The sequence below is a fragment of the Apodemus sylvaticus genome, chromosome 8 (assembly GCF_947179515.1).
Source record: "Apodemus sylvaticus chromosome 8, mApoSyl1.1, whole genome shotgun sequence".
Classification (NCBI taxonomy): Eukaryota; Metazoa; Chordata; class Mammalia; order Rodentia; family Muridae; genus Apodemus; species Apodemus sylvaticus.
The window spans coordinates 83,870,536-84,014,714 of NC_067479.1; the positions used below are offsets into that span (position 1 = coordinate 83,870,536).

Consider the following 144,179-nt stretch of genomic DNA (forward strand, 5'->3'; position numbering starts at 1 on the left):
GAGCTTGTAAGAAAACATTTCTGTCTAGGAGCTGGAAAATTCCCACTGAGGAGACTCCGTGATTTTAATTATTGTAATTAATGGTAAATTCAAGCAGACTTCCACAGGACACAAACCAGACAGCCACAAGTTGACAGAGACGCCAAGTGCGGGAAGCGCAGTGGAGAGCCTTCCCAAAGTGCTATCCAAGCTCAGGGTTCCAGGCTCATTCCCATTACATGATCCAAAAATCTGTGGGACTTAGGACGTGCAGTGCTTAGGTTCTTTAGAGTGACCTAGGCTTTCTGAGAAATTATTCCCAAGTAGAAAGTCACTGCTGGCGGCAGCTGACGTTCTCTGGGCTTTAGCTTTCTTGCACCTTGAAGACAGGAGGCAAGAATGTTGCACCAATGGGTGGGGTTGTATTCCAAGGAAAACACAGAAACTGCAATTTGAATGCAAAGTAATTTCCATACTCAAAACTTCTCCTTTGACACATATTTTTGATTAAACCTATCTATCTACTATTGATTGATTGATTGATTGATTGATTGATGTACGCAGAGTTTCTCTGTGTAGCCCTGGCTGGCCTAGAACTCACTCTGTAGACCAGGCTGGCCTGGAACTCAGATCTGTGTACCTCTGCCCCTTTGGGTGCTGGGATTAAAGGCGTGTACCACCACTGCCCTGCTCTTTTGAGAATTTTTAAGCATTCTTAGCGTGCATACTACAAACACCAGGTGAACTTGGCTATGGCTTTGGTTTGTTAACCTCTGGTCTAAGCCAATACTTAGCCCAGCCTCTGAACTTCATCTGTAGTGTCTGTGTTTCTCTTCAGAAATACTTGTATAAATATTTCCTTCTGGGGACCATGTAGAGATAGTCACCCTCCAAAACAAATTGGGGCTGAAGAGATGGCTCAGTTAACCACTGACTGCTCTTCCAGAGATCCTGAGTTCAAATCCAGCAACCACATGGTGGCTCACAACTATCTGTAATGAGATCTGATGCTCTTTTCTGGTGTATCTGAAAATAGCTACAGTGTACTTATGTAAGGTAAATAAGCCATAAATCTTTAAAATCAAACAAAGAAAGAAACAAAACCTCAAACAACAGCAACAAAAACTAAAAACTAAAACTAACTAAAACTAAAAAAACTAAAAAAAGAAAACAAAAATTAATCAAACAAACAAACAAACAGAACTGTGGTTCTTTTCTTTGAGCACTCCGGAGAGGCAGGTGGATCTCTGTGGGTTGGAGGCCAGCCTCGTCTACATAGTGAGTTCCAGGACAGTTAGGACTGTGTAGAGAGACCATGTCTCAAAGAACAAAACAAATGATCAAAAAGAAAAAAAAAATCTCTTTAAGGTGCCACTGTGTATGGCTGAGCAGAGATAGCTTTTAAAGACTGGGACTGACAGTCTCTTGGCCAAAGTTTCCACAGCCTTCCAAAATGGTGTCACTAACTAGGGACCAACTGTTCAACCATGAGCCTGTTGGGGTATTTCATATTAAAATCTTCAAGTAAGCACTTAATCCATGCTAATTTTTAGTATCAAAAAATGGAGGGATACCCCAAGAAATGTCTATGTATGAGAACCAGGCCAGGATAGGGGCTATGGATTAGAATGAGACCAGAAGATCTTAAGATATAGTGTATACCAGTCTTTCTCTCTCTCTCTCTCTCTCTCTCTCTCTCTCTCTCTCTCTCTCTCTCTCTCTCTCTCTCTCTCTCTCTCTTTCTCACACACACACACACACACACACACACACACACACACACACACACACAACAGTCCAGGCAGAAGTGCTTAACCTTTTGATTGTGACATCCCATTGTCAATTATAAACATCACACAGAACTGTGCAGTCTGGTTACAGACAAACGGATAAATCATAAAACCCCTTATAATGCTTCAAGTGAGTTTGCCATTTTGTGTTGAGCCTTATCCATTGCTCTTCTTGGCTGCCTGTGGCCCATGGGGCCATGGGCTGCACACCACGGCTCCCAGATTGCCTAGTTCTTACTGTAGGAGCTCTGCAGCTTGGCTGGCCCTTGAGCTATGTGCTAGCCTCTGTTGTAGCCCCCTGATAACAAGGTGACAGGGCTCTGCTTTAGCTGTACAACTGAATTCTTCCTGAAGAAGCTTAGCTGATCGTTTCCCCTTTATGAACAAGGCCAGTTTTGCATTCCTTTGCAGATTCGTCAGTATTCCAAATCTATAAATGTCTCTACCTCTGACTTTCATTTTGAGCTCATTATGACATCTGCTTAATTTACTTATTAATAATGAGTTAAATGAAATCTTTGATATGTGTTCTTTCAACACTTATGTCAGCCGTGATTTTGTGTGTGTGTTTTTTTTTGCACAGAAAATTATCTCTTAATTTCCTGCTTAATTATGAACTTGAAATCAGAAATGTTTTCCTAGAAAGTCTTTAACAGCCTCCTAGAAGACAGCCCAACACAGTTCCCCCTTTCTCCCTTAATCATCTTCTCTTTTAGATGGGCATCATGGTACACGCCTTTAATCCCAGCACTCAGGAGGCAGAGGCATGGGAATTTCTGAGTTCAGGCCAGCCAGGTCTACATAATGAGTTCCAGGTCAGCCAGAGCTATATGGTGAGATCCTGTGTCTTAGTTGGGGTTTGATTGCTGTAAAGAGACATCGTGACCATGAAAACTCTTATCAAGGAGAACATTTCATTGGGACTGGCTTACAGTTTCAGGTAATGAGTCCATGTCACCTTGGCAGGAAGCATGGCAGCATCCAGGCAGACATAGTGCTAGTGGAGCCTAGAGTTCTACATGTTGACCCACAGGATACAGAAGGAGACTGTGTGCCACAGTGGGCTTAGTTTGAGTATAGGAGACCTCAAAGCCCTCCCTGAGAGTGACCTACTTTCTCCAACAAGGCCACACCTCCTAATAGTGCCACTCCTTATCACCAAGCATGAGTCTATGAGAGCCATACCTATTCAAACCACCACATTCCACTCTCTGGCCCCCATAGGCTTGTAGCCATAATGTACTGCAAAACGCATTTAGTCCAACTCCAAAAGTCACCACAGTCTATCACAGTCTCATCAACGTTTAAAAGCCCAAAGTTCAAAGTCTCTTCTGAGATTCATGCATCTCTTAACTGTAATCACCTATAAAATCAAAATCAAAAAACAGATCACGTACTTCCTACATATAATGGCACAGGTTATATGTTACCGTTCCAGATATAGGGAAGAGAGCAAAGTGAGGAAACATTGGACCAAAGCAAGACCGGAAACAAGCTGGGAAAACGCCACACTCTTTATCTCCATGGCTGATGTTAGTGCTCTTCAGACCTCCAGCTCCTTTCAGCTTTGTTGACTACAACACTTCTTTCTCTTTCCTGGGTCCTCTCCCTGTCTGCACCTTTCCTTGGCAGGCATCCCAAGGCTCTACCATCTCTAACCTCTTGGCATCTCCAAGGCGATCCAGGCTTCACCTTCACACCTTCACTCCATACAGATGGACTCCACACAGGGATAACCCTGCCGCATGCCTCCTTAGCTTCAGAAGGAGATTCCATAAGCCCTTTTATCCTCGACTCTCAAGCAAGAACCACATGGCTGAAGCTGCCAAATTCTCTCCTTCCTGGGGCTGGAACATAGCCCCCTCCCCCCCCCCCGCCTCATTCAATTACATCTTCAACCAAAATATCACAACATTCTAAAATTCTTCGCCTCTGAAACATCTTGCGCCAGGCCCCCGCAGTTCAAATCACCCTCAGCACCACTTTCTTCCATGTTTCTACTAGCATGGCCCACTAAGCAGTGCTTAAAATAATTCCACTGCTTTCCAAATCCAAAATCCCCAAATTCACATTCCTCCAAACGAAATCAGGGCCAGGTCTATCATGGCAATATCCTAGTTCCTGGTACCGACTTCTGTCTTAGGGTTTTATTGCCGTGAAGTGACACCATCTTATAAAGGAAAACATTTAACTGGGGCTGGCTTACAGGGTTGGAGGGTTAGTCCATTATCATCATGGCGGGAAGCATGGCAGCGTCCAGGAAGATGTGGTGCTGGAGAAGGAGCGGAGAGTTCTACATCTTGATCTGTAGGATGCAGATGGGCACTCTGTGTCAGACTGTGCATGGCTTGAGCGTAGGAGACTTCAAAGCCCACCTTCATAGGGACACACTTCCTCCTACAAAGCCACACCTACTCTAACAAAGCCACACCTACTCTAACAAGGCCACACCTACTCTAACAAGTAGCACCTCCTAAAAGTGCCACTCCTTGTAGGCCAAGCTTTCACAAACACATCAGTCTATGGAGGCCATACCTATTCAAACTACCTCATTCTGGTTTGTTTTTGTTTTTGTTTTTGTTTTAAATCTTCTCTTTCTACTCACATCTGCTTGTGACTTCCTCTCAACAGTTCAAGTACTTTGAATGATGCTTAAATTTTCATCCACAAAAGAGAGCTAGATGAGAAGACATTCCCTGAATAGCAAGCAGCTCTCCTAAGGCTTCTTTCATATTTTTAAATTACTGTCCACCAGTAATCTCCTCCAGCGAGTAGGACTTTGACTTATGTGAGTTGTACCTATCACCATTCACCAAATTAGAGACTAAACCAATGTATTCTGAAATATTTTTGTTTACCACACAAAATGACTCACATCTGTAATGCTAACCCTTAGGTGAAATGAGTGGATAGCCATGAATATGAAGTCAGTCTTAGCTACATAGTGGGCTACAAGGTGAGACTTAAAAACATGCAAACAACAACTGAACATAAACTATGTGTGTTACTTCATTGAAAATAACAACAGCAAGCCATTTCATGTTAGCATGTTTTTACGAAAAATTACATTTTCCAGGACAAAGCTACAGTAAGAGGATGGCCTTCGTTTCATAATTTTTGCAGGTCTTTTTGATGTGTGGTTTGTTAGAAAGAAGCGAGAGTCTCATCTTTGAGTCCTGCTTTCAGTCTTGTGGCATCAGTCAGTATCCTGTAGCTACTCAAACTTCTCGCTCTGCGAGGAGATGAAAGGAAAATCGATACTCCAGGACTACTACTAATTCCGTCTCCACCTTGGAGATCCCCAGAAGGGTCTTGGGGACCTGATAGAGTTCCCCGAGCACTCCGTGAGAACCACCATTATAAAATAAACACAAATCACCTACAGATGGGACCAGAGACATTTTGGTGGTGGGATGTGCTGGTACACTGTGCTAGTCCCCATCTGAGAATGCTGGGTTGCTTTCGCAAGCCTTCTGGGACGGCTTTCCCTTGCCTGTGAGCTTGTGGAGGGATGCGCGCATGTGCAGTGGCATCCGTGGCTCTGTGCTGTGATTCAGATCCAAGTTTGTGTGGGCTTTCATGCCTGTGTTCTTGGCATTTGAACCGAAACAGGATGTAGATTGGGGCTGAAATGAGCATCCTTGTCTTATCTTTCTCCAAGGCCCTGATAGGATTACAGCTACATGGGGGAGGATACTTGTTGGTCTTAACTTTTCTTTCTAAACTTTGCTCAAGTCATGGCTGGAGGCTGAAAAGCCCCAGAAGCCTCCATTGCCACTGGGATGTCTGTTTCTGACCCACTGACAGTTGCTGGGCTTAGTTGACACAGCATCTGTTAGATGCAGCAGTTGGAAAAGGAGGAATTCTCCCTCCTCTCCTGAAAGTCTATTTTGTTTGTTTGTCTGTTGTTTTTGTTTTGTTTTTTTCCGAGACAGGGTTTCTCTGTGTAGTCCTGGCTGTCCTGGAACTCACTCTGTAGACCAGGCTGGCCTCAAACTCAGAAATCCGCCTGCCTCTGCCTCCCAAGTGCTGGGATTAAAGGCGTGCACCACCACTGCCTGGCCTGAAAGTCTTAAAGAAATAATCACACCTTGGGCCATCCTTGATGTGATCAATATTGCTTCTCCTTGCACAGGCTCCGTGATGCCAAGATATATTCTTTGTGCAAGGTAAACCTGATGGCTTCAGCTGACACTGTCTAGGCGCCACATCGTCCCAGTGAAGAAGGGGTTAAATATTGGCTTACAACACTGAAGTCTTCAGTTCAGAGAGGTAATCAAGAGACTCGATGTTCACAAACTGTGTATCTTATAACAACACAGTCAGAACTCCCCTTAAAGCCCTCCCTCTTTTGTGCTTGCATCCCAATTTACACTCTAGGACAGTAATTAAGAACAGAGTCTTTGAAATCAAGATGAATCTACATCGGCACCGTTCATCTGCTCTTTGGGAGAATGCCAATCTTTTGAAACCTCACATTCTTCATCTACAAAAACAGGATGAATTTGTTTGGGATCTTGCTAGGTCAAGGCCTGGGTCAGTGGGTTGACCACAGGGAGCTTGGTGAGAGGAAGTGCTGAGAATGGCCACAGCAGGCAAAAATGTAGTAAGAGGGAAGGAGGCATGGGCCTGAAGGGATGCTCTCAGTCATGAGGAACACTATTCTCTTACAGAGGTCGCAGGTTCGAGTCTCAGCACCTATGTTAGACAGCTCTCAACTGTCTGTAACTCCAGCTCCAGTGTATTCAACACCCCAAAGGGGCCTCGAGGGACATCTCCATATATACATAGACATACATACATAGATACATAGATACATAGATATATACATACATACATAATTAAAAATAGAAATACATTTAAAAAGTTTTAATGAGAAAAGGAGGCAGATTGAAGGAGCAGAAGTCAGTGAAGTGAGCTGGTTACTACTGGAGATGACTGGGACAAGCCAGTTAGGAACTTTCAGGTCAGCAGTAGAATGATCCCTTTGGAGGGGGGAGCATCAGACAAAGTCCCAGACTCTTCCTCCCTCATTGGCTGAGAGCTGCCTGGGGGGCGGAGAAAGAGGAGGGGTAGAGGGCACAGGGAGGGCACCAGTTTCCTCTGGGAAGCCATAGCCTGCTGAGAACACTCTGCTGCAGCTGCTTCTGAAGTCAGAAGTGGGTCATGCATGTGTTAGGAGGCACGAAAGGTATCTGCTTCAGGAGACAGATGCTGCTCTTTGAATTATTGTGGGAACTGACTGGCATATTATGTACAAAATACTGGGCTTCATGCCTGACGTTCAGTTAAGTGCTTAAAGCGTGGTTGCTTTATTGTTACTGCCATTGCTGTTGTCATGGTTATGATCATTGTACTTTACTAAGTGACAGGCAGGTGATGATACATGGCTTAAAGGTTTCCAGGAATGACGTAATCTGCATGACTTGCCATGACCTCTGGCCAAGTAGGCCAATTATGGATTATTACAGTATAGTATTTCCTTGGGGGACACCTAGAACACCTAACCTCATGTTGATGCTAGGTAAAGAGTCACTATACTGTATTATTTAGGGACAAAGGACAAGGAAGAAAATCATGACATGTTCAATACAGATGAAGATTGTTTTCTAAATAGTTTCCACTCATGAATGAATATTGACTTTCTCTTCTTATTTTTTTTTAAATACGTTGCCAAATTTTGAGTACAAGGATAAAGTATGCTCAGTCAGTTATTTGGAGTTGGAAAGCAAGCTACGATTGCTACAGAATAGCATCTAGCAGGACTCTCTGCTATGACAGAAATATTCTGTCTCTGTGTCATTCACTATAGTGGCTACTGGCTGAGCATGACTATTGGACACTTAACACATGATTAGCTTATGTGAAGAGCTGAAAAATTAATTTTACTAAAATCTAGTCAATTTATAGCTAACTTTGAATAGTCACACATAGGCAGAATAGAGGGCAATCAGCTGGTGATCTCAGCCATAGAGAAGGATTCCCTTCCCTCAGGCCTAAGCTGTGTAGTGTCTCTGGTCATTGAACCTATAGAAGCCCACAGACCCTTAAGTGTTATCACCGAAGTCAAGGACTGATAGAATGCCCAGACCATGGCATGGAGGCATGTATGTTACTCATACAGGTCAGGAGAGGAGGCCTTGGACCATTGTTCTGTGTGGAGAACTTCATTCTTGGTGGCCTTAAGGATGAAAGAGTAAAGAGAAGTTTCCACAAGGGGTATCCTGACTCCTGAGATGGTTATAGTTTCACAGAGAGACAAGATTCTCATATGGTAGGCTATTAACATCAACATCACCCCCTCCGGTCCAGAACCCACCTCTGCTCTCCTTTTGGCTTCCAGGGATCTTAGTAACCAGCAATAGACTTTTCTCCATTAACCCACAAGCTCCACGCTGTCGACTTTGTCACAGAACCTCAAATACTGCAAAATACCATTTGTTTGGAGGTGAACTGGTAAAGTCGAAGGCAGCATGGACTTCGGACTGGCCTCCAAAGAGGAGCAAAATGGAGTTGCCCAAAAGAGTTGTTTTGTTGCAGTTATTTTTCTCATCACAGGTCATGATAATCCCGAGAGGGTTAGCCCATAAACAAAGGGATTGAGGCAGCAAAGAGTCACAGGGCAGTAAAAAGGAAGAGAACCCTGGTGAATCAGGGAGATCAGCAAGGCAGGGCCAGAGGCTCTAGAGCCTTGAAGGAGGATGTCTGTGGCTGGTGGAGTGCGTACCTTGAAGCAAAGCATCATGGGGTTCTAAGCCCGTCCATATCAGGCGATCAGACAAGGAGTCCCTTTTCCTTAGGCTGCCCGTTCGGCCCACGTGACCATAATGACTCCCAGCCTAGCTTGTGAGGTCGTGGTCCAGGGACATTGCCAGGCACCTTTCCTGGGACCATCATTGCCTGTCTTTTTTCCCTGTAATTGCCGAACTGGTCAGAGCTGACAGTATCGAGATGCTGCAGAGAGAAGCACAGAGGCGGACAGGGCATACAAAGGATTCGACTGCACACGGGAGCCAGCTGGCGTTCAGTAGACCTGCTTCCGGGTTCTTCTTAGGCAGTTTTGATATCCTGCCACCCGCAAGCGAAGGAACCTGATTACAGACCACTTGGCTGCCGTTGCTGAGAGTGCGAGGATGTGAGGGTGATATGCAGGGCGTGTGGTGGAAATTTGGACACAAGCCGCTAAGGGTTTGAGCCAGGGAGGGTGGCTAGAGAGGAAAGGGTGCCGGGACCTGACGCAGGGCTGCCTAATGTTTCTGTCTTTGAGGGTTGCTAGCAAGTAGTGGCCACAGTCCTTTGCCAACACTTCCTTCATGACACCTGTTTATCTCTTTTCTTTCATTTGATTTGGCCACTTTTTTTTTCTTTTCAAGACAAGGTTTCTCTGTGTAGCCCCGCTGTCCTGGAACTCACTCTGTACCTGTACACCAGATTGACCTCGAACTCCTAGCTCCACCTGCTTCTACCTCTGCTTTCTGTAATTTTCTCTCAGTTTTATAGCGAGGTGGCTTTAGGGGGTCTTGGCTGGGATCACATGGGAACCCCAGGGCTCATTCTAATTCTTCAGCTCATGCAGTGGGCTCACAGTGATACCGAAGGTGCTTGAGGTTGTCCAGACACCGTCAGCCTGTAACGTGGGGTGGGGATGCAGTTTTCCAGCTCTAGTGGGAGTTCTCCCTGAGGAAGGGCCGGGAACCCAAGGGGCCCCTTCATTGAAATCAATTCTGCCCAACTCTCCTGATTCTAAATAGAAGAGAATGTAGATTTGGGGCAGAACCAGAGGGAAAGGGATTTCCCTTGGCAAATTATTTGCAATTTGTGGATTGGAGCTGACCCAGCTCTAATTCCCTCTGTCACCGTGAGCGCTGTCTGAAATGTGACTGGCTTATTAAAGGAAAGCTGGAGAAGATCTTCCCAGGGGCCCCAGATGAAACAGGAACAGAGCGAAAGAAAGCCCACCGCATCCTCCTGACAGGGCCTCAGGCCAGGAGCTGGCTGGATCCTCACCTGCCTTTCTGCTTTTGCTCCTGTGATGTTTGCATTCGGTGCCTTTCTTTAGCATTAGGAAAGGCAAACAGTGCTAGAGAGAGAACACTAGTCAGCCAGCAGCCAGCTTGCAAGGGAGTGCGTGTTGTTAGGTCAACAGAGAATCAGAGTTCACGAGTGTGGTGGGGAGGGCGGAAGCTTTGTTTACAATGCATCTCAGGTGATTCTGAGGCAGGAGGTCACTGTCTGAGATACAGTGATGGACTTGGAACAGTAAGGCACAAACTGTACCCTGTGGCTCCTTCACCCGTGGGTTGGAGATGCAGATAACGCTGAAGCCGTCCTAAGGGAGCCGGCGACTCCGTCTTCACTCCTGGAGCGATCTGACAGTCACAGGCTTTCTTAGCAGGGTCTGGTGGAACAGAACTATAACCCCAGTTACTGGAGGAGGCCGTGTTGAGACAGGAGCATTACAAGTGTAGGCACTGCCTGGCCTATAGTGTGAGTTCAGGGCCAATCTAAGCAATGTGGCAAGATCCTGTTCAAGGTTTTTAAAAGCAGAGGAAAGAGCTGAACATCCAGCCCAATGAGTTCCCCCTGGAGTTGATGGCACCATAGGTTCAAGTCTCATGGTGGGGAGGAGCTGTTGACTGAGCTCTTCAAGGGGTTTCTGAACCCAGAATCCGAGGCTCTGTCTTCTCTGGTATATTTGTAAAACCACAGAAAGAGAATAAGACTCTGAGTTGGGAATGGGTGGCACTATTGTGTAGCTACAGCAGGTTAAACTCTATACATCTAATCTCTCTCTCTCCCTCTCCCTCCCTCCCTCTCCCCTCCGTCCCCCCTCTCTCCTTCTCTCTCTCTGGTCTAGCCTGCAGAACTTGAAGGCCCTCCCTCCAGTATTTCTTTATTCCCCAGGGCTGTGCATGAAGCACAGTACCCAAGGGAGAGGAGCTCTACGCAGCTCCAGATAAGATGTATTTTTTTTCTCTCCTTTAAACCTGCTATGAACTGACTCCGAAAGGAAATCATTTTTCTCTGTTTGCCTGTCATTCCTTATTTCCAGGTCCCACTTAAATCACTACTGATGTGGGAGGGGCTCCACAGGCCTTTGCAATGAAAGTGACCCTTTAGGAGATGAATCTGAAAATTCCATTTATTAAAACAAATACACAGTTCACGTGGGATAAAGGTGTGCACATCACATTCAGGTTTTCGGGCTTTAACATTTCGAAGCTGGGTGTGGTGGCTCATGCCTTTCTTCTCGAGAGTCAGAGGCAGGGGGATCTCTGAATTCGAGGCCAGCCTGGTCTACAAAACAAGTTCCAGGACAGCCATAGCCACAAAGTGAGACCCCGTCTTGAAAAAACAAAAACAAAACACAACAAAAAACCCCAACCAACCAACCAACCAAACAAACAAACAAAAAAGTCCAAAAAGCAAAGCCTCCCCACCAAGACACAAGATTTCTGCCCACCCCCATTTTTCTGTTTTCCCCTCTTTAAAGACACATTCCACAGATCTTATACAGGAAAAGTGCGAAACTCGGAACAATTACACAATTGGTGGGCTGTGAGACAGTAATATATACATAATAATTCATCATTTGCAGGAGCGGCTAGAAACAAACACCAAGGAAAAAGAAAAAAAAAAACATAAAAAGGTCACCAGCTTGATTTTCTCAAAACTCATCATGTGAATACAAGCATATGGGGAAAAGCGTGATACTTCTTAAATCCGATGATTTAAATTATATCTTAATTTCAAATGTAAAAACATTTTTAATCAGAGTTGATATTAACTATTGTTCAGGTATTTTAACAGATACTGCATTTTAAGTATGACATTTATTATTTGTTAATTCCATTGCAGATTGTAATTGCTATCCAGGTATATAGAAATGAGAGTCTTAAATAGTTAAACTGAAGTTTTCTATTAGTTACCCTAAGATAAAATTATACTGGTGACAATTATGGTTGACATTGAAAAGAATTAAGCTCTTTGGAGATCCAAGTAAACAAAAACTTTTTTCCCTTTAACAAATACAAACATCAATAAGTTAAAACTGATTCCAGCTATAGCTCCATGCTGAAGGATATGGAACTGTAAAAAAAAGATATTTTCCTGAAACTTCTGTGTGGAAGAGGATAGTGTTTCCTGCCCTTTTTATTCTGTAAGCATGCTCACAAGTCATCTGCAAATCCTTAATTTTTAATTGTTAGGCCTGTAAAAGGGGCACTCTAAAGACGGTGTTTCCATGTAATTGCTTCAGAGATCTACGTTTGCACACAAGTCCAGAATCCTCCTCGTGTACCCCCCACCCCCAGCACAGAGTGCCCGGTCACAGCTGTTGATATGTGAACACAAATTCATGTTTCAGCTCACTTTGAATGTGTGACACTTTTAGCTGATTCCACAGTATTCTTAATTGCATTAGAGTGCATATCTGTAAAGACTGACAGTGACTTTTTTTTGTCTGTCTGTCTTGTTTCATTTTTACCATTACATCTTCATGAGCATCCCACCAACTATAGCAAACCCCCAAGAGCCACTGGAACAGAAGTTTCTGGTTCTAGAATTACATTGATAATTGTACCGGTCTCCTCCTCTTCCACCCTAGGTCTAAACTTTAATTGGACACAGTTAGCTTCTTGGCTGAAAGCCCATAGAAGAGTTAAGAAAAATATCTTACCAAATCTGTTTGTAAAACGTGTCCTTGCCATAGGACGTCTGCTTACTTTCTCTTTCCTTTAAAAGTACCACCAACTTTTAAACCACGAGGAAGATAATGGCAAGAGGAAAAAAGACATTGTCTTTTAGGATTTGAAAACAAAAAGATGCTAAGAGGCTCTCTTTGACTGGGTAGATGACAGAAAGTCTGAAGGCAGTCGAGGCCTTCTGCTACTGATGGAGGGTACAACCAACTCTAATGAAAAAAACAAAAACAAAAACAAAAACTTGCTCTCAGTGTCTTACTGTGAGCTTTAGCCAAAGTAAATAGGATGGAGAAGTTCTAACAAACCGGGTGTAGAGCAAAGGAGCGAATGCTTTGAAATTTTGGGGGAGTGAGAAACAAGGGAAGAAGAGCCCACTGTGAGGCTGCCCGGAGCACTACGGGGGACTCCGTCTCTCAAACAAGGAGCATTCTGAGGCTGGCCACCTCCCTTGGAGCTGTGGGTTTATTTCTTCTGATGCTTGAGCTAAAGAGGGCCATGGTTATCTAGTTGTGAACATGGAAAATGTTCTTTTGCGTATGCTTTCTACGGTTCCTGGAAAGTGGGAACGGGCTGATATTCTTACAGTGCCTTCACTAGTCAACGTGGACCTCTGCCTGGACTCCAGTGTGGGGTAACCGTGCTGCCCCGGATCCTGGGTAAGCCCAAATGCTGTAGATTGGGGAAATCTGTCAAGAGGTACTTATATATACCACAATTCACTAGGAGGTATTTCAGGCATGGCTAAGGCGCTGAAGTGATCTCAGTTTTCAAAATACAGAGGATACCGCCCCCCCCACCCCCCCCCCACCCCCGGCCTCTTTTCTCTCACATCTCTTCTGAGCGTTCCAGCTGAACAACAAAACTTCTGAATGGATGCGATGTAGGAGGGACATGTTCATGCAGTATTACTCAAAGCCTATCACAGAGATAAGAAAGCACCGGTCACAATACATGGTTCACTTCAACTCGCAGAATCAAAACTATCACATACAAATATTAAGAATAGTGGTAAGGGAACACAGAGAGCCGGCATTGTAGCGTGTGTGTGTGTGTGTGTGTGTGTGTGTGTGTGTGTGTGTGTTTCTATTTTCTTCTTCTTATTCTCATGAAGAAATCCCATGGGGAACATCTTTCTAAACATCTCAGCTGTTCACTCCTCCTTGGAGTTGAGTCTAACACACAAACCCAGTCTTATCCCCTCAGCCCTCTAACAGAGAGGGGTAGAGAAAGAGAAAGGGAAGGAAAAGAAAAAGGCACAAAAGACTAAACATGGAAACCATTAAACTGGACTGTGGCTATACGGGGCGACAGCTTATCAGAGGGTATTTGAAAGACAATTCTCATTCCCAGAATGTTAGCCATATCTCATCTCAGGACACCGGCTTTAATGTTTATTTTGTTTATAAATATGAAGCAGAAATGTAAGGTCTTAGAGGGACAGCAAAAAGAAGTGACACCAATCTCATTTTTTTATACATTCCCCTCCTCCAGGCCGGTCTGCAGGGTCAGATCTCTAAAGTTGGGACATGGAATCAGCTTTCATTCTCATAAGGGGACAGTTCTTTAAACATGCACAGCCCAGACTGTCCAGGATGGTTCTCTTTCTTCTCTTTATATGCTGTGGACGAGAAAGGTGCCCACTTTGCTAGGAACTCTACATTTATGTCCCGGGAGCCCTGACGCTCTTCAGCCTCTTCTCAGAGACTTAAAGGATGGCACAGAAGAACTTCTTCTCCCGAAAGGGGTTTTCTGAGGCCGGCACTGGGGTCAGCAGGGGATCTTCCTTGGCATGTGCCTCGCAGTAGGCCATCAGGTCTGCAGCTGCCTTGGACACCTGCAAGGGAAGGCAGAAACATCCGAGAGGACAGTGAGATATGGGCCCAAACACCACCACCCTGACGCTCGGAACCCCAGCTTTGGGGCCCACCACCTTAGAGCTCATCCAGCTAAGCATTTGAAAGCCAAAGGGTATAAGGGAAGGGTTATTATGCCCCACCTGCACAAGCCCTGCTTACTGATCTGTAGATGGGGCTGTCAGTGAAACTGAGCTGACAGAGCTGTTGCTGGCAGGTGAGGATTTAGGAGGGAAGCACTCAGGGCCTCTAACAGAAGAGCTGCTCAACTTGAGAATCGAGTGAGAGCCAACCCTCTCCTTATACTTTTGTACCATCTTAGTGGCTGCACCTGAGTTCCAGCAATGGTGGCAGGATTATACAAGTGAGATAACCCAGGAAAGCCATCCAATACCACAGAAAGGATGCTCTTTACATAGAATAGCCACAGCTGTATTTCTATAGCCCTGTCCCTGGTTTTGGAATTCTCCTAAGGATGCCTACAGCCAGGCTAGTGACCCCTTCTAACCAGGAGGCATATCACCACACACACACACACACACACACACACACACTGCTGATACCATGCAGCATAGAACACATACATTACAGTAGCACCATGTGACTCCAACCAAGAAGGCTCCCATTAGAGGGGCTTCCCTGCTTTTGGAGATGAGACAATACACTGCACATTGCCTTGGGAGGAGGAGTCACCAGTGGTGCTTTCCTCTGCAGTTGTTGAGATAAGCTGACATCTGTCGATGAGGTAGGTGATCCCCCAGAAGAATGCCATTTAGAATCAGAAACATGAAGTCAGTCATGTCCTTTCTGACATGGTACGTTTGTGCTGAAGGTCACTCCCAAAGACCTAGCTTATGAAAATACCACCACGGTAGGGTGTGAAAGTCTCTCATGGTGACTACTGCAAGTATATACTTCTCTAAGACTCGGGCAGATTATACTATAACTAAAAATATACCAGGCTCCTCACTACAGGTAGGTTCCATCTATCCACAGTGATGTCAGACTAGCTTATATCAACGAGTGACTTGTTCTGGCCAATGAGATGTGAACAGAATTGATAGCAATTACTTTGGGGCAGAAGAATCAATGCATGCTTTGCCAGGCACTCTTCCCTCTTCCTCCTCGTCCATTTGAACTAATAATTGGGACCTCCTTGCCTAATTCACAAGTTCCCATGAATGGATCACTGGCCACACCCTTGCTTTGGTCCTTCTTGCCTGAGGACCAAGTGGATTAGAGTTCCATCACTTACCACTACACCAGTTTTATGATTAACAGATTGGACATAGAAATCAGTTTTATATTCTCAATCAATAAATGCTCAGCTTTTTTTGTTCTCTTTGCCACAGACCAGACAGAAGCAATATTATAGACAGAATCTGTCCCATAGGCCAGGATTCCTGATGACAGTGATGTGGTGTGGAGTGGCAACTGCCCTGATTAGGGAAAATCTCACAGTAGCTCTATAATCGCAAGCCTACTTTGTTCTTGATATCAATTTAAAATTTCTCTTGCTCTACAGTAGATGTGGAAAGTAGACCTGTGTGGGAGGTGCCAAAAATAGGGGGATGATACCAGGAAGCCCGGCTTACCTTGATTTGGATATAAGCATGGGTATAAGTATTTGTTTCCCATGGCTGCCTTGATGTAGCGTTACCAACCAGATGGCTTAGCACAGCCCTGGCATGTTATCTCACAGCATTAGAAATTTGATGTTTGAAATTAAGGTGTCAGCAGGGTTGGCCCCCAACCCTCTGAGTAAGAAGAGACTGTTCCGTGACACTCAGCACCTGGTAGCTGTGGTGACCTTTAGCATTCCAGGCCTCATACCAGAGCACTCCAATGTTGACCACTATCTTTACACTGTTCATCCGCTTTGCTGTTCAACTCCGTGGGTCATTGTGTAAGGGTGTGCCCTACTCAGTGTGACCTCCTACTAACTTGCTTCCCCCTACAAATATCCCATTACCAAACAAAGTCACATTCTAACCTGAATGTTAGACCTGTTTCTCGAGCCCTCTTTTTCTTCCTATCTCTGTGACAAGGCATCGGCCAAAATCATCATCTGCCTTCTGTAGCTGAAAGCTCAGGATCGGCAGATTCCAGGAGCTCGTTCACAGGCAGGCAGCCAAATATGTGGCAGAAGAACTCGGATGCTGATGATTTACCATTAAGCTGCCTGTGTGCAAATTATTCAATTGCCCGGCTGGTTCCAAAGGTGGAAACTACTTCTTCGTGCATCTTTCCTAAACCTGATGATGATGAAATGAAAGGAAATGGTCTGTTCTGGCTGCAGTTCCCCCAAATGAGGACAAAGGTTGGACTTTGAGGAGAAATTGCAAACATTTTTTTTTCTATGACTTTTACTTATTTGAGCAATGGGAATGAAAACAGGAGCAGAACTGCTAAACAGCAGAGACTTTAAACAGCAGTACTGAACCCAACATTTGTTAGGAAGAGATCTAGTACCAGCCACACCTACTCACCCATGATGCTCGCACACAAACACACGGCATGAAATTCCCAAAGCACTTTTTACTTGAGATTTTCAGTTTATGCGTGTGAATGTCTGAGTGCATGCATGTCTGTGTACCCTGTGTGTGCAGTGCTCCAGGAGGTGAGACGAGGGCACTGGATCCTCTGGGACTGGAGTTACAGACTGTTGGGAGCTGCCACATGGGTGCTGGGAACCAAACCCTGGTCTTCGGGAAGAGCAGCCAGTGCTCTTGACTGCCAAGTCCTCAAAGTACTTTTTAATGACACAGAAGGTAGAGTAAGAAAAATTAATAACACAGTATATAATAAGCTTATATTTGAACAAATGATTCTGAGTGATTTCCTTTTCAAAATGCATTGTGTCTCCTCATGAGACTGCAGTCTCTTGTAGATGATGACCCAACACAACATCAGAATCTTGCTAACAGCTGGGATAGTTGCTGGTATTTGTGGCCTTTGTTTTGTGTCCAAACTACGCCAAGCATCATGGTTAATCTGTAGACTAGTCTTGTGAGTCTGTAAGTTATTAAAACCCTCATGCTTTGTTCAGCTGCTTTTTAAGACAGGATCTTCCTATGCTGCCCCGACCCTTGCTGTGTAGCTCAGGCTGGTGTGAAACTCTGGATTCCTCTGTCTCGTAGGCACCGGGATGCCAGCTGTGTGCCATCACGTCCAGCACTGTCCTCAAAGTGGGTGTGTGGATTCTAGGTTTCACCGAGTAAATGCTTGGCTCAGGTATCAGCTCAGAAGCAGCCAAATGTGAATGTTCATGTTCCGAATTTAATCTCCACATTGACTGTCACATGTGTCCCCTACCTTGCAGTAAATTATGTGATGTTCTGCCTAGATCTCATGCTTTGGGGCTATCCTCTCTAACACTATGATCACAATTTCTTTTATATCCGTAGGCCTAGTTGCTCCATGAAGATTCTCTCTGAACCTTAGGACAGTACAGAAATAGCCCACACTTAGATCCCTCGCTGTCTTCTCCATTCAGCTCCACAGTCTGAAGCGCCATCCTTTCCAGGACAACTAAAGCAGCTGCTTAGATAAAAAGTGATTAATTGGGTTCACCAGTGGGCCCGAGGATAGAATTTAAAGAGCGGTCTATGAAGTTTGATGATAAAAATCATTCCTTCATTTTCACTGGCCTCAAATGGAAATTTATCATCTCCCTTCACTATAAATGTGAGCTGTACAAGAGACCGAGTCAGCCAATAGAATCAGATATTTTTAATCATATTATACTCATCTTCATATCTCAACACTGTATTAATATTTACCCACTTTATGGCTACAGGCATGGTATTAGACACTGCAAATAAAGGTACATATCTATACTATATAGGTTTTTGAAAATATTTTTTAGAGATGTGCCATTATCTAAAATATCTTATAAAATATTATGATACACTGTATTTTAACATAAGCAGTTTCCTCTGTAATGTAAAAGCATCATTCTGAGAAAGGGACCAAAAACTTCAGCAGACAGCCAGTTGGGCCAAGGACACCAAAATGTGAAAGGGAGCTGGATGACTCCTTTGCTTTTTGAAACTGTCACAAGTTCTGTAACCATACTGTGACTATAACGGTAGTTTAAAAGTTCACATTGGCTTATGTAATTCCCCATTTGAAACCATCAGTTCTTGCCCACTATACCTTGTAGAAACAAAAACATAATATACTAACCTATGGGTCCTGACTGTTTAGAGCCCGCTCCTCTCCAGTTTCATGTCCTGACACTTTTCTCCTTTAATTTTGAAATTCCTAGAGTCCTCTCTGCCTTATAGTTTTGTATCTATGACTCTGATGAACATCCTTCCACAATCCTCTGCAGCCAGCCCCCTGTACTCCTCACAGGGCACTCACTAATCTCTCCCTCCAAACAGGCTTTCTTTATCTTTTCCTGTCCAAGTGGGGCACTCTTCTCACACACAGAAGCCACACCCCTCCCCAGTGCGATTATCCTTCTGAGCCTGTTTATTGGTTGCTTAATATTTTCTAACCCTTCAAGCACTATGCTGTGCAAGGGCAGGAACCTTATCTTACCTATCTTACTCATCATTGTGATATCAGTGCTGACACGAGGAAGAGGGTCAGGCCAATGCTAAAGAAGTTCTCAAATGCAACCTTAATGAATAGATCCAACTAATAAATAGTGGTGTATTCTTACAAATTCCCATAGGGCAAGAAAAGGGCATTGCCTGCCTTGGAACTAGAGTTACAGGCAACTTCACAATATCTAGTGTTCATAAAATATTGCCAATAGCAAATAAGCAAGAAGAGGGTTTAACTATAGGAAAGAGATAAACTAATTGGAACAAAAAGACTTACTGCTAACTGGTATGGTCCATAGAGTTCATGGATAGGGATGTTGCCAAAAAAAGCTATTACAAACATTCTCTATATGATCAAGAACACAGAGGAAAAGAAAACGTGATCAAGAAAGACACGAAGGATGCACAAGACATCTTCTGTGGAGAAGGGGATGAGGGGAGACGATGTATCATTGCCAGTAAAGGGAGCTAAAATTGTGGAAATAGGACTTGGTGGTTTGGGTATAAATGCATGGTTATAAATTCACACACATATAGATATAGTTTAAAAAAACACAGTGAAGTGTGCCTGAATGTGTGTGTGTGTGTGTGTGTGTGTGTGTGTGTGTGTGTGTGTGAACATGTACGTGCATTTTCTAGCTTTGTCCAGGGAGAGGACCTGGGAGCAATGTGCATATTGCACACTCAGATCTTGGCTCTTAAATACCATTCTCTAAGGAACCAGGGCTCACTGGAGGAAAGGATGACTCCAGGGCTGAGAAAGAAATGAGAGGCGAACCCACTTTTGCTCCAAACTAGGCAACTGCTCAAAGGAATGAGGGTTTCACACCCAAAGGACACAGCATCCAGCTTTTAGCTTTGCTAATTTAAGACCAAAGTAATAGATTATGGGAGTTGGAGAGAGAAATGGTTGAGTAGTTAAAAGCATGGCTGTTCTTCCTGCAGACCTGGGTTCAATTTCCAGAATCTACATTGCTGCTTATAGGGGATCTGGCGTCCTCTCTGCCCTCCTTGAGTGCCAGACACACACATGGTGTATAGAAAGACATGTAGACAAGATACCTGTACATATACAACAAAGTAATAAATTAACAAAGAGTATAAACCATTGATCAAATGGGGACACCTTAGTCCATAGCAACACAATTAAATATATTTTTAAAACAAACAAACAAACAAACAAACAAACAAACAAACAAACCAGGAAGTTTTATGAGGAAGAAAGGAGTTATGCAATCTTGAGCTGCCTCAAGATTCCAAAATACCAAAGAACTGCAAAGGGAAAAACAATTATTTCTCAAGGAGAAACTGTGAGGATGGCACCTTAGTCAATAATCAAAGCTAATGTTACTAGTAAGTGACAACTCAAAATCAAGTCCCACAGGGATGGGCAACAAAGACACACTCTACATGGTCAAGGTTTTCTAACTAGAATTTCATCAGAGCAAAATATCAGATAAGGGGGACAGCAAAATAGTTCAGTGGGTAAATGTCCTTGTCATCAAGCCTCGCGACCTGAGTTTGATCCCCAGGGCCCACATAGTGAAAGGAAAGAAATGTCAGATAAGCCCAAACTGAGTCACCTTGCATAAAATAAATGGACCACAATCTTAAAAAAAAATGTGTCAAGGTTGCAAGAGGAGATGTGTCACACAGGACAGCTAAAAGTGCAAGACAGGATTTTCAATCAAGTCCTTTGCTAAAGAAATTATTATTGGGGTCAGTTTTAATATTTAGATGGGGTCTCATGATTAGAATAAAAATGTGTACCACTGTTGATTCTGACCATTACACCATGGTCATGGAGAAGAATGTCCTTAGCAGTAGGAAATAGACATTAAAGCATTTGAAGGTGGTAGGCCCTTTTCTTAACTTATTCCAAATGGTAGGAAAGTAAAAGCCCTTGACACTGTACTTGTGACTTGTCAACTGAGATGTCTCCAGGACAAAAATAACTTCACAGAAGAAAGAATGTCACCACTTTAAAAACATTTATTTTTATTTATGGATATGTGTATATATGCCACATGAGTGTGGATACCCTAAGGGGCCCAAAGAAGGTGTCAAGTCCCCAGAGCTGGAGTCATAGGTAGTTGTGGGTTGCTTGACACAGGTGCTGGGAACTGAACTCTGATCCCCTGTAAGAGCAGCAAGTGCTCTTTGCTGCTAAGGCTAAGGCTAAGGCATCTCTTTTGCCTCTGCTGTTTTTTAAAATGGGTTTCTTATTGGTCTGGAGTTCTCGCATTAGCCAGGGTGACTGGCCAGTAAGTTCTATGGATCTGCCTGTCTCCTCCATGCTAGAATGACAAGTGCACACTGTCACGCCTGGGTTGAGGCTCAAACTCAGGTCTTCAAGCTTATGTGACAAGAACTTCAGTAACTGAGCTTTCTCTCTCTAGTCCAGGGGTTTACGTCCAACATTAGCTTTGATCTTCCTAGACTGACAATTGCTGAAATCTAGGCTACAGGTAACCCCACCAGACTCAAACCAAGGAGTAAGGAGTGGGAGACTCTAGACAGCCCCAATAACAACCACTGGACTACAACTATCAGCTCTAAAATAAAAAGAACCAAACTATTGTAGGCAGACAGATGCCTCGAGGCCTCTGAGAAGTTGCAGAAGAGGCAGCTGTCTGTCTATGAAGATAGAAGCCAGACCTCCTGTCAAACTGAAATGGGATGAAAAGCTACAGTTCCATTTTTATTACATCCTGAAATTGAGCTCCATCTTCACATTGGTGCCTCAGAATGCATACAAGCCATCAGGCAAAGAAATCCTCCCTGACAAGGCTGTCATTGCCTCTGCCCATGGGAAGTTGCCTGTGCACTGAAGGTTATCAGTCATGATGCCACTTCCTCAGCTGGTTTGTCTGCACTAACGCAGTTACGCAGGGCTGCCTCAGTCTTTTGTGTAGTTGATTACAAGCTTACACCACCAGGCTTAGCCGAACAGTCTTTTATTTTTTTTTAAAGTAAGGGAGACTTCGCTTTCACTGAAAACTAGGCTATTTAAAAAATTTAATTTCTCAGGGATTTTAAACGTCTAAACTTTTGCAGTATAAATTGAGGATCTCAAATTCTTGGACTACTGTGTCTTAAAAATTTTTAATAAAAACGGAACACGCACACAAACATTTCTTGTGGCTAAGACACAAGTCAAAACACAAAATTCATTTATATTTCATATAACTCATGCATATAGCCTGAAGTTAATGCTTTATACTATTTTTAGTGAGCTTATGTTTTTACTATGACCCTTTAATTGAGGTTCCCCCTAGTGGCACTGTCTTGGTGCTTAGGAAGTTTTGGATTTGGTAAAGTTTTAGGTTTTCAAATTTAGATGTTTAGTGTATAATGCTTCCCCAGCGACTATGTAAAATGCACAGGGATAAATATATACTTGGTGCTGGACAAATAGCTACTGAGTTCTTAAATATTTTATCAGCCTTCATGAAACAAAAGTTTCTTACTCATATCAATGCAGACTAGAATTTAATTGAAAAGCTTTTGCTTCACTTCTTGCAACTACAATAAATTAAGGCTGGCCATACGTGAATGTCTATAAGGCTAGTGTATGTTTTACTGATTTTGTCATCTATGAAATGTTCTCAATTGACCCATAAAGAGGAGTATACCTTATTCTTCCTAATAAAATTGAACATATCACTTTGAGGAAGGGATATTAAAGCGTTTAATTCAAATGCTGGAAAAATTCTACAAAGCCCCAAACAGAGGCTGTGTCCATTCTCTAGCACTGTGCATATCATATCTAACTAGCTTACTTCATGGATGTCTCTCTGACTCTGTCTCTCTGTCTTTCTCTGTCTCTCTATCTCTCTGTATCTCTCTGTATCTCTCTCTCCCTCTCTCCCTCTTTCCCTTTTTCTTTCTTTCTTTCCCTTTTTCTTTCTTTCTTTCTCTTTCTTTCTTCCTTTCTCCCTCCCTTCCTCCCTCCCTCCCTCCTCCTTGCTTCTTCCTCCCTCTTTCCTTCCTTTCTTCCCTCCCTCCCTCCCTCCCTCCCTCTCTCCCTCCTTTCTTTCTTTCTTTCTTTCTTTCTTTCTTTCTTTCTTTCTTTCTTTCTTTCTTTCTTTCTTTCTTTCTTTCTTTCTTTCTTTCTTTCTTTCTTTCTTTCCTCCCATTCTCCTATGTAGCTCAGGCTGCCCTCAAACCTGTTTTAAACTAGTTTATTTCTCAGTACAGCACTCTCTAAAGTTCATTTCCTATGTGTTGCATGTCTATCATCAGAAAGATAATAGAAATGTTCAGACGTGGCTCCCTAATTTATGTATTTTTCAATTATTAAAATCAGCCTGTCTTTTATTTTTGAATTGTTTTAAAAGGTGTAATGTAAATGGTGTTTACTTATAGTCATACTATAATATACAACAATTTGACTTTAAAATCGCCTCTCCTACCCTTTTTCATTTGGCATTTGAATTCTCTCTGATCACTGCAGTTTTATTTAGCTAATTACATTCATACTTAGAATCTTCAAAGAACCACAAAGGACACAAACACCACCTTTGACTTTAAGGACCATGTAGTCTGTTTGGAAACGTTTATTTAATAAAAGTTAAGTTAGCAAATTTGGTAGGAATAGAAAGATTAATGAACAGATGTGGACTTAAGCTAACACTTAACGAAGGAATATAATTTACACAGGCAAGGATGGGTGTGGGATGTTCCCAGTGAGGAACCCAGAATGGCCAGGTAAGTGGGAATTTACACGACACATTGCTAGAGGAAGAAGGAGACTCCATTGAAAAGGTATATTAGAAATACTTGGGAAAAACGAGCAAGCTTGAATTTTTTTATGTGGGGTCAGTGAGTTATATGGAGTTTTATGAGTCTAGCCAGAGAACCATCAGTTCCTTCATGCTCTTGGCATTGGATTTTTCCCCACTTACCTCTAGATTCTTCTTTGTAACATTCAGAGTGGCATCTATCAAAGATCACCCTAGCTTACAACAGTTCCTGGCTCCTTTTTAAATTCTTAATTCCTAGAAATCAGGATTTTATACTGCAACTTGATTTTGATGGTTGGTAACTGAAGCTAGAGATGTGTTATTCTTGCAAAACAGAGATGTCAGACTGTGGTGGTGAAACTGGAAAAAAACGTGGTCAAGTCTTTCTGTTACCTTGGGAGCTGAGAGCGGTCATCTTGTGTTTGTCATTTGCACCACTCAGCTGAGAAATCCACTCTTCCCAGGAAACACAAATGGCAGGAAAAGCAATGGCACATCATGGAGGACCCACAGTTCCCAATGGCTCCCAGTAATCCCTTCAATTGCTGACCCTTCAACTGCGTTCCTGTCCCGTATTCTTAGACACCCATGTCTTCTATAATTAATCCCCTCTTTCTGCTTAAGTTAGTTTGCTTTGGGTTTCTGTTTGATACCTGTGCTCTAAGGATGAGCTTTCCCCCATTTCACTATTAGTGAAATAGGGTGTTTCCTGCTTTAGAAATCCGAGCATTACCATTCACAATCCCTATCTATGCCTTTACTTTGACTCCCTTGATTTTACTCCCTATCCTTGAAGGAAATGCTAACAAAGAAACAGAGAGCAGCTGGGAAGGTCATTTATATATGCCTGGACTTATGTAAAGATATGGATTTCATTATTTTGAACTTTCCAGGACATACAATACAAAGGCTAAAAAACAAGAACAGTTTCAAAACAAAAAAGAGTTGTTCAGGTCCAATAGAGCCGGCTGGATTACTCTGGGGCCACCTGAGGGATAAGGCACCTCTTGTTTATGAGACCTTTGAAACCTCCAATGGCAACTGTACCCTAGCTCCTCTTTCTAAGGGTCTTCCTCAGTTCATCTTAGCTATAGCTTGTTCTTCAAGATGCGCATAGAGCTATTATTTGATGATGTTACTGCTGTAACTGGAAGATCACAAGCCTAGCACTGTGCAAAAAGTTCCCTCTAAGCAGACAGTGGTAGCACATACCTTTAATCCTAGCACTCAGGAGGCAGAGGCAGGTGGGTCTCTGTGCTCAAGCCTAGTCTACAAGAGTGAGATCTAGGACAATCAGTGCTACACAGAGAAGCCCTGTCTAGAAAAACAAAAACAACCAAGCAAGCAAAAGTTCCCTTGTGCTGCTGAAAGGCTCAGGCCTAGAAAGTAAATGAAGCAGCTAGAAATCTCAGAGCCCTTGAAAGATCCCTGAATGCTGACAACCAGCTAGCTGAGAATGGTGTCAATAGTCACAGTGTTACCCAACAGCAAAACTAAAAATAAACTGTCATCTCACCACAGCATGCCTGCCTGGCTGTGTGGTACAGAACAAATGTCAGAGTACAGCCTGATGCTGTATTTCCACTAACAGAAGGCCTGATGACATCAAGGACTCAGAGACGCGACTGTGAAGATCACCTGGGTAGTGGCCACTCGGTACATGGTTCATTGAGTTCACCCTTGCATGTGCTCTCTCCCCACTCTCCAATCCAATCTCTCAGAAGCGATTTATTTACGTCTCTTCAAAGGGCAGTGAGGAGTTAACTTTGACATCTTTGATAACTGTCCTTCCTGGATATCTTTGCTTATTCTGATAGCAGGTCATGTTCATATTTTCCGTATCTACCCCTCACTATACCACACATAACTGATACCAACTAGTGCCAACAACATAGAAAATCTCAGTAAAATATGTATTAGACAAATGGATGAACAAATGGTGAAAAAAAAATCTAAATGTCACAGGGAAGGTCCTGGAAAGCTTCTTTAAGCTACTGATTGGTCTGAATCCTCAGGGAGTCCCTTCTCCCTCACGGAATGCCTCTCCCGGAGCACCATACTCCTTAGAAAAGCAAGAGGGGAAAGGGAGAGATGGCGGCTGTTCAAGGCACTAGAGGCTCCTTTCGGGGGAATCGGAGGCGGCTGATATGACCACTGTGGCAAGAGGGAGGGGATAAAGCTGAAGAGACGCGCAAGGAACTCCACGGGTTCCATCACAATTTGAGATTCGTTGTTTAGCGGATGGGGAGCTATGGGATAACAAAGTTCTCTCTGGGAGAGGAACACGATGAGATTCTCTCCTGGAATGTTTTCTTGGCAGCAGTGTGACAGGTGACCAAGCGCTGATGCAAGCAGGTTGAAGTGGAGTGCAGGGACCAGGCGGGAACCATTTCCGGCAAGGGAGCACGCAGGATGTCCGGGTAGAAGAGGGCATTTCGGCATGCTCCCCGAGGACCAGTGTCTAGTGACTGGGAAGAGTGGCGGATATGCCAACTACAGCAGAGCGTCAGAGGATAAAACCCCCATTTCTCCGGACGGTGATTGGTGGAGAGCCTCGGTCCTTCATAAAGGAAATGAGTGTCTCTCTGATACAGCAGTCCCCGGGCCACCTCCCTTCTCCTAGCGGTTAAAACACCCACCAGTCTCTGTATTTTTTTTTCCCCAGTAAGGGAATGAAAAAGAAGAAGCAACAAAGGAGAAGGAGGCAGAGAGGGACAGAGGAAGAAAACACACGGGAAGAAGTCCTTGTCTCATTCACAAGCAGGGAAAAACAAACACCGTGGGAAACAGAGAGGCGCGGTGGTGTGGCCCGCCACCGGGAGCTGGAGTTTACAAAGGAAAAGGTCCTGGATATTTGTCCAGCTTCTCTTTGAAGGTAGATGAGATCTCCCTTCACTATCCAGGACTGGGCAGACAGCAGGAAGGAGGTTCATACCCCTTACCCCAAGGGAGCAGGTCTTAACTGCAGCTATATATTGGAATTAATTGAAGATTAAAAAAAAAAAAAAAAAAAACCTGACGCCTAAACCCTAAACCCAAGAGACCCTAATTTAATTGGCTTTCCTTTTGGCGTGTTTTGGGAATTGTTCTGTTTATAGAGTCCTTTGGGTGATATGAACATGGAGTGAGCTGAGAACAACTGCTCTAAACCAGGAACCAACAGACTCGTTTTGTAAAGGGACGGAGGGTCATTATTTGGAGTTTTGTGGGCTGTGTGATCAGTGTTAACACCTCTATTCCATGGCTGGAGTGTGACTGGAGCCATCCACAAAATATAAGTGAATGAGTATACGTATGTTCCAATAATTCTTTATTTATAACAAACAGTGTGGGTTGGATTTGGGTTCTGAGCCACATTTCACTGCCTACTGTCCAGTCCAGGGCATCCACTGGCTGATCCGGACTGTAGAAGAAGAAAAAGTAGAAAAACGCCGTGGCCTTTAAAAAGGCACTTGGAATAATGTTCTATTTTTATTTTAGTACAATGAGATATGTTTCTGAGTTCCATTTCCTGAAGTGTTTCTGAGGAACTAAAATTGTGGTGACTGACAGAAATTTACCCTCGGGCAATCCAACCTATGATGGCTGTCTACTCACAGTGACAGTGGGGCTAGCTTCACATTCAAAATACGCCAAGGGTCTCAACAAAAGCCTCACCTTGATCTAAAGTAGCGTCAGTAACGCTGCAGTCTGGGACATGAAAGAAAAAGTAGATTACTAATCTTCCTTAAGCATCCATGACGTTTTAAGGGAGACAAGAATGACTTTGTATGTGCATGTGGAATCCTGAGGTGAATGGGCCATCTCTCCCAACCTCGGGTTTTGAAACAGGGTCTCTCACTGAACCTAGAGTTTGTTGTTTCTGTTAACTGGCAGGCTGTTGAGTCCCTGAGACCTGCCAGTTTCTGAGCACTACCACATTTAGATGTTTTCTTTTTGCATCATTTATTAACGGTGCCTCCTTACCATGTGTGAGTGATATGTGTGAGTGTGATATGTGTGATGTGTGTGTGTGTGATATATGTAGGTGGTGTGTGTATATGTGTGCATGAGTGTGTATGTGTCTAATATGTGTGTATATGAGTGTGTGTATGTGGTATGTATGTATGTGTGTATGATATGTATGTGAGTGTGTATATATGGTAAGTGTGTGTGTAGGTGTGTGTATGTGGGTATGTGTGTGTGTATGTGGTATGTGATGTGGTGTGTGTGTGTATGTGGTATGTGGTATGTGATGTGGTGTGGTGTGTGTGTGTGTGTGTGTGTGTGTATGTTTACCACAGTGCACATGTGGAACTCAGAGCGAGTCAGTTCTCTCATTTTACTCTGTGGGGTCCGGAGCTTGAACTTAGGCTGTTGGGCTTGGTATTGAGCAACTTTAGCATTGAGCCATCTTGCAGGCACCTATATTTGACTTTTTATGGGCGCACTAGAGATCCAAACCCAAGCCCCGATGTTTGAAGGAAGGTACTTCATTCACTGAGATGTCTACCTAGGCCACAAGCATGGAAAAAAAAAATCAGTAAGATACAAAGATGAAAAACTTGTCAGCGATGAATGAATAAAACAGACTAGACTCATAAATTTTACTGAGTCTAATTACTCATAAATTAGACTCATAAACAGCACTAAATTTTAGATACTGAATGGGATAGAAAAAGTTAGAACCTAAAGTGCAGAGATCTTCACTGGGTCTGGGAGCTGGCTGGTGGATTGATGTCTCAAGTGCCCACCCTTTGCTTTGGCTGGAACTCAGTCCAAGCCCATTTTTCTTTTTCCTGTGGTATTTGTTAGTTTATGTTTTTTTAAAGACAGGGTTTCTCTGTGTAGCCCTGCCTATCCTGGAACTCACTCTGTAGACCAGGCTGGCTTCAAACTCAAAGATCCACCTGCCTCTGCCTCTCAAGCATGGAGATCAAAGGCATGTGCCACCACCACTTGGATTGTTTCTGATCCAACATAGGGACCCCACTTCAATGTATATAATCATTTGATGCTGGAGAAGCCTCAAGAAAGCAAAGATATCTTAGAGAAATAAATATCAATAGAATTGTTAGATCTCTCTCCTATCCTTTCTGTCATTATCCATCTCTGTGGAAAACCAGTCAAATGGCAGCTGGTTGCAAGACGTTTGCTCCTTAGTCAAGTTAGATGAGCTACAGAGTACGCCATCCTCACCTTTATCCTGTCGATGTTGGCTTCCATCTTCAGCTGTTCTACCAGCTTCCTGGCTTGTGCTATGCTGGCGGTGTTGTTGCTGGCCATTGGAGAGTCAGATGGGGTCTTCAGACACTCTAGAAAACACAGAGGAAGACTGCATCAGAGAATTCACAAGCTGCCAGATGTGCATTTCTTCACAACTGGTGGACCTCAAAACACTGCTGGCAACCAGGCCGGATTCTCCAGCCACCTGTATCCCAGTCAGCATCATGGATAACTAGCAGGCATTGATTTCCCATTACTGCCCTGCCCTCAAAGAGTTCACTTAGTCAGGCACTGATATATACACATACACACATACGTATAGATGATATTAAATCACATTAATTTAATTTGTAGATGCCCTGGAAGGGGTAGGGTTCTGGTACACACCACCTCTGTGTGGCTGCTGAGGGTTGTGGGTTCTCTATTGTCCGGGGCTGGGTGAAGTCCTTAGAGGATGAGAAGGAAAGCTGGGCAGAGTGATAGAAGGCGAATTCGATTTTTCTTCGGGTCTCAACCCTATCTCCAATATTCTCACAGAATCAAGCTCTACTCTGCTCTTCAGCTGTGACCACCTCAAACTGCTTACCACAGGGATACTAAACTGGGACAGCAGGGGTGGTGGGGAGGGTGGGGGTTGGCTTTCCAATGCCACTTCACTGCACATTGTGAAGCGCTGTCCCTAAATACTCTGACCTGTGTTTGAGTTTACAGCTCTTTGCTCACAGCTGTTTTTCTTAGTCCTTCAGGGACACAGCCACAGTGTCCAGGGGAGACAGAACCATGTCTCAGATGCTAAAAGTGTGCCCGCCCTTGTGCTTTGAAAGGGAAGTTCTCGGCATAGATCAAGAGACAGAGTCTCTGCCAAGGCCCCCTCCTGTGCCACGCCTCCCACACCTTCCAAACCTATCTTAAATTTTATTTCTTTTCTAATTCTTTCTTGGGCTATCAGATCATCTTACTGTATTTTAATGTTCTTTTTAAAAATCATTCTGTCTCATGTTTGGTAGCGTCCTCCCCCAACTCTTGACTGGGTCTTGCTTCTCATCAAGGTTCCACACTATGATCATTTAAAGCTGTCCCTGGAGGTTACTGACATTTGATAGGGTAGCAGTATCCAAGCGCTTTAATTTAACTAGAGTGCCAGACCCAGGAAATGAAACACGCCACACGGCATAGGTCAACACTGGTCCATTCTTCTTCTGGATCCATTATATTAAAAGCTGAAATGCTGGCTCACTTTGGGAGGTGTTTTTATGTAAGGATGGAACAGGACCAGGCTCCTCTTCTCAAAAATCAACAAGAACACATAGAAAATCCAAGGGATGAAGAATAACATATAATAACTCATAGACAATTTTACCCACCACTTTTAAAAAGACTATAAGTGATAGCTTTAGTACTAAGAACAAAAATCTATAAATTATCTCTTTAGTATTTTCCATGCATAATTCTTCAAGATAAAAGAGGACATTTCATATAATTCTCTGATGAGTTCCTTCTGAGACAGTTAGTTTGTAATGAATGCTGAAAACAGGCCGCCCAACATTTGCAGTGTAAATGGGAAGGCAATTAACTGTTCCCTGAACTTTGTTTCAAGGGGTTTGGAGACAACACAGTGAGGGAGAAATTGAAGCTATATCTGAAGCAACAAGGAGCTCCTAACTACTGTCAGACACTTGTAAAGAGAAGGAGAAATTCACATCAAACAAACAAACAAACAAACAAATAAATAAATAAGGCTGGGACTTGAGGGATAATTCGACAGGTAAATGGACTTGATGCCAAGCCTGATGACCCAGGTTCAATTCCCCTGAAGGCCCACATGGTGGAAGAAGAGAAATGATTCCTGCCAGTTGTCCTCAGACCTCCACATGTATGTTCAGAACACACACACACACACTCACAATCACATGAAATAAAAGACCATGATTTTATCAGCACGGCTAAGAACCTAGTCATTGCATAAGGATATTATATGTCCAAAAACCCAATAAACCTTTGACAGCCTAGCAGTCTTTATAAAGCCAAGACAGTGTATTGACTTCCAGCCAGCCTGAGATGATAACAGCTATGACGTTTCTGCTGAACTAGAATTCATTCGTTACATTAGAGTGCACATAATCATAGGCTTACTGAACCTTCACTGAGCCTGGAGGAGGTTTGGAAGTCTGGCCAGCTACTTTGCTGCATTGAATTGAAAAATAAATCATACAGTAACCTGAAGCACAGACCATAATTTGCCTCCAAGTACCCTTTCCTAGTAATGGTATCTTTTCTTTTCTTATGCAGATGTGTGTTTTACCTGTTTGTGTATGCTCGTGTGCCGTGTGTGTGTGTGCCGTGTGTGTGTGTGTGTGTGTGTGTGTGTGTGTGTGTGTGTGTGTGTTGTAGACCAGGTATCAGTGTCAACTGCTCATTACCTAATTTTTTGAGACAGAGTCTTTTATTAAAAACAGCACTCACTGATTCTTCTAGGTTGACTGACCACTGAGCCTAGAAGAGCCTCCTGTTTCTGCCTTCCCAGTCATGAGATTACAGGCACATGCCTCTGTACCCAACCTTTTCACGTAGGTTCTGGACTTTGCGCCTGCACGGCAAGTACTTTACCAACTTAGCCATTTCTTAAGCTAACATTCTGTTTCAAAGATTACAAGAACCCTGCACCAAAGCTGGATATTGTCTGTGAATGATCCACTTTCTAGCCTCCTTTGCAACTCGATATGATTATCCAAGCCTTGGCTAATGAGACGCAGCAATGATGGCCTTGAGAAGGAGTTATCCCTCACTGTCATTTCTCTCCTGCTTCTGGCCAGCTTCAGTATTCCAGGATGAGCAGGAGGAATCTGCATTTTTCCTTATTTTTAAGTTTTAGGGCTGTACCTTTTCTTTAAAAAAAAAAGATCCATTTAAAAAAATTCATGTGTCTGTGTGTGTATTTGCATATGTATGTATGTATGTATGTATGTATGTATGTATGTATGTACCTATGTATGTATGTGTGGAGACTAAAAGAGAATGACAGATGTCCTAGAACTGAAGTTGTTTATCACCTGAGTTGGGTCTAGGAAATGAACTCAAGTCCCTTGGAAGTCCCTTGGACGTCTAAACTTCTGAGACATCTTTCTGGGCCAGGGTAAAGATACCATGCTAACTGTGGATTGGCCACCTTTTATGTGATAGAGAAGCTAGGGGTATCTTGATTATAGCACTATTATTAAGAGTTTCCCTGTTGCTGGCCACCAAATCAGCGACTGATTAAAGGCTCTAGTCTTGTTTTTTGGATTCTATGGAATCCTGGTGATTTTTCTTGTTCTGGAGGGGACAGATTTAGAGCGTGCAGTTTTGCTGCAGTAATAAGTATATCATGTACATTCATTCAGCTATCAAAACAGCAGAAAATTATCTTGCACTTCTGGATAGTAGAGATATAGAATGGGTTTCACTAGGCTAAAGTCTCGGTGTAAAGGGAGGAGGCAGGGCTCCATTTCTGGTTTTTCATGTCTTTCAGGGAATTCTTCATGGCTGGAGAAGGTGAGCTGAATCCTTCTCAGATCACTGCCTTGACTTTCTGAGAGGCCATATCTGCCCTTGACTCTAATTCCTATTCTACCTACCTCTGCTGGGATCCTTATAACTCCAATGTGACTTCCAATGTGATTCACCCCAGATATTCTTCCTCTCTTTAGGTCAGATGCTCAAGAGCCTTAACTTCATCTCCGATCTGAAGTTGCCTTTACTGTGTATCCACAGGTTATAGGAATTGGAACCTGACCAACTTCGGGGAAGTTAAGAATAGCCAACTACTTTTCAATTCAATTTCAGGCCGATTCCGTGAGATAGAACCATAGCTAACACTGTTAAAGTGGCCCAGAACTCGAGATTAGGTAGGGCATGAGCCTAGAGGAAAACTTAATGCTACTATTCTGCTAAAGGAACACAGCAGTAAAATGGCTCCTAATGTCACTCTGCTATACCCATAGATCAGTGTCTAGCTCCTAAACGGGCACGGTGTGGAAAGTAAGAGGCTTTGGAACACTTAGTGCCCTAAGCGGGGCATTCTCATCAAAGTCCTCTCTTCAAGGATCTATGTAGAAGAGGCCATGGAGAGACCGTTAGAGTCATAGGTGATGGCTGACTCCAAGGAGACAGTGTCTTCCAGACACACAGGACTGATGAACATACGGAACTATCAGAGACTGTGGCAGCTTGCACAAAGCCTGCACAGGTTCAATCCAAAGGAGTCCCAGCACTGTAGATGGAGAGGTCGATGTGGGCTGCAAACCCTTTCAAGAAACTATCTCCAGTAGATACCCACAGACAAAGGAAAAATCGGCTCTCTCCAGTGAAGTCTGACTGAGGATATTAATCACACTTCATGGCAGGCCCCTCTCCCATGCACATGAGTAGTTAGCTAACACAAAACAAACTATATGGACTTTTGTAAATTTTTTGTCTCATTTGTCTCATTTTACTTTGTTTGGGCTTTTCTTCTTCTTTTTCTTTTTTTTTTTTGGTCCTGTTGGTCTTTTGTGTTTATGTGTGTGTTTCTTGTTTTGTTTTGATTTGTTTAAGGAAGAGGAAAAGAACATAAAGTTGGGTAGGTAGGTGGGAAGGATCCAGGAGGAACTGAATGAAATTTATTTCAATTAAGAATGAATAAATAAATAAATAACATAACATGATGGCTTAAAGATTCATGAAGGATGCAATATTTTGTGTGTGTGTATGTGTGTGTGTGTGTGTGTGTATGTGTGTGTGTGTGTGTGAGAGAGAGAGAGAGAGAGAGAGAGTGAGTGTGTGAATATGTGTAGTATCACAGCTTAAAAATCCACTCACTTTTTGAGGAACACTTTGGTTACTTCAATATTTTAGCTATTTTGAACACTGCTATGAAGATAGGCATTTACATATCTCTTCCATACCATGCTTTCAACTCCTTAGGGTAGACTTCAAAGGAGAATTTCAGATTATGTATATATGTAAAGACATGAATATATAAATAGAAGTAAAACTATAAAATACATAAAATCAGAATAAAGGTTATACAAATATATAATAACACAGCAAGAATGCATAAATGTACAATGATATAATAATATATAAGCATATGTGATAAACAGTATATAGTCTGTGTTTCTAACTATCAAGCTGGTTTCCAGCATGACTGTGCCATTTTATATTTCATCAAAAGTGCTTAAGACTTTTAATTTTTGTATATGCTAGCTAAATTTGTTATTTTCTGATACTGCTTTTTCAATAGTAGTTAGTTATCTTAGTATTATTTTGTGTTTTCTTAGATTTGCATTTCTGTTATCAGTATGGCTGGGCATCTTTTCACTGGGGATATGGTGGTTCTCTTGCCTTCTTTTGGAATTTATTACCCATATTTTTTAAATTAAAATGTATTCTTCTTTCATTCATTACATCCTGCCCACAGTTTTCCTTCCTTCCTCTCCTCCCATTCCTTCCTCCTCACCTCCACCACTCCCCATCTACTCTCCTCCATATTTCTTTAGAAAAAGGCAGGCCTCCCATAAATATAAACCAAACACGGCATATCAAGTTTATTGTGCCTTTAAAAAGAACCTTTTATTGATTCTTTGTTCATTTCACACGATGCAGATTTCACGGGATGCAGCCCAGTCCCACGCATCTCCATGTCCCTTCTTTTCCACCCTCCACTCTTGCTATCTCTCTTCCAAAAAAGTAAACAAATAAAATAAACAAACAAAATGAAACAAAACCAGAACCATCCCGTTGTAGAAGCTGTAGTGTGTCCTGCAGCGTGCTCCTTTGTCCACACATCTTTACTTGCAAACGTTCACTACAGTGAGTCCTCCCAACCCTGAGCTATGCTATGGACCATGCTTCTTTGATTCATTCTGAGTTAATTTTTCTTAATCATGTCAGGTGTATGTCTCTATTTTGCCTTTGGCTATCTGATTTTTCCAACCCCATTGGTTGGGAAATATTTTTTGCCTCACTAATTATAAACTAAAAGTTTGTTTTGTTAAAGCTTACTGCCCGCCCCCAATTTAAAAGTGGGGCCTTTGGATGGAGTTACATCATGCAGAGGGAGTTCCCATAAATGTGGTTAGGAGGAGATGGAAGACAGGATCTTATCCCAAACCCCCGAGAAAAGTGAGGAAAAGCTTGACACCGACAAAGTAGGCAGAGGACCTTTGGCTGTATTTTTTGTTGTTGCAGACTCAGTTGATTTGTACATGATCCTGGAACCCTTGTCACAAATCGTCTGAATATGTAACACATTATTCTGAGTGCTCTCTCTTGTCCCGCTGGTCTAAGACAGGTGGCCCCTCCACAGTTCTGCCAATCTGTTGCTGTTTCAAAACCTGAATTAGGTTTTGAAAATAGCAAGTGTGAGGACTACTTTAATTTGTCCTTTTGGATGATTGTTTCATATATTTGGGACTTTATATAAATGTTAAGAGGTTTTTCTATGTTGGCTAAAACCATGGTTGGAATTTTGATAGGCGTTATTAACATAAATTTCTTTGGGGTAGTATTGGCATGTCGGTAGTCACTCTTCAATTCCTGGCTCTGGAATATCCTTTCATCTATTTGTGCAGTCTTTAATTTTTTTTCAGCAATGTTTGTCAGCTTTCATTGTAGTTGATTATCTCTGGCTAATTACTAAATATTATTTTTTGATGCAATTATAAGAGCACCCATTTTCTTAAATTTCCCCTTTGGATCATTTCTTGTTTACGTATAGAGATGTTGCTTCACTAATTCCCGGTCTGAGTTGGAAGCAATTGCATACCTGTATGGTGAAGCGTGGTTGAGGAATGTACTGCACTTTGATAGCACAGCAGATTTAAGAGGGAGGGACATTCAACTGGGTGCTTAGACACATCAACAGCAAATCGCCAACCATAGTCAACTCTACTAATGTTCTCTTTCATTTTATAGGCAATTCTAATTGGACAGCATCTATTCTAAGAGAAGAAGAAACAAATTCAAGCTTAATAATTGCTGAAACCATCACAAATAAATATCTCTAGAACAGTCACAGAGATTGTATGTGAAGGATTGTAGAAGTCTGCAGGAATGTCACATCCCACCTGAATTCCAAACCCACGAACACACAAGGCGTTCTATTCATTCATGAGTTCCCACCCAATCCAAGAACTAGGAGAATTCTTTGGGGGTGATAACAATCTCCTTTCTTTCCTTAGAAACACATTGAGCATTTTTATTTTCTTTGGGATGAACTTTTTGGTTAAAGAACCATACATTTTTCTTGTCACTCAGGCTTTGTAAAACACACACACACAACCCTTTATTTCTGTGACATGAAGATAAATAAGTGTTTTGAAAATGCCCTAGAGAGTGTCCATTAATTGTGGAGGATTTTGTTCTTTTCATCCTTTAATGGGTTTTGTTTGTTTGTTTTTTTAAAGCATTCTTTCCCTGGGAACGTTTAATTACTACTGTGCATTTCTCTGTACCATGTTTTGATATTTGCCGTAGGTGTGTGTCTGTGTGTGTCTATGTGTGTCTGTGTGTGTATGTGTGTGTTTTGATTAGTTTGCTTTGTATTAAACTGATAGTGAACAATTTATAGATCTGGAATACAAATTAGTAGTTATTTAGTTTTAAATTGGAAGACCAATTTTAAATTGTCCCAATTAAAAATTTTTCAGAGATTTTACAATGATTTTTCTGTATATATATCTGTGCTAAATGGTCACACCATAATCATCCAAGTTGAACTTGGGTAATTTGTCATTCACATTTTGATTCTTACTCAAATTTATTGCAAATATACCGACATTATATATTGCATATGTAATATATATCATAAATGACATTATGCATTATATGTCATCAGATTGATAGTATTATATATACTGATGAGATTTGCATATATGCACTTATAATTTCACCATCAGGATATTAGTGAACATCTGGACAAATGATGACTGCACTCTAAATCGAATAATGATAACAATGAATCTGCCCAGTCTCGAGGCAGCTTTTAGTCTTGCATCTCTTTCTGTTACCAGGTGGCCACTTGGACTTGGAAATAGCAAATTAGTGAATGGATCTCTGCCAATCAGCATGCACCGTACTGTGTGTTGATATACCAGGAGTTACTTCTTCTCCCTAAACACTGCCAAGCCCCGGGGCATCTGGATTAGAATTCACCATGCATCTTCACTCATTCATTCGGCCCCAGCCAAGCATTTCCACAACTGGGTAGTCACAAAGATCTTTTTGGAGTCATGGTGTCTTGGTTTCCTTGCCTATCCTCACTTCTGAGCAGCACTAAGAAAGTTTGAGGCACAGAATGAAAACAGAAGGGGCAGGGCACATGCGCAGTATGTGTATATGCAGTGTATGTGTGTCCACACCAACAGTATGTAGGAGCTTGGACACAGAAGGTGCTAAACAATCATGGGTTCCTCCAGTCACTGACTTGTGTGTAGAAGTCAGGGAAGACAAGGATGGGAAGCAGAACAGAGAGGGGCAAGAGGAATGGTGGGGAGACACAGCGAGACAAGCCATCCTAGGTAGCCTCAGGGAGTTCACAGGTAAACTAAAGAGTAGACTGGATCATAAGGGAAACAGAAATCTCCCAAGAGTAGTCCTCAGCCCTATCCTGTCCCCTGGCTCTACTCTTTCATGAGGGAACAAGGAGTATATTTCACTTGTACACCAAAAATTTGCTGTGTGTCACAGTTGGGCCAGGTTCATTCAAGTGTCACCTTACTTAATCCTCAGCACGAAGCAGGGCAAGTGCAAGCACCAGCTCTGTCCTCAGAGGAAAGGGAGGCTTAACTTAAGTGGGCACATGAGTGAGAAAAACGCTCCTGTCTTCCTGGGAAAGACTTGCTTTAGATGCTTCTCAATTCACACCTTCAAAGCACCAGTCTGGTTCTAATCTGGGGTCTGTGGTACATGTTTACTCATCTGCACACACATAAAAGTCATTTCTCACACTCTGCAGGTCTCTGTAGCTTCCGGAGGAGCTCATGTGAACGAAACCAATAACCAGACTTGCTATCGGACTAAATGGGAAGAAAACAGTCTCAGGAATGACGTCAGCCTCACCCTTGTATTTCCCTGGGAAGCAAGTGCCACAGGGAAGGAGAGAAAGCTACTCCAGGGCTTCCTTCCACTCTGCAGGGGGGCTGACTCCACAGTGTGGGTGGAGAGGAAGACTCTGCACAGCTTCCCTGCAGGTGGCCCGCACCGGAAATAACAGCTCTCCCATTCTCAGCAAGCTGCAGGTTTTGAAAGCATTATCTTGTACAAGATTCAGCCTTCCTCATGGACACAGGCTAGCTGATTTTCATGGCCTTCTAGAAAAACATAGGCGTCCATAAAAGCGTTACTTTCGAAATCACCAGTTTTGTAAAATGAAACAGAAGAGGTTGTATTGCCACGCTAAGATGGCATCTGAGCTTTGAATAAAGCCCTGCCTTGTCTCAGTAAATGAGAGTCTGGGTACTAGGTAAGCTTTGTTCCCACCAAGAAAGGATTAGTATTCTGTATTATATATGCTGTTCTTTTTAAATTATTATATGTATGGAAAGAAGCCTTGATCACGAGCCACAGGATTCTGAGGATAGAGAAATACAACCTTGTTTCTATGGCAATGGCTGTTAACCTACTGATGTCTAATCCTCTGTAGCAGCAGGCAGTGGGGATCTGACGGGCAGCAGCCTTCTGCTTCCTTGAAGAGATTATCTATTGGCTAATTAATTTCTTTATAAGAAACTGGTGCTTCATTCTCAAATCCTTAATAGATCCCAAACCTAGAAACGCTTCCTGGGGTTCGGTAGACTTCCCCGGCTGAGCTCCCTGGTGGAGGCTCCAATGTTCACGCTGGTGTACTAAATGAATCAAGTCAGCTGGTCAGCAGAGATGCTGAGCTCTTCAAAGGTGACCTGGGCCTCTTCCACTCAGGTTTGCTTTCATCTCTGAATTATCTGGGAGTTCCCTTGATTCAAGCGATAAACAACACAAGACTGAGGAGCATCAGGAGACAGGAGCTTCCGGCTATGACAGTGGAAATGCCAGCCTTCCTAGGGCCTCTCTTGCTTAGCTATAAAGTGAGCTTTTCACAGGCGTGCCTAACCTTGCAGCAGTCCATATAAAATTATGGAGTGCTGTACAAAGTACGGAAAACAGTGACTGCTACTGCTTACAGAACCACCCCTGAGCCTGGTGACCTAAAAAGACTACATAAACATCTACATTCCCTACAGCAAAGAGTATGGAAAAAGAAATCACAGAATAGGAAAGGCAAAGGAGAAAAATCTGTGAACTCTAGTAATAAAGAAATTAAATAATAAATGAGAATTTAAATGGTTTGGGAGAGGGATCTGCTCTGGAGGAGAGAGTAATCCTCTGAAATTTCTAATTTTCATGAGCAATCTGTCAAAGAGGTGATGGTAATTTGAAAGTCAATCATGATTTTAAATTATCAAGGATTTATTGAGTGCTTAACGGTGGCGTCCAGAAGCAACAATCATGCAGTCTATTCCGTTTCTGCGGGAACCAGCTGCTAGGGAAATTCTAGAACACGCCGTGAGCCTTCTCAATGATGCTAGAAAAACGGCTCCTCTCGCTGTTCCCTTCTGCAGGGCAGACCCATGCCCACTAGCGGCATGCGTAAAGGTTTCTTTGTACCACAGAATAAGCTGGCAGGCCTAGCAGGCAGGCTTGTGGAATTGGCTGCTGCGTCTCTCCTCGGGCCTGTTTCCTGTACGCAAAGGACCAGCAGAGCCCACAGCAAGTGTTTCTGGCAAGAGGCACGCTGCCTGCCTGCCCTGGGCCCACATCACCAGGTCTGGGCTTGAGCCAAGTTCTCTGTTCTCCCGACAATGTAGCTCGTGCCTGTAGCGGCTGTGGTGATTTTGCATCCACAACAGTCTAAAAACCTTTACCAGGATAATCCAAGCTTTTCTCTGACTTTTGTTGTTGTTGTTGTTGTTGTTGTTGCTTCCTGACTGGTATTATTAGAGATCATTATTTTGCTCAGACATTTATCCAATATTCATTAGACCTGCTACTGAACCACCGAAATAGTTGCGTATCTATCTTCACTAAACAGCCTGCTCCAGAGTTCCCCAAGGGCCTTTGCACATGCGCTGTGGCATTGTTGGGGGGGAAAAAGGTTGCATGCCCCGCCCACTTTTGCATCTTCCATTTTGCCTCTACTCACACTTTATGAATAAAAGGATTTTGGCATGGCCATTTATTTTATGTACTTAGGGGATTTAAAACAGTATCTATCAATTGCAGGAACAAAACAAAGCTCTGCTCTGCGCTGCGCAGGGCTGCTGATGGAAGGGCTCATTAGAAGGTATGATATAAATATTGACACATGAGTGACAGGGAAAGTTAAAATCACTTCATTTTCTAAAGGAGGTGTGTGTATAGCAGTAACTCTTGCACTGTAAACAATAACTCACCCCAGAGAGTCATCCGTTGCACGGGGACCAGCAAAGGACCACATATCAGTTAACACGTCACGCCCCGCATCTGCAATGCTGTCTGTCAAGTGGTACTGGCCAGGAACTTTTCTTACAAAAGCCCAGGTTCAAATATCGAGTTCCTGACCGTGTCTCTGGAAGGGCTTCCACCCAGCTCCTGTCGTACCCTGGCTTTCCACTCTAGTTCTTTCTTTCAGTGTACTATAATCCCTTAATGTAGAGTGATACTGATTAGTTACCAACAATGTCTTTCCTTCATTCATGCAAACTAAGATCAGCGACTTGAAAGTGCTCCTGCCAACTACTGTTTAATGAATCCAAGTCCTCCGTGCCCAGCCCTGAGGATGAGCAGAGCCTCAGCACAGACTCTTGCTCTACCCTACCACACATGCTCCTGAACAAGCCGCCTCAGTAGCTCTTTGGTGGTAGAAGGGCCATGTGACAATATCCCGAGAGCGAACCGCCCAGGTTCTGAGTCATGCATTCTTGGGGCAAACCGTAAGCCTGACACTAGTGTGCCAGCTTCTCTCTTACCATTTTCTGGAAACCACGCAGAAAGGGACTAATCTGCAGGTGACCAGATGTAACCTAGGTTGTTTTTTGTTTGTTTTTTGCCTTTTCTGGTAGCCAGTGACACACATACTCTGATAGAAAGTGCAGAATTTGGTCCAACTAGGAGCTCCTCTGTCAGCCTATGATCACTAGTCTCTGAGAGGATTATGGAGTCAAAGGCCCACGTCCCTGACCCCTGAGGATGCAGTGTTCATGGCTCAGGTTCCTTTTGTAAGTTCAGGGTGAGGAAGAATAGGTAGCTGCCACCCAGTTCTCATTGTCTCTCCCTCTTCCACATTCTCCTCCTCTTCCTCCCTCCCTCCCTCCCTCCCTCCCTCCCTCCCTCTCTCCCTCCCTCCCTCCTCTTCCTCCCTTCTCTCTTTTTCTTTCATTTGTGGTGTTAAAGATTGAACTCAGGACCCCCAGCTTCAGGCTAGCTACGCATGCATTCTACCACAAAGCTGCCCCTCTAATTCCACCATCTCCCTGTTTTTCCTTTTTTAAATAAGTGTGTGTGTGTGTGTGTGTGCACACGCGTGCGCGCATGCCCGCGCACATGCCAGTGTTTACATATGGGGTCAGAAGTTAATTTTCAGGAGTTGGTTCTCATCTTCCACCAGAGAACTGAACTCAGGTGGTCAGGTTTGGTGGCAAGTGCCTTGACCTGCTGAGCTACCTAGCCAAACGGCACACACACCCCACCTCCAATAAAAGAGCTACGTACCTTTTGGGGAGGGTGGGACCAAAAAAGCATAGTCAGAAAATAAGATTCTCCATAATCCTTTCAACTATAGACAAGTTAACTCTTGCAGTAATTTCTCAGTGTTTTTCCCACCTTGGAGTCTCTCTCTCTCTCTCTGTCTCTGTCTCTCTCTCTCTCTCTGTGTGTGTGTGTGTGTCTCTCTCTCTCTGTCTCTCTCTCTCTCTGTGTGTGTGTGTGTGTGTCCCTGCTGAGAAGATGAGAACATAATGCTAAGCAATATGTGGTCCTTTGCTGTTCCCCATGCAATGGATGACTCTCTGGGGTGAGTTATTGTTTACACTGCAAGGGTTACCGCTATACACACACCTCCTCTAGAAAATGAAGTGATTTTAACTTTCCCTGTCACTCACGTGTCAACATTTCTATCATCCCTTCTAAAGAGCCCTTCCATCAGCAGCGCTGCGCAGTGCAGAGCCTCGCTTTGTTCCTGCAATCGATAGATACTGTTTTAAATCCCCTCTCTAAGTATATAAAATAAATGGCCATGCCAAACTCCTTTTATTTATGAGAAGTGATTAGAGGCAAAATGGAAGATGCAAAAGTGGGCGGGGCATGCAACCCTTCCACTCACAATGTCCCTAAGCTAGAAAGTAGGCGGGGCATGCAACCCTTCCACTCACAATGTCCCTAAGCTAGAAAGTGGGCGGGGCATGCAACCCTTCCACTCACAATGTCCCTAAGCTAGAAAGTAGGCAGTTACTGCCTTTGCTGATTCAGAGAGGCCCGGGCTTGTGGCGCGCCAGGCAAAACACCCGATCTATCCAAACCAGGGATCTTTTTATAACACCAATTAAATACTTAATGCATATGTCATACAGGTTTATGGTACTCAGGGCGACACTGTTTTATTTAATAACCATGCTTTCTTTGTTCTTCTGTCCTTTTTTTTTTCTTTTCAGGAGGTTGTGGGTAGCTCATGAAATAAAGCCTTCTCCAGGAACTGGCTGAGGACTTTTCTAGGAATAAGCAGATTTTTAAAAAGGCTCTAATATCCATATCTTTCATTCACTTTAAACAGGTTTGATATATGAAGCTTTTGAAGCCTATAAAACCACAACCCTTATGTTCTGGGTAAATTAAAAACAAGAGACAGGATGTTTATCTGAATTGCTTTAGAAAATATGACTACCAAAAAAATGTCAGAACGCAGTACTTAAGAGCATCTTTGACCTACTTAGGTGCAGGTTTTTTTTTGTTGTTGTTGTTTTTTTTTTGTTTTTTGTTTTTTGTTTTTTGTTTTTTTTTTTACCATTTCATGAATTTTTAGAAAAGCATCTGACAACCCTTTTCCCTAATGCTGGAAGCATTATTGAGCTACAGACTTCTCGTTAAGTTGTCTTTTCCTCCCTTCAAATCAACAGCCACAGCTAGAGCAGCCCTGAGAGAAGGCCATAAAGGCGGGCGGGCGGGCGGGCGCAGTGAGTAGTTCTCCTGCTCTGTGGCCCCGTGCTCCCTGATGGTGCTCGCTCTGTTCTGATATAACGAGATCAAAGGCACCGGCCTTGGTTTGCTCACCTTATTATTATTTTTGTGCTGCTTTACGAAGACTTAAAACGAAAGAAGAAGAGAAGTGAAGTACAAAGGCTTCCTGATTAGACTGTGAAGAGTATTTGCCGAGTGCGTTTCTGCACTTCAGTGAGATAGGTTTAATGTTGTGCAGGGGGAGAGAGAAAATTGTGTGGCTCACCAGGGAATTTTTAGAGGACACTTTTCTTCTGTAAGTGTGGTGTCTTGTGATGGAAATTGGAAAGGAAAGACTGAGAATCTGGGAAATCAGCGAAGCCAGGAGGCTGGAACTGAGATACCCGCCCCACCCCCCCACCCCCACCCCCCGCCCCACGGAACTCAGGGCACAGGTGTGGAGAGGGACCCTGCCAAAAGGGACTTGGTGTGGAAAGCTGAGGCTGGAACTCTGGATCCAAATTCCAGCTTTGCTGAGTGACTATGCCTGAGCTAGCTCACAGCGGGATTTCCGGTACTGTCTTTCATGGTTGGATTTCCGGTACTGTCTTTCATGGTGGGATTTCCGGTACTGTCTTTCATGGTTGCTGCTTCTTTTCTGGTTCTTTCTGTTCTTCTAGAGACCTGGTATGGCATTTATTGCTCCTCTTCCTATATCAGTGAACCCCACAGATTTGGACTCTGTCAGGCCACACCCCAAAAGCAAATCCCTTAGAAAACATGGGGAAATAGATGGGAAATCTCTGAGGCCAACAGCAACCCGGGTGTACGGGGAGATTCAGACATTCCCACCGGAGGCATCCACTCCTGGGTTCCAAGACTACTCCTGGTGATTATTCTCAGACTCTTCTCTCTTTGATCCACCACCCCCAATCCCTCCCCACAGCCCCCACAGCCTGTACTGCAGTCTACTGAATTCTCTGCCTTCTAACTGTCCCTCAAAGCTGCTGAACACAGACCTAACCGCGTTCACATCCCATCATCTGTCAAGGCGCCTGCCCTTCTCCTGGCATCCTTGCCTGGTTCACTTTCCACCACATCCGCCGGTAAGGCCCCCCAGTCCTGGCTGGACAGGATGCTTAGGTGAGTCTGGAGCAGTTAGAGAGTGCTAAGTGGGCACAAATCACAGGACCGTCCTCCATGAGAACTCACTACAGTGAAGGATCCTGCTTCCCACCGCAGGTCCAGTTCCCTTTGAGCGATTTTTCCACCCTTCTCTTCCTTCCTCAAAGCTCTTGTACCTCCTTGCTCTCTGTGTTCATTCTCAGCTCATCACTTCACTTCTTGTCTTAGTAAAAAAAAAAAAAAAAAAAACAAGGCTGGACCACTATAAGGCAAGAGCTACAGGGCACGTATTCCGCACCCAGCATTCCCAGAACCACATGGATGGCTTGCTGGAGAAGGCCCACACTCTGGCCCCATTAGGTCAGGAACAGGCTGAACTCCCAGGGCTCTGACTTGCAAAGCTGGGATTAAAATTTAATGAAATAGTCCATTCCTCTGAGACCCATGTGGTAGAGAGCACAGACATCATCGGTAAGCACCTGCCAGGTGTCTCCAGAGTCGGCACAGACTTGCTACCGGAAGGTGCCCCCATTGAACTGGTTCTATCTGCCTCTCGCTGGAAGCCAGAGGCTGTGCAGTACTATGAAGATAGAGCCCGGATTGAGGCTGCCTTCAGGAAATACACCCACCCACCGAACTGATGCCCAGCAGGAGGAAGGCCATGCTAATGTCATCTGCTATATTGTTTGTAGAGCATTGCCGTTTCCCTAGAAGGCTGGCTCCGCTTGTCCCTCTACAATGGCAGGATCACCCAATGGTTGCACTCAGGACCCTTGTGACACAGGGTTCATGCCCCCAGACAAGATTACTCGGTCCTGAGGCTGCCTGTATGACTGCACCCTGTCCTCTGCTGGTGGCCTGGCTACAGCCTTCCCTTGTCTTCCACAGCTGTGCTGTGGCTTTATGCTGTCTCCAGAAGAGACTATCTCAAATGTTACATTTGGGTGCTTTTTTTTTTTTTTTTTTTTAAGGCTCAGGCCGAAGAAGGCAACTTAAGAGTTAGATGGCCCTCTTGAAAGCTTTCTACTTTACCACTAATCACCAGCACAGCCCTATGAGGTGTGACAGGAACCTTCCTGTCACAGTAGGCAGGCCTGTCACGGGTATTGTACTGGCCTGGCTGTACTGTATCTCGTGATTACAGAAGATCAACAGGACAATCCATAACCTCTGGCAGAGATCTGTCAGGTAAGATGGTGGTTGTTTACAGGTGATTATTTCATATACTGCAATCAAGGAACTTTGGTTGCTTATTTATTAAAGATTTTCCTCTTGTGGGTTCTTCCTTTGAAAACCAACTTCTCAGCTCAATTAAGAGATCCTGTGTCTATTGCATCTGACTGAAGGACAAAGGGGCTGGCTTCCTAGAAGGTGGATAAAAGCCATGAAGGAAGTGGCACTGCAAAAGACTGTGGCCTATATAAGGCAAGCAGGGGACAGTCCTGTAAGAGTTCCTTAGAGGCCAAGAACCAGAGGAGGTGGGGGGGGGGGGCGGATGCTTACAATTCTAGCATTTGGGAGGCAGAGGCAGGATCATGAATTTCTAGCCAGCATGAGTTATGTTGAAAGACCCAGAAAGATATTCCTGGCTGACAGTTCCATCTTAGTTTGCTACTGGCTACTGTTAACCTTGGACTTGTAAGTTATTTAGAAATGATGTGTTTGCCCCAAATATTCTGATAACTTAAGAAAAACTGGTTTATGTGTATGTAGTTTTGCTTTTTCTTTTTGAGACATAATCTTAACTGTTGCCCAGGCTGGCTTCAAACTTGAGACCCTTCTCAGTCTTGTAAATGTTGGGATTGCAGGGATATACTACCATAACTGTTCCCCCCCCCAAAAAAAACCCAGTAGTTTCTTTCTTTCTTTTTCTTTCTTTCTTTCTTTCTTTCTTTCTTTCTTTCTTTCTTTCTTTCTTTCTTTCTTTCTTTCTTTCTTTCTTTCTTTCTCTCTTTCTCTCTCTCTCTCTCTCTCTCTTTCTTTCTTTCTTTTAGTACAGTTTCTATGAAATAATTGTGAGCATCTTCTGTAATCAATGCAATGAATTGGAATACTTGATGGAAATATGTAATAAAATTCTACTTAAAAGAAAAAAAAAGAAAACAGCAGCAAGCCGATGAGAATGTGCATGTCCCCCAGGACCATCCCCCATTCCCTCACCCCCACCCCCTGAGCATCCTTCCTTAGCTTGGCTTCTAGGGTGAGTGAGTGCCTCCTGCCCCGTGTCAAGGTGGCTCCTTCTCAGAGGATCACTGGATACCATCTTCTCCCGCTCCTGAACATCCTGCCCCTGTGTTTCTGGTTTTCTCTGACACCAATAGTTGCTCTAGTCTCTTTATTGGAGCACTCTCATCAGCATGTAAACATACCAAACCAACTCCCATCTTAGAAATAAAAGGGCTGGAGAGAGTATGTAAGAGCGCTTGGTGAGTTGGCATGGACCTCAGTGTAGATCCCTGGTATTCATGTTCTTTAAAAAGGGAGTGGGGGCTGGGCTTGTAGCTCCAGTGCTGTGCAGTGAAGACAAGAGGATTGCTCGAGCTCTGGGTTCAATGAGAGACCGAGTCTCAAAGGAAAAAGATAGGGAGTGATGGGGCAAAACACCCAGTGACCTCTTATGCATACGCCACAAACTATTCAGCTAGCCAGCTAGCCAGTGAGTCCCTGTCACCACCTGCTATTCCAGACGCTACTGCAGGGAACACACGTCTATAAATGGCTTCTCAAGAGCTGCTTCATCTCGCAGCTCTTCAGATGTCCAAGTCGAAGTGGGATTGCTGGACTCCTAGACCTCCCTAGGGGCTCCACGGCAAGCTTTCTACCTCAGCCTCCTGAGCTGCTCAGACCATAAGCTTGTGTCATGGAATCCTGTTTACTTTTAATTTTTTGAGCAACCCACGTACTGTTTTCCATAACACTGGCACTGTGTTGCATTACTAGCAACATCGCTCAGAGCTGACTCAGTCCTCTGTGGCCTTCACATCTGGAAGCGCTGTCCTGATCCTTTGGTTCTTAGCCCACTGCCCAACTCTGCTTGCTTGGCACTTCTGACCACATTCTCATCAATGCTTGTTAGCGCTGGTGTTTCTGGATTCCTGTCTTACTGTCCTATTACCTCCTTCTTAGCTGTGCCTGCTTGGTCTCCACCGTCTCCTCGATCCCCGTGTCTTAGTCTGTTTTCTCTTTTCTACGCTCACGTTCATCACCCTATGTGATCCCTCTAATTGCCATGGCTATAAAAACCAACTTAGATCTCCCAGGCTTATGTGTCCAGTACCAGTCTTGCCTGTGACTTCTGGAGCCTCGTATCCAACCACCAGCCTGCCCTTGCTGTATGAATGGGCAGCCCTCACTTGCTGTCACTCAAACCGAACTGTTGATTTCCTCCAGCAGACTGCCTCCTGTGGCCTTTGCCACCAGTCCTACAGTTCTCTGTTTCTAAAAGTTCAGACTGAAAACTCTCAGAGAACTTCCCTGCCACAAGTATCTCTTCTCATATCTCATTTCCACTGGACCAAGTTCAGCTCCTACCACTCCATCACACACACACACACACACACACACACACACACACACACACCAGGATATCAGTTTGTTCACAACTTATCCTCACAGCCACAGTTCTAAGTCCTTCCAATGGACTCCAGACTCTGAATGACTAGGGACCTGGAATCCCACTTATTGGTTTCCTACTGGATCCAACTCTTTGTTCCAATATGATGGTAACATCGACTTGCTGTTTCTAGAACAGTCTTGGGACCTTTGCACTTTCTCATGCCTCAGTAAGGCATATTTTTTTCTGTTGACTTTAGTCATGCCTCCTTCAACAGTATCTTTTTCATACTACTGTATCACTAAGTCTAGAAAGGCGCCTGACTCCTGGTAGAATGAGTGAATAAATTACTGGTTCATCTTTAGTAACTAGTAATAGTATGAGTTAATGAATGAGGTGCACATATTGTTTTTGTCCAAGAGTAATTCGATAATGGGCCTTGAAAGGTCTACTGCTTTGGGACTTGATTAACCACAGGGGAAGCTTAGTGGAAGCCAGCTTCCAAGACTTCTTGTTGATGAGAAGAATAGCAAGGTATCCTGAAAAGTGCAGTAATAGCACTTATATCCAGGGGGTAGTCAACAGCCACCTAACTGGAATTGAAACATGTTCAATAGTAGAGAAATTATGTCTGTCAGCACCATCATAGCCCAGTACCAGTGCCTGGTGAAGTCATGGGTTCCAGAGGAGAATCTACTATTGCCACTTCCTTAAATCTGTATAATCTTTAACTGCATTCTAAACACTTACCCTTTAACTGGCAGGTAAGTGTATCCTCATCTCTCATCAAAAAAGCTTCTCTGCAGCACACAGAGACCATTCCAGAATGTCACAACTAGTCAAAAATGAAGAGAAGAACTGAGCGTGGAGGGCTAATCAATACGTCTACAACACAATTCCTACACCTAGGACTTAGGGAGCATCTTGGAAGGGGAGGTGCAAAGATGGTAAGAGGCAGAGAGCTAGGGTGTCTGCTGAGAGGAAAAGCCTTCCATACACGACAAAGAAGCTGAACCCGTGACCAGATCCAAACAACAATACCAACTGATGAACCAACAAGGATGGAGGGGAATCTCACAAGACCCTGTGCTGGTTAGTTTTTGTTGACACAAGCTGGAGCCATATGGGAAGAAGGAGCCTCAACTGAGAAAATGCCTCCCTCATATTCTCTGTGGGTGGGTCTGTGGTGGCATATTCCTATTAATGGTCGCTGTGAGAGGCCCCAGTTCATCGTAGGCAGTTCCACTCCTGGTTAAGTTCCTGGTTTTCGTAAGAGCAAGCTGAGCAAGCAGTGTCCTCTGGGGGCCTCTGCAGCAGTTCTTTCCTGCCATGACTTCCCTTAAGGATGGACTGTGATTGGGACATGCAAGCCAAAGAAAATCTTCCTTCCCCAAGTTGCTTTCAGTCACAGTCTTCATCATACCAATGAAGAGCCAACTAGGATAGACCCCATCCATAGATAAAGAACTATAGGCAATTAATAACTACTGAGCGAGAGGAACCCATCCTCTCCAGGGACAAGCCCCCATGATAGATTACCCAGTCTCAAGAAGTCAGCTCTAAATACAGATACATCTAAGAAAAACTGAACAGACTCAGCAGATTGTATTTATAAACTGCTGTATGTGTGTATGTGTGTGTGTGTATGTGTGCGTGTATATGTGTGTGTGTGTAAAACAATAATAATTAAAGAATAAGAGGCCATGCATTTAAGGAGTGTGGGGGTGGGGTTCACAGGAGCAGCTGGAGGGAGAAGAGAGAGGAAATGATATGAATATAGAACTTATGTATGAAATTGTAAAAAAAAAAAAAAGATATCCTATTGGCCTCTAAGCTTTGCATTACCAATATAGAGAAATCGATCTGAAGCCCCCTTTACGTGGCACTTCTGGGACTTGTTACTTTCATTTAATCTTTAGAAAGGTAAGCAGCAGAAAGAAAGGTCAAGTCCAAGGACTCATATTGTATTTTTCTGTTTAAGGGAAACACAACTAAAGTAAAACAGAAACAGATTTCGTGGCTGAAGAAACAATAGGGAAGTCATGTGACTAAGATCACAGACTGACTGGAAGTGACCCTCACACCCTGAGCACAAGTGCTGACACTAGAAGCCTCCAGAAAGCCAGAATTCTTTCCCAGGCAAGGCCCAGCCTACAAACATGACTTGTTTCTTCCACAAATTAAAGCCAAGGACAGAGCTCACATCCTGAGCCATGTAGCTTCCTGTGGATAGGGATTAGTAAGCCTCGTGGTTATGGTGGCCCTTTATCATCAAGACAGGATGGAGCTGGGTAAGCAGAGCTGACTTTGACCATATTTGTACAGCGCCAAATATACCACAGGAAGCTCATACAAAAGAATGGAAGCTAATTCCTGCCTCGCTAGGCTGCCATTCCCTTGACTGAGAGCGGAGCGCCAGGTTGTATACAGAGGTAAATGCTCACTGTTGGGAGCACAGCACAGCAGTCCTTGCACATGTAGATCCCCAGAACCAGGAATGCTAAGCATGTAGAATTGTCTTTCCAATGGGAAAGATGTGAAACCTATTCTCCCATCCAGAAAGCTGGGAACTGGAAGTGTCTAATTGCCTCGTGATCTGTGTTATCTGTTGGGCTAAACTATATCAACCAATACTAGAGGTGGCTAGTAATCTAAATGACACTTCAAGCCAGGGGCTTTCACAATGAAGACCAAAGACCTTTCTATTATCTGTATAACCAGAGGCTCTGCAAGTTCCCACAACCAGGACCAGAGGTGGCTAATAGCTCAAATAACCTCTATGTTATCTGTCTGGTGAAGAGCAGGGCAGACCCTTCCTAAGACCCTTAAGCTAGTACAAGCAGCATATCTCTAAAGCCCATCTTCTTGGAAGAAACGTCGTGTACCCTGAGTGGAGTTCTGATGTAATTAAGCTTCCTTAACGTAACATATTGGGATTGTATTTCACTTGGAAACCTTTCTTCCAAATTTTATTGTGTTTAAATTTGTTGGGAATAAACCTCCTGGCATTAGACTCCCTGAAGTTTGATCCAGGCTGACAAAGTCAGTCTAAGCAGAGTTTTCATTCTCACCTCTCCATGTTTCACTGCCTACCTCTGGCCACTTGCAGGGTTCCCCTCAGCTCACAGCATAGAAAGAGGATAGAAAGGGAGTTTACTGTGTTTCAAAAGACAAATGCCTCATTGCTGGGGAAATTAAAATGAGGGCGGAAACATGTTCTGATAAAATCAGATAACATTATCATAGCAAAGCTTTCTAGAGGTACACATTCCCCATCAAAACTGCTCTGTCTGTCTGTCTGTCTGTCATACTGGGATGAGGACTTTCTGGACAAATGGCCCTGCCAGCCTCTCCTCTCAGCCTCACACCAATGTCCCCTGTGTTCCTGTGGCAAGTGGCATCAGTGTTATCCTAGTGATAATTTCCACAAGAATCCAAGCAGACCTGAATAGAAAGTGATCTTCGCTTCTAGTGGGAACACGTGTATATAGCACCGACCCCACCCACCTACACTCACTTTGGGTTGCAAGTTCACAGCCCGTGTTCACGAGTAGAGTCTAGTATTCTTCATCCTGTGCCTTGCTTGAAGGAGCAAACTCTGCTGGGGCTTCTAGGGGATGATGTGATTTGTGGAGACTCGTTTTCTGAGGCCCTGAAGGCTTCTTAGTAAAGCTGGCCCTGAGCAATCTCCTTTCTTCTCACATACACAGCAAACAGAACACCAGAGGAGTCATGTTAGGATGATTTACCCCGGTCATCCACCACGGAGGTACAAAATCAAAACCTGGAGTGGACAGAGGCCCCATTACAGTAGCTCTTTAAAATAGCTGGAACAATAGCGACAGTCCCTTGTAGGGCTTTTTATCCAGCCACTCTGTGATTAAGCATATGGCCTAAGGAACACTGTAGCACAGTGGAGTCGGTTTTGAACTTCAAGCCCTGGAGAATGGTCTGAAAGTCAGCAATACTACTGTAGTTTCCCCCTTCAGTCCTGAGACACACACACACACAACACAGCACACAGTATATAGCAGTTCTTTGAGAATTCCTGAAGGTATGGATCGCTAAAACTGAAGTAGGGTCTACAATGGGCTCTGCTGCTGCTCCCAACAGTGGCCCTGAGGGTGCAGAGGTGGGAGAAAGGTGGCACCCAGCAGGGCTCTCCCAGAGCTCTGGTGTTGCCGTGGAGGGAACCCATCATGGCTGAGATTACTTACAGCTAACTTCTCAGTGTTTGCAAACGGCATCAGAAGATTGTGGTTTTGTTTTGTTTTGTTTGTTTGTTTTAAGCTTTCAGCCTTCCTTTCCATAGGGTTGTTCTTCCAGAATATCCAAGAGAATTGTTTACACTAACTGGGCAACTGAAACTTTGCCTGCTCTCTGAAGTAATGCTTTCTTTACATATAGAGACTTGGGTGGTACTTCTACTCGTAAGTTCAGTAGACTGAGAGCCACGGAGAATAGGACACATTCCTTGCTCATGAGCACAACACAAACCCAGAAACAAACCCACAAAGAAACCATTTCAAGTTAGAATGGCAGTACTAAGAGAGAGAAAGCCCAAAAGCTACTGGAAGAACAAGAAAGGACATATGTCGGCTGATTTTATACCAATTGACACAAACTAGAGTCATTCAGAAGCAGAACCACAATTGAGAAAATGCTCCACCAGGCTGACCTGTGGGCAACCCTGTGCTACTGTCTGTTTGATAATTGATGGAGAAGGCCCATTTCTCTCTGGGTGGTGCCACCTCCTGGGTAGGTGGTCCTAGGTTCTATAAGAAAGCAGACAGAGCAAGCCATGAGGAACAAGCAGTAAGCAGTACCCCTCACAGCTTCTGCTTCAGTTCCTGTCTTCAGGTTTCTGCCCTGTTTGAGTTCCTGTCCTGACTTCCTCAGTGATGGATGGATTGCACAGTGAAACTGTAAACTGAAATAAGGCCTTTTTCCTCCTCAAATTGTTTCTGGTCATGATGTTTTGTAATGGTGATAGAAACCCTAACTAAGACAGATATCCTGTTTCCTCCTGCCTCGCTCTCCTCAGAGCTGGGAGGGCACATGTGCACCTTTACACCTGACCGGGATACTTCATAATTTCACGGAAGCTCTCTATCTGTGTTATGCCACTGTGACATCCTAGCCATGCTAAGATATGTAGGCAGGTGCAATCACTCTTATTTTCTGATTAGAAACTGGAGTTCAAATAAGTTCACTAGTTTGTTTTAACAAACAAACAGACAAAACTGTCAAGTAGCCCCTAGATTAGGAAATAAAGGTTTCTGATGTGGTCCTTAAAGCCAATCAAAAAAAGAATAATGCTTGCTTAAAGTAATTCATACTAAAATGTGAAAAGCCAATATGTTACACTTATAAAGAGACACTTGCATTTTAAAAGGTTAATGGATTTAAAATTACACAATGAATGTGGAATGGGGGTAGGGACTGGATGTAGGTCTTTCTAAACAGAGAGAATCTTTATGATTTTTTTTGTTGTTACTAACTGCCCTAAACTGAGGTGACCCACACTGTGGGTCTGTGAGCCCATCCTGTCTCAGGGAACTGCTCTGTTCTGCCCTAAATTCAAGGGCATCTTGCTTATTAGCTCATGCTTTATTAATAAAAAAAAAAAGTTAAGTACAGTGAAATGAAACTTGTACCATTTCCCCCCCCCCATCTGAAGAGGGTGGTGATATGGAATAGAATCCATTTAAAGTTTGCCAAGCAAATGTCTTTCCACTGAAACTGAAATCAAATACCCAGAGAGACTAGGAAAATACAAATGTGTGTACCTAGAGATTTGATTATGTGTGGCATAGTCAAACAAACTAATCTGCTCCTCAGCTTCCAACAGTGCTGCGTGTCTCTCTACCATGGTCCCGCCATGGTGCAGATCCATACCTCACGTTTCCTGGAAGCTTGGTTGCCCATCATCATTCTGAGATTTGCATTGATGCTGGTGACAACCCCTGAGCACAGTCCCTATAGGTCTTCACAGCCCACTGGCTGCAGATGCCCGTGCTCTGCTAACCCACAGCAGAAGGAAGGCTTATATTCCTTCCTACATTACAACAGCATTCCCTACCTGTTGACTTATTTCCTCTGCTCAGGGTGGTATTTTAAAGTAAGAGATTATGAAAAATAGACTGACGCGCCCACTGACCCATCCGCTAACTGACCCCACCCCACCACTGATCCACTCCCTGTAAGCATTCCTCCTCCACATGTGGAAAACCTTAAAGAAAGGCGTTTGCCAGACTGCCCCAGCTCACAGATGCATAGCTTCCTGTTTAAACAGGAGCTCTAGCAGCTGCTCTGGGCAAATCCTGTGCCAAGTGTCTGCAGGGCAGCCCAGCCCTCGCTCTGCACCGCAGCCTGGCAAAGCGGCTGCACGCTCTCTCTGGACCACTAACCCACCCTCCCCACTGCTCAGGAATTGTCGGCTTGGGCAGAGTGAAAGGGGTCTTTGTGCACAGGAGGCTGTTATTTCTTCAGCAGACTCCCACATAAAGGCCTTTTTGTTTTTCACTCTTTAGAAAAGTTGAGCTCTTTCCCAAGTCTTTGGAGAGGGCGGGGATGCCAAACGCAGGAAGGACACTGGCGGAGAACGGATGGTGCCAAACTGGTGATGTGGAGTTCTTGTGGTGGCCCTCACAGGATGGTTCCTGGTTCCCATCTAGGAGTCGAACCCCAGTTTTCCAAGGTGAGGGTGATGGTGTCCAATGGTTGCTAGGGAGAGGGGACATGGCTCAGAGACCAAATTCAGGAAAAAACATAGTGACTCACAACTGTGATCCCAGCACGTGGGAAGCTGAGGCAGGAGGATAAAGACCTGAAAGATAACCTGGGCTACATAGTGAGACTGTCTCAACTAACCAATGATTTACAAGCAAATTATTTTATCTTGGTACCTCAAAAACAGTTCTTGGGTTTTGTGTCCACCTGTATGTGTAGTTGGGTACACACATGCCAGTTTGTATGTGTGTGCACAAGAGTGTGGAAGTCAGAGATAGCACAGAAGCAGAACTACCCCAAACTATACTAAGACAGACCAAAACCATCTCTGCAGAAGGCAAGAAAGGCTAACCTCAGACACAGAGAGTTATTTTTTATTTACTTTGCAACAGGATCTTCCATCATCTAGGCCAGTCTTGGCTTCGTATGTACATGAAGCTGGCTTTGAACTCCTGGTCCTTCAGCATGTACCTCTTAGGGTTGGGATTACGGACATGCACTACCACACCCAGTTGATGTGATGCTGGGGACGGAACCCAGGCCTTCATGTATGCTAAGCAAGCACTCCACTAACTGAACGACACACCCTCAGAGTTAGTTTATTCTTTATCAACTTAGCATTTAACAAGAACTTATCATTACATCCAAGTGTTATATAAAAGGTGAAATTATGATGTTTATCCTGAAACTGCTAAAGAAAATAGCATGGAGAAAACGACAGGGCCTTAGTGACAGGCATATCGGGAAACCGTGAGAACTCAAAGCTTGCTAGCTTGAAGCTGAAACGATCTCCTCGGGAGACAGGCATCACTGGAGTGAGTGCTGCTACGTTTTCCAGTGCCTTTAATGCCTAAACCAGAGGGCTGTGCTAGGGTCCCAGACTGACACACTCTTTACCCTCACACTGTCTGTGTGTCCGCGTATCTGCATGTCTGCAGTTTTGCCTCATAGGAGTCTGGTCTTTAGAGGAAGCGTTAGAGGAAGCGGCATCCTTTTGGGAGAGGTGATCATAGTCTTGCAGGCACTATTCTAAGCACTAAGTTAACTCAGTGGCTCTCTCTAGTACATGGTGAGCATTAATGTGGCCCAACCTCATTGTTCAGGAGATGGACTCACAGACTTAGTGAGAAGCCTACCTAGACACAACAGTGGGCAGGTGGCTGATCTGGATTGAAGCCCTTGCAGATGGATGCAGGATATGAGCTTTGATTTCACGATGACACCCAGCCTCTTAGGAGTTTGACTCCACATGGATCTTAGAGATAACCTTAATTATTTCACTCTAAGGGAGAAAAAAATGGGCCTCTAAGGTTTCAGCTGAACCAGGATCCCTCTAATCCTAGTGACATGTGAGCCCGCATCCTCCCCTCGCAGCCACACTCTCTGAGAATCCTGGCTCCCTTGTTGCCATGACTACAGAGGTTACCATTCATCAGCTGTGTGAAGCCATCTTGTGGGTGCACAGGTCCTCATGGCTAGAACATCCTTTCCATTTTCCTCCCTTCTGATGCCTGCAGGTTGGAAGGGAGCTTGCATCCACCCCAAACACGTACTCTACAAGCCCCAGGCCCCCAGTGCTCACTTGGACCTCTCATTATAAATTCTGCCCACAGAAAGTCCTTCCAACAATCTTTCACGGCCTTGTGTCTCCTGTTCCCGCTCTTCAGACCACGTCTGTGATGTGATCGGTAGTCACATCTAATCGTATGTGCATTTAGTTCCCATTTCACCAGCTGTTCTGAATGTTCCAGGGCTATAAGGATTTACCCAGAAATACCTAGAACCTAATATGATATTAGATAGGTCCTAATGGTAGGTCCTCAACTACTACATTTTAAACACAGTTATGCCAGCACTGTTTGGAAGATGATCTTGGCCACCCGTAGGTTGCCTAAGAAGCACTTAGTGTTCTGAGCCCATGAAGTCTGCCATGTCACCATGTCATGGGACCACATCTGTCCCCAGAGCAGAACATATTCAAATCAACAGCAGAAGCTCACTTGACTTCCAAATCTTTCTATCACTGAGTGTCCAGAAACCCTCTAGGTACCCTGGAGGTGGAACAGACAACACTGCAAGGTTTCAACATGACACATAGCAGAGACCAAACGGCCAGTCTGAAATGTCTAAATTATATGCTCCATCAAGGAGACACTTCTGTGAGAAGTGGAAGGCTAACTAAAATGATTGTTTGTTTTTGCTTTTTTTTGTTGTTCTGTTGTTGTTTACGTTTTTCTTGTTTGTTTGTTTTGCTTTGGTATGTTCAGTAATTATGTACAAGAAACTATTTCTTTTTATTCCATCCTTTCTTTTAAAGCCACACCCTCTCTCTATTCTCAGGCTGTCCATGAACTCACAACTCCTTGCCTATAATTCCCAAGTTTGAGAATTACAGGAATGCACCATCCTACATGGCTCTGGAGCTATTCCCACAGATGCTTAAAACAAAGCAAAAACTATTTCTTTATGTATTAACCACAGAGTGTTATTGCTAGTACATTGATATTGCCTGTATCTCTACAAAGGGTGGGTTTGTTGAATGAAATTAACTGCCAGTCACCATCTGAAATAAAGCGCACATCACAGAACTGAAAGGAACACAGTGTTTACTACAGCTGAATACAAAAATGTTTCCTAAATTCTATTTCTTTGGTGATGGAATAAGAGGATGTTGAAAACACTTCTTATGTGCCCTTTGGTTTTCTGACCACTCATGATGAAGGTACTCAGTCAGTAATTTCTGCAGGGATGTGACAATCTGCTGGGTTCTATTCCAAAGCTATTCTCTAAGCAAAAGCCTTTTACATTTTTCTTTTCTGTGTGAGGAATTTTATTTATTACTTATGTCAAGAAGCACAAGTCATTGGACAGACTATAAACATAAGAGATGCCCTACTGGGGACAGGCCAGAGATGAACAACTAGCCATCACTTTTAGAAAACGCCTTTGTGAAAGTTGGAATAGAAAGACAATTTTAAATTTGAGTTTGACCCTCTGCCTCATTTTACCAAGAAGTAACTAGAAAACATTGGTAAAACAACATATTTTTGTGACCAGTGCTCAATGTAGACTTTGTCTACATAAAGACAGCTAAAGTGAAAGATCTACGCACTCTGAGGTGCCGAAGCAGTGAGGTGTCACATACAAAGTGTGGGGTGCAGAAGGGGTGAGGTGTTACACAGGGTGCCTGTGTCTTAGTCACTGTTTTATTGCTGTGAAGAGACAAGATGGCCAAGGCAACTCTGTGAAAGGAAGCATTGAATTGGGAGCTTGTTTAAAATCTCAGAGATTTAGAGCATTGTCATCATGGTAGGAGGCATGGTGACATGCAGGTAGGCACAGGAGCAGTGGCTGAGAACTTGACATCCTGATCTGAAGGCAGAAAGAGACAGTCTCAGTATGGGCTTTGAAACCTCAAAGCTCACATCCATCCAGTGACACACTTCCTCCAGCAAGGCTTCCTCCTAATCCTTCTAATCCTTTCACTCCTCTAGTGACTATATGCATTCAAACATATGAGCCTGTGGAGGCCATTCTTGTTCAAACAACCAGACTGGGTGTCATGGTGACACAGTCACAGCATGTGGCCTTGTAAGCACCTAGAACTCTGATGAATAAAGATGCTTCCAGGATTGTTTCCACCCATTCTGCTGCCATGTCCAGCACATTTTTCCTACAGCTTTCGTCTTCTTCCTTTTGTGTGTGTGGGGGGGTGGGGGGTGGAAGGAGGGAGCCTGTTAAATCCTACTCTACTACTACCCCTTGTGTGTGTGTGTTTGTTAAGAGAGAGAGATGAGAGAACAAGAGTGTGTGTGTGTGTGTGTGTGAGAGAGAGAGAGAGGGAGAGAGAGAGGGAGAGGGAAAGGGAGAGAGAGAGAGAGAGAGAGAGGGAAAGAGAGAGAGAGAGAGAGAGAGAGAGAGAGAGAGAGAGAGAGAGAGAGAGAGAGAGAAATTAGGGGTGCATGGGTATTTGTGTGCAGTGGATGCGTGTGCATGTGGAGGCCACAGACAATTCCAGGTTCCCCAGGAGCCATTGCCTGTCTTTGGAGACAGGGCCTCTCACTGGCCCGGAGCTTACCAAGTAAGCAAGGCCAGTTGGCCAGTGAACCCTGGGATCCACCTGGGCCCACTTCTCCTGTGCTGTGATTACAAGCATACATCTCCACACCTAGTTTCTCACATGGGTTCTGGGGCTCAAACTCAGGTCCCCGTGTTTGTGGAGCAAGCACTTTACCCACTGAGACATTTGTTCATTTCTAATAAAATGTTTCTGATGATTAATAAGGAGATGATCAAAAGTTCAGATTTTCTTTTGTAATCAGAATAATAATTAACAAGCTCCACGGTATAAATTAAAAAAAAAAAAAAAGACCTGATTTTTCACTTTCAGGGAACAACAAATCTCCTTTGATTAATTCCACACACTTTTAATTTGAGGAAGTTTGGTGTCTGAGGGTTTAATTCTGCTTGCTGGATGGTAAGCGATAAAAAAGAGAATTCTAATCAACTCGGCCCAGGCAGAGGTTGGGACACTAATCCTCCAGAGGGTGATGATTTCTCAGGAAGATTACAGAGGCTACTGCAATGCGAACTCAACCCATCCTGTCACTGCCCTTAGAAAAATGGAATGCCATGTTTTTGTAGTTTCTTTCCTCTTCCTGGGGTTCAGCAGGTGTAACGTGTGGGGTTTCAGAGAAGTGGGGCACGCTATCTACTTACCGCCTGGGACAGCCCTGTGGGTCATCCTGCTTTCTGGAACACGAAGACACTTCCTAACCCCCCCCCCCTCTTTGCCCCTTCCCCACCGTCCTGCAGCTGGCTCCCCCTGGGGCAGCTCCCTCTCCATTAGAGCTTCAACCAACTCAAAGCCCGTTCTCCCAGGAGAATATGCTCAGTTGGATTTACTTTCCTTTGCCCCAGAATTATTTCCGAGGAGAAAGCTTCTCACTTGAGGATATTCTCACAGAGGTAGAGAGTGAAATATGAACGAACTCAGCGTCAAGCAGGTTCTCCTGGGAGGCTAGCATGCGGGCAGCATTTCCCAGCATGCGGGCAGCTTTTCCCAGCATGCTTTTGGAGAGTGCTGCTCTGGGAGGCCAGCATGCGGGCAGCTTTTCCCAGCATGCTTTTGGAGAGTGCTGCTCTGGGAGGCCAGCATGCGGGCAGCTTTTCCCAGCATGCTTTTGGAAAGTGCTGCTCTGGCAACGCTTCCATCTATGTTTGGAGGGCAAAGGATGGCTGGGTTCTAGCATCCACTCGGTTTCAGTGTTTTCTTCTGGCTAAAATGATGAGAGTACTAAAATACAGCTTTTCTCCCTAAAATTAGCCCTGTTTAGAGACTATCTGCTGTCACTGATACCAAGACATTTTATGCAGAAGAAAATGACGTGGAGAGACAGGGGCTGTATTTCATTCATTCACCCCGTTGGTGTGGATCATTCGCCGTACGCTGTATAGGAAAGGTGAAGAAACACATAGCAAGAGGCTCCTGTTCTCAAGGGCTAACCTTTAAGATTACCTATTGTAGTCCTATGGTATCTTTGTCCTTCAAACGCCTCCCCCTCTAAAAATGACCCGCCACAGGTTTATCTTTCAAGAAACCACGAGCTGTCTTATACCGCCACAGTCCCAAGGACTGCCGATGGTTGAGCTGTCCGATACTGCTGCAGTCCCTAAGAACTGCGGATGGTTGGGGCATGGGTGGTGTGCTTCTGCCTGGCTTGTTTCCCTGAATCCCTTAACTCCCCAGGCAGGTGAAAGTGTTGCTTCAGACCCGAGGACATGCTCTTTGAGAGCACTTGTTTAGAGTGACATTTTTTTTCATGAAGTACTTTAGGGAGGACGGTGAGGGAACACTTGGGAGTGAGCGTATTCAAAATTCATTATATACCACATATGAATTTGCCAAAGGATAAACTTAATTAATTTAAAAAAGCATTTGAGAGACACACCAATTTTCTATTAAGGACAAAAGGGATTGGGCCCAAAGGGGTGAACTTACATATAGTCCCAGTAACTGTGCAGTGTGTATGCCCAGCACCTTCAATCTTCCATTTGTCTCGAGCTTTCTCTCTGCTTCCTGCCTCTAATCTAAGTTCCCCCTGTACCCTGAGACAGTCCAGCTTGTGAGCTCACTTATGCTTCTGTTCTTTAACTCAGGGCAGAACAGTATACAAAGGATAAAAGACACTGTTGAGGTCTGCCCTGGTCACTACATGCAGACACTTCCTCTCCTGAATAAAGGAGCAGAGGTGCAAAATGTTGAGTGGAATTTCATGTCCAAATATTGATGTTCTTATTCAGAAGGATCTTAATCGACTGTACCAAGAGTCGGCTCTTCCTTGAAAATAATGTCCTTATATGCATTCCCCCTCCCTCTCTCTAGCTGTGCGTGTGTGTGTGTGTGTGTGTGTGTGTGTATTTGTGATTCTCTCTCTTTCTCTCTCTCCCTCCCTCTGTGTGTGTGTGTGTGTCTTATGTAGGGGTATACAACACACACACACACACAGACACACACCCCTATGTATGTGTGGAAGACAGTGATAGACTTTGGATGTAATTCCTCAGGCACCTTGCTATTTGAGGCAGGGTCTCCCATTGGCCTGGAACTCTCCAATCAGACTACACTGGCTGGCATTTCTCCGACTCATCAGCACTAGGAATCTAAGTGCACATCACCTGCCTGGCTTATACACGTGGGTTCTGGGCATCAATCTCAGGTCCTTGTGCTTGCAGGGCATTTTACCAACTGAGCCATCTCTGCACCTGGGGGAGGCCCTTATTGTAAGATAATAAACAAGGAGATGGAAAAACGTGCAGAAAACAGATACTTAAACTGATGAGCAAGTAGCCAGTGTTTCTTAATAGCTGTGGTGGTTTGAATGAAAATGGCCGGCATAGGCTTGTAAGTAGTGCTACTTGAAAGGATTAGGACACATGCCCTTGTTGAAGGAAGTGGTGGGGCTGTCTTTGGGGTTTTAGAACTCCAAGCCAAGGCTAGTCTGACTCTCTTTCTCTCCCTCTCCCCTCTCTCTCTCCTACCTTTGAATCTGGATGTACAACCCTTAGCTCCTTCTCCAGTACCATGTCTGCCTCCGTGTGTCCTGCTGTGTTGATAATGGACTAAACCCCAATTAAATGCTCTCCTTTGTAAGAGTTACCATAGTGTCTCTTCACAGCAATAGAACCCTGAGTAAGACAAGAGCCAGATCTCAATGGTGAGCCCTTTGGGTGCTCTAGCTCTCTGACACATGGCTGAAGTTAAAGCTCCTGAGTACAAAGAAAAGCCTGGAAGGTAAACAAGAGAGCCATCCTGACGCTGCAGGCTCTTGGTTCTTCCTGGCAGTGTGGGGGGGGGGGGGGCTGCTGTGGGTGACTGCAGGCCAAAGGGCAAGGACAAGAAGTGTCTTGTGCCTTCCCCTCTCCCTCATGCTGACCAGGAGAGACAATACACAGTCTGCTACCTGGTTTCTCTCAGAGCTACCCAACAGGTACACAGCAGGGCCAGTCCCACACGTGTCATGAGCCACAGTCTGTGACCAGATGAACCAGAGCATGGTTGCCTAGGAGATCCCCAGTCTGCTTTAATTAGGCATTTCACCTACAAATGAATGAATGAATTAGAGAGTCTCTCCTGAAGTAACTTACTCCTGTGGTCTCCTTGTAGCTTTATGTAGATTTAAAACAACTACAACAAAAAACACAGACATCTCTCTCTACCCAGATGTTGTTATTTGGGACATAACAGCAAACGTGGAAATGACAGATCTTTCATATGCCCTCAAAACAGAGGACCCTTGAGGAAGATTCAGAGGAGACCAGTGACTGCGCAGCAGGGGCCTACAGGCAGAATTTCTTCCTCTGCATTAGACTGTGGAGGTGGCCTGAGATGGCAGTTCTCCCACCCACATTTGGTCTGACTTGTCCAGCTTATGTTTCCAAATGACCCCATGCAGTCACCTCCAGCTGTGTTAAATTGGTGACAGGGGATAGAAGTGTGAGTCAGTGGGCATGACTCTTGCCTAGCATGTGTCAGGCCCAGGGTCCCATTCCCAACACCACAAGGAAACAAAAAATGGAGACTGTAACCTAAGTACCATCTGTACTGACAATTTTGGAGTTTTGGGTTCTTTTAAAGACACAGAAATATTATAAGAATATCTTTTTGTTTTAATCTCAGGTGAGGGATATGGGGCTGCTTCAGATTGTCCACAGCAGCTGACTAGGATTTGCCTCGTGCTTTAGCAGGGGCGTGTGATTTTGCTAGCTGCAAATAGTTTCTGTGATTGTGTGACATTTGGAATTCTGGGGGCTTTTCAGAGTGAATGTAAATGCTAGGGCCCTGAATGGTGTGGTGGATTGTTATTGGTCCTGGTACGTTACATAGCCATAAGAAGAAATCAGATATACTGCCAATGGCAATCAAACTTACCCCAAAGAACTCAATGTCCCTAATCAGCAGGAGGTAATCTGACAATAACATTGCTCTCTTTCTGATGCCTGACTTTATTCAAGTATCTTTTTCCTCTACCTTCTATCCTTTTTTTCCTCTCCTATCTAGTATTGACAGGTTTTGAAAGGGTGGGGGGGTGGGGGGGGTGGGGGGGGTAGAAAGGGGGTAGAGAAAGATGGAAGGAAAAAGAACCCACAAAGTAGTCAAGACCAGCTGCAACCATTTGTAAAAGTATATATATACTTTTACAATATATATACTTATATATATAATATATATACTTATATATATATATATATATATATATATATATATATATATATATATATATATATTAAAGGCAAACCCTCGCAGGTGGTGCACACTTGTAATCCCACCATTCAAGTGGTCCATGCCTGTAATCCCACCATTCAGGTGGTGCACGCCTGTAATCCCACCATTCAGGTGGTGCACGCCTGTAATCCCACCATTCAATTCAGGTGATGCACACCTGTAATCCCACCATTCAGGTGGTGCACTCCTGTAATCCCACCATTCAGGTGAGGCACGCCTGTAATCCCACCATTCAGGTGGTGCACGCCTGTAATCCCACCATTCAGGTGGTGCACGCCTGTAATCCCACCATTCAGGAGGTGGAGGCAGGCGAATGGGGAAGTGCAAAGCCTCAGCCACATAGCAAGTTTGAGGCTCACTCAGGCCATTTTGGATCCTGTGTTAAAGAACTGAAGCGCACAAGGGAAGCAAACAAGCAAACAAAACCCCTTGAACTTTACCAGAACCATAGGGAAACTCTAGGTCACCACACACTGCTGAAAACAACTGCCCATGGATTCTGCCCCCTTGGGCAGCACCTCTAGCCTCTTATGAGACTCACTGCAATCTCAGGAGAAAGAATCTAGGCTGGCAAGTCTTGAGGGTCAGCCTGGCTCTGGGATGTCAGGTTGGGTCAATCATGCAGTTCTGTTTGGAGAATTTCTCCTCCGGGGAACTTATGGTGTTTCTGGAGAAGCCCAACAGTAATGAAAGCCGACAAGACACAGCAGGGAGGAGGGCTTCTGCACCAGGCACCCTAGGAGACACCATGCAGCCTCCACAAGCCAGGGAAGGTGCAGTGAGAAAAGGACATGACGGTCTCTACCTCCCAAGTGTGAACAATGAGCGGAATGTTATCAGAGCGTTATCAGGCGGGGGTGTCTGGCTGGCTCACTGGAATGAAGGATTGTAGGGCAGGGCAGAAGGTGGTGAGGGCCTCAGGTCCTGCCTGTAGAACAAAGCGCGGCCCTGCTTTCTTCTCGGCTTCACTGGACACTCCTAACTTAGCTACCCAGCTTGCTTTAGTTCTGTATGTTGCTCCTTGGGATGGGAGAAGGCCGAAGAACAGTTAAAGTAAACACCGTACGCGGTCCAGACTCACGACCTCTGGGCAGCTGCTAATGCTCCTATTTCCACAAGATGAGTGCTAGGGTTTTCATGGATGGGCCTCTAGGCATCAAAGGGTGTGGAGAGCTGGAGGGACAGGGAGTAGACTCCACTGCTGACACTTGGGGCAGTAGGTCTATGGCTCCTGGACGGATTATTCTAACTCTCTGTGTGTTCACCCCTTCCATTTCACCAGTATTTCTTCTTCATCCATGGTGACAACAAAAGCTAAACCTTCTTCGCAGCTGGGAGAGGTGAGAGGCAAAGCAGCTAAGGGCTGGGACTCCCGACTACTCCTGCTCAGAACTCAAGCTCTGCCTACTGCAGATGTAGCTTATGGAACATGCATTGCCTCTGTGCCCCCTTTTCCTTATCCGGGATGTGGGGATGGGAGTGTGGGGGAGAAGAGGACCTTGTGCAGGTGAGATAACTCTGATGCTGTTGGCTTTCCTTTCCATTTCCTAAAGTAAGCCACTAAATATAAGGGACTTTGTTCATGCCTCCACTACTTTAATCCCAGCCCGAACCCTATGAAGAACCCATGCTGGTATGACCATTATTCAGAGTTGAAGAACGAAGCTCAGGTACATTCATTAAATACTGGAGACTTCCCAGTTAGCAATGACAGTGTCAGGATATGAAGCAACGGGTCTCCAAGATCACAGTCTTGGTTCATTATTTCTGTGGCATCCAAAGCTCTACATGGGAACACTATGCTCAGTTAAGGGACTATCTCTATCCCTCTGGCAGGGGTAAGAACACCCCGTTGTGCCCCATGAGAAGTTCCTTCTTCACCCCTTGTCCACTGCATATACATATACATTCAGACACAGATTTTATAAAGCAAGGCCTTCTAGGATGTCGTGCCATGTGACACTTTTATTTTGAGACAGGCTGGCATCAACTTTGCTATGAAGTAGAGAACAACTTAACTTCCAGGCTCCTGCTTTCACCTTCCAAATGCTGGGACTCCAGGCGTGCACCACCAGGCCCAGTCTATGTGGCCCTGGGAATCAAGCCTTGGTCTCATGGGCGCTCCGTGAACACTGCACCAACTACTCAGCTACATGCCCGGTGCCCGTCTACACTCTTTGATCATAATGCTGAGCTGCCAGGTGGTTGAACATCACCGAGAGACCTTGACCTGGCTCCCAAGGCCTCATCCACATTGCTTTCCACCCCCACACTAGTACCATGAGGTAAATTCAGAAGCTAGAAGCACAGACCTGTTTGATATCCGCTCTTTGTTAAATCATGGTTCAGAACTGACTGGAGTCACAGCAATACATCTCAGGAGTTAAAGGCAAAGAGAGGGGAAGTAGCTTGTTCTGGAAGCTATTGGAGTGAACACCATGCAAACAGTGACCCACGTGGTCTACACTACCATCAAGGGATGCTGCCGAGGCACCAGTATGGGCTTACTATAGCTGTGAACACTTGGAGACCACGTGGAGATAGAGGTAATCTTCATGAATGCCCCAGGGCCTCTGGTAATTCAGTTCATAGCATGGACTTTGGTGGAAGGCTCCTGGCTGGCAGAAAAGCAAGGTGGATAGGAAAGAAAAGTCCTGGCAAGGCCACGTGCAGAAAGGGTCAGATGACTGGAACTTTGCTCACAAAGCCTGGGTAGCTGAGGAAGACTGGCAGGATGGGACCAGTAGAGACTCTAATATCACTTCCATCCCCTCCTGAGCTCTCCTCTAGCATACCCATCTCTTGGGTCTATATTTCTGAAAACACTGCTCTCAGCAGCCTGAATGGGCCCTAGATAGTATGGCCCCTTTGCTACCTCCTGCCTCTAGCCCTCTGGTCACACTGGCTTCTCTCACGGTCCAATTACTACCGACCTTAGGACCTCTATGCATGTTCCTTGTGACTTGGCTCCATGCCTGGCACAATCCTCCCAGCTTCCTTCCTGATCTCAAACTCACCTTTAGACTTGAGCTCCCATATTTCTGAGACACCATTGTTTTCTAGATATAGTCATAGTGTGTAAATACCTATTTGTGACTATTTGATTGTTGTCTATGGTAAGCATGAGCTCCGTGGCCATGACGCTTGTCACTCATACCTAGGGCCTCTTCTAGCTTCGAGCACACAGTGGCACTCGTTATTACTAGTAGATGAATCTGCGAATGAGTGGATGAATGGAAGCTGTTGTCATCGTATCAGGTAATCTAGCTACTCACCCTCTGTCTTAGTTTGGGTTTCATTGCTGTGAAGAGACGCCATGACCATGGGAACTCTTATAAAGGCAAGCATTTCACTGGTGCTGGCTTATACTTTCAGAGGTTTAGTCCATTATCATCATGGAGGGCAGCGTGGTGGTGTGCAGGCAGGCATGGTGCTGGAAAAGGAAGGAGCTGAGAGTTCTACATCTTGATCTAAAGGCAGCATTTGGAGACTGTTTCACACTGGGCATAGCTTGAGCATAGATATAGATATGATAGATATAGATATAGATATAGATATAGATATAGATATAGATATAGATATAGATATAGATATAGATGATATAGATATATAGATATAACCTCAAAGCTCATCCCCTCAGTGACACACTTCTTCCAAAAGGGTCACATCTATTTCAGCAAGCCCACACCTCTTAAAGGTGCCACGCCCTATGGCCAAATATTCAAACACATGAATCTCTAGGTGCTATACCTATTCTAACCACCACACCCTCCTTATAACCCCGCTATTCTCCACTATTCCAGAACTTACTCTATTATCCCATATTCTCTCTCGCTATGCTCTATCCTTTGTCTCTTGCTATCTCAACTATTCTCTCCCTCTCCCACTTCTCTATCCCTGGCCATGGCCAATCTGTTGGCCATAATCAGTCTACTTCTTTCTCTCTCTAATCTAACCTTCTTCCAGATGCTTCTGTCTTCTCTCTCTCCCTCTCCCTCCCCCTTTCCCCCCACATCTACAATAAAAATCTTAACCATATCATGGAGTGGCCATATTGGCAGTTTTGTTACAGAAGCCCTTCACATGCGCTGAGGTGCAGAATTTCTAGACAGCAAGTATTTGATGTTTTTCAACAGGACACTTGGATTTAGCCAACTCAGTTTTCAAGCCTGTCCCCAAGTTATAGATCCTGTCTCTACATCATTCTAAACTAATCTCACACCACTTTGTGTGCCAACTCCACTCTGGTAAAGATCATGCACTCGAATTAGTGCAAGACATTTTGTCTTGGCCTCGGGGTGTTCTGCCTCCTCAGGATGAGAGGCGGAACGTGAGTCCAGTAAAGGTCATAGGTATCACAGGAGCCAGGGACTGATGTGTTACCAACCCTTCAGATTCAAGACCCGCACTTTTAAAAAAGACTTCTGCCTTTTCTATTTGACCCAACTAGCTGTTACATCATTGAGCCAGACAGTGGCTCAAATTAAATGTCACAGGAGCACACTCTAACAAAGAGAAGGGGCCAGCATGCTGGAAAGCTATCTATTATCCTCCTACTAAGTGGGATCTCTGATGAGTGAAGAAATGGACTCCTTTTGTATGGAGGCTTCATTTCCCCTAATGCTGAGAGTGCAGAGGGGAATGAGATTGCATGGTACAGAATTCCCCGCCACCATTTTAGCTAGTGTGTTCCTATTCACAATCCCCATTTGCCATGGTTTCAACCCAGCTAAGAATATCTGTCCAAATAAGACTAGGATTTTTCTTCCTTTCTGTTTAAAATAGTTTGTATATGTATCATTGTTTTTGCATATGTGAGAAAAATGTGAGTATAAATCAGCACCTCTAAAATCAATGAGAGATCAGGAAGGCATTGCAGTATAAGCACAGAGAACCAGTCTCTTCCATGGGTCCAAGACCTGGCAGCAGTCGCCAGCCTGAATCCAATCTAGGAGCTACCACACCTGTGTATGGATAGAGTATGAATGAAGGCTCAAAGTCTCTGTAAAGGATTCCCTAGCAGGCTGTTTGCAAAATCTATTCTACACATACAAGTTCTATTTCCATGGATGTGGGAAGATGGCAGTAATAGGTGAATTGTGAATTCGCTTGAAACACTTTTCAATAAATAGTTTTCCAAATAACAGATATTAAAAGTTCATCTTCTGGGGTTAGGGATGTTCATACACTCAAGTGCTTGTCACCCTGAGGACTTAGTTCTATTCCTAGTATTCATATTTAAAAAAAAAAAAAGCTATGAGGGGCCAGTGTAAGCCTATAATCCTGTTGCTGGGGGATGGGAGACAGGAGGGTCCCTGGGGCTTGCTGACCAGTCAGTCTACCTGAATTGGCCAGCTGCAGGCTCGGTGACAGAGATGTTACCTCATACGATTGACAGTGATAAGAGAGATTCCAGCTATCTACTCCTCGCCCCTGCACTTATGTGCAAATGAGCACATACAAGCTCATCTCCCACCAGTCACTACACTGAGATTTGAGAAGTTGTGTGGAGAAAGAACACTTGCAGTTTGAAACCAGTTTGAAACCTCCAGGAAAATCCAGGGCATTGGTTTAACCATGAATATAAATTCATGACTTTATATTTAGAGAGCACATTTCAATTGACAAGCAAACTCACACATGATTGAGCATGATGCAGAAAATAGTCTGTGAGGTCCTACCCTCTGATAGGTCAAATAATCACATGAAAGAGTAAAATCAAAACATGGAGGTCAAGGGAGAAGGGTCCTTGTTTTAGTTAGGGTTTCCATTGCTGAGAAGAGACACCATGACCAAAGTTACTCTTTTAAGGGACAATATTTTATTGGGGGCTCACTTAGAGTTTCAGAAGTACAGTCCATTATCATCATGGCAAGAAGCATGGCAGCATCCAGGTAGGCATGATGTTGGAAAAGGAGCTAATAGTTCTACATCCCGACCCAAAGGCAGTCAGAGAAGACTGGCTCCTCCACTGGACAGAGCTGAAGCAGAAGACCTCAAAGCCCACCTCCACATTGACACACTTCCTTCAACAAGGCCACACCTATTCTAATAAGGACATACCTCCTAATAGTTCACACTCCCTCTCTATGGGCCAAGCATTTGAACACATGAGTTTATAGGGGCCAAACTTATTCAAATTACTACAATCCTGAAAGTTGGGCAGTAGAAAAGGAGGAGAAACCTTTGTCCCATCTGAGAAATTTAAGTTCTAGTAATTTCCATGACACAAGTGACAGCACTGGTCATCTCTGAGTTTGCTGGCTTTAAGCCATGAAGGAAGATGCTGTTGGTCTCAGGTGTCTGTTCTTGGTATCCTGCAGAAGAAAACCTTTCCTGTCATATAGAAGACCTAACCCCATGGCATATATGATTCCATTCTTCGTGAACCTACCTAATATTCAAACTAAAGAAGCAAAGACATCCATCTTCTCCAAGTGCATGTTTGCTTTTAACTGACTCATGAGAAGGTAAGAGTTAATATGCATACAAGTAGCATTGTGGACTGAGCAGGTTTAATTTGTATTTTTAGAAATATATAGACATGTGGGGGAAAACAGCTAAAATGCCATGAATTTTAAAGGGAGCAGCATAAGACATATGGGAGGAGTTGGAAGGAAGAAAAGGAAAGAGGCAATGTTGTAATTATATTATAATTATATATGTGTATATGTGTATATATATATGTATATGTGTATATATGTATGTGTATGTGTGTATATGTATATATGTGTATATATATATGTATATACATATATACACACACATACACAGACATACATATATATAAACCAAAGGTATTCATGGGCCACCATGTGGTAATTTTCTTTTTATCCAGTGTTGTACTCAGGAGAAGCTTGGCTGAGTCAGGGAGGAGTACTTGGATGGAAACTGCACTGCAGTCTCAGCCACAGGAATACTAGCTATTGTTATTAAGTTGCTAACAACAGTTTTCACTGGTGTGGTAAACAAATAGAAAGAACAAACCTTCTCTAAACCAAAACTGCAGCCATCTCAAAGAAAATATAAATCTTCTACAAACAAAGCTATTTCAAATAAAGTATTACTGATTCCCTAGTGTCTGAGAAGTAAGCCTAAGGTTTCCTGAGGGCTGGAGTCATAGCAAAATATAAATGGTTATTTGGGACTGTGTTAGTTACTTTTCCATGGCTGTGATAAGACACCATAATCAAGGAAAGTGACACAAGAAAACATTGATCTGGTGCTTACAGTTCCATGGTTGCAATCCATGACCATCATGGCAGGAAGCAAGATAGCAGGTAGGCAGGCATGGCACTGGAAGAATGTTTGAGAGCTTACATCTTGAGATATAACCACAAGGAAGAGAGGAGGAGAGAGGGGGAGAAGGGGGAAGATGGAGAGGGAGAGAGGGAGAGAAGGAGGGGAGAGGGAGAGAGGGGGAGGGGAGGGGGAAAAGGAGAGAGGGGGAGGGGAGAGAGACAGACAGACAGACAGACAGACAGACAGAGAGACAGACTAGGAATGATGTGGGGTTTTGAAACTTAAAAGCCCACTCCCAGTGACACACCTCCTTCAACAAGGCCACACCTCCTAATCCTTCCCAAACTGTTCCAGCAACTGGGGACCAAGCATTCAAATCTATGAGCCTATGGGGACCATTCTCATTCAAACCACAGGGATCTGCTCCTCCCAGTTCCCGGGTAAGAGGGTGAGAGGCAGAGAAGCAGGGAGCCATCATCAATCCAGACACCACAGAGAGCTCAACCCAGTCAGCCTCCTACAGCCCCTCCCACTCAGAGACAAAGCATGGAAGGGACAAATATTAAGCCAACTCTAAAGACCCAGAGAGGCTAGAGCTAAGAGAGAGCAGTTCTCTCTTATTCTCAGCCTAAGCTGTCTGATTAGGATTTGAGTTGAAGCTATTGTGCCCCTACCCCAAAGCACAGACTTGGGAGTAGCCCTATCACTTGTCCAGTCTTGAGAGGACACAAGAAAGAGTGCTGCTAGGTTCACCAGAGAGGATGACATCTTCTCAGGATTTATTGTTCAGACCCATGATTCTCAAATAACAATCTGTTAGAGAAGAGATCTAAACAAGCAACCTTCCTAAAAGATGGAAACCTTCAACACTCCATAGAGTGTGATCATGCGGGACCCAGAGGTCAAATTCCGGTCATCGAGGTTGGCAAGCACTTTCACCCATTGAGTCACTCTGAGTATCCTCCACTCTCCTAGTTTGCTTTCTGTTGTCGTGACAAAGCACCAACCAAAAACAGCTTGAGGAGGAAAGGGTTTTCTTCACTGTACAGATTCAGGCCCTCAGAAAGGGAAGCCGGGGCAGAAGCCTGGAGGTAGAAACTGAAGCCAAGACCAGGGAAGAACACTGATCACTGGCTTGGTTCCCTTGGCTTGATCCCTTTGTTATACAACACAGGATCACCCGTGTGGGGTGGTACTGCCCACTGTAGGCTGGGCCTTCCCAGTCATTAATCCCAGGGTCAGTTACTGATGGTGACATTTGCTCAATTAAGATTCCCCCTTCCCAGAAGACCTCAGCTTGTACCAAGACCTAATCTTTAGACAAAGATCTAATCAGCACATTCACCTTATTTTTCTGAGACTGAGTTCCACACTGACCCTGGAGTTCATTAATAAGGGTAGACTGGCTGGCCAGCAAGCCCAGGGATCCTCTTGCTGCTTCTGCCTCTCCAGAACTGAGATGTCAGGCATGTGCCACCAGGCCTGGCTTTTTATATGGGTGCTGGAAGTCTAGGTTTAAGTCCTCAGACATGCACAAGTGCTTTACCCACTGAGCCTCCTCCCCAGCCCACATCATGCTAGCTTTTACATGACTGTGTTCAAGTATATTATTTCTGCATAATATTCCATGGAGTAGCTGGGTATGCAGCTTGTAGCTTGTTTTAGTGTTAAGAGTTCTAATATGACCAATTTGACCATTGATTCCTGATGATTATTCTTCAAAATGGGTTGATGAACGGAGGAGTCCTGGGTTATAAGAATAAACAAGTCCTGTCAGTAAGGGTTATGTTTTCTCAAAGGTCCTTTAGCACAAATTGTATTTCTTTAATTTTGCTGAATTACAGGTGTGAAATTATATGTCATTATTGTTTTAATTTGCATTTGCCTAACCATACTGGACAGGCCAGTGAATTGTTCATGTGTTGATCATTTTCTCATTTGATCAATTAATTTTTATTATGTCACTCTCAGACAAGGTCTACTTGGACCGACCAGGCTCAGGTCAGCCACTGTCCCTTCCCTCAGGAACCTGTCACCGTTTCTCTACAAACTGCCTATGAACTTTAACTATCTACTTATTGGAAGCTTCTGCCATCTTTTTAGCTTTGAATTAAGTTTCCATAAATTTAGACAATGAGTATTTTTAGAATACACTTATCTAGAACTGATGTGTATGAAGAGGTCTGAGGACAGCTTTTAGAAGTTGGTTTTTTCCTTCTACCATATGGATTCTTGAGACTTTGCTAAGGTAACTGGGCTTCACAACAAGTGCCTTTACCCACTGAGCCCTCTTGCCAGCCCTAGACAACAAGACTAACTTTTATATTGCCAATATTATTTTCTTAGTTTTCATGGTTTGGCTAAAATAATTTCAATTTTTATATAGTCAGTTATATCCAAAATAAAAATATTTAACAAATGGCCAGATAATGTGATAAAACCAAAATATTTAACTAAAAGATGTTTAATACTTTTTTATTGACTAAGTTAGTTAGCTACACCACTCTGTGTGTGTGTGTGTGTGTGTGTGTGACAGAGAGAGAGAGAGAGAGAGAGAGAGAGAGAGAGAGAGAGAGAGGAGAGAGAGATGTTTTGCCAACATACAGCAGATATTTTCAAATCTTTTGCTAAGTTTTCACAAATTGCTGTCCTGGGGCTATGGATGTAGCTTAGATTGCATAGCATGTAAAAGCCCAAAATTCCATTTCCACCCACAGCCCAAATGGGTTATAGGGACACAAATCTATAATCATGGCACATGGGAGGTAGAAGCAAGGTCCTTATCAGTTTACACAGGGAGGCTAACCTGGTCTACCTTAAACCCTCACATAAAACTTAAAAAAAAATCAAATTTCTGTAGTGACCGTCACTGGCAGTGCAGCTGTCCAGCTAAGTGGCATCCTGGTCAGAGCACATAAGGATGATACTGAGGCTCACCATTCTACTGACAGTCACTGAAACTCTAGTGCCTTTTGCAGCAATGTACACCACAGAGCTACCAGACAGCGCACATCTGGATGTTAGGACCTCCCAGCAGATCTTTGCTTCACTGGTTCTTCCTCTGACCTTGCATTACAGCAGCTCAGGGCTACCTCATCCATGGGCTGTTCTCCTCTTCTCAGATCCTAGACACTGATATGCCTCCATTGTTGCCCTGGGGCACTGGGTGTCTGCAGGAATCCACATCTGTTTTGGTACACTCCACAAGTCCATTACCACTCTCCTGGCCACCAGTGGGTCACATCATTAGGTACTTTAAATCTTGGGGAAGAGATAAATTCTTCTTACCAACCGTAAGAACTCATTTTGGTGTATCAACACTAGAGCTCCCCTGGTTTATATGGCCCCTGGGTGCCTCCAAACAAATACTTTAATTAAACGATAATTCAGAAAAGCCATTCCTGAGGTTTATCGTGCTTAGACAGCAGGTCATAAGTATTTTTCAGACATTGGAGATGGTTAACATGGCAGGATGTGAGAATGTGTGGGGGGAACATGTTCTACATTTGAGCTTTATATGCACTGACTAGCTAGCCCACATAAATAAAGGGCAGAGTCTGCCAGGAGAACGTCTCAATGCCAGTGGGCACAATTGCACCGCCATTCCTGTTCAGTCGTGAAAATGGCGATACGCCGACCAGCCATTAGACAGTAGATCCCAAGGCTTTTAAAAAGGGGTTTTAAAATATTGCATTAATTGGTTAAGCTGTGTGTGTGTGTGTGTGTGTGTGTGTGTGTGTGTGTGTGTGTACATAAGCCACAGTACACAGACAGAGGTCAGCAGACAATTGAAGGTTGGCTCTCTCCTTCTACCATGTGGGTATAGGGGATTGAACTCAGGTCCTCTGGCTTGGAGGCCAGTCAGTACCTTTACCCACTGAGCCACTTGCAGGCTCTAAAACTGTTTTAAGGCCAAGCCTGTCATTTCAAAATCCTGGACATTAGAAAGATGAATATCCTCTTTGTTATGCCCCAGACTTATCAATATCTTCTAGCAGAAAAGAAAAAGAGGGTTTCTCTAAGTAAAACATTTAAGTCTGTGAAGACAATATTTCCAAAGCTCAGACATAGAAAGACAGCTGTGTGACCCTCTGACATCTCGGTCAAGTCCAAGCTCATCTGATACTGTTCACTGCTATGTATGACATCTTTTGATTTAATGTGTATTAGAGCCACGACTCCAGAAAGTAAGAAGTCTATGTATAGACTGATAAATTGTCAGTTAGTTTGGCCTGATAGAGGTGCAAATTATCTGAATGAGGTAATTACCAGAAAGGTTGTAGCTGTCCTGCTCTGTAGGATGTGAAATGGTTTTTATATAACAAGGCAACCATACTTCAGCATTCTTTCTTGTTCCTCAGAGTATTTGAGCGTTAGGTTTCTTTAAACCAGGCTTTGTGTAGATTTGCCCGCTAATGTGTTAACTAAACATTTGTCGTGTTCCTATTATGTATGTGTGTGACATCTCTGCTCGGACATTATAACATAATGGGCTGTGATAGAGATTTACAAAGTTACCATCAAATGCAGACAATGTCCCCCAGACAGAGCAATGAGTTGGCTGAATTAATTCCATCACATGTGGATGGAAGAGAGAAATTTGGAACCTTTGAACAATGTCAAATGTTGGGTGGCATCAAGACAACGTAGTGGGTAGAACCACTTGCCATAAGAGCTGATGACTTGATTTTGATTCATGGAACGACAGAAATGACTCTCCAAAAGTGACCTCATACCTTCACATGTGTGTACACACACACACACACACACACACACACACACCAAAATTTTAAAAGAAAAGATGTCCATCTATGTAGACAGTGACCAGGTTGCTGTGGGGCCCATATAGTAGGTAGATACCAGGTAATATATATCACCACCTGCTGTCATAAACACATAAGCCATAAAGTCCTTCTCTTCCCTTCCATTTCCAATCACATTAAATATTATCTTGGTACGAGTGAGTTTTGCCATCAGGAACTTGATATGAGTCACCCTTCCACATGGGAGTTTAGTTTTCATGATAAGCATGTAAATTAGCATCACCATGTGGTCTTCTGTTCCTGTGGTTTGTGGGACCTGATGTGTCTGTGTTATAATGAAATCTTCTCTACTTCTTCTACTAGGTCATATATTAGAGCTTGTATGCTGTGTTCTGCCCCAAGCCATATGCCTCTCCCAAGAGAAACCACACTGAATAATCCACAGAGAAGATATGGTTTTATTTATTCATCCATTTTTAAAAAGAGATGTGTGTGTGTGTGTGTGTGTGTGTGTGTGTGTGTGTGTGTGTGTGTGTGTGTGAATGTAAAACTAGCAGGGGGAATCAGATCTCTTATGGGCTATCTGATGTAGGTGCTTGGAACTGAATACAGATCTTCTCTAAGAACAGGAAGTACTCTTAACGGCTGAGTCATCTCTCCAGCCCCTATTTGTCTGTTTTTAATTTCCAGTGCTACGTAGTCTGGTGCTATTATAAAATCCAATAATTACAATACATAACTAGAAAAATGAAACAAAACATTCAACAAAGACAGACTAAAAAATTATTAGATCTAAAGAGTCCAAATTACTCTATAAAACACAAGCTTTTCAACTAATATAAAAGCTCTTAAGTGCACAGTCTCCATTTTTGTACCCACTTAGGAAGGACACTGCATCCGGTACTTGCTGGAAAGGTGAAACTTCTGGCCCCATCCCAGACCCATGGAAGCACAGTCTCTGACCTAGCCAGCAGGACCTGAGTGGTTTCCTACAAGCTAAACGTTAAGATTCACTGATGGGGGCAGACATAAAGCAGGACTCACAATATTAGATGTCCAAGGGTCCAGGTCTGTATAGAAACACAAATCTGAGAAGAATGACAGATATCTTGGGAAACTGCAGCAAGGAGATCCCAACAGAAGCACACATACACAATCCCCTCATAAATGTATACACACACATACAAGTGCATGCACTTACACACATGTCATACCCCCCACAGACCCATGCATTCAACACACAGCTTCTACTGGGCAGCATGCAGCAGGATTTATTACTTTTTTCAGATGCAGACAAAATCTTTCGACTTAACAAAACAATGAATCACTTTCCCTGCCAACTACAAATGTAGCATTGCATATTAAATCCTAAGTGTCTGAAGGTTTGTTCTTGAGCCTTTTGTTTTGTATGATGATCTATGTTTCTATCTGTAACTCTATCTACTGCACACCATTTTGAATTATGACATATTATGATGTACTTTAACAACTAGTGTGTTTAATCTTCCTCAACTTCCATGAGCTGTTTCAGAAATTAATTCTTATCGACTAATTTTAAAGTGACTTTGATATCATTTAGACAGTGTCCTTCCTATCAGTATTTCTATTGAAATTGTTAAATTAGTTCATATTAATTAACTTGATGGTGGAATAGAAAGATAAAAAAATAGATTCAGTGGCTGCAAGTTTGGAAGAAAGATAAAGAGCCTGTACCTGAGAAATAGCGGCAACAATGTCCCCCCTTCAGGGCCACTGAAGAAATTAATAAAATAGCATGCAAATCGCCTGGAGGACTACAGTTGTCCCAAAGAGCTCTCCAACATGTCCACCCTTTCTCTTCACTACCCAATTAACAGTTATCTTTATTCCAGTTAAGACAGGAATGAATAATAAAACATTTGCAAGCAATACATTTCTCCTTTTATAGTTGTTTAGCCATGATGGAAGGATTATAAATATTATAAACAATATTGCTGTTGTTTTAAATCAACATTATTTTGGGGAGAGATGTACTATGGGTTATATAATTTAGCATATATAACTTCTGATCTCTCAGCACATTCTGAAATTTTCAATATGTTCAAAAAGAGGATTCATTTTTATAGTTTTGTTTTGTTTTTTGATGTTTTGGGGGAAATTTTGCTTCTCATGGGCAACAAAATCAAGATAATTGAGGCTGGAGAGATGACTGGTGGTTAAGAGCATTTGTTCCCACAAAGGACCCACGTTCTGTTCCCAGCATGCCCATGGAAGCTCACACTGTCCAGAACTCCTGCTCCAGGGGATCTGACACACAATTCTCTGACATCTGTGAGCACCAGAAATGCACATGGCACATAGATATGCATGCAAGCAAAACACTCATACACATAAAATATACATCTAACTTTAAAACAGCAACAACAACAGCAAAAAAAAAAAAACTCAAAACCAAGATAATTAATATAAGCCTCAAAGGAGGTACTGTTCAGAATCTGTGATGTCCCAGTGGGGAGCTGAAGGGCTGGAATGGATTGGGCGGGCTACTTCCTCCAAACTTCCCTGTTGCAAACTCGCCTTTGCCAGATGGGTCGGGACCAGGCTTGTGTGACACAGAGAAGAGCGGCATTCAAAGCGCGAGTCTCGTGCCTTGGCACTCAGTGTGTTCTCGAACGTCTCTTCAATAGTAGAGGGATGCTTAAAGACAGCTCAGCAAAGATCTTCCAGCCAGGAGTCTGGTCACAGCTACACTCCCTCCCTTCTGCCTCTACCTCTCCTTCCTTCAGAATTTACCTTTAAGAGGTAGTGGTTGCTTCCCTCAACCTATTTTATCTCTGCCAGTTTTTTCCCTAGGGTTTTGCAGCAGGCACACACAGGGGAAGAGCTGACCTTGGCCAAGTGCTGGTGCTGACTGCAGAGGCAAGGCAGGGCTGGTGGCAGGGTCTTTGCTATGGGCAGCAGAGACAGGCCTCATTAGGAAGGCTGTAGACTTAGAGAGCTAGAGCCTTCTGCAGCGGATGAAGCATTTGCAGTCAGCTCACATCATGCCGTTTTTAGTTATTTTTAATTCAGACAAAGGACTCTGCCTGGTCCTTTGTGGCTGTTGTGTTTCTCCCATCAGGATTCTGCAGAAGCTGTTGCTTTAATATCTCTCTCTCTCCCTCCCTCCCTCTCTCTCTCCCTCCCTCTCCCTCTCTCTCTCCCTCCCTCTCCTTCCCTCTCTTCCTCTCCCTCCCTCCCTCTCCCTCTCCCCCCTCTCTCCCTCTCTCTCTCCCTCCCTCTCCCTCCCTCTCCCCCCCTCTCTCTCCCTCCCTCCCTCCTCTCTCTCTCCATGCTTTTAGCTTTGTCTCACATGGCTTCCATCCTTCACTTTTATTACTAGGATGAAGAAGCCCATGAGGCCACCTCTCCCTTTGGCAGGTCAGCAGGGCTATTCTGTTGGAGCAGGTTCTGTTGGAGCAGCCCCAATCAGACCCTGGTTAATGTTCATGAGAGGAGGGCCTGACCAGAGGCCAGGGTGTGGAGCAGTGGCTGTGAGGAACCTGAGTGGAGTCAATGACTACTTAGGGTTGGTGGGATATGTTGAAATCTTTCTTGAGTTTTTCCAAATAAAAAACCATCTTGCTTGGAATTTTTTTCCTGTAAATATAATTGTAGACATTATTTCTGCATTGCCTTGGGGGAGTTCATGGTCCTAACAGTGGCTGCACTGGAAAAAGCAGTATTTGGAATGCCATCTGGCCTTACTTTGCAGAAGTTTCAGGGTTTCTCCTACCCTGGAGTTTGAAATGTCACCAGTCCAGCTTCTGTGTCTTTCCCTGGATGCTAATTTACATGCGTATGCCATGTCTTTAATGAATCCTAGGAAGACTATATACTAAATTATTGGGTTTTAAGAAATTATCTATTTTATTGGCTCAAGTATTAACATGTCCCACCTTTATTTTAAAGTTAAGAATCTATATTGGGAAAAAGAGTAAAAAAATCAAAAAGCAATAAATAAATAAATAAACTACATCTCATCCTAGAAATGAATTGACTTTGCCTGGAATTATTTTTTTAGAGCTTATTTAAGCCAGCTAACTTCTTATTGGGTCCTATAATTAATAAACATGCTTACCTAATTAACTAGCTAGTCTAGTTAGTTCTCCATATAACTACGCAATCCCTTTGTCTTCCTCCATTTTTTATTATTTCAAAAAACATCCTCAATTATTACATTGTCATTTTCTACAACATGGTTCTCTCCTCTTTCTCTCTCTCTCTCTCTCTCTCTCTCTCTCTCTCTCTCTCTCTCTCTCTCTCGTAGACTGTTACTCAGGTTGCAGGGGGTTTGTAGCTGTTAATTCTCATTGAGACTTTTTGGTGGTTTTAAATCATATAGCTCTGAAGTTCACTGGTCTCCTTTCCCTATTCTGTTCTCTGGAGTTCATAGCTTTTAAAAATGAAGTGAATATTTTGGAAAATTCCTCCCAGTCTTACACTCTGAAGGCTGAACTTATGTTATTTGGGGGTACTTGTTGGTTTCTGTTGGTTTTCATAGCCTGAGGAATGTCATTGACACCCCTAGGCCATTAGTGTCTCAGAATTAATCATGCTCTGCTTACAAATTCTAGTCCTTAGAAATGAGCGCATAGAAAACAACTATAGATTGCTTTCACCGATAACAAAATTCCTTCAATAAATGATAGTCCTTATCTAACTGCAGCATGCATCTTTTGGGTTTTGTCAGAAAATGAGCCTCTAACCAACAGATAAGGTTCTGTTCCAAGGAACATTTACACTCAAGTATAATAATTCATCTTCTCTATTCAGATTGCTTTTAGCAAAACTGTGGCTGTTCAAAAACTGAAAGAAATACTGTTCCTGCTCACAGCAGCTCCAAGCACCCCTGACAAGCACAGTGACACTGGCCCAAGTTCATAGGGGCATAATCTTAAGCACACCATAGCAACATATTACATATGCCTATGTAAATATTATATTAAGATATCAGGAGAAAAATAAGGAATCTATATTCGATTACTCTGGCTAAGGGAAAAGTCCCTGTGCAAGGCAAGAAATGAAGAAGCCACACAAAACAGACATGTGACTGAAGATGAAAACAAAAAGAAAATCATTATAACCAAACTACAGAGCGATGGGGGGTCAGGGAAGTAGATGACTGTTTTAAACGGGCAAAGTATGATCATTGCCCAACTAAAACTCGATGCAAATGGAGTCAAACAACCTTGTAGAAACACAGGCAAAGGGTGAAAAATGACAGGCCACGAAAGAAGAAATGCAAATGATCGATGAAAACATGAAAAACTCCCAGCCACCCCAGATTTCGAGAGGACACAAATCCTAAGAACATCCATCTTCACGTCTCTCTGCTCAAGCCACACAGCCCACCTTCCCACCTTCCAGGCACACTTCCTGCGACTTTTACTGCACGGGTGACTAGCATAAGACCCAGAGACACACATACTGTGGCGCCTGGCCCTCCAGTGCCAAGAGAAAACTGAAGGCTGTGCCATATTGTTTCGCAGTATGCTGGAAGTTGGAGAAGAAACAGAAAACAGTAACAAAAGGCACATACCACTGGAAAGGCTCTCAAGTCACCTTGGGAAAATGAAACTTGACAAATGACAGCAAAAAGCAAAGGCAACATTTCTGAGCAGAGGCATGCTGGGTTTGCATTCATCTTAGGTTGGCAGCACATTGGACTAACCATCAGGTATAGAGTAAAGGGCATCGAAGTTCAAACCTTGGCTAGTAAGATTTTCTCAAGGGAGGTGGGGAGGAGATTTTTCTCCCCTGTAAACTGTGAGCACAGTTTACACAGAAACACAAGCTTACTGAGTTAGTCAGGGGGGGCTGTACTTGTAGTTACTACAGAGGTGAATGGTCACCCTGCAGCACAACACAGGGAGAGCTAACGGGGCTTTGAAGGAGAGGAAAGTCAGGAAGCCCGTTCTCAGTCCACCCTGCACTGTGCTGCAACCCAAGATGGATTCATTCTGCTTTCTGCTTTGGCTCCTTTTCTTTTCTGAGGGCTGTGCTGAGTGTCTAAACTTCCACCTCACAAGTCCTGTTCCGCCACTGTCAGGTATTCAGCAGGCAGAGTTCAGACACTTTGCACACAGACTATTCTGTATCTAGTTAACATAGTGAAGCAAGGAGAAGGGGTGCTTGGATAATCAGATCTCTGCAATTTTTAAAAGGAAAGAAAAAGACAAGAAAGTCAAAATGGTAACTAGTCCTTTATGATTTAAGTAAACCAAGGCACATGACACTGAGCGCCTCTTCTACCAGTGAACAGCATGTATCTGCAGGTGCCCAGTTCTACTACCTATTGCTGCACTGTTCTACATTGTGCTCCAGACCTGGAAATAGATGCAGCACAAGGAATTTGAAGGAAGAATTAAATCAATTGCTGTTCCTGAATGCTTTTTCCCCAAGCAAAGTTTCTCATATTTTTTTTTTAAGTAATAGCTTTAGGCTATGGAAATGACTCAGTAAAGTGCCACAAAAAAAAGGACCTGAATTTGGATCCCTAGCATCTGTGTAAAAAAGCAAGGTGTGATGGCTCTTCCCTGCAATCCTAGTGCTGAGGACACCCAGCGTTGATCTCTGGCTTCTACAAATCACACACACACACACACACACACACACACACACACACACACACACACACACACACACACACACACACACACACACACACACACCTCCACACTCCCCCAAGTAGCTTTATTGGGATACAACCCAAAGTCACGTATCTATCGCCAGTATTACGCTCCTGGATATTTTCATCATGGCAAAAGCAGAATCATATTCATTTTCTCCTGCCTCCCACCAGCTCTCAACACCTCCAGTCTACTCCATGCCTCTACAGTTGTCCTCTTTTTGGATAAGTCAATGAATAAAATCATACAGTCTGGGGTTCCTGTCACTTAGCATAATGTTCTCTAGTTTACCCGTGTCGGAGCATGCATCCTAACACCATTCCTTCTTACAGGTAGACAATCACAGTTGGGTTAGCCATCCATCAGGTGGTGACCACTGGGTTTTTCCACCACCTTGCTTGGTTTCAGAAAACTTAGGAGGCTGAAGAAAGCGAGCTTCAGCTTTGAACTCAAACAAAAGCAGGGATTAGCAAATGCAGTTATTGCTCTGTCTGCAGTGTGCCCAGTCTTTGTTTACTGTGTTGTTCCAAAAGGATGATAATGGAGCTGTCAGCTGTAATAACATGGGATTTTGGAAAAAAATGTTATACCACTGGTGAGAAAAAAGGAGAAAAGGACTCAAAATGAATAATATTACCAAGAGGCAAGCAGCGTCGTTAACTGTAGTAAATACTGTTCAGTCTTAAAAGGAATAAACAGACAATGTAGACAGCGTGCTTGCTTCTCGATGTGATTATGCTGGGGTGGGGAGGGGGATCTGGCTTATCATCGTGACAAAGCAATTTGTGAATGGATGTCATCATTTTCTTGATGATGGCTATGGTTTCATACTGCAAAGATTCATGGAATCATATTCTTTAAACATTATTTATTGCATATCAGTTATATAGATCAACAAAAGTAAGAACTAACGATTTTATAAAGTGAGTCTAGACACAAATCTAATTGTAAGTTTTCTTGGTTTAGCTTTGTTTTTGAGACAGGCTCCTGCTCACCTCTAATCTGCGGTTCTCTGCTTTCAATCTCCCATGTGCTGGGATTACAGGGATGTGCTGCCACACCCTGATCCACCCATCACAGTACAAACATCATCATCGGTGATCAGTTATTCTTGAACCAAGATGTTTAAATACAGATATGCATCTCCCATGACTACTGAATGGAAAGCAATGTCTTCATGTGGCATACATAATGTCAGTAAATTTTGAAGCAAGTCAGATTCTTCTTATGGTGCTCATGAGAAGACGTGGGGTAGATAGAGTTCAGCCACTCTCCTGGATGGCTTCATATGTCAACTTGACACAAGCTGGAATTATCACAGAGAAAAGAGCTTCAGTTGAGAAAATGCCTCCATGAGATCCAGTTTTGGGGCATTTTCTCAATTAGTGATCAAGCGGGGAGGGACCATTGTGGGTGGTGCCATCCCTGGGCTGGTAGTCTTGGGTTCTATAAGAAAGCAGGCTGAGCAAGCCAGGGGAAGCAAGCCAGTAAGAAACATCCCTCCATGGCCTCTGCATCAGCTCCTGCTTCCTGACCTGCTTGAGTTCCAGTCCTGACTTCCTTTGGTGATCAACAGCAATGTGGAAGTGTAAGCTCAAAAAACCCTTTCCTCCCCAACTTGCTTCTTGATCACGATGTTTGTGCAGGAATAGAAACCCTGACTAAGACATCAGCTCACCAAGGCTAATGGGTATCATCATGTTGAGATTTCTTATTTCATACCTGAGGTCCAAGTTTTTTTATCCACCCAGCATCTTTCATTGTTCCTATTACATTCTCAAGTCTACATATCTGGATTTCCCAGACCAGGAATTTTCTGGTCCACAGAAGAGGTTTAGAGTGCAGGACAGTTATGCATGTTTGTTTCCTTTTGACTGCCATTTCCCCCTGCCTTTGCTAATTATGAACGTGTATCAAACTCAGTGAGTTTACTCATTCTCAATGGTTCAACGTAGTTCATCTAGGTTGATCAAAGTAAGAAATATGGCTTCTTAGGCAAAGGAAGGAAAATAATTGAACTGATATTTTTTAAAAACTTAGGAGTAAACAAAAGCCTGGCCCCTCAGCCCTCTAGCTGGACCGGACACTTCTTCAGGATGACAGTCATTCCATTAACTGTGGGAAGCCCCTGGCTGTGTGCTACACCAGTGTGTCAATAGTTCCCAGCTACTTGCCACAGTAAACTCAAACTGTTTACTGAAGTTGCCATCCCAGCTCTGAAAAAGACAAGAAGAAGGGTGGTCTTGTGATCCTGTAATCTCTTCCAAGCCATCATGAGCCAAACAAGTGATCTCTGTTCAAATGCTACCGTTGTATTTGGGGCCATTGGAACACGGGGTTCCAGGACTGATTAAGTAAAATGCAGGCATACCTGAAATGTACTGGAACAGTATTTTCTTGGGTGGGAGGATTACAGCAGAGAGAAGGGCAGCCATTTGTTTCATGCAAGACTTTCATTGATAGACCAGGCTATCTTCCATTAGTTGTTCTCCTGGCTCTAGGCCCCAGGACACTAAACTGCATGGACTCCAGAGCAGGTGTCAAGGCTCTTTGTTCTTTGCCTGCCACTGGGTTTGACCAGTGGGGAGCATGAGCAGATCAGAGGGGAAAGGAGTATTAATTCTGTCTACAGGGTTGTAACGTGACCTTTCCTGGTGGCTTCAAGTCCATGTCAAAGGTCCTTTCCTCATTTCTGTCATTGTTTCAGAGCAAACAGTGACAGTGGCAACCACACTTTCCTTTTCATTTTTCCTAGGCTCTGCTCATATCCTTAAAAATCACTCCCTGTATTAAGCTCTGCTGAAATGCACCAGTTTGAAGGTTCCAGCTGTTTCCAATACAGCTGGCATTCTATGTGGCTTGAGGTCCCAGAACCTTATTCCTAACATGAACTATTCTAAGTCTACAGCTTACGATGAATGTATTGGTATTCACCATGTCAATGCCAGGCACAGAGGAGAAGGCAAGGATGTATTGGGGGAGTCCTTCAGCACAGAGTCATCCTCATGCCGGCAGACATTGGTGGCTGTCAGGTGTCACATCCTCGAGGACGTGGGATTCCAGTGGAGACAGACGTGTTTCCTGGATTGTCAACTGTGACAAATGTGAAGCCTTTTGAAGTTGATGGGCTCTTCTCCTTCACATTTATAAATTGTATTTCCACACTGGCTTCAACCCTTTTGTAAACAATCTCATAGCAGACTGAGACCTTAAATGACTTTGGGGGAGGTTCTAATTACCAGATTTTTAAAAAAGGATGTTCAATACAATAAACACTTCCGAAACAGCGAAGCTATGGTTTTGTGGAGGTCCCATCTGTTTTCTCTCATCGGAATGCATTATCATATATAGTGAAAACTACTATAAAACTGAAATATGACTCCTTACATCATGAATAAATTATAATCTCAAGACTCTGAGCTTCTGGCAAGATATTCTCTTTGAAGAAGGTGAATTCTTAGCCCATCTAAATCCCAAAACAACCAACTCCCAACTCCCAGAAACACCTACACAATGCCATTCTAAAAGAGATATAAGGAGAATAGGTGCTTTAAGCTTTCTTTTCTTCTGTGATTTTTCTTTGATAAAGCCAAAATGTTATTTAATATGAATTGGTAAAGCTCTATGGATGACAAGATAAAATGACAAGTATTAACACGATGGTGTGTGTATGTGGTGCAGGTGGTAAAGGAGGGAGGGAGGGAGAGAGGAGACACCCATTGGACTAATTTAGGCCTATCCTGGACTAACTCAGATCTAACCTTGGCATTCATTGTGGGCACCAAGTAGAACTTGAAGGACTCTGAAAGCAGGTCTGAGAAGAAACTAGGAAACTCTGGCAGCTTCCTTAAGGTCAGAGGACTCACCAGTTCTGATGTCTTATTTTCCAAATGAGTGGCAATTTCATTTTTTTCAGCTCTGCCTAGTTCAATGTAACATCAAGGAATAGTGCCATCCTGCATGTGTGTCATGTTTTCACAATTTACAAGTGCTTTCTGTTCCTATCTCAACGGTTGCTTACAATAGCTCAGATACGGTCAGGCCAATTATAACTCCAGCTTACGGGTGGGTGCCTGGAGGTGTCGGTCAGGACTCCTCTAGTAACAACTTGAATTAGATTAGACAGGAAGTAGAAATGTGTTGGCCACACTGACTGGATCCTTGGAGCCTGGTTGTTACTAGGCATGCTGGGTCTCATTCTGTTCCTGGCATGGTCTCTCCATTCTTCAATTCTTTCCATTTTCCCTCCTCCTCTTTTCCCTCCCCCTTGCTTCCTGACTCTCTCCCTGTCTCCCTCTGTGCACCAGACTTCATCTTCTGAATAGACTGAAACATAGCCAGGCACAGTTCCCACTGCCTCGACACCTGAAAGGATGGAGCCTCCCGCTACATGATTTTTGGATGATCCAAAGAAGAACCCTCTGGCTGTTCACATGCCAAATCTCTGAACTAACTCTTGTGGTCTAGGGATGGAATAGTATGGCTTTATCCATTTGGCTCAAGGTCTCACCTTGCACCCAGAATTCTCTAAAGAAATAAAATGGGGACAGAACTGGGAACAATGAAAGGAAGAGAGCTGGCACCCCCCAGTTTGCACTGCCTTAAATAACTTGCCAGTGGCAGAATCAGAATGACTGTGTAACCAGGCCTTCCTTGAGAACTCACTGTCCCTTTCAGCCAGTCACTTCAGGACCCACTACAGTGTTGCCAACCTCATCCCTCGGGCATTAGTGTGTCCTGGTTTAAAGCTGGTGGTGCCGCGAATAGGAATGGCTCCCACAGAACCTCATGTTTGAATGTGTAGGGGCTGGGATAAGAAGGTGTGGTCCTGCTGGAGGGACTCTGTCACTTGGGGGCAGGGGAACGATGGACTTTGATATTTCAGAAGCTCGAGCCGGGCCAAGAGGCTCTTTCCCTTCCTGCTGCTTATGAATCCAGACGTAGGACTCTCAGCTCCTTCTCCAACACCTTATCTGCCACATACAGGGACATCGTGTACTCCAGGTGATACGAAGAGTACAGCGAACAACATGAAAGACTGTCCGCTGGTTGCTAGGCACCCTGACTCTCCAGTTGCCCTCCACGCCCCAGCCCTCTCCATCAGCCACACAATATCAGCCTCGGCAACATTTTAAAGGCGCATTTGAAAAAAAGGAGATCAAACAGCATTTCACATTTTTAAAATTGAGCTCAGAAGAGGAGCTGAGGAACAGGTGGCCATGTACTACGCAGCACACCCACCTCCTCTCTACAGAGTAACTAGGACAGGAAAAGTCCCGAACACATACCAGAAACTGTTCACTTCAGTTGCCTCTGGGCAGTGAAGCTAGAAACTGATGAAGGAAGACTGTTACTTGCCATTGACACCCATCTCGAATACTTTAATTTTTAATAACAAAATGCTAATTAAAACTTTAAATCATGATTATAACCAAAAAGGAACACAGCACCTACCTAGGGAATATTTGAGATATAAAATGCTTCCAATAAAGACTTGCTTATTGATCAAACTTGGTATTTCTAGTTACCACGCATATAGTACAGTAAAACCAAGCTCATTAGAATAAAACCCAGTTTTCTCCCATACAATATGTTCTTTTCATTAATCATGCTGGAGAAAAATGCTCATTTCTACCTACTGAGGATAGATATCTAAACTACTACACATTCCCTCCTGAATAGTGATACCTACTCCCTACTATCAGAGACAACACCCACAATCAGTCACATCACCCACATTGGCATGGGCATGAAGAAATCAAGTTGGTACTGACCAGTATGCTTCTTCCTAATGACTAACTTTCATAGTTCTCGAAGTTACTCTGAAGGCAGATTTGGGGAGGGATTCATCAATCACCTTAGCCACTGTGAACTTTGTGAACTACAATAATGACCAACCAATGTGGTAATTGCCCATGGGTGAAATCATGGCACAATTGTTACAAGAATAACCAACCTCTTTGGTTGTAAGTCTTGTTGAACAGGAAGAAACATATGACCCGTACTATAAGTCTGGTCAATAGCCTATGGTTGGGGGGCTCACAGGCCTCAGGGCTGAATCTACTACTATTGTTCCATTTGATATAGAGTATCAAATGGTTCTCTAGGTTTGTATCCATCTAGTTATAGAATGGTACAGCTCTCACACCTCATCACAGACGTTTGTGTAGTGGACACTGGTTAACATACAGCTAACCAAGCATAGAGAACAAGTGTCAATGGAGCGGCCTACCTCAACTGACATCCGGATCATAGCCCAACACTTAGAGACCAAAGTGAGAGAGGAAGCAGAAAGACTCTAAGAGCCAGGGGTAGGAGAGGACTGAAGCAAAACTGTCTCCTCAGCATATCTGAGCAACTGCACTCATGAAATCCCAGCAGCCATGACTGCCTGCATTTGACCTGCAAAGATCAAGCCAGTCGTGGAAAGGAGAAGGACTGAGATTCCATCCCTAACTGAGCTGGATTGCTTCTGAAAGATCAGTTTTCTTTAGGGTGTGGCTCCTAGTAGGCCTACTGACCACACTCCAGTGAATGGAATGTATTGATACCTAGAACTATTTTGACAGCACTAATTGGAATTGATGGGTTAATTTAAAAAGAAGAAAAAAAAAAGAAGCGATAAACCCTAAGGGAATAATTAAGTAGGGTAGATGAGGAAGGAGTTAAATGGGTGATTGTGATCAAGACGCATCGTATGAAATTATCAAGGATTAATAAAATTTTAAAAAATATGTTACAGCTTTTTTAAAGTTACACCATCTTAACGTCAGTTATAAAGCACAGAGTATGTGGCTACTGCCAACCGCATCATTTCTTCCGTGCACATGTAGCCTTATTAGCAGGGATACTGCCCTTCTAGGAATCACACCACATTCCAGGCTGGGGATGTGTGTGATATTTTCAAAGAAAATAAAGGTTATATGGCAGCATATGCCAAAGCTAAAGAAGAGATTTAAATAGTATTTCTTTAAAAAAAAAATATATATATATATGATGCAATAGCTACACACTTTGAATGCTGTGCAGAGACCAAATGCTATATTGGTTGCCTAGTTACATCTCTGTAGAAAGGTTAAAATGGTTATCTCTAAATCTGGCAGAAATTTCAGGCCCCAAGATTTCATAATTAAGCCCAATTTGCTCATGATCCCTTGAAAGAAGTCTCCATCAATTAATGGTCCTTAGGGTGTCTAAGAAGAGAGTTAATAAAAGGTATTTTTATATATGCTACCTTGCTCACATTTCATTAACATTGTCACATCTGGACTTCTTCCATTTCTCCAATTACAGTCTGTGCTGCAGGAGAGTGGGAGCTCCCACCACTAATGAAAGGAACTCTATCCCAGGACCAGCGGAAGGAGCCCAAGTCGCTTTAAATTGTTAAACTTTAAAAATGTCCTGCCATGATAAACTTTGCCAAGGATAGACCAGTCCATACCCTAGAGACAAAATGGACACATTTTAACAATGAACAGTTAGGGTCTAACAGCAAGATCTCCCCCTTTCCCCCTTCATCAGCTCTACATTCAGGGCTACCATGGCTCTGAGGCTAGTCTCTCCTCCCAACAATGGATGGGACAGACAGTAACTGAAGGCTGGGCATTAACCACGAGTGCATGACAATGGGTGCAGACCTGTTCCAGAGTTTGAAGATAGGAGGAAGCAGCTTTTCTTTCCCTTCCAGAATTTTATTCAGTTTTTAAAATCAAGGTAAAATGCTTTACCTTTCATTAAAGTGAACAATTGGACAGCATTTAGTAATTATGCAAATGTCATCAGCTCCATGTCCTTCCAGGCACAAAAGTCTTTTGGGTCCCTTATTTACATGTGTTCTCTAACCTCTCTTTTGAAAAGAGTAATAGAATCTTGGCTTAACTTATTGTATAGTTTCTTATAGAACTTGTTTATTTACAAAAATACCAGCAGACTTTGAACCAAGAGTTTGGTTGCTGTTTTGGCAGTTTGTTGTTTTTAGTTTATTTGTTCTGAGAGTAGGACTCGAATGCACACCTCACTGGAGGACTCTACCACTGAGCTATATCCTTAGCCCTAAGGTGGGCTTGGTAAAACAACCACAGAGTTGCCAAGTATGGCACGTACATCCAAAAATCCTAGCATTTGGGAGACTAGACAATAAAACCCTGACTCAAGGTATGAACTGACTCAAGGCATGGATAAATAGATAGATAGATAGATAGATAGATAGATAGATAGATAGATAGATAGATAGATGATAGATAGATGTGGTAGGCAGGTAGATAAATGATAGACAGACAGGCAGACAGAGTGGGGATCAGAAGCCTTAGAAAGAAATTCAAAATATGGTTGATGAGGAAGTCAAAACAATTCACAAGTCTGGGGCCAGGTATATGGCTCAGCATGTTATGGGGCTTGCAGCAAAGCCTGATGATCTGCACTCAATCCCTAAAACCTACATGGTAGAAGGAGAGAACCAATCCCTGCTAATTGTCCTCTTACCTACACATGGTCACGGTACACAAGCCATGGCTATGTGCACACACACAAATATACCATGCACTCACCCGACACAATAAATAACTAAACAAATAAATTCACAAAGCTGACAGCATCCCTGTTCAAAAATATAGTTACCTTTATGACTGATAATGTCAAGTCTTTTTTGAGAATGAAAGGAAGGGAATTCCTTGGCTCTATCAAGCAGCATAATTTGGAAGATAGAAAATGATGAAACACATTTTAAAATATCAATCAAAATTCAACAATAACCAAAAACCCTGCTAACACTTAAAATTCAAATTCCTACCTGAGGAAGCCAGCATATTGCTTTTTCCAGTACAATTAAAATTCTCTTTGTTTAGTCCTAATAGTTTAGAGATCAAAGCTCCAAATAAAAGCCACAGAAGAGCAAGGGGTTCCACCCTGGGACACTCAGCATCTCCCACTATTAGATTTTGCTATGGATCGTTGAGCAGGTATCATTAGCAGATGCAGTAACATCCAAGTCATTGCCCGCTCTTCCAAAGTCCTATTTCTTCATAAGCACTCCATGCTGTTTACTGGGAGGGGGGAAATGTTCGATTTTATTATACAAAAGACAGGATTAAAGCTAAGAGAACTCTGTGGCAGACTTGGGTATTATAACCTTTACACATGCTGACATACTGAAGAAGATTCAGGGAGGTCCCATGGCTACCTCAGTAACACAATTCTTAAAGCTTCCATTATCAGAGCCAGCACGCCGGAAGCAGCAACTGCCACTGGGGAACTAACCGGGCAGGCAACCACTTTTAATCGACCTTATGATCTCACAAACATTGCTGGTTCTTCTACATCCTGGGCATCTGTAGTTACTGTGTCAAGTCTGCGTGTGTCGAGCCATCCTGATATGCACATCATCTATGAAGGACTGTTTCCAAGACCCCCATGGATACCAAAATCTGTAGCTGCTCAAATCCCTTCTGTCAAATGGCATAATATTTACATATAACTCCTTATACATGTTCTCTCTAAATGACTTGTAATGCCTAACACATCGTAAGTGCTATGGAAATGTTCCTAGGTTGCATTGTTTATGCAACAACCAGGAAAAGAGCACGTAGATGCACGCTACAGAACTGGGTGTGGCTTTTTTCTTTTTTCTTTTTTGTTTGTTGCTTGTTTTTGAAACAGGATCTCACATAGCCCAGGCTGACCTTCAATGCCCTGTGTAGTTGAGGATGATCTTGAACTTCTAATCCTTCTGTCTCCACCTCTCAAGTGCTTCCATTGTTGCCTTGGCTATTACATTGGCTTTAAATGGTGCTGAGGATCAAACCCAGGCCTTCATGCATCTCAAGCAAGCATTCTACCTACTGATGTACATTCCTTACCACCAGCAGTAAGGTTTAAAAAAATGTCTTTCTATCCATGATTGGGTGAATCTGCTGAGACAGAACCCATGAATACAGAGAAAATCAATACAGGGTTTTCCAAAGAAGATAGATTCTTCATCGTTTTCAATCCAAACCCTGGGGGCTGGTTTAACTATTTAGTTCAACTAAAACTTATGTTCTAAAAATTCATCAGTATGACAGTGATGCCCACTGGAGACATTTTCTTAGATCTTTAAAAATGGCCCACTATCCCGATATGCTTAGGATTCTCCACATTTTAATTCTGAAAGTCCTGTGTCCTGGGGGAAAAGAGAAATTGTATCTCTCTCTCTCTCTCTCTCTCTCTCTCTCTCTCTCTCTCTCTCTCTCTCTCTCTGGAAAATCAGGACTTTTTGATGCTCTAGCAGCCCTAGATGTAGACCTCAGACTTGTGGGTCTGGAATAGCTAACATTGATAGAAGGGAGACCTGCTACAAAAACAGCTGAGAAACCTAAATTACCTACCCAAATCATCAAGCTCATAAGTTCCTTTAGGGGTAGACTTAAAAATAAAAAACAAACAATCAAACAAACAAAAAAACCACTACTCCCATTTATCCATAGGTCAAGGAATGGTTTCTTACTTGCAAGAATAACCTATCTAACCTGTGGAAGCAACTGAGACACACCTGGAGACTGTAATAGCCACACTACATGGAGATGCTGAATAGTGAGTCACTCCCTTCCCAGCCTCCACATTTCAGAGCCTAATTCGTGATGTGGCAGGCAGGCAGACACTGCCTACCATAAAACTCTCACACTCTTCAATGCTATTCAAATTTCTGGGAACCTATGAGCAGTAGGCAAGCGTTCAGAACTGGAGAAACACCAAAAGCAGCAACCTATCCAGGCCGCACCTACAGAACTGCAAAGTTTAGCCAAGAACAGGGAGGCACTGCATCTCAAACTGTCTGCTTCATTGCCAATCTCGAAGGAAAGCAAAGGTCTCCAGTGCCTGAGCCCACAGAATAGAAACTGCATCGAAGACAAGAACTTGCTTCATTAGCTCAGGAGCACTAAAACCTCTCAGTCTGGTATAATGAAGTGTGACATGACCCCAACTCTACTACCTGAAGCGTTTCTACTGTTCTGAACAATCGTCTGTTTCCTCGGTGGTAGGCAGAATAACAGCCTCCAAATATGTTCAAGTCTCAATCCCCTGGAGCCTGTGAATGTGCAACCTGACCTGAATAAAGGGACTCTGAAGATGTGGTTAAATCAAGGACCTTTTGATGAGATTATCCCCGTTCATCTAGATGTGCCGGGACAGAACAGCATTTTTATGGCTGAGAGTCAGAAGGTGATGTGCCCACAGTACAAAGTCACACAGATACACAATGTTGCAGGCTTTGAAAATTAAACTAGACACTAAAAAGATGAGGAGATGGATTCTCCTCCTTGGGCCTCTTAATACATGGCTCTTAGTCTAAGTGAGATCCCAACAGATCCTGTCCCATAGCACTAGAATATGCATTTGCATGTTTTGTTTTTACATTTTTTACCTTTACAATTTGTTACAGCAGCAATATAAAACTAATAATCTCTTAGCACTGTTGTACCATTTGCCTGGTGCCTTGGCAAGATTTTGTTTCAAAGCCTAATATTTGACCATTTCATACCTAGTGTCTAATTTGCTTCTCTGTTTAGACTTTTAAAAAAAGAAACAACCAAAAATAGACTTAGTACTAAACCAAATCTTCTCAAAGGCCCCGTGAGAGTATAAAACACCACCATCTTTTACGTGTCTACACTGTTCAGTTTCTTTCTTTGTTTTATTAACCCAGAGATGGTTTAGGTTAGGGACCACTGAGTAGCACTGAGACCAGTAATTTTGTTTGACTGAAAAATACTTTTCAGGGAGAGCAGAGAACACCAGCTAACTCCTTCACGGTTGTGTGTAAAAGCACAGTAGTTCTCAGTGTGTCCCTAAAGTGTCCCAGAGGCTACAGGGACTAGAGGATGCCACTGCCTTTTATGAGCTACACGTACGAAGAAAACATGGTCACATGGTCACATGGTCACATGGTCACCGGACATGTGAACAACCTCCACTGAGCAACTCTGCCTGGATGATTTGAAATTGATGTTTTAGCATGAAACCCACACAACATAACAAAGAACATCAGAGATGTATAAAACATTCTTAGCTATTAGTAATATTTGAAGGAATATTGGCATGATCTGGTGCTCCTCCAAAAGATAAGAGGTATTTAAATCTAATGATTACAGGGCAGCAGAAATTACGCATGGTCTTAAATGCACGCACCTCTTCAAATACGCTCTCACCTAGAAATCACCAACCCTGACTGTACTTTAAAAATCATCTGTAGATCTCTGAGAAACCACAGACATCTAGGCCTCTCCCCTGAAGCTTCTGATTCAACTGGTCTGGTCTGGGTGGTTTCCCTGTAGCCGTGTGTCTCCGTGTTTTTCTGTAGGTCCTGATGGACAACCCCAACTCTGCTGGTTACAGGCATACCCACATGGATGAACCCATCTGAGATCTGAATTCTAATCTCTCTTCTTGAATCTGAAGCTTGGTGACTGCTCCCCAGCTCCTCTGCCCACAGCGAGGTTTTAAGGTTATTCTAGATGTTTCTTCTCTCCTCACTGAGTCATCAATTCCGTCCCCTATTCCTAGACCCAAGTCTTCCCACTGGCCCACCTTCAATTCTCCCTTCTGCCTGTAGAATCATCTTTTCCGGGAAAAGTTCCCATTGTATATTCTCTTCGGCCCTCCCACCTAGAACATCACAGAGTCCGTCCTTGCTTAGTTGGCCTGCCACTGAAGGCCTACCTCTTCAGTCAGCTACTCTCTGGGCACTCTAAGTCTCTGAAGATTTTCAGACTGCATCATGCCTTCAGACTGCACATGTCTGTGTGTATGCCGACATGTGATTCTTTATCCCTGAATTGGATTTTCTCTCCCTTTCAGAGAGAGGACATCTCACCACTCTGCAAAGCTGTTCTCCACAGAGCCACCAGGCCAGCGCCCCCTCCACCTGCTGCTGTCTTTTTGCTCACACTTCACCTATGGGGTCTCTATTACTCCCCATGCAACTGGCAACACTGTGGTCCGTGTGGTTTTTATTCTCGGGATCACGCACCTGGCACTCATTCTTTTGTTCATTCAAGTCAACACTTTTATTAAATAGGTAGCAAATGCCAGGTATGCTGGCTACATGCTGGAGGCGACATTGTTAAGTTGGAATCTGCACCTGCTGCCCCCATCTCTGAGCTCTTCTTGAAAGGGGGGCAGATCACTGGAAGAACATTCACAATAAAACAGATTGATAGAGAGTTGGGAGTTTTGTGTGTACTCTTTATAATCCTGCTATGTTAATAAGCTAAGAAATAAACCTCCCACTGTTTCTAAAATTGTGATATATGTCAAATGCTTATATCTTCGGCTGTTAAGGTTGTATGATGAATGTTGTGATATGTGACAAATGCCTACGTTTGACTGTTAAGGTTTTATGATGAATGTCATCTTTTCATTCTGTCAGTGTGTCTTTGATAGTTAACTTCATTTGATGATCTTAAGGGCCTCATTATCGTGAGTTGAAAAAAAAATGTCCCTCTTATCCAAAGGAAGTATAGTGCCTGCTAACTGCCAAGTATACATTTGTGGTATGAATGACAAGTTCTAGGAACCGATGAAGCCAGGCTATGAGGCTTTCTGGTTTAATGAGCATTTCGCTATAGCCATTAGAGGCCTACATAAATAAGTAATGGAAAGTCCAGCCACCAACTTCAAGGGGCCATCTGCAGCTCAGACCAATGGAAGAAGAGAAGTAGCTGAGAGTGGAAAAGCACAACTCCTGAGCTGTGAGTTGATAGTCGCTGGCCCTGGACGGCAAGGGCATGGGGATTTCTTGTGACTGTTACATCTTTGACATATGCTTAAATTTTTTCATAATGAAGTTGAACTTTAAAGTGGAGTGAAAATCCTGAGCCAGTGGTTAATGGAAACTCCACATCTGGCTAGGAATACACAAACTACAGTGTTGGCTGTCGCAGGAGAGTGGGGCCTGTGGAGTCTGCAGCCAGTTTTAACTGGCTTTCACTCATCTCCAAAGTTAATTAAGTGTCTTCCAGAAGAAGCCCACCAGTCCTAAGCTGACCTTTTGTTCTGGTTACTGCTAAGGGAAAAGCTCTCGCGCCGTCTATAACCAATCCATTAAGATCAAGGCTTTACTTCTCCAAACTAATTGCTCTGTGGCTCTGTCTTGCACAGGTTATGACAATGTCTCAAATCGCTTAATCACTTTCGGCACCACAGGGACACCGTTATTAAGGTAACAACTTCAAATGTTCTCCAGCTCAGATTTTTCTTTTTGACTCAAGATTTGTTTTGTTTTGTTTTTTCTTAAAAAAAAAAAAAAAAAAAAGATAAGGGCAAATGCAGGTAAAATTGATTTTAACCCTCACTAAAGAGACCCATGTTTTCTTTAAATACTAGAGCCAGCCTAACATTGTTAGAGACTATATATGGTTGTTTTCTGTGAGAACATCACAAACTTAAATGTCCCCAGTCTATAAGATTACTGACATTTTAATGGGCCCTACTGAAGTTCTACTTAGGATGATCCTAGAAGGAAAGATTTCAGAATTCTTACCTGGTCAATGTTCAAGGCCTGAGGCTCCCTGGCAGATCTGACTGTGTGAAAAGAAGAAGAAAACACACTTAAGAAAAATGAGAAATAGCAAAAGTTAAGTGAGCAAATGAACACTTCTGTGGGGAAAATGTACATAGTATGCGAAGTAGAACTCCTCTCTCCGTGAAATTCACTATAGATACACACACATGCAAACAAGAGCAACCAGGCACCAAGAGAACACAACGGCCCAAGGATCCCCAGCAAGGCAGAGTTCTTGGTGGTAGAAGCTAAGTACCCTGGGAGTACTTAGTACCTTGTACTTGGTGGCAGAAGCTTAGTACTAAACTCTCCTCCTGGCCTAAGACCAAAGCAAAGATTGCACATCCTCTTGCCCTAGTTGTTGGAGAAAGAGATAGAGTGTACAATCTGTGGGTAGCTGGCCCTTTAAAGGGGCAGCTGGAAGTAAGCTGTGGTTGCAGTGGTCTCTTCAGCCTGTAGTCTCTCACAGGTTGTTTTGAGGTCTACAGGCACCTGCACTCTTTGCTACTAATGGCCCTGTGAATTCAAACTGAGTCGGCCTAATTGTGCTTCCCACTGGAAGGAGCTTCCTTTGTCTTGGAGACCTTCAGAGCACCCACACCAATGCCTTGGGGGGGGGGGGGAGCGCCTTCCATGCCCACCTCCTTTTGGACTCAGAACAAAAAGGTATTTCACACCAAGAGAACCGTGACTGAGAGTGGAAGTCGATTTCACACTGGGCCATAGGACTAAATGAACATCGGCGTCTCCAGAGATCTCACACGGTGTGATTCTGGCACGTATGTTTTAATCTCCACCCAATCAACTGTATTCTCAGAGTGCTAGAAGGGGGTCACGTGTTTTTAAATGAGCCAAAGTTATTAAAAAAGAAAATGATTATCTTGTGATTAATGACAGCAGAGGAAAAGAAAACAAGCCAAGGGCAAAAAGAAAAAAAAAAAAAAAAAACAACCTATTTTCAGAGAACGAACCCTGGGGATAATAATGACTAAATGAGACTTAGAAAATAAGAATAAGGCTGGGCGAGGGTGCGGGCTCATATATTTCTGCTGATAGCATAAATTGGCGCAAGTCTCTGGAAAGCAGCTTGGTACTATTTATCAAGGGACTTAGATGTTGTTCTCAGTCATCATGTTAGTGATTCCACTCCTTGATTCTAACAACAGCTGTAGACAAAAATTATTACCAAGGCATAAGAAATAGCCCAATTACCAACAATACAACTTCCTACGCAAAGGAAATCCTGCATGGTGAACTGACAACTAGTATGCGCCTTTTTTCGTTGCTGTTGTTGTCCGGGAGGATGGTTATTGCACATTCAAAGCAAGCCCTCTATCAGCGAGCTTCATCCCCAGCCCGGATGGAAGAAATTTAAATGAGAAAAATGCACCTGGTACAGTTAAGAAACACCAATGCAGAATGTTACCCACGTAATGTCAGCTAGGTCCTGCAGACCCATTTGAAAGTTTGTTCTTCTAGGTTTTAGTTACTCTGCAGTCTAAAAATGTTAATACATGGAAAATGGAAAATTCCAGGGATGAATAATTCATAAGTTTTAAATTATGTCACTCCGATCCCCTCAGTCCTGCCCAGGAAACTAGTCATCCCTTTGCCCAAAGTATCCACACTGTATATGCTGCCTGCCTCTTCGTCACTGTACTAGAATCCTTTATTACACATCTCGTGGCACAGTGTGGTAGTCAAGCGTTCTTTAAATAGCACCCTAGCACTGTGTTAAAATATCTTTATTATTATTTAAGGTACTGTGCCTTATCCTGCAAGTACCTCAGGTGCATACACAAGACGAAAGTGTTTTGAGAAAGACTGCAAGTCCATACATGTTAAAAGAAAGCTCATGTTCCCAGCCTCCCTTGCTGCTAGGTGTGCGGGCATGTAACGGAGTTCGATAGGAGAACTACAAAGGTACTATAGTAAGTTGTGGGTCCATCTTTCTCCTTCTCCCTTCCTGCTGGGTCTTTGTAACAAGCCACCTCAGACCACAAGAAGAACAACCTGGCAGAAGAGCCAGGTCTCCTGAGTGACCCTCAGCATAGTCATTCACTTCTGCGCTGGCGTATTAAAAAGAAATACTTTCTAACTCCCTTTAGCCACTGTAAAATCAGGTCCCTGCTACATCAATTACTTGAACCAATAACAACCTTAATAAATGATGGCAATTCTTTCTTTTGTTATTCATAATTTACATGACTATTTCCTATTTATTTATTTATTTATTTATTTATTTATTTATTTATTTTGGTTTTTCAAGACAGGGTTTCTCTGTGTAGCCCTGCCTGGCCTGGAACTCACTCAGTAGACCAGGCTGGCCTTGAACTCAGAAATCCCGCCTGCTCCTGCCTCCCAAGTGCTAGGATTAAAGGCGTGTACCACCATTGCCCCTATTTCCAAAATTTTAATGCTCCCCAAGAATTACTTTGATGATCAGTAAAATACTGACTTAAGGCTTATTATTATGTTTTTAAAATGTTTTTATTCTGCATGTGTTCCTCTCTCTCTCTCTCTCTCTCTCTCTCTCTCTCTCTCTGTGTGTGTGTGTGTGTGTGTGTGTGTGTGTGTATGTGAATATGTACACGCACACCACAACACATGTGGGAAAGTAGAGGACAACTTGAGAGTCGTTTCTCTTTCCAGCTAGGGGTTCAATTCAGGTCGTCATTTTCAGCCACAAATGCTTTTACCCTCAGGCCTTCTTACTGGCCCAGATCAAGCTTTATTTACTAATGTTAAGACAATCAAGTCTAGGCCAATGTTTGGGTAATAATTATTTCTACTTTTGAGAATCAGATAGATATGTAGTTTAGAATCAAAAGTGTTGTAGGGAGCACAAAATCAAGCAACTTCACTTTATTTCCATTTTAATAGAACTCCAAATAAAATCTGCCTTAAAGAAGCATTGTCTAAAGAATAAAGTTTCAGCCAATACATACTGATCATAATAGTCACGTGAGAGGATGCACAGCCTCGTGAAGGTGAATTTGGAAAGTCCTATGTGTGACCTCATGTGTGCCTTTGGCTCGTGGCTCTGCTTCCCCGTCTATAGAATTGAAACAAGTGACTTCTATAAAATTCCACTAACTGGGTGAGGCCAGGGACATTTGGATGTCCATCAAACAAGTACGTGCTTTGATTTTTGTTTCCTTAGGAGCAAGGGCAGATTTAGCAAAACTCCTGTAACTTTAGCGGTCTCCTTAGAGACCTGTGGGCCTGCATTACAAGATGGTTGCCCAATATAAAGGAGTCAAATCCAATCCATAAATAATACGGGTCCATGTATGAATCAGACCGGAGACATAAACCAACCTCTACCTGGGTAGTGCAGGGAGAACCACTTAAATCTGCAATAATGATATGCCAGAGGTATCCAGGGCCTTTTAGGAGATCATTAGAGCCCTGTGCACAGACACTCAACGCGTTTCATCAGGTTGACCTTAGAGACTTACCTGTAATTATATATTAGCTAAAGAAACCATGTGTCCTCTCCTTCCCCAGAGAGTGCCAATCAGTCCTTTTCTCCCCTGTGAACTGCAATCCCCAACACTAATAGGGCATTAGTCCCAGAGTCCCTCCACTTCCCTCCAGGGTGACTGTGCCAGTATCTTCAAGGGGAACCCCTAAACTCTCTCCCACAGTAGGCAGGCCGAAGCCAACAGTTAACACTCACAGTTCACAGCTTTCCTCCCCTTCCTCCCTCTGCAGGATCATAAGCAAGGCAGCTCAACAGGCCTGGTTGCTATGGAAACCACATGTACTATGGGATTATGAGTGTATTTGTTAAAATGACTCACAGGTTGTTCCCCCAGAAGCCCCAGACACACAGGTTTGTTGCTGGTTTATAAAATCCATTTAAAGGTTTTTCTTTGGTTGGGTTTTTTGTTTGTTTGTTTTTGGTTTTGAGGTTTTTTGGCCTTTTTATTTTTTGGCTTTTATTGGTATATCTGTTGCTGTGAGAAGGGCTTCATAAAGTCAACAGGAGTTTCTCCTTAAAAATGAAAAAACAACAGAGAGAGAGAGACAGAGACAGGGAGAAATAGAGACAGAGAGAGTCAGAGAAAGACAGAAAGAGGCAGAGAGGAGCAGAGAGAGGCAGAGAGAAAACATAAGCAGAAAGAAAATGAACCAGTTCCCTCTGTTCCAAGATTAATCTATTTATACCTCAGGTTTACAATGAAATTAATTTGAATTTGTCTATGGGAGATAATTAATCTCTACCTTATCTAAATAATTTAAGTATTCCATCAAGTAGTCTTAGAGACTCAAGTGAAATATGTAGGTAAAATAAATTATTTATTAATACCAAACAAAATAACTTAAATCTGGGAGCACAAACCGTTAAGAAGAATAATTAGAAATCTTAGTACCAAGGTATTTTAAAATGGATGTTGTAGTGACAATGTTGGTTTTCTTTAAAAAAAGCACAGAAATATTATAAGACTATGTTTTCATTTTAATCCCCGATGTGGGGCTGCTCCAGATTGTCCACAGCAGCTAAGCATGATTTGCCTCCTGCTCCAGCAGGGGCGTGATTTTGCCAGCCGCAGACAGTAATTGTGTGGCATTTGGAATTTTGGGGACTTGTCAGAGGGAATGTAAATGCTAGGGCCCTGAGACCTCTGTGTGTGTTAGGTTGTTGGTTGTTTGGTAGATGTTGTTGGTCGCAGTTTGTTAAATACTCATGTGTAAAGAAGAAACAAGAAGAAATTAGATATCCTGATGGTGAAGATCAAACTTTCCCCGAGGATCTCAACAGCCCTAACCAACAGGAAGCAGTTTAACAGTAACACCGCCCCTTTCAAACCCCTGACTTTATTCAGGGGTCTCTTTCCTTTCCTCTCTATTATTTTTTTCTCTCCTGTCTAGTGTTAGGGGGTTGAAAGGGTGGACGGAAAGAGGTGGAGAAGGGTGGAAGAAAGAGGAACCCACAAAGGAACCCAGCAAAGACCAGCTACAGCTTGGCCCAAGTTAAATATTTTATTTTTGAAATTCGAACATGAAAGAATCCAGACATTTAAAGAAATGAAAATGACTTCTATCTATTTAATAAGCATCATTTAAAAATGTGTTTTTAGTAAACTTCATTTAAGGCACTGTACAAACTATGCATCATTGTCTGTAGCTGGAACGTGACAATAGGGCTTAGGGAGACCTGTTCCAGACAGAGGCCCGGGCCTGGCCTGACTCTTACCTTCTCTTTTTGAACACTGCACTTTGAAGAAGGCGTTCTTGTGGGTAGATCTCGCCTTACCTGCTAAGCATCCCAGGTCTGACTTTGGTACTGCTAGTGACTCCCTCAAAGAAAGATCTGCTAACCACTTTAGCATACCAATGTCCTCTGTGAGAAATGGATCTAAACCTTATTCCGAATTAAAAAAAAAACACAAATTACTTATATAAACCTAATTATCTTCCCCGCTCAGTAACATTATATACACACAAATGCCACAAAACTGGGCATTTAAAATCACTGTCTACAGAATTGTGTACATGTTTTAGGCATCCGTGCCCATAACCACTCTGATGGTTTAAAGGACTATCACTCAGGCTGCGTGAGGCTGGACTAGAATAACAGCCCTTCTCTACCCAGCAAAGCCTGCCTGTCATTCTCACTCCACAGTCATCACTGGGCAGTGCAGGGAGCTCTCTTGTCTTCACTTTCAAATCCAAGCTTTGGAGTGCGGCGGTCATAGCTGCGCTCCCCTGCCCCCACTGCCAATGGCCAGGGAATGTGTTCATGTATGATTCTTATAGCGTGTTCCAGGATGCTTGCCTATCTCGAGTCAATGCCAGGTACCTGGCCACACCTAACAAAACAGGCTTGGGCAGTATAAGTCTATTTTGAGTTAGAAAACTGGAAGTGATTATAGATAAGCCTATGGACTCCTATATAAACAGTTCAAATCTAAGATTAACACTTCACTAAGTCGGAGCGTTGAGGGCTGTCTGTGTGTGCCAGGGAAACGGGCTTCCTCAGCTGACTCTAGACTCCAGTGATGAACACTGACTGGATGAGACAATTCCTTCAGCTAAACATGGTAAGGAATCCTTCGTTAAAATAAAAGATGCTGTCCTTCAGGTTGTTAGCAATATGACACCTATAGGAATATCTCCACTTCTGGAATAGTTAATATAGTTCAGGCATATGACAGATAAATACTTTATATCTGTCAGATGAGGAGACAGAGGCATAGAAAGTTTTTAGCAACTTCCTCAAATGATTCTGACTCCACAGTAATCTCTTATAACTACTTAATTCCTATTACCACTTTCTCTTTCTGCACTGCTGTATTTTGGATTATTTTAAGACATTATAAAAGACAGGTAGTGAGATGATTAATACTCGTGGGTATCAGCATTCCCTAAATACATTCATAAAGTCTTTAAAAAGAAAAAAAGAGAAGGCAGTAGATCATTTTTAAGGGGAAACCCTTAAAAATGGCAGTGAGGTTTTTTTTTGTTCCTATGTAATTTTTCTGATATGGCTCGACACGGATCAGAAGAATACCCTTCTTAAACAGGGCTCTGTTGGCAAAGCCTAGATATTTTTACTTTCCTGTTTGAAAATGCACACGTAAGAGTAGGAGGCACTCCATCATCGACTGAAGAGAAGCACACCCCTACCTGCCGTTGCCAGTCTGTTAGGACGAGAACACACAGAAATGTGTCACAACACCGAAATCTCCCCTCTTCCCTACCGCGGCAGCGCACATGTTGCCTGGGAAATACAACACCTGAGTGGAAGGTAGGAGGGAGCAGAACCTGCTATCCACTACCGGAACCACACACCCACTTCCCTCCAGAGGTACCTGTTGCCTAAGTAACTTGTAATCAGAAATGCCAGAGACCATTCAAGCCTCACTTACAGGCACTGTAATCAACAAAATACACACTGCAGGAGAAAACAGGCTTCTCATTTAAGTTAGACAGACACTAGTCATGGAGTCCTTGGCCTTTAAGCTCAATCCTCAGGCCAGGCTGGATTTATTTAGATCAAATCGATTTGCATGGCCAGTTACAAAGGACCAATTTATATATGTGTATACATATATGTATATATACACATATCTGTATATAATGTCTCCATCATTACATATCTACACACACATATGCACATACACATATATATATACATATAAATACATATATGATGAAGACATGCAGGGTTGATTGCTTAAAGTGAGTTTTTTCCTATTGTCTTTATAGGACTTGAATTTCTTTCGACTATTCTCTTGAGAAGGTTATTCTCTTTACCTATCTTACCTCAGCTTTCTATCTTCCCCATTTGGGGCTCTTTCTCCATTCTTTGTAGACCACCATCACCAGCAAAAACAAGTTTGGTCATGTGCATAAATGGTGAGTGTCTGAGTTTATGTTTGAGAGTGTGTGTGTGTCTGTGTGTGTGTAGATATGTGTGCGAGCGCACATTGCTCTCCAAGAGAATGTGCAGGGAAACTACTAAGATCAAGCTGTGTGATTTTGGGAGGCTATTCAATCGTCCAAAGTCTTGGTACCCTCACTTGCAAAATGGAACTAATAATTGCAGAATATATTGACAGCTGTCCTGGAGGCTGCTAACTCTTTGGTTTTGTTTATAGTAGTGGACTTTTCTCCAGGGTCTAGTGACCATATTTTTCACAGAGGTTGGAATAAGGCCTCTGGAAGGAAACTCTCAAATCAGCTAATCACAGTGGTTCCTTCTGCTTGGTCACATGTCAGTCAGGAGGGGAAGTCCACTAGGGAGGCCTCTTTCTTTTTCTTTCTTCCTCAATTCTTTCTCTCACGGTGCTATGGAGCACATCTGAGGTCTGATGCATGCAGACAACCGCTCTGTGATTGATACACAGCTCTAGCCTTTGCTTCTTAAGACAGGGGCTGTCTGTCTGATGTACTTGGCTCCCCTATGGAGCCCAGGCTAGCCTCATCCTTGAGAAATTCCTGCCCATTCCTCCCCAGTGCACAGATGACCACACAAGCTGCCTCTCAGCTTTAGAAAGAGATGCATGAGTCACAGGTGTCATGGCTCATACCTGTAACCCCAGCAGTTAGCAGCCTGGGGCAAGAGGGCTGTGGCCAGCCTGGACGACATGATGAGCTCTAGTATGCTGAGTGAGACGCTGTCACAAATGAGCAAATGCTCTTCATGAGAGAAACGAGGGCCCTCAGCTGTGCCTGTGGACACTGAGCTGGCCCCTGCTTCGACTGTAGCAGGTATCTCCTCATTCTGAGGGGAGCTGGCCTGAGAGCAAATGAGCAGAGGGCGTCAAAGCTCAGCTCCTTAAGAACACCGCCCAGCTGCTCAGTAACAGACTCTGGATCTCCAGATATATTTCCTATTGTTTCCATTTAGACAATGGCTTTCCCCCTTACCAGCAGCTCGAAATATTCTGGCAGAAAAAAAAGTTCATTTCAGGTGGTTAATTTAAAGATGATCTGAAAACAGTAACAGATAAAGTTCAGGGCACAGACCAAACGCGTGTGAAGCACTGGTCCTCGCCGGCTCGTCGAGGGTGGTGGCGTTCATCCCTTCTAGCAGGAGGGAGTGCTTTTATTCCCAGTGGCTTGAAAGACTCTGTAAGGGTTTTTGCTTCTTCCCCAAACGCAAATAAGGGCAGAAATCATTGCTTTCTCTTCTTTATTCATCTAAGAGATGAATATCATGTATCTAAGGTTATTTTAAACAATAAGGATAGTGTTTACTTCAGACAACAAGCCCTGTTGAGTTGATTGCAGCGTAGGAAGAAAAAAATCTATAATTAAATGGAGAAGTCTTCCTGACTGTGCAAATCAATTTGATCTAAATAAAATCTAGCCCAGGCCAAATACTCAGTGGAGTAGCCAAGCTTTCTGCCTTGGAGCCTGTCTGGGTTGACTGAAAAGCTGCTTCCAGTAGAAGAGAATCTGTAAATCATCCTGTCCCTGTGGGAGGAAGGGCACAGTGCCTCTGGGGTTTCACCTCAGCCTTACTTTACAAGGGTACTTGTACTTTCTGGTGGGAACACTCTGTAGAGCCTTCACATACCTGACATCAATGCTTAGCATGGAAGGTCTCACCCACAGCGTGACCTCCTAGAAGACTTCTGGGATTACAGATACAGAAAAGAAAAGAACACTAAATCCCCATTATCGTGTATACAACTGGTACAGCCACCACACCTTTTATCTAAGACAACACGCAGTGGCAGCTGATATTTTCTTGTATTGTGATTTGTCTTTGCCTGTGGTTTCCAATCCTGGGTGACTTTAATTTCATAGTCTAGGGTAAAGCTGGAACAGAGCTTTTTTTTTTTTTTTTTTCCCATGCGCAGCCAGATCTATGAGCCTCTGGTTTACGTGTTTATCGAGTCTCTCTCAAAACTAGAATTTAAGTTCTAAGAAAAGAAAGAACTGGCTCGTGTTGTTCTCAGGCAACTCAAAGGGCAGGTGGCACGGAGCAGACATTCATTTCAGACTTGTGGCCAGACTGACTAACTGCACTGTAATGCTTTCTCTATCTGTCTATTTTCCAGTGGTCTGTGATTGCCCAGAGAACAAGTTTTATGTCTAGCTCACGCTGCATTAAAAACATGAGTCACTCGAGCACGTTCATTAGACAACTGGATGATAGACAAATTGCATTGTGTACTATGATGGAGACAGAGACAAAAAAAATGCAGTTGCTATCCTCGGAGTGCTGGCTGCGTTGTTAAAAGGAGAATGCATGTACAAAAGTAATAGACTCACCAGAATGAGCTAAATGCTGTGATGTAAGGACAGATAATCAGGGAATTAAAAATACTGTTGTTTACTTGTGAAGTAGCAGGTGAAACCAGCAGAAGCAAGTGGAGAAGAAGGCTTCGTGGAAGACTTTAACCCCAGAACCAGGCCTTAGGGAACAGATAGGATCCAGCTCTTTGCAAATGCTAGGCTGTGAGGTGAAATGCAGAAGGGGAAGCAAGAGAGCTAATCTAGGGGAAGTTCAAGCTAGAGACAGAGGCCCTGACCAAATGACTGTTATCACCACAGAAACGAGTAGACCGTATGGGGGTGGGGGTGGAGGTTACTTCCAATCCCAAATGCAAAAGCTATTCAGTTTACTGCCACTCAGGTTGCTTGGCGAGGAAAATGAGGAGACCAAGTTTTTATACATCAAAGTTGAAAGAGAAGAGCGCTACTCATTAGTAGTCATGGCATCTGGCATGGGGTGGGGAGTGGGTTCGAGGTGTGAAAAGGCAGTTATGAGTACCGTTTTGAACCCGAGAGTTTGGTTAGGTGCTCTAGTGAGTTTGCCATGCTTAGAAAGCAGGGCGAGATCAGATATGAGAACTGACACACACCCCACATACACACACACACACACACACACACACACACACACACCAGTGATTAGAACCAAAGGGAAGAGTGTGAGTTGGGAAGAGGAAAAGAGGAGGGGCAGATGAGCTTGACATTCCATGGCAGAGCTAGTGGCGCTGGGAACCTTCAACAGGCACTGGGAAAACGAGGGGGCCAGAAGTAGTTACAGAAGTGGAGCCAGGCATGATGGCACACACCTCTGTTCCCAGGACTCAGGCCCGAGTTCAAGGCTAGCCTGGGCTACACTGTGAAAGCCTATCTCAAACAAAGAAAGAAACAAAGTTACGTTCAGGCTTTGTTGGTAGCAGATTTTGTTTATTAAGTTATGCGTGTAAGGAAAAACTAAAATAAGGTAATAGGTAAGGTAAAACAAGGTAAATTAAGGAATAAAATCCTGGGCTGATGAAGTGACTCAGCACGTAGAAGTGTTTGCCACCGAATCTGGCAACTTAGAATTCAGTCCTTAGAATACTTGTGATAGGAAGGGAACTGACTCTCACGAATTGTCCTCAGACTTCCACATGTACACTGTGGCATTTGTGCACACACATAAATAAATATAGTAAAAACAATCACTAAAAGTGATGAAACCCATTATTTGGAAGGAAAATTATTGTCATCGCTTAAATAAGAGGGGAGAGAAGAGAGCCTGGGCGGAGGATATACCCTCGCTTAGAGGGAAAGGCAAAGAAAGGGCAAGCACAGAAAGAAGGTGGCTCTGGTGGGATGCTTGTGCCCTTACCTACTCATATGATGGTGCCTAATCCCCGGTGTAGCTGCAGTGGGTTAGAGGAGGAGGAGTCTTTGCAGCCTGTCCTCAAGTCCTGCATTATTAGGAATGATGTCCTGGTAGAAGAGGGCCTTCAGGTATGTAAGGCCAGAAGAGGACAGCACCAAACACCTGTAATCTGTTGGCGCCACAATCTCCCATTTCCAGGCTCAGAAACTGGGAGAAATTAATTTCTGTTGTTTATAAATGGCCTCATCTGTGACCATTTGTTATTGTGGTCTGAATGGCCTAAGACAGATGGAGACAAACAGAAAATCTGAAGTGATAAGACTTGAGGAGTCCCATAACTCATGTTAGAGAAAGAGAGGGTTGATCCAACTACAAAGAATGACCGAGAGTAAGGCCTGGGGCTGTACAGACTTTGCTGGGAATGCAGGGGAGAGTGAAAGTGAATGAGGAAGAGGAGGAGGAAGAGGAGGAGGAGGAGAAGGAGAAAGAGGAAGAGGCAGAAGAGAAGAAGGAGGAAAAGGAGAAGAGAGAGATGGGGATGGGAGGGGGAGCTTTCAGGAAACAACCACCTGCTGACAGGGTGGTCAATCCCAAGGAAAAGCCGTCAGCCTAGTTTCCAGGCTCGCTGCTGCCTCAGGGACTAGGCACATGAGAGATGATCAGGAGAATATACTCATGGTTCCAACCAGGCCAATGGCGCAGTGAAGACGCTGCTGCTCTTTCCATCTTCCCACTATGTGCAAGTCCTATTGCAGGCATTTGCCCAGAGCTCAAAGGCTCCATCTGCCTTAGTCAAGGATCGGCAGTAAAACTACTTCAAAGAAACAGGTAATCACTCAAAGATAACTGAGCACCCTGTGCTGTTGATTGTGTTGTTTGTACATGAGTGTGTGCATGTTCATATAGGACAGTGTGTGTGTGTGTGTGTGTGTGTGTGTGTGTCAGAAGGTGGCCCCAGGTTTGTTCCTCAGGAACCATCATCACGGCATTCTAGATAGCATTTCACACCCATGACAGGCATCTCACCTTCTCACAATATCCAGTAATTCCAGTTCTAGAAGATCTGATACCTTCTGGCCGCTGTGTTCACCTGTACTCACATTCACATACACAGAGAGAATTTTAAAAGTTAAAAAAAAAAAAAATTTGTTTTTTTGTTTTTTAAAGAACCAAATTCAAAATTGGAAAGTATCTGAATGACCATTTCTTCAAAGAAGATACACCAGCGGCCAAAAGCAAATGAAAAATGAAAATCACATGAGGTCTGCTCTTGCAAGATGAGGTTGGGAGTATTTGAGACTCTGTGACCATAGCCAGGAAAATGCAAATCCAATCACAAAGAGATTCCACCTCACTGCAGAGTGGCAATTATCAAAGCAAATAAACAAAAGAATCAACCACAGGCACTGGTTCAGATGCAGGCGGACTAGAGCCACTGTGCCCTACTGGCAGTGTATCAAGATATGTAGCTGCTATAGGGAACAATATGGGAGCTCCTCAAAACCCAAACACAGAAACCAGGGACTCCTCACACCTAGAGTCATAGCAGTATTGTTTTTAATAGCCAAAAACTGGTCCAAGTATTCATCAAAGGATGAATGGACAGACAACATGGAATGGATATATGTTATGGAATGTCATTCAACTTAAAAAGGTACGAAATTCTTACATGTGCTACAGCATGGCTGGACCTTGGAGACAATATAGAAGATGAACTAAGTTCACCATGAAACATCGTGTGATTCCATCTCCATGGAGATGGTTCTGGATAGGGCCTGAGCTACAGAGAAAAGGAGGATTATTGTTTAATATTTACCAACTTTCCATTTTATAAGATTAAAAAGAATTCAGCCAGGTGAACGGTGGCAAAACAGTGCATTAATGTGATTGTACTTAATACTATAGACCTGCATGCTTAAATTTACTAAAGTGGGACATTTTGTGATATGATTATTCTTTTACAATAAAGAAATCTCCATTCTCAGAGGTGGTGGCAGAGACCAAGACTAAGCTAACTTCTCCAGATGCCACTACAAAGGGGCAAAGAGACGCTTCAGCGTCGTTCTGAACCCAGCACGCACTTATCCACACACACAAGCAAAGGCAGAGTCACATAAAACCCTGACTATGTGCTGTTGTGCTTTCTTCACAAGGAAAAAACTTAAGGTTCACAAATTCATGTACTGAGCCGCGTAGTAAGAAGCAGCGGTGGGAGGCAGAGGCAGAGCATTTTGCCTCCAAAATGTGCTCTTGGCACTCTTTTGTGTTCCTTTCTTTTCCTCACACTGATCTTTTGTGAATTGGTTTTCTATGTTTAGACTTAAAAGTTGGAGAATTAGACTTAAAAAGTTATTCAGCTAAAGGCATCGCCACAGGGCCATCCTTGGAGGCCCAGGGCTGACCATAAAATAATGAGAGTGATGTTTCCATTCAGTCATTGACCATATGTCAGGGAAACACACACACACACACACACCATTAAAATTTCAGTGTTTGTTGACGCCCTCTCCAGACACCAAATACCCTAAGCAAAAGAATGCCCGTGAGGGTGTTCTGTATGGCTAGGGCAGAGGGAACAGTCTCCTTCTGCATGGGAGATGCACACCCACCCATCTGTTTCTTGCTTAGGAAAGAATCCTGCCCTCATCCCCACAGATCTGCTGCTGCTCACTCTCATTCTGCCTCAAGCTGAAATTTAACAATTAAGGAAGTGTTTTCTGCTACGCACAAACCAGGCACCTCTTGGTTGTTTTCAGACAGATAGCAGGAGCCCCCCTGACTCTACTATGCCTAATGGCCAAGGTTTCATCACCTCACTCTCCCGTGAGACACACGGGAGGGGTAACACACATTTTCTAGACATCCCCAAACAATGCAGGGTGTCGGCATCATCTGTGGAACACAGGCTGTAGCCAGATCAGTATGAAAGGGAAGTCCTGCCCTCCATATAGCCCAGAGGCCCAGCTTCCTATTTCATTTAGGGACACACAGCTTGGTCACCAGACTCTAGATCTAGCCTAGGTCTCCATCCAGAAGAATGGTGCTACATATTTCACTTCAGGATACAGTGGGGACTTTGGAATCCTGAAACAACTTGCTTTGATTAAATTCAAGAAATCCTTCCCAAGAGCCCCATGGTTACAGCAACTCCTACACATGCTCAAGAAAATAGAAATTTATTTCTTCAGTGTCCGTGAAAGCTTCCTGTCTCAGAAAATGACCTGCTACTCAGTAAATTCTGAGTAGCTAAATTTCATAAAGGTAACAAAACAAAACAATCTCAATTGTGTGGCTTCTTCAACTGACAATGGTTTTATTGCAAAAGCACATACTTTCTCAATTGGTATTATTTGGTAGTTAAAAAAAAACTTGCATTTTAATAATTCATGAGTATTCAAACATGCCATTTTATTGTTGTCATTCTACCACACGAGGCTCCTTCTTCACTTTGAAAAATTATGTCCTTTTTATTATATATAAAAAAGTAAAAATCATTTTAATCAAAGCTTTCTTATGCTTCACCACACTTTTGTTGAAGATTTTTTTAAAAATTATGCCACAGTTTATTAAACTGTTTATCCTACATGTTCTGACAAAGAAAGCCCATAATCTCAGTTCAAGCCCCTTAGACCCCCTTATTGCACTTTTACATATATAATTCATAAATGCAAACCAGTTACTGTCTCAGACTCATAATCAGCATCCAGTGCTTAAGAAAATTTACAGAATAAAAACTGTGTTCTGCTTGTATTACTTCAGTGGACTGCACACACAGACAAGGAAACAAGCCAGCTCACTTTCATATTATCTCTGTCTGAAATTAACAATCGCTTTGATCTAGAGATGGGTAAAATCCATACCATACAGGCTTAAAATCCATTTACACACCAGTATCAGATTTTCAGCAAGTTACAGGCGACCCATGGTCCTTTAAATAAAGATGCAACTTTAGAGTAAGACCTACTAACAAATGGTAGCAGCAAAGAGAGGAAGACACTAGTTCCTTAGAGGTAAATACTAGCCTCTCGCTCTCGAAATGCGAGCCTTTGTTGGCAAAAATCTATGTACAAAAGAACCCAACATCCTCCCAGCCAAATCACAGCCATAATGTTGCAAAGAGACGGCCCAACGAAATACATACGTATATGAATGTACTTAACATCTTTCGCCACTTACACCCCAAAACAAGGGTCTGCCACGCTCGGATGCCCAAACTGTAGCTTCGCACCCCAGCTGACTGCAACTCAGCCCTGCCGGACTACGGAGCCAGCTAAGCAACCCACTTCTTACATTCGGCTTGCTTTCCTAAACACTGAGGGTGGTTCCCCACACCCCGAACAAAATGTGTCACAAATCTGACCATCATTCTCAAAAAAATAAAAAAATAAAATAAATAAAATCCCATCTTAATCATTTCCCCCAAGCCTGAAGCAATGTTTTTCGCTTCCCGAAGAAATCCACCCCAAAACCCACAGGCACGGTCATTTCGTCTCAATTCAAAAGGAGCTACATGGAAAACGTGTCCTTTACCTTGCTTGGCTCCGGAGGCTTGGTTGGAGAGCAGCTTCCCCTGGCGGAGCAGATGGGTTGGTGAGCTCGGCTCGGCCCGCCCAGCCCAGCCCAGCCCAGCCCAGCCCAGCCCAGCCCAGCCCAGTCAGCGCAGCCCTGCCCAGCCCAGCCCAGCCCAGCCCAGCCCAGCCCAGCCCAGCCCAGCGCAGCCCAGCCCAGCCGTAGTAGGAGTTGCCCACCGAGAGACGTTAGTGTCTGTCTGCCCCTGAAGCCCACGCCTGAGTCCCCACCCAGCTTTGTCTTCAATCATCATTTCTACAGGAAGCAGCACATCTCCCACTTCCTCCTCCCTACTAGTATCGGGTAGCAAGCCAGCTTTCTTGTTTGCTTCTCCCTCCACTTCAGGGCTTCCTCTAAGGCTTTGTCTGCTGCCTATGGTAATTTGGCTCTAATCCCTCGGACCCCTTTGTTCTAGCACCCCTCCATCCCTACCTCCCTACTGCACTGTCTTCTCTGTCCCTTTCTCATCCATCTCCCAACAGTGTCCACGCGGTGCCTCGGTGGATCTCCTCAACACCTAAACTGCTTTCTCATTCTGAACAGAAGCTACTGTTTTTATTGGGCGGTAGGCTCCGGTTCTGTCTTGAGAGCCCGGGCCAGCCAGCAGCTCCTTCTGATTTAGGGCCTATCAGTAATTCCCAGGCAGCAGCTTGCGGCTCTTTCCTCTGTGACCAACCTTCCCGGAGCTTCATTTTCCCCCAAGGTCTCCCTACCACTGAGATTTTATTTAACCCATATGCTTAGAAAATCATGGCCCCGCAGGACTTCTTCTAGGACGTGGGAGCTAAGCCAAGTCCTGCATGGCTGAGGTGGACCTAGCAATGAGAACAGTCTGAGGAGAGTGTGAATGAAGGGAGTCGTGTCGTCTGAATGGCCTGGATTCCCAGCCCAGATGTAGATCCCCTCCTCCATCACCCACGTAATATTGTTAGGGCTGAGGACCTCCCTTGCTCTTTGTTTCAGAGAGGAATGGTGTCCTGGATAAAGAGAACCACTGGCAGTCTGTCCACCAGAGTTAGAATCTGAGCTGTCATTCCTGCCTATGAACTTTAGACAAACGACTTAATTTTATGTGCCTCGGTTTCCCCACTTGCAAAAATCATACCATATTTCACAGTGAAAATTCTGAGAACTAAGTAAGACCAGACAGACACATGGTGCTTCAAATAGTTCCCAGAGTAGAGAAAATACTCAGTTACATACTAGCAGATATTATTTACAAGAGATTGAAACTCAGGTAACAAGAGGCTTGGACAGTCACCAGCTGGTGGGAGGCCAGTGTTTGTTCCCCCTGGCTTTCCCTACAGTTACATTCACAGCTGAGCCCTGATGCTTGTGGTTACAGTTTACCCCATTATTCTTTCTCTGGATTAAGGAAGCCCTGTGGGAGAGGATGCAGTTTAAGCACCAGCAGGGAGGTGAGGTGGTTGTTCCTGAAGGGAGGTGAGGTGTGGTAACTGACATCTGCAGTTTCAATACTGTAGCCTGAGACAACAGAATTACTTTGAGCTCAAAGCTCCTCTGGGTTAAGTGGTGAGACCCGGTCTCAAATGTAAATAATAAGTAAATCCATCCTCTCTCAGAAGCCAGACCTGGAAAGATAACCTTCTCAAGCATTCGAAGTAATCAAGTAATCGGCAACTGTATTTTTAAGGCCCTGCCCTTTCTTCATTCGCCAGGAGCGAATCTGACAGGAAAATCTAGAATTGGTGCAGGCTCGTGAGCTGCGCCTTCCTCACACACCCTGGGGACCACCGCGTGTCATTCTAGCAGGCACAGAACTTACTCTCCATGAAATGGTCTAAGATAATCCCAAGAACCCTTTTGTTTTGATTTCAAGTTCCATGAAGTTTCTCAGAAATCTTTTTATTGTAAGGGACCCTGATGGTAACCTGACCCCTGCTAACATCTGAAAATTGTAAAAGAAAGCTATTCTGTTTGTTGTTTGTTTGAATTAAAGCTGAAGAGCTGCCTCTGAGGTAACAAAAAGAAGTGCTAAGCTAGAAGAGGGGCCAGCTGAGCTCCAGCGGCACAGGGGTTATCAGCAAGCAAGGAAGCCTGATGCCAAAGGTTTCCAGAAATGTCTAACATAAAGTGTGTGTGTGTGTGTGTGTGTGTGTGTGTGTGTGTGTGTGTGTGTGTGTGTGAATGTGTGTGTGTGAATGTGTGTGTGTGTGAATGTGTGTGTGTGTATGTGTATGTGTGTGTGTGTGTGTGTGTGTGTGTGTGTGTGTGTGTGTGTGTGTGTGTAACGCTAAACCTAAGGAGCAGGGGAAAGGTTTCTAAAGTTTGGGGAAATTATATTACAAAAACAAGACTTTGGCCAATTTTAAACCAGATGAATCTAGCATTAGCTGTGGATTCAAATAGATCTGTACTTATAATTCTCTCTCCCTCCCTCCCTCCTTCAGTCTCTCACTCCCTCTCCTATCTCCCCTCTCCATGAGAAAGGGGTTGGTACTTCAATTAAATTTTTATAAGAAAAATCTCTTTTAAACAAGAAACCACTAGAAATTTGTCCCTGCCTCCTAACCTATCCTCTCTGCTCTGGTCATAACCCTTCCCTCCCCCACCCCCACCCCCCACCCCCCACCCCCCATCCCCCAGGTTCATCTGCCCGGCTCCAGGAGAGACTGACCAAACTCTCAAACTAAAAAACAAACAAACAAACAGATTTTAAGATGTCCCCTTCCTGTCATTGGCCTCATTGATTTCTGTTCCAGTAGCGTCTTCTTTCAGGAGGCAAGAGTCAAGTGTGGGTGTGTGGGTGTGTGGGTGTGTAGCTCCCCCAGGGGAAGAGATTAAGCCAGATTAGAACTGGAGCATAAGCACAGGAGGAACTGGCACCAGGTCTACAATGTATCAATTTCACGGGGGTGGGGAGGGGGAGTGGGGGTGGAGGGGTAGGGGTGGGGGGGTGGGGGTGGGGGGGGTGGGGGTGGGGGATGGGGTGGGGGTGGGGGTGGGGGTGGGGGGGTGGAGTGAGCCTTTTACTTATGTGAAATGCTTGTGACTCAATTGTCAGATGCAAGCTATTTTACATACATTGGATGGATACAGAGATTAAAAATCTGAAAACATTCACTGCTGTTCTTGTTTGCAGAAATGAATGCCTTGTCATATTTCTTACATTTATCTGATAGTGGTGGCTGATGGGGACACAAAGGGCATCATTTTAGCCTAATGTCCCCATTTTCCTCTAGTTTTAAGCATTCCGACTAGCAGTCCCTAGGAGTTCTAAATATTACTTTCATCTGAAGTCTGCTCCCTTCCCTATAGTCTCCATTTTCTTTAAGGAGACACGTCAACTACCTGTGCACACAGTATTAGGATAACTGCAGACCCACCACTTTTCTTTGCTGTTTCAAAGTAAATCAATCTTTGATGGCTACCTCCAAATTACCTCTTTACCCAAGCTGTCCCTCTCTCCTCCCCTGCCACCACCTTCTGTTCCCACTGCTTTGGGTTTCCCTGCATGCCTGCAGCGTTACTATAGGCTACTATTATAGACTTCTACCTCCAGCCATTCTTCTAAGTCGTCCTCACCAGAATTTCAGTTCCAATGAAGAGCTGACCATGTCACTGTCCTGCTTTCATTGGTACCTTCCTGCCCTCCCCATGGCTTAAGATATGCAGGCCTAAACTCGTTGAACAGCACACTAGACCCTACGTGATGTCACCCGTCTGCACTCCAGCCTTATAGTCTCTTTCAGTCTCATGTCTACCAGTGGGTAGAGCCTGCCGTCCAGCCCCAACGTCTGTACCCTGACAGTGTACTATCTCTATTTCCAGACACACCCTCATCCTCCTCTCTAGGATGTATTCTGGAGAGCCCCTGTTTGTCACTCAGCACAGCCTTTCTTAGAAGACTTCTGTGATGATTAACTTTCGTTGTCAACTTGAATTTAAAAGGAGATATCTCTGGAAGTGTCTGTGAAGATGTTCCCAGAGGCGCTTAACTGGGGGTCGGGAGAGCATCATTCTGTGGAATGAAAGCCCAGACTGAATGAGAAGGGAAGAGGGGGGAAGCAGGGGGCATACTTCTGCTACTCTGTCCCAACCACTACACATGATGCCCTCTGATGCCTTCCTTCCTTAAGTGGCTTTTCTTGGGGATTTTGTCACAGCATGAGAAAAGAAAACAATCTCCCCTGGCCACATAGGCAGGCATGGCAGGGTCTCTCCTCTCCAGGGTCATTCTGCCCTGCCCCCACTCCACTTCTACACAGTTGTTTCAATGTTGATCCCCTATATGTCTGTCTCACCCCTCCATTAGGGGCCCCTTCGTGTTTCCCACACTAATGTAGCAGGTAGTTCATAGAAGTTTGCATACTTTAAAGCAACAACTGCTCAGAAATTCTCAAGTCTTTGTATTTCTTTGGATACTTTGGAAGGGAGGAATGGTCTGAGATGATTACTTAGCCAGAGTGTAAAGAAACAGTTCCACCCTTCCCTCTCCCTCTCTCTTCTACAAACTTCAGGAAACCATGCAATATGTACACCAAATTCTGAATATTTGTTATATTCCGGCATCTCTAAAGACGTCTGGGGCAATGACTTGTTCCATTTTGGGACCGAAACGTTTATTAAGAAGCATAGTCTGGCAGCAAAAATGAATTTAAAAAATTAAAATGAGATGGAAAACAGGAAGGAAAGCCATTCTGTCCTTGAATCTCTGGAGGAAGAGATTCCTACAGAATCTTTACAAGAGACCACTGTACAATCAAGAACACTTATTACACCCCTTCTGCACACCTCAAAGTCTTCACTACCTTGAAGCTATCTCTTAGCCTCTTGTATGCCAAGTCCCCAAACTCATTCTCTAATCTCTTTCCCATGCTTCACTTCTACCACCAAACCATACCAACACCACCACCACACCACACTGCACCACACCACCACCACACCACCATCACCATCACCACCATCTCCACCACACCACACCATCACCACATCACTACTATACCACCAACACACCACCACCACCATCACCACCACACCATACAACAACCACCATCTCCACCACCACACCACCACCATCACCACCACCACACCACAGCATCACCACCATCACCACACCACCACACCACCACCCCCATCATGCCCAACTAGCTCTATGATGTTTCAATTGACTTGCCTTCTCTTACTAAGCACCCCTTAATTCTCTTTCCATGTCTTAGATCTCTCTTGCTCTCTGTCTTTTCCCATGTCCTTCTGTCTTATAGATACTGACCACAACCCATGCCACAAAGCTGACTTGCAGGGTAGTGAAGAAAGAAGAGTGAAATGGGAAGAACAAATTCACATACTAATAACTTTTGCCCACTTGCATGCATAGATGATATCTAATGACTCACTGAACTGCTGTACAGCAGCAGTGAAGAAGAAATATGTTAATTCTTGAGCTGTTATTTTCTCACAGAAGAAACAGAGCACCAGGCATTTTGCAGGCCAGCTAGAGAGAGTAGAAGTTTTACTAAAGAGTTCTTCAAAAGGCGTCATCATGTCCTGATTTGTGCACTGTGGGCTCATTCTCTCCCATAGCCATCCAGCCCAGCTGTGAACAGCCCCGAGAATACAGAATCATATTGGCTTAAAGAGAGTCAGGGGTAGCATGCAGAACTAACCTTTCTTGAGAAGCAGTAGCTAACAGTATTTACTACTGATTATGTCAGCCTGTGTCTCAGTCTAGTGGGACAACACGTATTAAGAGTGAGGACCATCTCTGTCTTCAGAGCATACATATGTCGGCACTCTTCCTTGGGTATAACTAGGCAACTATTTTGGTTGTCTTTATGTGCTGGGACCACATATGTGACAGAAGCAGTTTAGGAGATGAGAGATTTATTTTGCCATATGGTCAGGGGACACAGTCCATTGTGATGGGGGAAGCACGGTTGCTGAAGTGGCTGATTCATGGAGGCTCTGGAGCTTGCCGTGGGGATTGTTCACATTTGGTGGATCGTCAGGATCCAACTACTTCTGAAAAAATCTCATGAGCTGAGAATCAAGGTGTTAATACATCAGACTTGGAGGTGGTACCTGAGATACCAGTCATCACGGCTTCCCCCTGGCTAGCCAGTGTCTCCAAGGTGCATCGTACACAGAAAGCACAGCACACATTACGTGTTTGTTAAGTGCATGCATGAAGAACCCAGAAATAGCAGAGACTATCTATCATATTAAGTAAATGAACAGATCTGGTATTGATAGGAGTCGTGACGTCTAGACTAACAAGATGGCTATGTGGGCAAAGCACTTGCCACGAAAGCCTCATCAATCTCTGGGACTCTACATAGAGGCAGAAGAAGAGTACCAGCTCCCCAAAGTTGCCTGCTGGTGCTCACACAAGCACCATGGCAGGCACACCGCCCACATTCACACACCACTATTCCTACTGTTATTAATAATAATGAAAAGCGCCCAAGCTCCTGGATGTGGTATGGTGCATGAGGGTTTGCTGTGGGGACTTCTGATTCCTCTGGTAAACAGCAAGCAATGACTCTGTAGCCATGGCATCAAGTCATGTCTTCTGATACCTAGGCTCATCCAAAGGAAATCACTTCGTAACCTGAGGAACTGCTTTCTCCCATTCTTGCCTGGAAAATGGTTCCTCTACAGTGTGCCTTTGAAGACTGAGGGACGACAGACAGACAAATCTCCTTGCATGTCTGCATCGGTGCAGTTGGTGCTGAGGTTGCCCACCCCATTTGAATCTATCGACTGGAATAACTCCACACGCGTGGATTTTTCATGAAGCCATGCTTCTCTGCTATGAGCCGCTCCCCTCCTGGCAGCAGTGATTGTTATCCTCCTCATCTTATCTGTACCGCAGAGGACAAGACATTCCCGGAGGTGCTACTGGCTTATTTCAAGAAGGACAAGAAGAATTTGTCTCCTAAGGACCCACTTTAAAATAAGATCTCCAAGAAGATCAATCAAAAAGGCCAGCCACACAAACAAAACACAGTTTAGTGTGTTCTTATTATAAGAGGAAGAAAGGTGAAGAGTTGCTTTTAAAATCCAGGACCTCCTCCCATGCAGTACAAAACAAATACAATTTTCAAAAAAGAGTCAAAGAAACGGAGGCAAGAGGTAATGAAGCCACTGACAAGGTGCTGGGAGATAAAAGTGTGTTCACTGAATGGTATTACTCTTTCTGTGGGGAGGGAGAAAAATAAATTCAGTTTAAACGGGCTGGAAATGTTGCTGGAATTAGTCGTTTAGCAGCACTTGCTTTTTCTCTAAAATTGTGTTTAATTACATGTTCAAACGTGCAAATACTTATTAGGATCTTACCGGGAAACAGAATATGGCGCCTGTTTCACAAAGTGTACACAATCAAAGGGAATCAACAAAGAAAATAGTTAGCAGATAAATATATGTATATTGTGTCACATTAAACCCTGTGAGGGAAAATAAAAGGGTTCGGAGGGGCAGGAACACATGATCTATTTTAAGTAAGAGGGTTTTCAAAGGGTGCTGTCCGTGCTGATTTTTTCCTTTGATCTCTCTCTTCCCCCCCCCCCCCCATACTTTCTGCTTCATTCCTAGTTCTCTGTGCTCTGTCGTCTGCCTACAGGATCTTCACGATGGCTCTCAGCCCTGACTCTTGTCTTCTGCTCATGCTTGCTGTCCCCTCCTTGCACTAAACTTAGTTGTTTGACTTTCAAGGGTAAGCCACAAGATGCACTAGAGCCCCAGCTTGGCCTCTCCAATCAGCCATGCAGTGAGTCCAGGTGGCATGTTGTGAGGGCACTCAAGAGCAGCTCTGTGGAGAGAGAAGGCTCCTAGATGTCCTGTCAGGAGTCAGCAGGGACCTGAAGCCTTGTGAGCCACCTTGGGAGTGGCTTACAGACTCTCCAGTCAGGGCAAGCTTTCAAATAACTGACATCCTGACTATAATATCACGAGAGAAGGGGCCTGGAAGACTAGCTCCCAAATCCATGACTCACAGAGACTACAAGAAAATAGTTACTGTTTATTGTTTCCAGTGTCTGTGTGTTAAGGAGAATTCATTCTGCAGTAACACTGTATCACTCTGGCTTGTTCTGCCTCTGCTTGCCATCTGCGTTTGGCCAATGAGGAAGTGAGGTCAGCATGTTCCTTACCACACTGCTTTGGTTCTGATTTCCTTCCACAAAAGCCACAAGTCCTCTGGAGGTGCCTGCTGTTTCCAGGACTGCAGCTGTCTGTGCTCCAGCAACACTAGCTCAAGTCTGGATGAGGCACTGGATTCCCTTAACCCTCCACACCCCACTGTGACCAATCCCTTCCCTCTTGCAAAAAATTGCCTGCCTTTTGTTTCCAGACTAGTATAAATGAATGGGGGGGGGGGCTCTCTGCATAGATAACCAGGGGCAAGTGAGAGAAAGCCTTCTCGGCTCTGGGGCACAGTGTTCAACAGTGTAAAGCTCCTGGGATGGATCAGCAGATGTTTTCAAGGAATATCAAAGAGAGAACATGGGGAAGGAATGCGGGAATAGGACAGATCTGGGATGTGGGGATGGGAGGGCTGCCAGGAGCCACATTTGAATGGGTTTTGTGGTTGATGGTGATTTAGTGAACGTGGCACCCAGAAGTGGGGTGGAGTGGGGAACAGGCTGACCAGCACGGCAGGTTCTGAACTGCCTGATGAGACAAGAGTGAAGGTTTTAAAAAGGTAAACTGCAACTACAATCAGAAGCTTCCCCCCCACCCCACGCCTGTGGGTTTTTTGGTTTTGGCTTGTTTGTGGTTGTGTTTGTTTGTTTGTTCGAGCTGGGCTTTCCCTATGTAACAGCCCTGGCGGTGTTTAGTGCTCTGTAGAATAGGCTATCCTCAAAATCAGAGATCCTCCTGCCTCTGCCTCCCGAGGGCTGGAATTAAAAGCTATGACCACTGGATGTTGTTTTTGTTTTCTTCCTTCCTTCCTTCCTTTCTTTCTTCTTCTTCTTCTTCCTCTTCCTCTTCCTCTTCCTCTTCCTCTTCCTCCTCCTCCTCCTCCTTCCTCTTTTAGTTTAGAAAGATTGTTTAAGCGCCGCCATTCAGGATGACAGATAATAAAGGACGAGAGAGTCAGGGTATATGTTCAAATAAAGGTTGTGAGAATTTGTTGGGCATGAGAGGAGGAGAGGAGAAGGAGGAGGAGGAGGAGGAGGAGGAGGAGGAGGAGGAGGAAGAGGAGGAGGAGGAGGAGGAGGAGGAGGAGGAAAGGTTCAAAGTGAGGCTGGAGCCGTGTACAGAGATGAGAACAGAGGTGTAAAGCGGAAGAGTCTGCAGAGAAGAGGAGAAAGTCAACAATTTCCTCATCTCAGCTTGCACAGGAAAAGAACAACCTACTTTTTTTTTTTAAGGAAGACTTTATTTTACAAGAAAAAGGCTTTTACAGTCACACCAACGCTCTACTCCTATCTCTTGGCTTATTCCAGATTTGCCAACAAAAGACTTTTAAAAGCAAACAAATAGTGTTTCCTCAACTTTATTGTATGACAGTCTTCCTCTAAAAGTCACACCAGTAAACCCAGAAAGGAAATCTGTGCCTGATGGGGGGTCACCAAACATATATCTGCCAGTGATTGGATTCTGTCAATTTCCTCATTGAAGACTCTAATGAAGGCCTATAAAAACACATCGCAATACTTAGCCGTATTGACTCTGAAAGCTGATTTCTTTCAGCTACTAACAAGTGTGACAGGAAACAAGATTCGATGTACACTTCTGCTTTTCTTGGCACAGCACCCTGAGCTCTGTTTCCGCTGCAGCCGTTAACTTAGAGCGGTACCCTCACTGAGGTATCCTGCAACAAGGATACCTGACTTTCCCTGCAGGCTGCGAGCTTCAGGCGGCCTGGGGTTAGAAAACTTCCTTTAGTTGACTTGACCTGTCAGAGCCCTGTGTCCTGTGCAGCACATGAGAAAGGGAAGTCCTCTGCCCTCTGTGACATCTGCCACAAGCTCAGCCCCTTCCGGCTCCATGATGCCAGCGCCTACACAGACATGTCTTGAGACCAGAGGTTCTTTTCTTTTCCTTTCCTTTCCTTTCCTTTCCTTTCCCTTTCTTTTCCTTTCCTTTCTTTCTTTTCTGTTCTTTCCTTTTCCTTTCTTCCTTCCTCCCTCCCTCCTTACCTCCCTTCCTCCTTTCCATTCTTCTTTCCTGCCTTCCTTCCTGCCTTCCTTCCTTCCTTCCTTCCTTCCTTCCTTCCTTCCTTGCTTTTTCTTTCTTTTGCTTGCTGTTTTCAGAATGACCTTTGTCTAAAAATTCTGTAAGCTTCTAACAAGGGACACAGCCCACTGTGATAAATGGACTTTTCCCTTCCCCCCCTTTGGTTACCATGGCAACGCCGATGACTGATTTCCTGGTTGCCATGTAAATGCAGTGGGATCCCAGCCTGCGCTACCACACAAAGACGTCAGTTAAGAAAAGCTAGGAAACAGAACAGAATGAAAATCATATTCCAATTTCCATATGACAATTTCATTGCCAGTTTTCTTGCCTCGCACAAAAGGTGAGGAAAAGAGCCAAATGTAGTTAGAAGTAGCCACCTCCTCCCGAGGTGGGGAAGCGCGTAGCTCCCACATTGCTGGGAAGACTGGGAAAGAAAGGGGGAAATCCCAAGCAGTTGGCATGGCGACAGGAAGACAGATGCTTTTCTCAGGTGGCTGGAGCCCACCAGCAATCAGACTCGCCCAGAGGAAGTCTGAAAGACTGAGTCGGTGTGAATTCAAAGCTAAACAAAAGGATAGATCTTGTGGAACCTTTTCACAATGCGTTTGCTTATATAACTTAAAAAAAAAAACAGAATTGAGATACCAAATGTTTTCATTTTGTGTTTGGTCATGTGGAATTTTTATTTCTATCCAATAACTTTGTAAAATTAACGACAACATAGTAACTACTTTTCTCCCTCTTATTGATAATGTAACTCCCTGCTTAAAACCCACATACCAAAATCTGGTCAATCTGAATTTCTCTACTTATCATAGCCTGAATATTTATCTTGTGCTTAGTAAAACCATAGTGCACTTGTTTGAGAGAAAAATGTAAAACATATTTTGCAATATTCTAATTATGTAAAACCCTAAAATTATTAATAATTCATCTGGACTTTTCATCATTATATTTCAGAAATACATGATTTAAAATTATTTTTTTCTATAAAGTATTCCTGCCCTTTGACAGGTGCTTCATACGTTTTTAAAACGTAACTTGGTAGAATTTTCTAGGTTCACTAAAATGCACACAGAGAAACTGCTGGGACCACAGAGTCCTTTCTAATTGGAGGTGATGGAGTAATGGGTTCCAACCTTTCCTTTTTTTTAGATGCTGGTACTTGAGCCATGATGCCCAGATAGAACTTCCAGCCATGTGACTGGAGTTACAAACACAATAGTTCTCTACTGGAGCGTTTCCTGCATTCTTTCTAATAGTCATCCTAAAGTTATCCTGTCCCAAACTGGATCACTGGGTATCGAGTAGTATGGAATATAATTATTCCATACACTCATATGTTTGGACGCATGGTCCCAGTTGGTGGAACTGCTTGGGAAGCATGGGGAAACTGCTAATTAAGGTCCAAGTCTGCCATTGACCAGATAGCCTTCTGGGGCTCGGGGCATAATCGGAGACTTTCTTCATTAACAGAGTTTCTCTTTCTTTGACCTTGTCTGGGGAATTCTAAGCCCAGACACTTGCCTCTACCTGAGGAATGTCACGTAGCCTCAATTACTTTATAGGATCAATTTCCTTTCTCCTGACAAAACCTGTTCAGTCAGCACCTGAGATTCCTGAAATGCTTCACCCAGCTAATGAGGTATGTTAGGTACTCTAAGCCCTAAGCCAGTGACCTTTGCCCAGCTTGGATGTCCGCACCTTCAGTCCCCCAAAACCTTATAAGCCTTGTAAAGTTGATCTGCATCCTGACAAGTGGTCCCGGTGTGCTCATTCACCTTATGGACTCACAGGGCTTCAGAACCACTTGCTGGCCGTCTCTGCTTCCACGGCCCTCGTGGACCAAATCGGCCGCCTGGAAGACCCACAAGGAAGGATTGGCAGGTGTGGCCCTGTTGAAGGAAGTATATCACTGAGAGTAGTCTTTGGAATTTTAGAAGCCGAGCGTTTCCCTCTCTGCTTGCTGGTTGTGTTTCAAGATGTAAGCTCGTAGCTTACCATCACAGCCCCATGCCTGCCTGCTTGCTGTCATGCTCCCCACCAGGGTCACGGATGCTAAGCCTTTAAAATGTAAGCCCTCTATAAGTTGCCTTGATCACCATGTCTCATTACAGTAATACTAAAGTAACTGTGATTCATAGGGTACAAAGTTGAGATCAGAAACTAAGAACTTTAATAATTTTGTGAAATTCCAAACTGTGGAGTGTCTATAAGATTTACTTAGTGCAGGATCTGCTGAGGCTTGTTGATATTCCGATAGCTATGATGACTCCAAGAGAGAAATCCGGAGAACACAGTGTCTCTCAGATGTAGTTGACCACTAAACAGCCTTTTCAGAATACCACTTATGTTTTCAGAACATATTTTTAGAAACATGGGGCCAGATTGTCTCTAAAAATCCAATACAAAGATACATGGATTTTTATTTGTGGTTAATAAAGCTGTATAATTTCTGAGATCCCTAATTGATCCCATATACAAATTCCTGAAAGAGTCAAAACAGAAAAGAGGATGTTAAAGAAACTGAAGTAAGTGAGATATCATATAGGATATTTTAAACCTAATCACATGAGCACATATTTTCATTTTCAAGATTCTTTTATAATTTCTATAGTTCTGATAGGTGAGATTCTCTAGCAATAAAATCTGCTAGAGCTCCAGTTTGTTTTATGAAAGCATTATGGGAAGGGCCAAAGGGGAATGAGTAGCATTAGGCATGGAGTGGCACCTCTAGTTTGGGGACAGCTGGAAGGTGTAGTTGATTCTCCTTGGAAGGAGTTAGCAGAGGTTGGTGAGCTTTGGGAAGGGTTTGTGGTACATGTGTGAGTATGTATGTATGTATGTATGTATGTATGTATGTATGTATGTGTGCATGCTAATGTGTGTTTGCACGTGGAGGCTGATGTTAGGCATCTTTCTCTATGACTCTCCAACTTGTTTTTTGGGTCAGAGCTCACCCATTGGCTGGCTAGCCATCAAGCCTCTAAGATAGTGGTCCTCAACTTTCCTAATGCTGCAACCTCATTTGTGGTGACCTCCCAACCATAAAATTATTTTCATTGTGACTCCATAACTGTAATTTTGCTACTGTTATGAATTGTAATGTATATATCTGATATTCCAATGGTCATAGGCAACTTCTGTGAAAGGGTCATTCAACCCTCAAAGGCACCAGAGTCCACAGGTAAAGAGCCCTGCCTCTAGGATCTTCCTGCCTCTGCTTGCCAGTGCTGGATGAGTGTCTGCTTGCTTGCTTGCTTTAAGTGGGTGCTGTGCATGGATCTAAACTCTAGTCTGCCTGCAGGCTTGCCTCCCTTGAGCCATCTCCCCAGATTGAACAGGAGACTTTTTTTATTGGCCAGTTCTGTCTTCAGTGGAGATTTCAGGTCTCCACATGTTGTTTCCTCATGATAGGATAATCTTCCTGGGCCCAGCTTTGGAGAAGGGCAGAATTTCAGCAGCCTTACCACCACTAAAGGCAGTGAAGAAACTAAGAGTCGAGGGACCCCCCCCCCTTCTCTTCCTCTCCTACTTCACACACCCGAGAGAAAGAAGGAGGATGGACCTGCCACTGAGCTGCTTCATGTAGCCTTCCCTAGAGGAGGAGGGAAACTTGAGCCAAATATGCAATAGTTTACAGCACCAAAGTGTTTTAACAAGTGCAAGTAACTGAAGAGTTATGGCTTAGAACAAAATGTTGTTGTAGGAGCCTGCTGCCCAGAGAGACAAAAGAACAGATGAAAAACACAGTCGGTAGCAGCCATTAGCAAGTTAAAATTAGTCCCTGTGTTTACCTCAGTGGGTTGAATGTCTTCAGTCAAACCAATTGAATAGCTGGGGACAGCCATATAAGCGTTGTGGAGAAGTTCAGAGGGAGAAGGGAAGAGAGGACATCCAAGGAGATCAATCCACTTTGTCTGGGTTACCAAGAGAATCTGAGCAGCAGCGAGAACTGGGGTGGTGGAAGAGAAGGGGGACTGCATGGGCTAGCAGAGCTGGTGGGTGAGGTAGGACGGAACTCGGCTGACTGTGTGGGAGGAAAACTTCGGCATTGTGGAAGTGAAAGGCTGGAGTATGTTGACTGGACCATACAGTGGATGGAAGAGGTGGGTTGGGGTTGATTAGAAGTGGTTTCCATGATGCTTCAATCAATATAGACAGAAGAGCCATGGAAGACAGTCATCTAGGCACTGGCTGGTGGCAAGTCCTCTAAGCTGTGCCCAACAGCTACTACCTACAACAGCTTGTGTAGCCTACTGCCAGGTGTGAGTCAACCAGACATATAAGAACTGCTCAGCTACCCCATCTCTCTCTCTCTCTCTCTCTCTCTCTCTCTCTCTCCCCTTTTCCAGGTCCCCTTCCCTTGCCCCCAAAACATCCCCTTGCATTAGGCCCATCACATGGTGATGATTCCTCAGGGGAACTCCTTGGCTGGGACTGCTGAGGTGCTCCCTCCCACCACATTATACCACCATTTTATAAAATACAACACGGACATGCCCAGGTTTATCTTCGAAAAGATCATCCACAACACTGAAAATGAGACAAGAATGACTGCCCTCCAGGAATACTTCGGAAATACTTGAACATTTCTGAAGAATTTGACAGTCAGGTGTGTGTGGGGGGGGGGGGGTTGTGAGGCAAGGTCTTAGGGTATAAAACAATAAAGAGGCCAGGGTTCATTTCAATCTGTTCAGCAATTATTCATTTGCGTTAACATTATTTTTCCCCTCTCTCAGCCCCGAAGACCTTCCCTATGACTTAGAGAAAGAATTACGTTGATTAAAAGAACCTATAACTTAATTGGATTGTTGGTCTCTTCCTCTCCACAATTGATACCAGTGGGTCTTTAGCACCGCATCGCAGCCTGTGACCTTTGTGACAACAAGATTACTTAGTGGTAGAGTTTTCCAGAGGGGGAGAGATTCTTTTCTTCCTTTAATTCTAGTAAGTGGTTGTCCTTTGTGAAAACAGGTCAAACACAGGCCATCCCTTTAGCAGCATAAGCCAAAACACCTTGGTGTTAAATAATGTTGCGTCTGTGCCGATTCTTGCAGCACCTCAGAGAAGCCATTCCCAGCTTGTCCATGCCCATCCCCTCAGCATTTGTGCCTTTGTGCTATGCAGAGCCCTGCAGCTGCTGCGGATGAAATTCTGCCTGCCAGTCACAGATTCAATCATTGGTGGGCACAACTCGGACACAATGAGACGTTCTAGTCTCCCAAGAAAACCTTGCGCTCTCTCCTTTTACAAAAATAACATATTAAAATTGGGTTTTCAGAAAACGTATTTCAAGACACGCATTTTAAATTAAAAGATTCTAATTGCACCTTTGGTTCACGGATCCCTATGTCTAGACTAGATATTATCAGCCCCGTCATCTCGGAGCTGAACAAGCTCTCTGTGTTCAGGCTCTGAAAGGATTTTTCCAAAATCTTGCTTTCATTATGGTTTAGAAATAAGCATGACATCACAGTTGTCATCTAGGTTAGACAAGAAGGAGGCTTTTAAGACAATAGAAAAATAGTGCACAGTGGGCTACACACACCCTTAGAAGGAGCGTTCAGAAACCCATCCTGTTTTAATTGGCGGGATTGCCAACATCACTCTGTGTGAACAGTTAAGTCGTGTTAAAGGTTATACTAATTTTGTAAACAATTTATTCTTTCTTGATAGCATTTTCATTTTCTCCAGGCTGCCATTAAGATCTCACTTGGGCGATAGGAAGCTGAGGCAGAACTGAGAGTCTGGGGTTAGCCTGGGCTAATGTAGCAAGACTGCACCGAACAGAACCTCAGCTGTCATTGCACAGCCCTGAAATCCACTTTTCCACAAGCTCCTTGCCTACCCTACTTCATTTCTTCCCCATGCCTTACTGTTTTGTTGTTAGCTTTTAATAGTTGTGTTGAACTGTCATTGTGGACTCTGTAAAACTGTCTACTCCATCACCTATGACCCCCTCAGCCTCCTCATTCTTGCCTCCAAAATGCTCAGACCAATCCTGCCTCCCTCAGAGGACCACATGAACTGCAGCAGAACAGTACCAGGCTTACCCTTGTTCCCCACCTTGGCCAAATATCAGAATGCCCTAGAGAGAAATCTTACAAGACCGACCCCTGGGTATCTCTCCAGTGGTTTCTGGGTGACATCTGGGAAACTCTGCATGAATTACTCATGTGGAGGGGGCTTTTCTTCTGGTGCTGATCTTGCATGGATCTGCATATAGAGATACCCATGCATGCTCCCATAGCAAAGCAAGTATTTTCCCAATCCTCAGTGTGTGTATCTGTAACATCTTCTCTTGGTACAAACAGTTCAGATGCAGATGTTTATACTGAACCCTATTTTCTGTGGTTCCAGGTAAAAGATGGTGTCATGAGACTTAATACATGTGGTTACCTGGTATACCTGGCTTTAAGGCTTAGGATGCTGTTGGGTAGAAGAGAAGGAGATATTTGTCTACATAATGTAACTAAAGAATATTGAAGAATGAAGCAAAGCTATCTTGTGGCATGTAATGTGAGAGATGTCCTTTACAGTCCTCAGAAAGCTTGGGGCGCTGTTCTGAATGTTTGTAGGACAGACAGATCACGATAGCTTTCATTCCTCTTTAGCCACTGTCAGCTCTAAGTGTCTAAGAGCATGATATGCGGGACAGCCCAGGTAGCCAAATGAAGAAGCTAAACTTGAAGTATAGAGGGTTTCAGGAGAGTGGGGCTCAGTGGGGGGGGGGGGGCACTTAGAGAGAAGAGACCATCCTGAGGAGTCTGGGACCTGGAAAACTCAGGCTGCACCCAGAGAGCAGAGTGAAGCCTGCACCCAACTGAGAGGATGGCAGCCAGAAAGCCTGAAGATCCTGATTCTGACGTTCTGTTGAATTTGGATTCTGTAGAGAAGTGTAGCTGTCCTGAGAGACACCAGAAACATACATCCAGCACGGATAAAAACAAGGTTTCTTCACAATAAGGATCAGAGTAGTTAGAATGAGAATGACCTCCATAGGCTAACATATTTAAATGTTTGGTCCCCAGTTGGTGACATTTTTGTTTTTGCTTTTTTGGTTTTTTGTTGTTGTTGTTGTTGTTATTTTTGTTTGTTTGTTTTTTTCAAGACAGGGTTTCTCTGTGTAGCCCTGGCTGTCCTGGAACTCACTTTGTAGACCAGGCTGGCCTCGAACTCAGAAATCTGCCTGCCTCTGCCTCCTAAGTGCTGGGATTAAAAGCGTGCACCACCACCACCTGGTAGGAATTTTTTTAAAATCAAATTTACTGTTTGGTAAGGATTAGAGGATGTGGGCTTGCTGGAGGAAGTGTGTCACTCGTGGTAACTGGAAGTGAAGTGTGTCTTTGAGGTTTCAAAAGTCAGTGCTGGGCTGGAGAGATGGCTTAGTGGTTAAGAGCACTGACTGCTCTACCAGAGGTCCTGAGTTCAATTCCCAGCACCCATGTAGTAGCTCCCAACCATCTGTAATGGGGTCTGATACCCTCTTCTGGTGTGTCTGAAGACAGCTACAGTGTACTCATATACATAAAATAAGTATGTAATTTAAAAAAAAAAAAAAGCCAATGCTATTCCAAGTTAGCTCCCTCCCTCTCTTCCTCTTTTTGCCCCTCCCCACCATGCCTCCTGCTTATTGATCATCTAAGCTTGCCTACAGCTCCAGTGCCATGCCTGCCTGTCTGCCACCAAGGTCCCCACCATGATGATTGAGGACTCACCTCTGATATTGCAAGCAAGCTTCCAATTTAAATGCTCTTTTTTCCCATAAGTTGCCTTAGTCATAGTGTCTCTTCACAGCAATGGAAGAATTAGAAGACATGGATTAAAAATTGGTTTTGAGGTAAAGCAGAAAACAAAATGTAGTGTGTGCCTCAGCTGAAGTAAAGACTTTCGAGTCTCCAGCTCCTGTGGAAACACACAGCTCTTGCTGAAGCTGCCTGGGTGGCATACTGATTTCAAAGACAAGAGGAACTCACCTTTGCCACTGACAATATTCTAATGGTTGCACAGCAGCTAGTTAAGCAAAGAGTGATTGTGCCAGAGTACCCAGCCACCAACTAACACTCCACATCTGCTAGAGCGCCACTCCTAGAACTGAAGAAAACGACCCAAGTATAAAGTTAGACTTGAAGCTGCACACATGCTGACTCTACTTATGTATTACGGAATGGACAAGAAGAATGCCAGGGTAGCCAGGCATGGTAGTACATGCCTTTAGTCCCAGTACTCAGTAGGCAGAGGCAGGCAGGTCTTTATGAGTTTGAGGCCAGCCTGGTCTACAAAGTGAGTTCCAGGACAGCCAGGGCTGTTACACAGAGAAACCCTGTCTTGAAAACAAAAGTTTTAAATAGAAAGGAAAGAAGGAAGGAAGGAAGAAATAAAGAAAAGAAGAAAAGAAAAGAAAAAAGAAAAGAAACAAAAAGAAAAGAAAAAAGAAAAGAAAAGAAAAGAAAGAAAAGAAAAGAAAAAAGGTTTCCCTGATGAAGGGAGCCAGCTCCAAGGGTCAGAGCCAGGAGAGTTGTCCCTTCTACTCATCTGCAATGAAGTGGAGAGCACACAATGATGCCCTCCCTTGCCCTTGCCTCTTGTCACCTGCAGTAGTCAGGAGGGATTGCTGGCCCTGCCTCTCACCAGCTGTAGCACTCAGGAGAAAGGGCCCTGCACCTCACCTGGGCTCAGCCAACCCTGAAGGTATGAGAGCAACAGAGCTGGCCTGGCCCCTCACAGGCTTCAGCGCTTGGGAGAGTGGGCCCTGCACCTTGGCTAGGCAGCACAGTGGAGCTGGTTGTGGTGATCCAGGTGAGCCAGCTCCCAGGGTGTGAGAGCAGAAGAGCTGACCCTACCTTCTACCACTGGCAGCATTGAGTAGACTAACCAGAGCAGTGTTGGAGAGCTCACCCTGATGGTACAGATAAGGGTGAGCTGGTGAGCTGACCATGACCCGTTCTGCTGCTACCCAGGCCCAGACCAAGGGCTTTGAGTTAGCCCGCCCCCAAATCTACATAATCTGTGAACTATTGAGCCATGTTAAAGGGACAGTCCTGCCAATCCGAAACTTCAGGATCTCCATGACACAGGGTAACAACAGGATGGCTGGGAGGAATCCCAATGGGGATACAATATTGATTGTGTCATAGAAGCCAGAGACCTTGAATTAAACCAATGACTCATTGCAATGAACATTTGAAAGTGAAGATGTGTAGACCATGGGGTATACTGTGAGACACACTGTGAGACACACTACAGCTCCCACCATGAGATGTTTTACATGTGTGTGTGTGCGTGTGTGTTTGTGTGTTGGTGTGCTGGTGTGTTGGTGTGGCAGGAGATTGCAAGGGCAAACAAAGGGCAGATACTAGGGAATGGGAAGATGAGTGGGTTTGGGGTATATGGTATGACAAAAAGAATCAATAAAAACTTTTTTAATTAAGAAAATGGATGCCATGGTATTATTATATTTTAAACAAATATCTCTGTAATATACCTTGGCCTTTTACCATTTGTTTTGAGGAAGACTTGCACAAAACAAAATTTACCCTTTAAAAAATTGTGACATTTAACCAGTGTATACAATTGCATACCCACTGTTGTTATAAAAATATGGAGTGATGGCATATGCTCCCTAATTATCTCAACCCCCCCTTTTAAGTCATCCCTCCCTGTTGTCATCCCTATCATTTTTTGCCTTTTCTAGAGAGTCAATTAAGCAGAGTCATGCACTCTCTAGCCTCTTGAGTGAGGCCCTGACTCAGTATGATGCACCAGAGACTCATCCAGATGCATCCATCCTTAGTAGTTCCTTGCTTCCGAGTATCTTGCTCTTCCACTGTTGAGGGTATCAGGTATACACACTGGTGTGGGAGATTGGGTGGACAAGTGTCTCTTCACAGCAATGGAAGAATTAGAAGACAGGGATTAAAAATTGGCTTTGAAGTAAAGCAGAAATCAAAATGTAGTGTGTGCCTCAACTGAAGTAAAGGCTTTCAGGTCTCCAGCTTCTGTGGAAACACACAGTTCTTGCTGAAGCTGCTTGGGTGGCATACTGATTTCAACAGACAAGAGGAACACAAAGAAACCCAAAGAGGACATTTTAAAAAAATAATAAAGACTGTTTGAAGTATGATTTCTGAACTCGTTTTATTTCATAAACATCTGTAGTTGGTTTGCTGTGCCAGCCCAAGTGCCTTAAAAATAATGTTGAATTCTCAGCTGTGGGAAGCCATCCTGAGCTATTCGGACTTACACTTACTCATGGCCCTAAGGTGGTGGCTGCTAAACTATGAGAACAATTAACTAGAGACTTCCCCATGAACTGTTGGTGCGAGAAGATTCCCGAGAATACCACAAGATGTTCCTGCCCTAACCGCTGAATGTACCTGCTGGCGTTAACTCCGGGTGTCCTCTCCAGATGACCAGATGACCTCCTCGCTTGCTTCCTGCTTCGACCCCTAGGGGTGTCTCTGCCCTTCCCTCCTTTGTCTGGTGTGAAGGTTATTTCCTTCTCTGTAAGCCTTAAAACCCACTTACCTCCCCGACATTAAACGAAGCCATGACACAACCCAGACTGACTCTGACTTTGTTAGCGTGCTTGGCTTCCTTTCTCTCTTCCCCCCATTTTTGACCCTCAGGTAGTACCCCTTTGGGACCCGGGAATAACTGGACCTGCTGGACGGGTCACTCAGCCTTCTGGCTAGGAGCTATCTCTCCGGTCTTGAAGATGTGGGAACTTAGATTCATGGAACTTTGGTGATTTGCTAAAGATCATACAGTGAGTGAGTGAGTGAGTGGGTGAGTGGGTGAGTGGGTGGGTGGATGAGTGAGTTGGTGAGTGGGTGAGTGAGTAGGTGGGTAAGTGGTGACTGAGTGGGTGTCAGTGGGTGTGTGAGTGGTAAGTGAGTGAATGGGTGAGTGAGTTGGTGAGTGAGTGGGTGGGTGAGTGGGTAAGTGGGTAGGTGAGTGGGTGGGTGAGTGGTTAAGTGGGTAGGTGAGTGGGTGAGTGAGTGGGTGAGTGGGTAGGTGAGTAGGTGGGTGAGTGGTGACTGAGTGGGTGAGTCAGTGGGTGTGTGAGTGGATGAGTGGTAAGTGAGTGAATGGGTGAGTGAGTGGGTGAGTGAGTGGGTAAGTGGGTGGGTGGGTGGGTGATGGAAAAATATTTGAAGTCCAGCAGCTTAGTTGTTCTTTGTTCTTTGGTTGGTTGGTTTTTTTGCAAAAAATTAGTCATCTATCAAATCTTACTCTCCAGAGGGAAGAGAGGCCAGAGCAGCTCTCAAGCCTGGCCAGCAGAGAATAGCCACCTCCTTAGAATCCTAGAGTGTATCAGTCTGTGCAGTAGCAACAACGATAACTACAGATTCAGAAACACAGCTATAGATGCTTAACATATTGAGGCATGGTACCTGCAGAAGTAGAGGCCACAAATTTTCTGGACACTAGTATACCTGTCATGACTGACGTACATGGTCTTGGTGCTGTACTGACACAGAACAAAAAAAAAAAAAGGCACACTCTCAATGCATTCAGAAACATTCTTGGATCCTCTGTGTTTACTGCATCACTAGTCAGGATCATGTTGAAGTTAGATATCTGGATTTGACGTGTTTTGATTTCTGGTTAAATTTATTTAACACTTATAGTACTTTGGGTAGTATTGTTTCCCAACTTAGCTAGTGTATACAGGGTTAAATTAAAAAAAAAAGCCCAATATTACGTATATTTGTACCAAATAGATTGAAATGGAGAAAACCATCAGGACTGTGGCTGATGTATCCATTGATACATCAGGGTATGGGGACAATTGTACCTCAGCATGTAGAACCTGTCTATAAAAGCAACAACTAAACAACAACTCAAACCAGAAGCCTGACGCCATGCAGTAGTTCCAGGTGGTTATTGGTATTTGCTTTATGAGCCATTTTATTTAAAAAGTTTGTTTCTAGCACCTTGTAGTATGGTGAAAGTAAATCCTTTACCTGTTGTACAGTCTGTATCACATGTCTGCATACAAGAGCACTTATTAATGCTATAGAGTGGATAAAAGTAAAAAGTGTGGTGGCATTGAGTGATGATGGGACCCGAAGGTGCTGGAATTTTGCTGGAGAGAATGCAAATGGGTGCAATCATTTTGGGAAGCATTCAGCACTACAACAGTACCTATGAACACTAAGAATACACATGACCGGCCATTTGCACCAGGGAGCCTGGAGACTCCACAGCCTTCTGTGCAAAGCCTGCAAGGAGAGAGTGATCTCCCAGCAGCACTTTCACTTCTGAGCGCAGAGGTGAGATCTCCACCTTCTCTCTGGAGGGGAATAGCTGGGAGCACACAGGGCTTAAGATCAGTGGAGCAGCTGGAATGGAAGTCTTCCCACTTGCCATTTGCACCAGGGCCGGGAGACTCCACAGCCTTCTGTGCATAGCCCGCCAGGAGAGAGTGATCTCCCAGCAGTGCTTTCGCTTTTGAGCTCAGAGGAATAAGGACACAGGCTTACAGGCCGACAGGAGGAATAAACTCCAGCCAGAGACAAGAATACCAGCTAGCACCAGATGGTGAAAGGCAAGCCCAAGAACCCTACCAACAGAAACCAAGGCCATATGGCAACATCAGAACCCAGTTCTCCTACCACAGCAAGTCCCAGATACCCCAACACACCAGAAAAGCAAGAGTTGTATTTAAAATCGTATCTCATGATGCTGATAGAGGGCTTCAAGAAAGACTTAAATAACCCCCTTAAAGAAATACAGAACATCAGTCAACAGGTAAATGCCCTTAAAGAGGAAACACAAAAATCCCTTAAAGAAATACAGGAGATCACGGGTCAACAGGCAGAAGCCCCTAAAGAAGAAACACAAAAATCCCTTAAAGAATTACAGGAAAATACAAACAATCAAGTGAAGGAACTGAACAAAACCATCCAGGATCTAAAAGTGGAAGTAGAAACAATAAAGAAACCACAAAGTGAGACATCTCTGGAGATTGAAAACCTTGGAAAGAATTCAGGAGTCATAGATGCAAGCATCAACAACAGAATACAAGAGATAGAAGAAAGAACCTCAGGTGCTGAAGATAGCATAGAAAACAATGACTCAACAGTCAAAGAAAATGCAAAATGCATAAAACTGGTAACCCAAAACATCCAGGAACTCTAGGACACAATGAGAAGACCAAACCTAAGGATTATAGTGTACAGAGCCATATTGGGGCAGTCATGCACATGGTCAGAGTTTGACTTTGGTCAAGGACAATCCCTGGCTTCGGGCAGGAATCTGCCATTAGGACATAATAGGGAAGTAGGTTAAAGCAGGAATTTTTATCCTTAGGTGGAGTGCTAAGAGTGTACTTGACTATGGTCAAGGTTAACTTCTCCCAGATAGCCAGGATCCTGCTCCACCTAGGGGGGAGTGCTTGAAGTAAAGGTTAAGTTCATTGTTCCTCCTGGTCTAGGAATTCCTGAATTAAGCAGGTGACCCACCCAACTGCCGGAGCAGTCAAGATGAGGACCTCCAAGAGAAGCTAGACAACTTCCACTGGAACTCAGCCTGGAGTCTGGGGGGAAGGGTTTGCCCAAACTGTTAAAAGGTCTGGCGCCATTAAAGTTTCCGGCTTTGATCAGTGAATATTGTTTTAGCCATACTTCTTTTCGCCCCTTCCCTATTCATCCCTCAGCTTCTGTTCCAGAAACCCACTTCGTAATAGCTGCAGGCAGCTATGGAACCCAACATTATAGGTATAGATGAGAGTGAGGATTTACATCTTAAAGGCCCAGTAAATATCTTCAACAAATTGTAGAAGAAAACTTCCCTAACCTAGAGAAAGAGACACCCATGAACATACAAGAAGCCTTCAGATCTCCAAACAGACTGGACCAGAACAGAAAGTCCTCCCAGCACATCATAATCAAAACACCAAATTCACTAAACAAAGAAAGAATATTAAAAGCAGTAAGGGAAAAAGGGCAAGTAACTTATAAAGGCAGACCTATCAGAATCACACCAGACTTCTCACCAGAGACCATGAAAGCTAGAAGATCCTGGGCAGATCTCATACAGACCCTAAGAGAGCACAAATGCCAACCCAGGCTACTATACCCAGCAAAACTCTCAATCATCATAGATGGAGAAACCAAGATATTCCATGATAAAACCCAATTTACACAATATCTGTCCACAAATCCAGCCTTACAAAGGATAATTGATGGAAAATGCCAACACAAGGAGGGAAACTATACCCTAGAAAAAGCAAGAAAGTAATCATCCAACAAACTCAAAAGAAGATACCCACACAAACATAAAAATAACATCAAAAATAACAGGAAGCAACAATCACTATTCCCTAGTATCTCTTAACAAAAATGCACTCAACTCCCCAATAAAAAGACAGACTAATGAAATTTTTCTCATGTAAATCTTCAATTTTATCAGAAAATATTTGTAATTCCCCTTTTAAATATTTAGTAATGTTTTTATGTCTACCATTTTATATGCATTATTTTTCATGATAATCTTCAATTTTAATGTCTTTCTATATACTTCCTCTATTTTATTAGAAATGTTTTCAATGTAAATCTTTGATTTTATCACAAATGTTTCTAATTCCACCTTCAATTAATTTAGAAAGAGTTTTTATATCTACCATTTTTTATGTAAAATTTTCCATGAAATAGTCAATTTTAATGTCTTTGTCTATTTATTTCTTGAATTTTACCAGAAATTCTTTCCATGTAAATCTTCAATGTTATCTGAAAATGTTTATAATTCTGCCTTCAATCAATTTAGAATTATCTTTATGCCTATCATTTTACCTATATAATTTCTATGATAATCTTTAATTTTAACATGTTTTTCTATATATTTCTTCAATTTTATCAGAAATATTTTCCATGTAAATCTTCAAGTTTATCAGAAAATGTTTATAATTCCAGTTTCAATCAACTTAGGAATACTTTTATACCTACCATTATTATATCTATATAAAAATTTTCCATGATAATCTTCAATTCTTACATATTTTCTACATTTTCTACAATTTTATCAGAAATATTTTCCACATAAATCTTCAATTCTATCATAAAATGTTTCTATCCCATATTTCAATTAATTTAGCAATGTTTTACATGTCTATCACTTTACTCTTTAATTTTCCATGAAAATTGTCAATTTAAGGTGTTTATCTGAAATATTTTCCATGTAAATCTTTAATTTTATTATAAAGTGTTTTTACTTCCCTTTTCAATAAAATATATATATATATAGCCGAGTGGTGGTGGTGCACGCCTGTAATCCCAGCACTCTGGGAGGCAGAGGCAGGAGGATTTCTGAGTTCGAGGTCAGCCTGGTCTACAGAGTGAGTTCCAGGACAGCCAGAGCTATACAGAGAAACTCTGTCTCGAAAAAAACCAAAGCCAAAATAAACCAACCCCCCCCCCCAAAAAAAAAGAATACACATGGCCTACTGCCCTGTAGTATTAATAATTTTTTAATTACTTTCTTTTTATATAGATTTATTTATTTTATTTATATGGGTGCACTGTAACTGTCTTCAAACACATCAGTGGAGGGTATCAGATCCCATTACAGATGGTTGTGAGCTACCATGTGCTTGTTGGGAATTGAACTCATGACCTCTAGAAGAGAACTCAGTGTTCTTAACCACTGAGCTATCTCTCCAGCCCATATTAATATTTGTAATAAAGTCCCATGCAGAGTTACTACCTGCCTCAATGGTTTATGTTCCCAAATGAAAGACACACACACACACACACACACACACACACAGGGCGATTATATTTTAATAAACCTTAATCAGCTCAATAGCTGGGCAACTACCTAAACTCCTTGCTGTTAGAATCTACCCTGATAATTCCAAGTCACTACTTACTAATTTCTATGTTTCATCTTGGCTGCTCCTGACCCAATAGAGCAGCCCTCTGGGTCATGCTTTCCTGGTCCCTTTACATGATGGCTCTGTCCCTCTGTCCTGCACACTCCTCCAGCATGGCATCTCTTCCTCCTTCTCTCCCCTCTGGTCCCAAGCCCAGGATTCCTAAGTCCCGCCTCTCTCTCTCTCTCTCTCTCTCTCTCTCTCTCTCTCTCTCTCTCTCTCTCCTCCCCAGCTATTGGCTGCTGGTATCCTTATTTACCAATCAGAACAAACTGGGGACAGGTTCCCAGGAGCTACTGCAGACCCTCTCTTGCAAACAGTTTTGGGGGACACAAATTAGCATTAGGATTCAAGCAGCTACAGCGCCCAATGGTTCATTTCCTGAGTACTCAGCCAGTAAGAAAGGTAGCTCATATCCACAGGAATGTTTTCAGAACATTCCTAGCTTTATTCATTATTCGAATTCAAAATTCAAAATAACTCCAACATTCTTCAACAAAACACTAGATAACGGACTATACATACACCTAATGGAATATCTTTTCAAAGAACGAGGGTGCACGAGAGTATGTGTGTATTCTGCACAATTATGAGAGACACATAGAAGATACAAGAAGCCACAGAGTAGATACATCACTCTATGGAAAACAGGCCAAACTAATCCACAGTGACTGACCAGGGTCTGTGGTAGTGATGGCTTTTGTGTAGGAAACTACACAGAGAACCTCTGGGGCTGTGAATGTAGTCTATAACGTCATCTGGCTGTGGTGACATGTGTTATTGGAAGACATAGAAACACATGTAAAAATGTCGTCACAGTACATCGCTGTGCGTCTTGATAGTTTGTGCTTCCTGTGGGTCTCTTTTCCTATTTGTACCATGGCAAGAGGTCAAAAGCTTCACCACAGATTTGGGTGACCTTTGTTATGCTGAACTTGATGAGATTTCTTAAACCTCTCTGGTTTTCAAGCCCCTTTAGCAGTATAAATGCAATCATTAAAAACTACCATTCAGACCTCCATAGTTCCCATGACATAATGCTAAGTTCTGCAAGGTTGGGTACATAATGGACTGTTTACATCAAATAACTGAAAATGCAGCAAATCCTTGTTATATTGGCCAGGTCTCACATACGGAACTGAATGCGAGATTTACATGATGCTCTGAGTGGCCACTTTTGTTTGACTTGCCATTTACTATTGAGCGGGATATTTAACAACTGAAAGTAAAAGGGTTAATTTCTATAACACTGTTATGGGTCAAGATGATTCTCTTCAAAGAGCAACGAAAGATCGAGGAACAACGGTAATCTGGGTTGATAGAACCACCCTGAGGGGCTGGAGAGATGGCTCAGCAGTTAAGAGCACTGACTGCTCTTCCGGAGGTCCTGAGTTCAATTCCCAGCAACCACATGGTGGCTCACAACCATCCATAATGAGATGTGATGCCCTCTTCTGGGGTATCTGAAGACAGCTACAGTGTACTTACATATAATAAATAAATAAATCTTTAAAAAAAAAAGCCTGTCATTGAAACCATGCAGTCCGTAGTATTCTGTTAAAGCGTGCAGAATTTGACCAGAACACTTAGCAAATCTAAACGAAACCTGATCTTTCCTGTACAACTCTTACCCAGACATTTCTAAGGTTGGACATCACTTCATTGTAAACACTCCTCAAGGACTGAACAGTAACACAACTATCTTTTTTGAAACCTTTTCTTTTTTATTTTTGAGATTATAATATAATTACATCCATTCATCCCACTCCAAACCCTCGTATGTCCATCCTCCCTCTCTTGTCAAATTCGTGGACTCTTTGTTCATTAATTGGTGTTACACGCATGTATTCCTGAATGTATACATACCTCCTGCTCGGTCTGTATCATGTCACTTGTCTGTAGGTTTCCAGCACTGATCATCTGGTATCGGATAACCAGCTGGTGAGCTCTTCCCTGGGCAAGATCTCTTCTCCCACTCTCAGGATTCCTTAGATGCCTGTAGTTCCTTGGGCATGTGTGAGGCCTGTGGTCTTTCCGCCCTCCACTTTGGCAGGTCTGTTGTTACTTTTGATCAGCTCATGGGCAGGCAGCCATGCTCCAGAGATTTTATGACTGTCCTTCTGATAGTACTAGGAGATACAACCTCACAGCAAACTCTTTGATCCTCTGGCTCTCGATGTCCTTCTGTCTTCTCCTCTGCCATATCCCCTGAGTCTTAGGGGTGTGAGTTATTTTGTTGATCTAGTCATTGGGCTCCACATTTTTTTTTCTCCACAACTTTTTGTCATGACTGGTTATGGTTTTCTGTGATGGTCTTTGTCTTTGGCAAAGAGATATTTATTCGATAAGGAGTGAGGACTACACTTATCCATGGTATAAGGACAAACATTCAGAGTGTAGTTAGGAATTATGCCAGTTTAATAAAGGGGTGGTTGTAGGTTCTCCTCAGAGATTCATGACTCCATTAGTTCCTGGGTTGTTAGCTAGGTTTCCAGTACCAAGTGTGGTCTCCCTCTTACTGCATGGGCCTTAAGTCCATTAGAGAGCTGTTGGTTACTGCCTAGGTATTCATGCCACTAGTGTACCCTTTGGGTTACTGTAGCAGGGGTCATTGTGGTTCATAGGCATCATAGCTGTGTAGGAGTGTTGATCCCCTCTCTCCTTTGTAAACTTTCATGGTGCCTTCTGGACCACGAAAACTAATCCTCAGAGGAGGAATTCAGGCCAGCTCCAGCTCAGGGGCCCTAGGCCTACGTATGAAGTGCATAGTGGATGTAACTCATCTTTACCAAGCAGTAGGATTAAAAAGAAATGAACCATTTTAACTTAGATTGTTTTGCTGTATAAACTATTCATATTTACTTTCAGAATGCTAAGTAGAACAATACTACCTCAGGTTAGGACTGGAACTCAAACAGATCAGGAGCAGGAGTTGATGCAGAAGTCATGGAAGGATGTTACTTATTGCCTTGCTTCCCCTGGCTTGCTCAACTTGCTTTCTTATAGAACTCAAGACTGCCAGCCCAGGGCACCACCCACAAGGGGCCCTCCCTCCTTGATCACCCATTGAGAAAATGCCTTACAGTTGGATCTCATGGAAGCATTTCCTCAAGGGAGGCTTCTTTCTCTGTGATAACTCCAGTTTGTGTCAAGTTGACACACAAAATCAGACAGTACATCTGGATATAAATAAAAAAAATTGTTTTTGCTTTATCAAAATGAACAGAATAGGAATTAGATTTAGATGCAGAGATAATCAAAAGCCTAGACTCTCCTGTTCCCGACTCTTGTCTTGGGCTCTGTGTCTCCTGCAGGAGCTTGGTGCGTCTTTCCTCTGATGGTAGTCTCTGACCTGGCTTCACTCTGGCCTCCTCTGAACCCTGGCACATAAATAAACGCCCGGCAGCCTCGGAACTTTTCCGACTTGGCTTTCTCTAGTCGCTCATAGGGGAGCTTTTAAGAGGCGGAGCCGGTAGCTAACGCCCAGTTTTACAAAGTTCTAATAACTTACAGCCTGCTCTTTTGTTAAGACTCTTCCGACTCTCCACAACCCCAGCTATTCTGAGCACTGAATTTTGTCCTTATTCAACTATACAGTAGGGAATTCTGGGACGTGTAGGGCATCTACTCTGCATGTGATACAGTGTGCTAAGGCCAAGCAGGACAGAGCAGGATCAAATGGAAGCCCAAAGGGAAGGGGAAAGAAAATGCCTATCTACAACACTTGACTTTTATTAATGAGCAGGTCTGACAACTCTGCATGCCGTATAGCCCTCCCTCCAAGGATTCCCAGAATTCATGCGGGTAATGCCCCCAACACAATCTTTTTCTTCCGTGACTGAAAAGGATGCCCTTTAAATCTCTGTGTGGATTGGGGGTGCTATTGTCCTCACTAGCCACCCAGTGGTAACTCTGTCCACACTGTACAGGAGCACCAAGCCTGTAGCCCCTGACTTGCCACCCTCTGGAGACAAGAACATTAGCATCTCGTCAGCCTTTTATCTGCCTCCTGCACCCAGCACTTGGCTCTTTGTCTCCCTGCTGGTTGACAAGCTCTGTTTTCAGTCACCAGGGGTGGCCTCTCTTCCTCGCTGCTCTGACCTCAGCAGGGGAGCCTGAGGCTTGCAGAAGGCAGGCAAGCTCAGGACTAAACCATCAGGAGCAGGCGTCAGTCAGTCCCTACAGCTCCGTGTCAGGGTATCACAGAGAAAAGGTGCTTCCAAACTTTAAGTATAAATACAAAATTTGCCTCCCGGTTCACAGATAGAAGAGAATTCTAAAGCAATTCCTGCTTTTCTCTTTCCCTCTCCAGTCCTTCAAAGGCCTTCTCCCTTCCCTAAAAGTTCTAGTGTGTGACTTATTCATTACAGCTTCTGGATGAAGTCCACAAAACCAGGGTTACTAACTCTGTAGGTACTGATGCTGCATCATGGTGGTGTTGAAGGGCAGCAGTGAGCAGATCTCCACATCTACAGTAAGTTATAAAAACACAGTATATCCAATGCTATGCCTACGGCCACCTAGGTCATGATACAAAGAGAGGCGGATGACAATGGTTCTGATTCAAGGATAAATCCATCCATCAAATCCATCCATCGTACAAGCAGGTGAGGCACAGGACTGATGTTGGCTGGGTGCTCTGAGTGGTACCCTATGCACTGCCTTTCCTGATAATTTCTCTAAAATTAAGTATATGCCATTATTTATGCCCCCAACTCTTATAGTGGTCTTCGTTTTATAAAATTCAAAAAAAAAAATAGCAATTTTCATTTCTTTGAGCGGAAGTTTCTTGACTACTGTTAGCTCAAGATTTTTTGACTACAACCCATCCCTGGGATGGCCTCAAACCCCTCGATCTAAGGGTAGTTTCCTGCCTCAGTCTCTTGAGTAGCAGACATCTCCACCTTCATGTGAGGAGGCCTTTCGGGCTTTTGCTAAAGAGCAAGGGTTAATGGGGAAATGTGATTGTTTTGTCATCTTGCCATGCCCCAGGATTTTAGGGGACTCTTTTTATTTCTCCTCATAGAAGTAACAGGAAGCAGGAACTAGAAGATGCTTAGGGAAGTTGATGTGCTTGCATCATTAAAAAAATTCACAGGGACCGAGAATCATTAAAGTGGAGTCACGTGAAAACAGGCAAACCCATGGGGAGGGAGATTTGCTTGGCATGCCTGGAAGAGAAGACAGGTTTGGAGGTGGGACAACATTGCGAGAGAGAGAGAGAGAGAGAGAGAGAGAGAGAGAGAGAGAGAGAGAGAGAGAGAGAGAGAGAGAGAGAGAGAGAGAGAACAGAGGTAGATTGCCCCTGAAGTTCTAATCAGTGTATTTTCCTTCTAGGTCCAGAACCTGGCTTATGTATCTGTATGTTTATTTTACATTCCTATCACATAGCACCAATGCTCACAAACCACGTTTAAGGCTCTGTAAATGTGAATTGTGAGTGGGTTTATAAAGCAGCAAATAGGTGATAGTAAATATTTTTTTTCCCTGGGCTGGAGATACGGCTCAGCAGTTAAGAGCTTTTTCTTCTCTTTCAGAAGACCCAGGTTCAATTCTTAGCACACACACTGGGAGGCTCACATCTGCCAGTAACTTGAGTTCCAGAGGATCTGATGCCCTCTTCTGGCCTCCTAAGGCACCTGCATGCACGTGGTGCACATATGTACTCTGAGACATATACACATGAATACCCATAAAACAAATTAAAGATAATAAATAAATAAATAAATAAATAAATAAATAAATAAATATAATGTGTGCCATCCCTGTTGTGTTAAGATAGTAAGCTTATCTAAAGGTTGTCTGAATTTACAAGTATATGAAATTGTTCAACTGACTAAGCACAAAGAATTATTGTTGCTGTTGTTTTGAAACAGGGTCTTACTATAGGCCTGGCTGGCCTGGAGCTTACCATGCAGACCTGGCTGGCCTCAAACTCACAGAGATCTGCTTACCTCTACCTCCCAAGTAGCATTAAAGGCATGAGCCACTACACATAGGTACTGATTATAAATTATGTCATTTACAGCCCTGTAAGTGTTTCCTTTAAACTGGGAAAGATACTCAAGATATAAAGATACCCTATGCTATTGCTATG

The 144,179-nt window shown here is 43.7% G+C and overlaps 1 protein-coding gene and 1 pseudogene across 1 annotated transcript; one reads left to right on the plus strand and one right to left on the minus strand.

Annotated features, from left to right (window-relative positions):
• Nucleotides 1–13,837: 13,837 nt before the first annotated feature.
• Gng2 (G protein subunit gamma 2) lies at nucleotides 13,838–112,290 on the minus strand. The gene is made up of 5 exons (XM_052191741.1): nucleotides 112,236–112,290; nucleotides 112,018–112,057; nucleotides 96,381–96,421; nucleotides 28,805–28,920; nucleotides 13,838–14,306 (listed from the first exon to the last, which is right to left on the minus strand). Exons 4-5 carry the CDS (start codon nucleotides 28,889–28,891, stop codon nucleotides 14,178–14,180), a joined length of 216 nt encoding a protein of 71 aa, XP_052047701.1. The 5' UTR covers nucleotides 28,892–28,920; nucleotides 96,381–96,421; nucleotides 112,018–112,057; nucleotides 112,236–112,290; the 3' UTR covers nucleotides 13,838–14,177.
• LOC127690790 (serine/threonine-protein phosphatase PGAM5, mitochondrial-like) lies at nucleotides 39,472–44,959 on the plus strand (annotated as a pseudogene).
• Nucleotides 112,291–144,179: the final 31,889 nt, after the last annotated feature.

What these genes read in the sequence shown, in the direction of transcription:
- Gng2 (XM_052191741.1), bottom strand. Translation starts at nt 28,891, where the DNA reads ATGGCCAGCAACAACACCGCCAGCATAGCACAAGCCAGGAAGCTGGTA. An exon ending in CCAACATCGACAGGATAAAG is followed by an intron (nt 14,307 to 28,804) that starts GTGAGGATGGCG and finishes CTTCCCTTGCAG; the next exon opens with GTGTCCAAGGCAGCTGCAGA.